This window comes from Ochotona princeps, chromosome 4 (assembly GCF_030435755.1).
Source record: "Ochotona princeps isolate mOchPri1 chromosome 4, mOchPri1.hap1, whole genome shotgun sequence".
In the NCBI taxonomy this organism is placed as follows: domain Eukaryota; kingdom Metazoa; phylum Chordata; class Mammalia; order Lagomorpha; family Ochotonidae; genus Ochotona; species Ochotona princeps.
In genome coordinates this window covers 27817476-27961654 of record NC_080835.1, presented here as the reverse complement: position 1 = coordinate 27961654, position 144179 = coordinate 27817476, and the positions used below count along the sequence as shown (strand labels likewise).

The window sequence follows — 144179 nt, the reverse complement described above, 5'->3', positions numbered from 1 at the left end:
CTTGGAGGGTTCTGTCTTGACATCCAGTAATAGTGATGGTGGACGTGGGGAACCATTGCAGAGAAGCGAGAAACTCAAGAGAGAAGAGATTGAAATACACTAAGTTCAAGGTACCAGTGGGACCCTTCCTTCCTTCTAATTTACATCTTTTTTAAAATCAATGTCTATCAAAGCGGCACTAAACAACAATAAAACTACTATACCAATGCATGAGGGGGGAATCGGGTGCGATCCTGACAACCTCTTAACAGGAGGTCATGTGCGTGGAGCAGGGGGGCACTCCAGAGTGGAGCAGGTGGTAAGGAGGAAGCTTGGATCCTAACCACGAAGACTCCCAGATCTTCAACACAAACTACTAATACGAGCAACAAGGACTATACCCCAACTGCCAAGGAGGCCACAGGGAATTGGATGCCCTCGGAGGCTGAGTACTCTGAGGTCACCCACCCCCAACCGGAGCTTCCGCAGGGGATGGAAGAAGTCCAAACACTACTGCGCAGAAACCAACGTCATCGGAAAGACAACCAGAAGCCCTGAGCGGTCCGCAGACACAGAAGAACAATTAATGTCCTTCGGGACCAGGGAGGAGAGCTTTCTCTGGTCCGAGCCTGGCTCCACCTCTGGACCCCCTCCCTCCCTCGCAGTGACCATCGGGATCGCTTCGAAAACCCCTCACAGCAAACAAACAATCATACAAACTAAAAAACAAAAAACAAAAAACAAAACCCTAAAATAGACAAACAACAGAAAGTAGAGCTTGAAATCTGACAGGAAAGAGCTGGCATGGATTGGCTCATGCCTTGCTGGGTGGGACACAAAGATTAGTCACTCCTCACCATGGTGTTGAGGATTTTCCTGCACACCCCGCCCCCCCCCAAAAAAAATGTTCTGCACATTTAATGTCGACAAATATCTTGTTAGAGTTACAAGCCAGTCTAGATTATCCCAAAATCTGCCAAGATCAACAAAATTATACTTCAACACAACAAATGGCTAAATACTAAAATGAAATAGATATGAGACAGCTGAATGGTACCCTATAGCCTTTTCAAGGTATATAGCAGCCGGTCCGGTCCTGTATATAAACTAAAATTGAGATGTCAATGAGCTAATCATAGGTTGTGGTTAGGACTTGTTTTTTGTTATTTTGTTCTTTTTTTTTTTTTTTTTGTTGTTTTTAACATACTGGTTACTCAAAACCATGTCAATTCCATAATATTGCAAATTGCTGTTGATGTTATATTGGGACTCTTAATTGACTGTGATGATATTATACCAGCTCTGACTTCGGACCAGAAATGGTCTCCCCAAGAAACTGTTCAACCTATCCGGACAATAAGTAGCTGGACTCCATGCTTAATATATGTTTGCAAGGAAAGAATCTTGATTGAATTTGAACTGTAATGCTGCATCAAGGTGGAGGAATCCACCAGGGGGGAGGGGAGGGGGAGGGGGATTCCCAAAGCCTATGAAACTGTCACATAATGCTAAATATTAATTAAAAATAAATAAATAAATTTAAAAAAATCAATGTCTAATTGCACCAACCTATCATCCTTCCTGGTTCATATTTATTGCATTTCCATTCCCTGCCTGGCATGTGTTAAGCACTCATTTTTTCGTCATAGCAGCCCACTGAGTTAGGTAATGCTATGAAGCTATACTCTACAAGAGGGACCTAAAGGACAGCAATGCTGATAAACTGATGGAAATCAACACATTAGCAAGTGGAAAAGCAGGATTTAAAATAGGAATGCTAGCTCATCAGGCTCTTCTGTCTTCAGTGAAGTGACACGGTCTGATTTTATTTTCCTTTTCATCTCGCATACATACAATCAGTAAGTCTCTAGCTTTGTTCAAAACCTGATCACAACCAGGCTAGGAGAACTGTCAATGCTGTAACAGAATTCGTGTAATCGATAGATGGACCATTGTTCAGATCAGTCTGCACTTGGATGAGTTAACCACCTAGACAGAGCTGGTGGACTTCTCTGGTTCCTTAATCTGTAAAATGACATGTTTCTTCAGTCTATAGGAAGAAAGATAATTTGAAAATGATCTTCTAAAAATCCATTCACCCAGGAGCCCACTCTGGCTCATGCGGTATCTCCTCTTTCTTTCACAGCGTGGTACAACTTGACTTTCTCTGGCTGTGAATGTGCTCATTCTGAAAACAAGAGGCCTTAGTGGGAAGGACAGCTGTCTGTTGAAATGCTGAGTTGACTGCCTCACATCCAGTTCATTTCTTGCTGCTGAGGACTTGAACCTAAACCGGGCAACTGAATTAACTGTGTGCCCTCTTAGCCCCTCAGCTGTCTAGGCAAACCCATGAATCAGATGGAATCCCCCTCAGGCCATGGGGCTTGCTCAGCTGTCATTCCATGATGCTTCATTCAGGGTAAGGGGTCTCTGGAGGAAGAGCTGATGAACGGGGCTCCCTGGAGCCAGGGAGCTGAGGGAGCCAGATCACTGAGTGCTCTAAGCAGCACGGCCACCCTGGAAGCAGTGCATGCACTGGCATGTTCCAGGGCAAATAACAAGATTTTCTATTTGCTTGTGTAATGAAGGATATGGCAAAGCACACCAGTGACTAACAGGAGATTGTCAACACCCAGGAGGCCACTTTCCTAAGAAGCTGAGTGAGTCCTTCAGCTGTCCAGGCCCCACAGGGGAGATTCCTAAGTGAAGGCAATGCCTCATTACCACCCTGCCTCAGAAAAATAAGCATGGAGAGAGTTCACAGGCAGATAATGTGGGCCCCCTTTGAACCATGACCTCTCAGGAGGCAAGAAGAGAAGAGAAAAGAAGCTGTCTTCTTACTGACAGAAGGCCTTGGGACACAGGATAAGCCTCTAGGTTACGGTGGGGAGAGCTGGCAGCTTCCTTACCCTCCAGGTGCCTGCCTCTGAGCAGAACGGACTTCTCCAAAGTGGACAAGCTCCATTCTCCCGGATGGAGAAGGGCCTCACTGAGGATCTATCTCCTGGGCTTGCTTGTTCCTCGATTCTTGCCGCTTCCCAGTGGATTTACTTATTCTGCAGATTTTGACTGCATACTCAATGTGTGGCTCTGTCAGGCAGTAAAGAAGAATGGTGAACACAACCATCAGACCAAAGTTTAGAAAACAGCAGAGCTGTGAAGGTCCCAGGAAATCAACCTATCCTTGGAAAGACTCACTTTCCTCATTGGTACAAAGAAAATGACAAGATGTATTAAAATTCACATGGAAGAACTGCTTGCAGCATCATCCCTCATAAGTGTTGCTAGAGATATCCAGCATTAAAAGAACAATTTTAAGACATCAGTGAATTTTCATTAAAAGGGTGGTTCCAGAAATGAGAATGGGAACAGATCTGATTAAAAAGATTTAGGACACAAAGCCGTAAAATTCAATTCTGAAGGTCTCATGCCTAACATCCAAATTTCTATTAGTTTTTCCTGGGGCTGCCAGCATTTATTTTCAAAATGGAATGCTTAGGCATCTAATTATGTGCTATTATTAGGAATTGCAAATATGCAACCCTCTTTAAGTAATTCACACTTAAATAGAATTATACTTGTAGTCGTAGAACCCAAGGGTAGAACCAAGTAGCAGACCAAATAGTATTCATTAAAGCAAGGCCATGTTAAATGGATGGCAAGAGACCCCTCAGAGGAACACCCCATGTTAATGTGGTAATATCAAAGCCAGGGAACCCAGAATTCCCAAGTCTTGTTCTCTCAGTTACCCCTCCTCCTTGTAACAGTGAAGGGACTTCTCTTGAAGAGCAGTGAGGTGGGGGGAGAGAGAGAGAATTTCCCACCCACTAGCTAGCTCTCATCATCCCACAGCAGCCAGGGCTGGCTAGGCCAAAGTCAGGAGCCAGGGACTCCATCCTGATCTTTTACACACACGACAGAACCCCAAGTAATTTGGCCATCATCTGTTGGTTCCCAGGCACCTTAGCAGGAAGCTTGATTGGAAGCAGAGATGGGACTCAATCCCATGCACTTTGACATAGGATGTGGACACCCAAAGTGGTAACTTGCTGTAATACAATACCTGCCCCATGTGAGTATCTCAATCACTCAGCTAATGCAGTAATAGCTACCATTGCTATTTTAACACACAAGTCAACATGTTCGTCTGTACATGAGAGTTTGGTTCAGGGCCTAAGAGATCACATCAAAGTTTTTCTGTCTGTCAAATGCTTGCACACATCAGGAGGCTATCTCTCTGCCCCATGGTTGTTAGTCCTTAAGCTTTTCCCCAAAGAAGTTCTATGTCAATGTGGGCCAAAAGTAGACATAACAGACAGAAAGAACTAAAGGGCCTTCTCGCCTACTCAGCTGCTCTAGAGAATCAGGAACAACCTTTCTTTCTTGGATTTTTTTTAAACATATTTATTTATTTTTATTTGATTGGCAGATGTACAGAGAGGAGGAGATACACAGAGAAAGACTTTCCATCTACTGGTTTACTCCCCAAGCCAAGTAGATGCAATGGCTGGAGCTGAGCCATGCTGAAGCCAGAAGGCAAGAATTTCTTCTGGGTCTCACATAGGTCAGGGTCCCAAGGTTTTTGACTATCCTCTACTGCTTTCCCAGGCCACAGACAGGAAGCTGAATGGGAAGTGAAGCAGCCAGCAAATAAACTGGTGCCCAAATAGGATCCTGGCAATGGCAGGCAAGGACTTAGCCATTAGGCCATTGTACTGGCCCCTTTCTTGGAGTTTGATTATTCAAGTCCTGGGGACTGGTGCACAGGTCCTAAGTTCTCCTAAATGATCTTTTGACAATGACCTATCTGAAAGGAATCTATTTCTGGATTCTACCTCTTCCCAGAATTTCCATAAACATAATTTTCCATCCACGTTAATACTCATCAAAAATGATAATTTTAGGTCAAATCTTAGGAAACTGCCATTTTTGCAGGCCTAATGTAATTGGCTATTGGCAATTTCCTACAGTTTCCTAGGGTTTCAACTAATGATGACGCTTTCAATGTAAGGGATGTAGGGGACGTAGGAGTAGCCCTCAGCAGCTTGTGAAGTGCATCCTCTCATTATTCGTCATAATGAATGTGTGAAATAGGAGTTCCTTGATCTACTTCACAGATGGAAAATGGAGACTCATAAAACTCACCAAGAATTTACATCTGTTTTCTTTTTTTTAATTTATTTATTATTTTTAATTCATTAATTACATTGTATTATGTGACACAGTTTCATAGGTACTTGGATTCTCCCCACCCCTCCCCAAACCCTCCCACCATGGTGGATTCCTCCACCTTGTTGCATAACCACAGTTCAAGTTCAGTTGAGATTCCCCCATTGCAAGCATATACCAAACATAGAGTCCAGCATCTTATTGTCCAGTCAAGTTCAACGGCTTCTTAGGTATACCCTCCCTGGTCTGAAGACAGAGCCAGCAGAGTATCATCCCAGTCAATTAAAAGCTCCAACATACCATCAGCAAAAATTTACATCATTATGAAATTAATTGACATAGTAATGAGTAGCCAATATGGTAAAAGTAAATGCGAGTTCTTAACCACCTTCTGTGACCACCTCATTGACATTTCAATTTTAGTTTATGCACAACATATAACAAACCCATCTGTTTTCTTTTGAAGGAGTCTTGCAAAGACAGCTAGAGACAGAAAGAGCTTCACTGCCATAGGAATCATGGCAACTCTGTAAAACCCAGGCCTTGAAAACTACAGAAAGGGGTCTGACACAGATGCATTGGTGATGTCACATCTTAACAATGAACAATCTGTGGCCACACATCAAAATGTCAGGACCTTCCACCAGTGTTTGTTAATCCAGTCTGTTCTCCACTTTGTGGTGCTTCTGGTCCCTGTTTTCTGGTCTCAGACCCTGGTCAGTCGCTGACTCACCCAGCCCAGTGAAGCACTGGGGCTAAGGTTTCATCACATCCAGAATGGTGCCAGCCACCTTGCTTGTACACAACAGGGTATGCAAAGGAACACAGACATCAGCAACAAGGATAGATCTCTGTTCTTTTCCCATCTATGAAATTATTGGAAATCTACCTTCTCTTTGACTCCTCCAATTCAGTTCCAAGTCCTGAGGCTGTCATATTCACTCTCTTTGGCCAACAGGCATCATCCATAGCTCCAGCTACAAAGCTCCAGCCATTGGCACAGACCTCCCAAACATGCCTGCAAGGCTGACATCAGGGAATTGGCCCTCATTATTTCATTTTGCTGGTGCATCATCCGAGGCCAATGTGTTCACTGGCAGTGTGGCTTTTTTCTCCCGTCCTAAATGCAGGGAAGAAGGTGGAAGTAGATAACAGGTGGAGAGCCAGCTTTGCCCATTTGTCCTCAGCAAAGCTTGCTGTTTCCATTTGCAGCTCAAATATCATCATTTTCCTCCATGTCCTTCAAAAACACAGGCATCGAACCCCACCCATGTCTATGGCCTGGGGGCAATGTGAATTCTCTCTCTCTCTCTTTTTTAAATATTTATTTATTTTTATTGGAAAGTCAAAGGTACAGAGGGAAGGAAAGACAGAGAGGAAAATATTCCGTCTGATGATTCACTCCCCAAGTGACCACAATGGCCAGAGCTGAGCTGATCTGAAGCCAGGAGCCAGGAGCTTCCTCTGGGTCTTCCACATGGGTGCAGGATCCCAAGGCTTTGGGCTGTCCTCGACTGCTTTCCCAAGCCACAAGTAGGAAGCTGGATGGGAAGCTAGGCCTCCAGTACAAGAACTAGAGCCCATATGGGTTGCCAGCATACGCAAGGCAAGGATTTTAGCCACTAGGCTACCGTGCCAGACCCAGCATTAAGTTCTTGACATGATATCTGATTTCAAGGACTTGTGCTCAGTTGTCTAGCTCCTGAGTTGAGGCCTAATTTTCCTCTCTTCCCTATGTCTCCCCATGATTACACAGAATTAAACCTGCATCTGTCCACAGAGTCTTTGAGAAATCATCTGAGTCAAATGTGGTCATGAGAAAAGGGGGCACATGCCCTGGTCTCATCTGCTTTCCTTCCTCCCTTCTCTGTTCTTCATATCTGTCTTTTGGGGTTGGCCCAGGGAGAAGGAGATTCTAAATTGTTCTCCTCTGTCTCCTCTAGAGTTTCTGTTTCCTTGGAAGCCAACACATTCACCCTGGGTCTCACTCCCATCCAAGTGAGCTCCTCAAGGATTCAGTGGCTTTTCTCAGCAGAATTCTGGAGAGCCGATTTGCTCGTGGTAAACTCGTAATGAAGGCTTTTCCATGAAGGGTCTTTCCCCTGGAAACTACCTTCTGGTTGTACTCCTGTCTCAGGTGCTTTAGATCAACTCTGGAACATCACTCTGGAAACAGATTTGCTAGTATAGTTTGGGCAGGTCAGAAGCTTAAAATATGCTTTTAGAAAGGGAGCGGGGATTAAACCTGTCTAAAAACTGTGTAGATGAAAATTCTCTCTGAAAAGAAAAGGTTCTTCTAGCTTCTGCACAGGGTCTCAATGTGCACCCCCACGTTTTTGACCAAAGAGTTGGACATTGTATGTGCTTGAATACTTGACAGAGCATGTGAGAACTGAGTTCTAGTTCTTTCCAGACCACTTGCCAGCTGGTGTGGTTTGTGAAATCTGCATTTCCTCAGCTTCTGAGGTCACTATGAGTCTTACCCCATTGTTTCCACCCAATCTCTGTATGACACCTCCCTGTTCTCTCACTCATAAATTCCCTAAGGGGATGGGCACCATACTAGTTGTCTTTTGGGTATCTAGGGCACTATTTCCACTGCTGATGTCTACTATGGGTGCATAGTTTTCTCCTGAGGGCCACCCCTTCTTCTGCTGCTTTTCCTGGCACAGAAAAGCCGGGGATCAATGCCAGGGATCCAAGGAATCAGTCTTGCAAGGCTTCCTTTCCCAGTGATTCTCTAAATTCTTCCTCTAAACAGCACAGCAGGCACCTTCAGAGTCTTCCAGACTCCCTCACAGCTCTGAGGCTGGAGGCCAACACACAGGTTTCCACACTCTAGTGACCAAGGGGTGGCTCCTGGATGAGTTGGCAATATGTGGCTCCTTTTTTTCCATGGGGTTAACTCTCTCCCTGAGACCTCTCAGCATCTCCTAGACATAGGAGGTCAGCCAGTCCCCTTGCCAAATGTGCCCATGCCAGCCTGTATCCAGTGGTGGGCACCGTGGATGACAGTCCTCCTGTGTTAGCTGCTTTTCTGATGCTCTGACTAAATATCTGAGGCTATCTCATGTATAAAAAGGAGGTCACAATTTTGGAGGCTGAAAATCCACCTAGTAAGAAGCTGGCTCTTGTGAGTGTCCCCTAGTGACAGGTACTATTGCAGGTGTGAGAGGAAGTGATCCCATGACAAGGCAGGAAGCCAAAGGCTTTGAGATGGGGTGGACTAATCTTGCTCTTTTATTATAGCTCTCTTGAGAGAATCAATGAAGATCCTATGAGAACTCTAGTCTCTCCAAAGGGTAATGCCCCAGTGATCTAATTACCCTGTACTTGGCACATTTTCTAGAAGATTCCCTCCCATTATTTAACTGGGACCAAACATCCCATTCATGAACTCCGGAGTGACTCACTTAAACCATAACCAAACCACAGTCCCTGCTATGTCAGAGGCAAAAGCATGACCTGGAAAAGGAGCACATCACTTATCCCTCTGAAACTCAATTTCATGACATATAAAATGACCAGACTAAACCAAAGGCTTTGAAGATTGGAGTTCCATTATTTGAAATCCAGGTTTGGGGATGGCACTGTGATGTAGCAAGGTAAGCCACTGCTTGTAATGCCAGCGTCCCATGTGTACAACGGTCCAAGTCCCGGACACTCCACTTTAGATTCAGCTCCCTGATAATGTACTTGGGAAAGCAGTGGAACATGGGCCAAGTGCTTGGGTCTCTGACCCCTGGGGACCTGGAAGAAGCTCCTGGTCCCTGTCTTCAGCTCATCCCAGTCCTGGCTGCAGCCACTTGCAGGAGTGAATCTGTAAATGGAAGATTCATTCTCTCTCTCTCTCTCTCTCTCGGGTGTGTGTGTGTGTGTGTGTGTGTGTGTGTGTGCGCGCACGTTCACGTGTGTATCTCCTCTTTTCTTCGTAACTCTGTCTTTCCAATAAATAATCTTTTTAAAAAGACCTATAAGGTCTAATTTACACACAATAAAATATATATAAAGCATGATGAGCTTTGACAAACACATCATTTCACCATGACCATGCATGCAATATAGGATGTTTTAGATCCCCCCAAAATTGTGTCTTGCATTGACTTTCCTTTCCTTATTTCAAGCTTCTGCATTCAACAACCAATTTCCTGTCCTTAGAGCTTTATGTTTCTGACTTGTAAGAATTGTTTATATAACCTAGATTCAAGCTATTTATAAGTTACATGTTTTAAGAGGGGTCCTTTTTAGAGAAACGCCAACACATTTCCAAGACTTTCAAACATTTGGAGCATATAGTATTTCTTTTAAAGATTTATTTTGTTTTATTGGAAAGTCAGATATACAGAGAGGAGGAAAGACAGAGAGCAAGATCTTCCATCCAGTGATTCACTCCCCAAGTGGTTGCAATGGCTGGAGCTGAGCAGATCCGAAGCCAGGAGTCAGGAGCTTCCTCTGGGTCTCCCATTTGTGTTCAAGGTCCCCAAGGCTTTGGACCATCCTGGACTGCTTCCCAGGCCACAAGCAGGGAGCTGGATGGAAGTAGAGCCTCCAGGACACAAACCGGCACCCATATGGGATCCTAGTTCATGCAAGGCGAGGACTTAAACCACTAGGCTACTGCACTGGGCCCCACAGCATATAGTATTAAAACATCCTTTGGTCAAGAAAATGTATGTCAACAAAAGCAATTCTTTTGAGAAACCAGTGCTTTAAATAAATTTGCCGCTCTTTGGTTTGGTTTTTACTCATTTTGTTGCTTACTCATCACAATAGAATCTAATAGTCCTTCAGACAAGTCATCCATGTTATTTACTTAAATGGGGAACTTCCTTTGGAACTTTTTTGGGTAGCTAATAAAATGCTCTGATTCTTTTCCTCAGAAAAATTGTGAAATGCAAAGTCTAAAAATATTTACACTCAACTTCAGAGGGTTTGTAGTGAACATCCTCCTAGGGATGCCCTCACTCTGAGGGTAAGCCTTGCTGACCAATCTGCTCCCAAGGCATAAGGTTCATGTGGATCTGAGCATGTCTACGACAGCTGCAAGGTCCCCAGAGGCCCCTAATCCACAAAACAGATCCCCACCCAGCTCTAGTGATCCATGAGGCCCTTCTGGCTCAATAAATTCTAAAATTCTCCATTTACTAGGAAAAAGACATTCACATGCCGCAAATACCATATCTACCTAGTGCTGAGAAAAAAAACAGCACCTTGGATAAACCAGTAAGATGTCTTATGTTTGTGTTAATATTTGTAAGGACAGAAAGGATGATAGCCCTGTCTGAATTGGTGAATCCAAGCCTCTCGTCTCAGACCTGTATGTTCTGGCAATAGAAGCTGAGGTTCCGTCTCCAGGAGAGGAGATGGGATTGTGTTCTGTGTCAGCTGGTCCAGGTCTGCCTTCTTTCTATGGGCTTTTCTACTGCCAATCTCTTCAGTGCTTCCCATGGACATACTTAATTGGCCATGTGTCAGCTCAATTGCTGGCTGATCCCAGTCATGATGAATCTTTCCTGCTCTTTGCCCCTGGCCCCAGCTTGCCAGATGATTCTGTATCATCAGCACTCACCATGAATTCACATTTGTTCTTTTTTTTTCTAGGTCATTTACAGAGCTAGAGGCAGAAAAGGCCCAAAGTAATGATTTGGAGGAGCTGTGTTTTAACCTTCCCATACTGCCATTGGACATAAGAGCAAAATCAGACGTGTATTTGTGAAATTTGGGTCTTTCACATGGGTGGCAGGGATCCAAGTACTTGGGCCATCACCTGCTGTCTCCTAGGTTATGCATTAATAGGAAGCTGTATGCAGGTGCAGGGTCCCAAGATTTTGGGCCATCCTATAATGCTTTCCCAGGTCACAAGCAGGGAGCTGGCTCGGAAGTGGAGCAGCCAGGACATGAACTGGCCTCCATATGAAATCCCAGTGTGCAAGGCAAGGATTTAGCCATTGAGCCATCATGCCTGGCCTTCAGATTTGTTTTAATGATTTTATTCTTAACCAACTTGGAAAAATCTCAGGACGTGTAAATTCATCTCTTGTTTTCAAAAACCCTTTTGAATTTTAATTTAGCTCAATAAACAAAGATAAATGACTTTTTTTTTTCTATAAATAAGTAGCCTTTGATATTTGGCTCCAGGCTGAGACCTTGCTTCTAATCCATCTGAGGGTGAGAACTTTGTGAACTTCAACAAAACAGGGTGAACACCCACCCTCTGTGCATGCTCCCTTTACCTCTCAGACCGGATGTGTCTGTGGTTATACTTCTACTGGACATCTTTGCAGGGATTTTCCCACTAAATTCTTGATCTTTCTTTCCCTTGGCATGCTTCACCTGTTCCTTTGTCCCTGCAGTCTACAATAAGAGATGTCAGTTCTTTCCCCAGCAGGTGCGTAGGAGGGGTTTTACTGGTAATTCATCAGGAATGAATGGCAAACCAGCTGGAATGGTTAGATATTTCTGTGTGTAGAAGTCTCCTGGCAGTAGCCATCCTCAGAACATCTCCTGGCTCGCTCTCCTCCTCAGGTCCCAGCCCCTTGCATCTTGTGGCGCTCTCTCCCTCAGCCTCTTGCTCGCATCTGTTCTGGGCTCCTCACCAGCTTCCTTCAATGCATTTCTTGACTCTGCAGTATGTTTGATTCTGTTTGTTTCACACCTGTGCTGAGGAGAGGAATCTTTAAGAGAAATCTTTTACAAAATGGCACTTCTCAGGAAATTGAGTTTCAAAAGATAGCTATTTTCTTGGAGGATTGCCAAAACAGCCTTGACATTTTCTCTCTTGTATGCTTACATATATCTCCGTATGATGTAAGAAATGCCCAGCTTTGCATCCTACAGAGATTCTCTTATAATACAGATTATTGCCATTTTTTGTAAATCTATTTCTATCTCTTATTTTCTTTTAAAACCAGTTTTACTGAGATTTAGCCACAATTAATATATCCTTTTTGAGAGGATAGTATGATGAGTTCCTAATTCTTTGCATCTTGGCATTTATTTAATTAATTAATTTATTTATTACATTGTATTATGTGACACAGTTTTATACGTACTGGGATTCCCCCCACCCCCTCCCCAAACCCTCCCACTATGGTGGATTCCTCCACCTTGTTGCATTACCACAGTTCAGGTTCAGTTGAGATTCCTTCATTGCAAGCATATACCAAGCATAGAGTCCAGCATCTTATTGTCCAGTTAAGTTCAACGGCTTCTTAGGGAGACCTTCTCTGGTCTGAAGGTAGAGCCAGCAGAGTATCATCCAGATCAATTAAAAGCTCCAACATACCATCAGCAATGATTTATAACATTATGGAAGTAATTGACATAGTATTGAGTAACCAATATGTTAAAAATACATGCGAGTTCTTAACCACATCTTGTGTCTACTTCATCGACATTTCAATTTTAGTTTTTATACAGCAGGTTCTATATATCTCTGAGATCCTTGCTCAAGTGGTTCTGATAGTTCACCAGTCATAAGTCCCTGCCAATCTCGCCATTCCAGGTGCGATGAGGCTGGTGCAGAGTCCACTGATTGACACTGCAACTGCTGGGTTGGTTCTATTCTCAGCCCCGACCTCCACCAGAACCAATGAGTGTTGCAGTCCATCCTGGCTCTGCCCATCACACACTCAGCCCTCACCTAAACCAGAGGGAGGTATGCTGGTTGGATGCTGTGGTCCCATCCAGCACAGGCAGCCTCGCCTTGGCATTTTTGTGTTGTGTACTGCTTTTGATGCAACCGAAACTGGCCAGACCCACACTCAGCTCTGGCATCTTGGCATTTCTTTTCTTTTTTTTCTTTCTTTCTTTATTTATTATTTTAATTCATTAATTACATTGTATTATGTGACACAGTTTCATAGGTACTTGGATTCTCCCCACCCCTCCCCAAATCCTCCCACCATGGTGGATTCCTCCACCTTTGGCATTTATTTTCAATGAAAGTCAGATTTTCTCATGCCAGAAGTAGGACTCAGTCACTCATGATGCAATTTCCAGTTCTCCTACCCATCCCAGTTCCTGGGTGTGACTGATCCAGAGAACTGCCTTGCATAACTTGTATGTGGTGACCACGTTCCCGTGGCATGGCTCTGCTCTGTTTATTAGACTTGGCCGACCCAGTGGTCCTCACACCCTGCGTGGATGGTGCGGACTGACCATCTTGACACCCTCTGTACACATGCAAGCTTCCTGGAATCTGTGTCTGCTTGTTTGAAACCCACCAATCAAAACTCTCCATGGGAAACCTGCTCGGCCTCTTGATCCCTTTCTCTTTTCCTGAGGCCCATGGGTGTATGGCCTTCAGGCATGCCAGAGACCCCCAGCAACTGCAAGACAATCATTGCTTCCATCCACATCTCTCCTTAACATTGAAAGAGCAATTTCCATGCTGAAAATCCTAAATTAAAGCATGCAATCACGAGGATTCTCAGAAAGTATCCTTGCAAATATCACCACAACCAAGATAAAAAAATCTGCATGACCCATCAAAAAAACCCCTTGTTATGTAGCATTTCAACCCCTGACTGCTGGTCTGCTCTCTGTCACTACAAATTAATTTTGCCTCTTCTAGAATTTTGGATAAATTGAATCTTCTAGAATGAATGCTTCTCAGCCCAGCTCTTTCAGTTGTCAGTGAGAGCCATTTACATTCCTGTGCATGTTCTGTTTTATTGTTGATGAATATTTTCCACTGCATGGATATATGAAAATCTATCCATTTACCTGTCAAGGGACATTTTCATTTTTTCTACATGTACATTGTTATTTAATTATTGAGTAAATGTATGTATTTGTCACCTAGAGAATTTGTGAAGAAAAGCATACAGAAATAAGAAAGGTCAGTTGAATCTGAGTCAGTGGCAAGTATTTTAACCTTTTGGCGTACCTCTTCCTAACATTGTTTTCAACTCTGCTCATATTTAAGATAACATTTTCTATGTATTACTTACATGCTGTTTTTGTCACCTGATTTTATATCATAAGCTCTTTCCTGTTAGTATTGCCAATAAAAGCTGTTTAAAAAGAATGGAGTAGATGGTGCTGACATGAAAAGATTTTGAAGATATATTGTTACACAGACTTGCTGAACTGTGTATTTATTGTGATCACTTTTGTAAGGGGACAAATAGTGGATATTTGTGAATGGAAAGTTGTAGCTGAGTCAGAGGGTTAATTGGAAATGGTACTGTGCAAAGCCTCAGAGGTCATAGGAAGGACTTTGGATTTTTTTGGAGTAAAATGGGAATCATTGGAGGATTCTGAGCAAAGAGGTTACATGACATATTATGGGTTTTAAAGGCTCTCTCTGGAGAATGTGGAGAAAAAAATAAAATCATAGGGAGGCCATAATGAAAGTTATGGGAATAATCCAAGTGAAAGTTTTTCGTGGCTTGGACAGAGTTGATGGTGGTGGAGATTATGACAGGATTCTGAGTGTATTTTAAAGGTGCATCTTTCAGATAGAATGTGAAGTGCATGAGAAAAACAAGGAAGTCACAGATGACTTTTCAAGAGTTTTGAAATTTCTGGATGGAGTTGCCATTTGCCAAGTTGCAAAAGATAATAGAAAGTACACATTTGGGAACAAAGAGTAGGGAGCTTGGTTTGGGCAAGTTTGCTTAATAAATCTTTTATACATCAAAGGACTAATGTTGAGTAGTTTAGTATATGAATCTGGAGCTCTGGGGAGTGGTATTGGGTGAAAAATATGAATTTTAAATTGGTCAGCATATAGATAACATTTAAAGATATAAGATTGAATGAAACCTCCAAGGTAAGTTAGTTTAATAAAGAAAAGGAAGAAGCCCTACAACACTCCAATGTCTGAAAGTCAGAGAAATGAGAGTAAAACAGCAAACGAAACTAAGAAGGAGTACCAGTAAGATAGGAAGAGCATTCAGAGAATGTTAGTTCTCAAGCAAGTAAAAGACAGGTTTTGGGGAGAAGAAATAAACCATACCAAGAAGGAGTTTTTACTTGAAATAAGCTGAAGATTGAGATCCGATGATTGGATTAACCAATAGGGCAGTCTCATGCCCTTCATTGCAGCAGTTATGGAAGCACAGTGGGCTGAGTACCCAGCTGGAGTGGAATAAGCAGAAAATAATAGGTGAGCAAAACAATTGCACAAAAGGTTTGTGCAGTGAAGCTCAGGAGGAAAGATGCCTGGAACCAGATTACTCAGTCTTGAAAGGGAAGTTGTCCTGGTCAGTTCAGGTTGCTTTAAAAAGCAATGAGGACTGGATAGCTTACAAACAACAAAATCTCATTTGTCACAGTTCTGGAGGCTAAAGTTTGAGATGGGAGTGCCAGTATGACTGGATTCTGGTCAGGATCTTCAGGGTGGCAGGCAGTCTTACAGTGTCCCTACGTGGAAGAAAGAGAGACAGCTGTCTTGCCTGTTCCGCTAATGGCACCAATCCCCTTCATAAGGGCTGTACCCTCATCACCTAGTTACCTCCTAAAGCATTCATTTCCAAACACCAACACATTGGGGCTGGAGTTTCAACTGATGAATTTGAGGGGAGACAGAACTTCATCCTGCTGCAGAAGTTGATGTGACAATAGGACATACCATTCCTCTGGAGGAAATAACATTCTGGAAGTGAAATGTAACAAATAAGCACCAGAAAGAATGAGGTACATTCCATTTCCAGTGTATCCTAAGACACTGTTTGCTTTAGAGTGGATCTATCTGTATCTAAATTCTCACATCGTTAAAAAAAATACTTGGAAATGTTGAACTGGAAAGCCTTTGGAATTATTCCAGGATCTAATATACTGTTTCATCTTCTTGGTGTTTTAAGATCTTTTATTTACACAAAGCAGAGTCAATTACACATCATAAATGAATGGCCTTTTTCTCCTCCAAATCTTTGTGGATCTTTCCCCAGGAGAGATCATTCTTCACTCTCATAAACCTACAGATGTTTTAGCTGCCTTCCTTCCTGAGAAGGGAAATGATGACAGAGGACTGTTCCTCAAACACCTTTCTTTAAATTCACAGATTTTCTGTGTCTCTTCCTTTCCATCCTGTGCCATTAATTTGATCACTTTTTACACCTGTCTATAAAAGTTAGACTAGAAAACTCTACTGCCACAGAGAAGAGTGATTGAACTTGTTTTCAATTCTCTGGAGGGAGAACTGAATTCATCCAGTCCTCAGATAGCAAAAACGAAGCTTTAAGAGTATAAATTACTTGCTGAAATGTTACACCATGCAGAAGGAGGGTTTAGGGCTGGGACTTATATCTGCCTGACTCCACATCTCTCCCATCCCACCACAGTCTTCATTAAACAAGAGGCATTGGTAAGCATGAGGCTCTTTCTGCATCTGTTCTTATGTTTTGCCCAACAGCAGTAACATCTTTGCTACTACAACTGTTTATGTTGTCCAGGCTGGGAATACATGTTGGCCACATGCCCATTTGAAAGTCTGTTTAATAGCTTCTTGGCCTTTTGGCTAAGATCAAGTGAAAGTCTGTTTACCTGCTTACTATTGTGATTTTAAAATAAAACCTTTGGCTTATGGGCTCTTCTCAATCATTGACTTTCACTTTTGCAAATTTTAGTGCCAGCTATGCAAAAGAATTCACAGGTGTAATATTTTTCACATGAAGCTCAAAAACATGTAAAACAAAACATGAATTTTAAGGTCATACAAAGAAAAGGAAGAATGTGTATAAATTACTAAATGCCATAAGAATGTTGTGCAAGGTTTATATAGACCTCTGTGTCTTAAAGTTGCAGTCGTTAACTCTCATGAAACTGGGACTTGGCTGTGGGCTGGTTGATCTAAGTTGGGCTGGGCTCCACTCCACCTATTTTCACGTTCTTCTTTTACCAGCACACTATTCCAGGCATGTTCTTTCCAGCATGATGGGCAGGGTGAAAAGAACAAGTAGAAACAAGGAAAGATGACTGAAGCTTGGGTTCAGAATTAACATTTTATCTTTGCTTGCTTCTGTCAGCCACGTGAGCCACATGGTCAAATCCAACAATCAGGAAAATGTCCCTTATGCACCATGGGAAAGCTTTGCAAAGTCATATTGAAAAAAATGTGTGTATAGGGAGACGTAGAACATCGGGATTGTTGACATAATCTACTTAAGCAATAGAACACAATTTACAATAGTATTTATCTCTAGAGTGAGGAAGAGAAGATTTGTAATCATGAAGTGATGCACAAGAAATTTCTTTTTTTGAAAACATTTATTTATTTTTTAATAATTATCTCTAATTTTTGATGATTTTTTAATCATCAAAAATTAGGGTGAAAAGGGTCAAGGGCTACAGAAAGGAGGATGAGACCATTATTGCCACATTTGGTTTTTTTCCTTCCTGTGTTTGGGGAAGTGGGGGGATAAGAGGAGAAGCCACACCCAGCCTCCCAAGTACCCTAAAATGGGGCACAGCCACCCAAAGACACTCTAGGGTACCTGATGTGGAGCATGCTCTGAGGGTCCTGCTCAAGAGGTTTTGATAGTTCAATAGTTTTGAATTACTGCCAATCTCGCCACTCCAAGCATGATGAAATCTCTCCAAAATCCATTGGTTGACATAGTCCACCTTAGAGTCTCTGTTTGCCAGGATATTCACTGCCAACACTTGGCTGGGGTAGTTGATCAATTTGTTCTGTCTTCCGTCCTCTGTTGTGGTACCAGGTGTCCTCTGCAGACTCCAATGTACTGCCAGATCCTCCATGTGTACCTGGATATGCTGTCCACTACTCCACCTAAGCCATTGAGGAGGCCCAGCTCTGACTTATGCATCCCACGATCGGATCATGAGACCTGCAATCCTCTCCATGGTTTGGGTTCTGAATCCAGCAATTCAGTGGCACAGTCTGTCACCCTACTAGCTTATGCACATGTTGGTGATTGAATTGCTGGGTCAGTTCTGTCTCCAACCTGGTCTTCTACACTAACCAATGGGTGTTGCAGCTCAGCTTGTTCCTTTCCACTACACACTCGGCCCTTACTCAAACCAGTGGGAACTGCAGCCTAGTCGAAGTGGCCCACAATAACCCCCGCCAGGCCTGCCCCCTGCCCTGGTTCCCATGCTTGCCAGTATGTACAGCAGACTAGACCAGTCTGTCCCACATCCCATTCAGCTCTTGTATATGTCAATGGGCATTTAAACCTAGTTCAACCCAACCAGCCCCACTATCCAGTCAACACATGTGCCAGTGGGTACCACTCTCTATCTAGCCATGCCTGCCCCAGTCCTGGTCATCATGCTCACCAATGGAAATGGCAACCCAAGAGGGGTTTGCCCACTGTTTCCTTAATGAGGCCAATAGGTGCTGTAGCCCTGCCTGGCATGGTCTGCCCCCATCCCAACTCTCATGCTCACCAGTGGGAGTGGTGGTCCAGTAGAGGAGTCCCTCATGGCTTCCCTACCAGATTCTATCCTTCCCTGCCCGGGTCTCACATGTGTTGGTTGGGTGCTGTGGCCCAGTCTGACACAACTTGCCTCACCTTGACATTTGCCAGTGAGTACTGTAGCCTGGCTGGGCCCAGCACACCCCTATGCTAACGAAGGCTACAGCCTATCCCAGCCCAGCTGGCCCGCAGTCCTGGCCCTCATATGAACTGGCTTGTGTTAGAGCCCAACCCAACCTGACCCACACTTCATTCTGGTGCTCGGATTCACTAGCTGGTGATTTGAACTGGCCCAGCCTGATTTTCCCCTACTTGTGTTAAATGTATGCTGGCCTGGTTATCTTTACCTGGCCTGGTCTGGGCTGCTCCCTGTTGTGGTTCTTGTGCTTACCTGCAGAGACTGTGTCCCAGCGGAGGAGTTCCACAACATCCTTCATCAGAATTTCTCCCCGTGCCAGATCTCACACCCAATAGTGGGCCTATGGGCCAACCCCACTTAGTCCACCTCCTGTCCTATCAGGAACAGTGGACCAGCCTTCACCCACTCTAAGTTCTTACTCACTTACTGGTGTTACAGCTCATCCAAGCCTGGTCCACACCCAGACACAGCTCACACATGGCTCAGCAGCGGCAACCCATCCTATACCTACCCTGGTTCTTATGAGCGCCAGTGGGTGCTGGAGTCTAGCCCAGTCTGATGCATTCCAGACCCAGGATACACTTGCGCCAAGGGACACTGCAGGCATGTCCAGACCAGAAAACAGCCCACACTCTGGCCCTTGCAGTCCTCAGTGGGACCCACAACCCAGCCAGGGAGCCCTTGCTCCCCAACCAGGCTTGTGCCTAGCCATAGATCTTGCTTGTGCCAGTGGTTGCTCTGACCCAGCTGTCTTGGCCTTTGCCTTTGGATCCTGTAGCCTAGCCTGACTTGTCCAACCCCTAGTCCCAATGCTCGCTTGTGGGTGCTGGGACCTGGACCTGCTCAGTCTGCTCTCATCCTTTTCTCATCCAAACCAGAAGGTGTGACAGCCTAGCCAGGCATGACCTGTGTTCCAGCCTGGTTTATGCACTTCCAAAACCAACCCACATACTTGCCAATGAATGGAATTACCTTGTCCAGCCTGCCTGATCCTTTGGTCTAGACCACATGCTCACCAGTGGGAGCTACGACACAACATGGCAGTTTGCTAGTTCCTGACTTGGCCCACTGCCAGACCCAGATCTCACGCATGCCAGTGGGTGCTAGCTCTCTGCCTGGCATAGCCTTCCCCTCCAACTTGGCCTAGTATGAGTTGGAGGATATTGCAGCCCAGCCCACTCCACACACCCTGTTTCAGAATGCGCATGCGGGTGCTGGAGCCTGTACCTGCCCAGCCTATTCTTGGTCCCTGTAACCGCTGAGTGTTGACAGCTCCATGTTCACTCCTAGCTCAGCCCTTCACCACCCCAATGCTTGAGCTAACCAGTAGGACTTGTATTTCCACAGGGTTAGGCCCGCATATCTCCCACAGAATCTGTCCCTGGACCTGATTCTTTTGCTTGTTGGTTACTATCATGGACCTACCTAATGTGATCCAACCCCTGTTCTGGCATTCAGTCAGGTACTGGGATCTAGCCCTGCTAGACAGGCCCCCAGGCCTACCTTTCATGTGGGCTGGCATGTGGTGGTCAGCAATGTTCCATGCTAATAAACGCAGCTCAGGACTCCCATGTGGGCTGGTACATTGGTCTGACCTATACAAATCTTCCAGTCTTTTCCCTTCAAATCACCAGGTCTCAGTCTCTTTGCTTACCTGCAAATGCAGTGGTCTTGTTGGGTGTCCCTCAGGATCCATTCTTCACCTACATGTACAGTGACCTTATCCGTGGATGTCTCCAGGCAGTAATTCACACCCCCAAGACCCCAGAGTTTGTCATCATGCCCACAAGCTCAGGATTTGCCTTCCACATGCCAGTGGTGGATGGGGAGCTAGGATCCCCAGCAGGAAGTCTGGATCATAGCTGCTGGGAGATCCAGACACCTGAACCTTTGCCCAGACTCACCTGGACTCCTATGAAATTTTAATGAAGTTGTTAATATGGTTACTAAGACATGTTTTAAGTACTTGACTATTTATTCTCTTGCATTGCATAGTTTATATATTTAAAGATGCACTGTTCAGTAATATTTAAAGTTACAAAAATCAGATAAGTTAATAATAAAAATCGCAGTCTTGAGAGTCTGTTCCTACATTATTTAAGCTTCATTTTTAAAAATTCTCTTTACTAACTTCTGATGTTCTAAGTTTGTTTAGTTTCATCTGCCAATATAAACAATGGTGTGGTTATCCCACATATAGACATTAACATCATTTATATACATATTTATAATCTCAGTATACCACTCACTTAAAAAAACACAGCCTTTGCAGTTTAACAGAGTTCATTTTCCTTAGTTCCCTTCAAAGTGAACTCATCAAAACCCACAAATTGTTATCCTGGCAGTTATTAGTCTGGATTGATTAGGTTTGATCTCTGGGTTAATTTCACATGTAATCATATTATAGTTAGTCACACCTAGTGGCTCTATTAATTCAAATGTATTTGCACTTCCTTACCTATTAATTACAACCACCTCTGAAGTCTGACTGGGTCTCAGCCACTAAAGAAAAGCAATCCCCAAATATCAGAGAATAAATTATTGCTTCTCATGCTAGGAAAACTCGGTTGACTTGGAGCATCTGTAGGAATATTATTGATAACACCTTTTTTTAAAGACTTATTTATTTTTATTGGATGGGCGGATATACAGAGAGGAGGAGAGACAGAGAGGAAAATCTTCCATCTGATGATTCATTCCCCAAGCTCCCGCAACGGCTGGAGCTGAGCCAATCCAAAGCCAGGAGCTCTTCCAGGTCTCCCACGAAGGTGCAGGGTTCCCAAAGCTTTGGGCCATCCTTGACTGCTTTCCCAGGCCACAAGCAGGGAGCTGGATGGGAAGCAGGGCTGCCAGGATTAGAACCGGCACCCATATGGGATCCCGTGGCATGCAAGGCGAGGACTTTAACCACTACACTATCGCTCTGGGCACTTAATAACATCTTTATTCTCTTCCTCACATATGAATGAATGGTGTTCTTGCTAAATGAACCAGCAATATCAAGGCAAAGTCTACAAAGAACGGCAGGATCTATTTGGATCATTCTCTGGGAATGAAATAATGACAGCAAAGGTACATATCATAACATTAAAGAATATTTTATTTGCAAGAATTTTTAAAGTGTGTATTTCAATGGGGTCCACATCACATAACTTACTCACCTGTGCTTGATTTGAGGGACATTTGCTACATAAGAAAGTTCGGGCATAAGTCCCATAGCAAATCTTAAACTGGATCTACTCCAGAAACAGCAACACATAGTTATTATCTTCCAAATCTGCACTATCTGTTCAAGGAGCACTGTTTAAAGGACATATCACTCCATCTATTCCTCTATAAAATTTGTTTTTAATTTTTGCATTCAGAAAGTCTTATTGCAGCATGCTTACATGGCTCTCAAAGCACTGTTTTTGGGAAATCAAGATGGCAGAATAGGGTAAGGACACATTTAAATGGACAGAAAAACATTTAATCAGGATGAAGCAGAGAGGACACATTCCAGGAAATAGGAGAGGACAGAACAACAGCAGAGGGGTACCTGGAGTCTGACAGACACGGGAAAGCAGCGGACACAATGGTGTGGTGTTGCAGTGACTGATACTCCAGCAGCATTCAGCTAACTGCAATCTGAACTCCACCAGCAGCCGGAACTCCACCAGCAACCAGGTGGGAAGGGACTTTCACTGGGAGCTTGGGAGGTGAACCCAGACAAAAAGACTGTCCATCCTGCTGGTCCGTTCGATTTGACCAGGAGCAGAGACAGAGCAGCAGATCCCACATGGGCAGTGCGAGAACAGGGTGGATTTCACAGCCCAGTCAGCCCCCTAGAGCCAATTTGGGCATCATTTTGCATAAGGAGGAAAAGGCAAGAGAAAGGACTGAGCATGCGCTGAGCTCGGAGTGTACTCTTTTCTGACTCAGTAAACTGCAGCAACATGGCATTCTGCAGGATCCACCCAAGACAGGTATGGATAGCCCTCAGACCTGACGGCCAGCAGATCAAGAACTGTAGTAGTGGTACGTCAGGTGCCATTTTGCACACTGTGGCAATAGCTTTAGGACTGCAGGAGACAACAGTGAACTGCACATGTGCTGAGTTTGTGAGAACTCACTGAGTTCAGCGAATTGCACTGGTCCTGCATGAAAATAATACCGACTGTGGCATCGTATGGGTCAAAATAGGTCTGTGTGGCACCCAGAACTAACGTCCAACAGGTTCCAGCAATATCAGCAAAACCAACAACCTAGCTATATGGGATACCTGGTGTCTCCCTAATCCTGGAACCTGCTCCAGCCGGAAGTGGGAGAGAGGTTGCAGAGACAATGGTGCAGCCTCAGCACGGTATCACAGGAGGTGGAGATTGGTGAGGCAGGAGTTGGGGCTACGGAGTTCTAGGTGGAAATCTAACATAAGAACCCAGATCTGGAACTCACTGGAGGGAGTGGCACAAGTGGCTGCAAGCAAAGAGTTGTGTACTAACTGCAATAAGTAAAATTGCATTGTAGACCTGCGGGTGACACAGCTTAGAAACCTGCCCCAAAGGAGAAGACTCTGCTAACCAGAAGTACAATGATCAAGAGCAAAAGAAGAGACAAAGGCACAGTAAATATTACTGAAAACTCCCCTGCAAAGGAGCAAAACCCAATGCCAACCTCAGAGTTAACTGAGGAAGACATCGAGAAAATGGGGATACAGAATCCATAAGACTCATTTTAAAGCTTCTGATCAACAATGAGAAGCACATACAAGAGTTCAAAGAATTTAAGGAATATTTTACATAAGCAATAGCACCAAGAAAGCAAACCAAGGCTGATATATCAGAAATTAAGAACACAGTAGAGCAAATTAAAAGTACAGTGGAGAGACTCCAAAATAGAATGAAGCAAGCAGAAGAAAGAATCTCAGAATTGGAAGTTATTTCCTGTCATTTCATTAAATATATTGTTAAACCACGCCTCTCCTTCTGCACCTTTTGGAACTCCCTTAACTCTTATGTTTGGCCTTCTAATAATATTTCTTAATTTTTGAATACTTTTTCAGCTTGAACCCACTCCACTTCCAGCTTTTAGATTGTTTTCTCATTGTTGTGGGAAGAAATATCTTCCAATTCTGAGATTTCTTCTTCTGCCTCATTCATTTTGTTATTGAGACTGTCCACTCAGTTTTTAATTTGCTCCATTGTGTCCTGCATTTCTAGTAATTAGGCTTGGTTTTGTTTCAGTGTTGCTATTTCTTTGTCACACATTCCTTAAATTCCTTACTCTCCTGTATGTGCTTCTCATTGTTGATAAGAAGCTTTATAATGGGTTTTCTGAATTCTGTTTCCCTCATTTCCTCTATGTATTCCTCAGTCAACTCTGAAGTCGGTTAAGACATTCCCCCTTATGCAGGCAGGGGAGTCTTCAATAATATTTATTGTGCTTGTGTCTCCTCTTTTGTTCTTGGTCATTGCACTTCTGGTTAACGGATTCTTCTCCTCGGGGCAGGTTTCTCAGATGTGTTACCCAAGGGTCTACATTTTGATTGTACTGATTATATTTGATAACCAGTTTTTCAGTTGTAGTAACTGGTGCAACCCCCTTCAGTGAGTTTCAGGCCTGAGCTCTTATATTAGACTTCTTCCAGGGTCTCCTTCTGTAGCTCCAGTTCCTGGCTCACCACTCTCCACCTCCTGTGAGCCCATATTGTGACCAAACCATTGCTTGTGCAGCCTTTTTCACTTCTGGATTGAGCAGTGCCCAGAATTAGGGAGACACCAGGTGTCCTAAATAACTAGGTTTTTGGTGGTGTTGACCTTGCTGGAACCTGCTGGCTGTCAGGTCTGAGGACCACTCAGACCCATTTTGGGTGGAATCTGTAGTATGCCAAAGTCAGTACTATTTCCCGTGTGAGATCGGTGTAATGCACTGAGCTGGAAGTGGTTTCGCTCCCAGCTCAGTGAGTGCACAGTTTACTGCTGTCCCTCTATGCACAGCCTTTGCCTCACTGCAGAAAATGGCATCTGATGTCACACTAGTGGGAGTCTGAACCTGCTGGTTGTTTGGTCTAGGGATACCTGGACCTATTTTGGGTGGAACCTGTAGATTGCTAAGTTAGTATTCTTTTCCTTCTGGGATCTGTACAATTCACTGAACCAGAAATGAGCTTACTCCCAGTTCAGTGCATGCAAAGCTCACCACCATCCCTCCAGTCCCACAACCTTTGTCCCACTATACAAAATGTTGGGGGTCTGGGCTGCGAAATCCACCCTGTTCCTGCACCGCCCACTTGGGGTCTGCTGCTCTGTTTCTGCTCTTGGTGAAATCAAACAAATCAAACAAATCAGACAGTTCTTTGTGTTTACCTTGTGAGCTCCTGATGAACTCCCCTTCTCACCTGATTGTCAGTGGAGCTCTGGTTGCCAGTAGCGCTTGGATCACCACTTGCTGGCCAGTGTGGGGGTATCTGATCACTGCAGTGTTGCTCCATCTTCTCTGCTGCTTCCCAATGTCCATGAGTCTCCATGTACCTCCTCTGCCTTTCTCTCCTATTTCCTGGAGTGTGTGCTCTCTGCTTTGCCCTGGCTAATAATTCTCCATCAGTTTAAACCTGCCCACACCCTATACTGCCATCTTGCCTTTCTTCTTTTCTTTCTTCTTTCTTTCTTTCTTTCTCTTTCTTTCTTTCTTTCTTTCTTTCTTTCTTTCTTTCTTTCTCTTTCTTTTTTCTTTTCTTTCTTTTCTTTTCTTTTCATTTCTTTTTCTTTCTTCTTTCTTTCTTTCTTTCTTTCTTTCTTTCTTTCTTTCTTTCTTTCTTTCTTTCTTTCTTTCTTTCTTCCTAGATTATTGCTTTGGAAATCAGAGATGGGGAGAAAGAGAATAAAGTATCTTCCACCTGCTGGTTGATTCCCAAAACAACTGCAAAAGTCAGGTCTGGGTCAAGCCAAAACCAGGAACTCCAGTATGGTCTCTCACATCTGTGGCAGGAGTGCAAGGACTTGGATGGACAGCTAGCAGGCTGGTTGTATAGATACGAGTAACCCAATCTTCAACATCACCCAAAGATAGTCACTGCCTTTCTAGCAACTGGTGGAGCCTTCTTCTCCTAGCCCCCAAATCCTGAGGCATCTGTTTCCTCTCTGCTGCGATCACTACCCTTCTCACCCCCACCCCTAAGTTCAGGAACCTCCCAGGAACCAACTGAGATCACAGCAGCCAGGTGCAACCTGTGTTGCTCCAGGGCCACTTCCACCAAGTCTCTCCCCTAACCTGTGCTGAGTCCTTTCTTCCCATGACCACCAGTTGGAGGTGGCCCCAGGAGGCCCTTCTTCATATGACCCTGGATGTTCTGGAAGGATCAAAGAAGAAAGTGCAGCAGAATAGTTAACTCCAAATGCTCTGATACACTTCATTCAATGTAGCTTGTGTTTACTAAAGCACAGGGTTGGGAACTGTGAGGTGATGCACAGCAGAAGCGATGCGACTTGGGTTCTAGGAGCTACTGCTTGGCAAGCAGCATGATTATGCAATTATCTGTCAGTCTCTCGGTTTTCTGTTGCTTTGTGTGTGTATGGCAGGGTGAGGGTGGCTCTGTCAAGCGGAACCTTGCAGATTCCTTGTAGGCGTAAGAGCACAGCTTTCCTGGTTGGAGTACAGTAGACTACCAAGCCTGTCCAGCCACCTGTCCCTTGGCATATGTCCTCCAATCAGAAGGGAACCCTTGGGAGAACAGTTTGAAAAGCAGTTGCACATTAATGGCTGGCAATTAACTGGATTTGAATCCTGCCTCTTGATTCTGGAAAAACTACTTCATTTCTAGGACTTTAAGCTTCTTTATCTGCAAAGTGGAGGTATGGAAGTCATGTGGCCTATTTCATTGGAGTTATGAGGTTTAAATGAGTCAATGTAGATAGTGGACTTTGATTGAATAGTGCCATTTGAGCAATGAAGACTGGCGAGCTATAACTATCAAGTGGTATCAAGGATTCAATATAAATCTTTTTGATAAGCTGAAAGTTACTAGAGTCACTAAATAAGGCAGAGCACACTTTGTCAATCATATGCCTCTCAAGAATGAGATGGTCTTCATAGCCTGAGAGGTACAGAAGAGCCTGAAAAATCTTTATTTAAAGACACATTTTATTTATTGAAAGGCAGGGTGACAGAGAAATAGAGACAAGTAGAGAAAGAGGAAAGAGAGAAGAAGAGGAGCAAGGTGAAGAAAAGGGAAGGGAAGGGGAGGGGAGGGGAGGGGAGGGGAGGGGAGGGGAGGAGGGGAGAGACAAGATGAGACGAGACGAGAAGAGAAGAGAAGAGAAGAGACGAGACGAGACGAGACGAGACGAGACGAGACGAGACGAGAAGAGAAGAGAAGAGAAGAGAAGAGAAGAGAAGAGAAGAGAAGAGAAGAGAAGAAGAGAAGAGATCTTTCATCCACTGGGTCAGTACTCAAATTACCGTAATAGCTAGGGTAGGCCAGGCTAAAGCCAGGAGCCCGGAACTCTAATCTACCCTCATGGGTCTCTCTGGGTGGCAGAGAGACCCAAGCACCTGAGTCACTTTCTGCTTCCTTCCCAGTTGCAGTAGCAGGAAGCTGGATTAGAAGCAGAACAGTTGGGGCTTGAACAAGTACTCTAATATGGGATGCCAGAGTTGCAGGTGGCAACTTAACCCATTGTGACACAATGCCAGCTCCAGCCCTAGAATTATTAATCTGTAAGTAAAATGTCATCAAATTTATGTCCTTAGTTTTAAATCATCCTGAAAAAAATCATATTTGCATTGTTTTAAAGCAATGGAAATTTTCTAGACAAAATTCAGGAGTTTGACTTTGGGCAAGCCATAGGGACTCCATGAGCCTCTGCAACCTTTCATGAAGAATAAAGGTGAAGACTTTGATCCCCAGAGTTCTAGGGAGAGCCACACAAAACTCTGAGAACAATGGACAGCCTCCACGCTGCTTATTGTCGTGTCTTAGGAGAGCTTGGCACCTGTTAGGCATCTGTGAAGGAAGAGAAACAACTATAGCACAGGGCTAGCTACCAACGAGCCGTAGGTCATAAGCCCGGGATTTCCAATGAGCCCTTCATTCTTCTGGTATCTGTCCTCCTTCAGCCTCAAGTAGTTGTTGTTGCTTTTCTATAAAGACCATTCATTCATTCATCCATTTATCTACTCGTCCATTCATAACAATTTCTTGAATGTCCATTGTGCGCAGAGGGTAAAATGCTGACTATCCTCTGGGAGCTTAAAATTTGGGGGCAGTGGTGTTAGTCCCATATAATAATCACATGGTCACAACCATACTTAGCACCAAGAGACTGTGATGTGTTCAAGGGATTTCTCCCAGGAGGTGAGGCTGATTGAGGCTTGAATTGAGTCCTTGGAGATAATGGAAGCAGATGGAAGACCTCTCTCTGCCTTTCAAATAAATCAAAATAAGTAAGTAAAAATTTAACAAGCAAAAGCCCTAAGAAGAAAGAACATTTTGGAACATACACAATCAAACTTGAGAAAGTTTGCTAGCTTTTGGAGGGCCCTATTAGGCTACATATTGTAGCTGGTCTCCAGGTACAAAAGAGTGCTTGGGGCTGGTTATGCTTTGTCATTGGTCGGGTCATTCTCCAAGCTCAGTTCTGCAGCTGTAAAACAGAACCAAAACCCTCCTCTTAGGCCTATGACGGTGATTGGAAACACAGAATGTTGTTTTTACTGATGGGGCAAGGAGACGCCGCAGTGTCTTTTCCTTCCTGTCCCAAGCACACAGGTCTGAGTTGGGAGTTTGACTAGGGATGTCCACAGGTCTCATGATGGCAACTGGCCACCACAGCAGGCTCGAGGTTGTCCCAGCCTGCAACAGATGCACAGAAGGAGAAGTGCTATGAATGTCAAACTGCCGCCCCCCACTGTTGCCATCTGCTCAACCGGCCGGAATCCTGTGGCAGCTGCACACTCAACCTCCAGCCTGTGCCCGGATCACAGGCTAGACAGCGCCAGCCCAGAGAGCCTCAGGGCACTGCACGGAGGGAACAACAGTGAGGCTCTGTTCCTTCCAGGTCCAGCTGTTTTGTCTTTGCTGAAATTTTTCAGTTCTTTGCCACCGGGATTGGAATTTTGACACATTGTTTTGCACCCCGTCAGTTGGAATATCAACTCTGGTATTACCTGTGTGTTGTTGGGCAAGACTTAACTTCTCTGGGCCTCTGTTTTGCCTTCTGTAAAATGGGTATAAAGGCCTGCACTCCATCATTGTTAGCAGGATGAAACTAGAAGTTTTGTGTAAAGTTTGAAGCACAGCGCCTGCTACATAACACAGCATTAAAAGCTGGTCATTAATTATTGTCAGAATGGCCCACTTTGGGTTTTTTAATTTCCTGTTTGATTCCATACTCCCTTATTTTCAGCTTGCTGCCCATCTCTCCTCTCTTTCTCCTTTTCAAATATGGATGAAGAAGACCAAAGATGTGGCTGTTTTGCTTTTATTTTTAATTTTTCCCAACACTTCTCTCCCGTGGGTTGCCAGACGTCAGGGGTGATTTCTGGATTTCCTTCCATCTTCCAGCCATGCATGAGACTCAGTCTGCAGATTCCTTCAGATGATTGCAGAGAAACATCCTTCCCAGCAATGCCCTTCTTCCAAAATGGGACAGATTCAGGCAAAGGATGGGAGGTAGGGAAGCAGGGAGATGGCAAACGGTAGATTGAGGCCAGGGAGGCAGAAACACATAGTATAGAGGAATCTGCCTTCATCACATTAAAAGTGCACAACTTCCAGGATTTTATGTGATGCAAAGGCTGTCAGAAGACTTGGGTGTTTATCCACATACCACATCTACTGGCTCTGTTCCTTGAGGCAGATAATAGTAGATCATTGAATAGCAACTTTGTGCCAGGCATTATAGCTGACACAGGGACTCTAACAGTGCACAAACCTAAACTCTGGCCTATGGATTTTAGATCCCAGCCAAGATCAGACAAGTGCGGGTGGTATAGTAGAAGATGCTTCTGGGCTCTTCAGCAGGATTAGGGCAAGTCAATGGGATACACAGAACCTTTTTTCTCCATCAGACTCTGAGCTAACCATATCCACCTGCAAGTGACAATTCACTCTTTCTTCACTCCTGAAAGCTGAACTCTCCCATCCTGGTCCACAAGCCCAGCACTCTATCTTCCTTCACTGTCCAAGCAGTTAACACTCTATTTGAAGACTGAAAGGAGGAAAGCATGAGAAAACACAACATACAGAAAAAAACAATGTACAACTTAGCGTGGCATCTACGTATTACAAACCGTGATGCCAGAGGTTACTTGCTACACTCCACCCTGCTGGCCAAGAGGAACGGAAGATGATGATAGGGGTAGGTGAAGTTGGTAACAGCGGAAGAGGAATATTTGCCTCTTGTGGAAGAACTGGGTCATACTCATTTTTTTGAACAATATGTGGTTCAACAAATACATATTGGGCATAAACTTTGGTGCCAAATAGTGATCAGACCAATGCTCCTACACTCAAGAATTTATGTTCTCAGACAGAGTAAGATTCCTGGTTCTTGAATAGTTCCCTCTCACTCCATCCTCCCATGGCAGAGCAGCTAGGTAGCTCTTGGGGTCTCCTTGATGAAGGTACTAATCCTACTCATGTGGGCCCTACCCCAATTACTTAATTACCTCTCCAAATCCTTATCACCTAATACCAACACCTTAGGGATTAGGCTGTTATCATATGAATTTTGGAGAGACACATAGACCATACCAACTAGGAAAGGTCAACATGTTTTTCAGGTGAATTATTCCACTATTTGTCTTAATTTACTCTATTAAGTTTAAGGGATCCAGAAACTCCTTGCAGGAATTTTGGGTTCACCACTTGCACTTTGTAGAATCTGGAGCACCTGCTGAAGGACTCTGAGCTGCGATGTCCTCATTCATGAACTGAGAATGACAGTCATACCTCCCTACATCCTATTGTAAGGAGGAAATGAGGGTATGCCTACAGAATGTGCCCATGCCAAAGCAAGAGGCTGCTTTGCAGTAGTTGAAATATTCCTGGTTCTTGCAGCTTTCATCCTCAAAACAGCTTAGAAGGATATTATCATTCCTGTTTTATTCATATGGAAACCAACATTAGACAGGCTAAGTAATCTGCCCAAGAAATGAAACAGGTAGTTAGCCTAGTGGGTCAATGTCGCAAAGGTCCTGGTGCTATATGCCTTGCGCACCCCTACCCTTGAGCTGGAGAGTCCGCTCAAGTATCTCACTTGCAAAATGAACAAGATCAACCTTTGCCTGGGTTCAGTTAAGGAAGCTGGAGATATCCCTAAGAGGTAGAACTCCCAAGTGTTGCATAGCTGAGTAACACAGGTCTTCTCTTCCAACTTGAGCTTTGTCTCTTCTGCTGTGTACTTTATGCAGATCTCCTCATGTGTACAGGTCAGACTGGAACCATGCTTCTGCCTGGTAGGTATGTGCATCGCAGTGTAGCTGAAATACCATTTCTGTTTGCCCTGGACAGTGATGATTGTTGGAGGTGGCTAAGTTAGGACAACAGTCCCATAGTAGAGGGGCCCAAACATTTGAGAGTTTAGGGAGACTCTGCACTGTGCTTGTCTTGACTCTTTCTCATGGAACAAACCTGCCGCTATGGAGGCTGAGCTAGGATGAGTTCTGACACCTATGGCTATCCTGGAACTCTATGTCCCTTGAATGTATAAGCTGTTTGCAAACTGCCTCCATCAAGCAAAATGTAACCTGTCAACAACTCCTCATTGCCAGCCTGCTCTGTGTCAACTATTATTTCATTGTTCCAGGAATCAGGGACATAGAGAATGTCTACAGGAGTCTGCAGACAGCAGCTTTCCTTAGGTAGGTTTCTCTCTGAGGGTTCCAGTGTCCTTTTTGGCCATTTAGCTTCCATCAGAACTCTTGAAAATCCATCATATAGATGTATATGCATTGTAATCCCAACTGTGGGCTAAATTCTAGTCCCTTTGCTCAACAGAAGCTTGACTTTCACTGTATTTGTCTTACAGCTATGGACTTTGGTGTCTTGGCTTTGTTTCCCACCAGTTACTGACTTTAGACAAGCTACTTGATCTTTCATGTATTTTTTTTCTCATTTTCAAAGTACAGCAATAATTCTAGTTAACACTATCAAGTGCTTACCACACACCATGCACTGTTCCAAGTGCTTTAGATGTATTAACTCAAGAGCCTCATAGTCATTCTACATGGCACAGAATAATAACACCCCATTCACTTGCAGGAAATTGCAACAAGAGATGTCAAATAATTGCCAATCATGGAGGGAAATCTGTGAGATTATTTAAGCAGTTAAACGAGGGGCATAGAAAGTGGTCCATGAGTTATTATTGTTATCATAATGAATGATGATTTTTAAATGGGAAAAATAAGATACCAATTACTAACAAGAGAAAATATGAAACTGTAAGAGAAAGCACATAGACAAAATTAGAACGGGGTGTATTGAAGTTCCAACAATGTGTGCCCGGGGGTAGTGTAACGATTACAGGTGACAGTTATCCTTTTCAAAATAAAGATTTCTAAATATTTTACTGCAAGTATATATTTCTCCGATATTTTGAAAAAAAATCATACTAAAATTTCTGGGAGAACGTAGACCTGGAAGATCTCTTCCAATACTTCTAGGGGCCAACCTCCTGTTGCCACAAGTGAACTAAGTCTGCATGCTCCCATTTGGAGCTGATAGGCTCTGGGAGGCTCCCAAAGCCATCTGATTTGCTGACAGACTCCCAAGGGTAAGAGGAGGCTCTCAGGCAACCTGTGCTTCCACTGGTGAATCACTTATCCCATTACTCACTTAGCTTCATTATATCTTTAATTATGACCTTCTACTCTGAGTGAAAAAGAAGTATAATTTTGCTCTAAGAGATATGCCAGGCCTACGCTCCCAGCATTTTGTGGCTTCATAGAAATTGCAGGGATCATAGAAATTTAACCTGATAATTACTTCAATATTTCAAGGCACACACTTTTACTCTCTTAGAATAATTATGGGTTTTTTCCCTCCTAAATTCTTTTATTTCTCCCTTACAGGTTATGCTCATCGGTTGCATTTGCTTGGAGTTATAGAAGAAGGCAGGACATGCTTGCATGCTCTGGTCCAGGGCACGCTACTATTAAGAGAGGTTACTCTTTTTTTTTCCACATTGCTACTTCTCTTAGGCTGTAAATTTTATCTGGGTCAGGAAAACACATGCAGTTTAGTATCCCCTATGCAAAGATGCGTGGGACCAAAAGTGTTTCAGCTTTAAAGTTTTCTTAGATTGTAGAATAATTGCATAATATACCGTGAGTTTTCCTAGAAACAGGAAAACAAAGCACAAAAAGCATTTTTTTTTCATATCCACCTTATACACATAACCTAAGGGGTTTTTGATACAATATTTTTAGTGCACTTATGGGGTTTTTTTTTTTTTCATTTTATGACACAGTTTGATAGGCTCTGGGATTCCCCCAAGCCCTCCCCAAGCCCTCCCCCATGTTGGATTCCTCGACATCATTGCAGTGGAACGGTACTCTTGTGTTTTGACTGTATCCTGTCACATGGGTCGAGTGGAAATTTTCACTTTTCATGTTATGTTGGGCACCTAAAAAGTTTCAGACTTTGGATTTTGCTCTTTTGAATTAGGGATGCCCAGTTTGTGTTTCATCCCTTCTACCTGTAGTGCCTAAAATGGAATATAACACATAGTAACCTTGCCAATACGTGTTTGTTGATTGAATATCTGCATGAATGCATTTAGGGACACACTGATTGGTTGCATCTGTGCATTATAAAGCCAATTTAATGTCATCAAACATCTGTCCAGTGCCTATACTAGAAATGCAAGATAAGGCCACCATGCCATGTTGAAACCCTTAGAACCATTAGGTGATGCCAAATTTCAGAATTTCTAAGTTTCATAAAGGACAGCTTATCTAATGTCTCCAGGAGTAGCTGGAGCACCCATGACCAAATGAGCAAATGTTATGTTCTGCAGCGATCATTTATGCACAAAGCCACTAAGTGGGATCAATTAAAGCATAAATAAGCTTAAGTCCATTTAGGTGAATGTTTGCTCCTAAATAATTCTGATCAAACCCAATTCTGCTACATAATGAGTAGAACTTTCAGTTTTCAGAGATTTTTCAAAATTTGCAACTGAAGGTGAGCTGAATACCCCACTTAGCCCAGTACTTAGAACTGGTATTGCTTCATTCAGGCCTACCACTTGCTGATTATAATGTTGGGAAAATAATTTTCACTCCAAGTAAGAATAAGAAAGAGCCTAATCACAAAGTTGGTAAGGGGATTTAAGAGTTGCTGCTTGGAAGGTAACCCACATTAAGTGTTTACTAAATATAAGCTATTAACATAGTACCCCATTACATGATGCATTACATGACAAGTGTTGTTTTTTCTTACCCTTATTCAGATGAGAAAATAAACCTGAATAGGTTAAGAACTGGACCAAAGTTACACAAAAAGGCCACAGAGAAAGGACTCAAAACTTCACCTGGAAACTTCTGTCTCCTGAAGACACCAACTGTGTCAACATTCTTAGTGTCTGTCATTCTCTCTACAACAGAGGATTTTCCAGTAAAGAATTTCAAAGTTTAAGGAAAAACAGGAAGTATTTAGATCTGCAATTTATGAACAGATTCCCCCTCTCTCGTTTCTCTCTCTTTCTCTGTTGAAAAGCAAGAGGCAGAAAAACTTGGCACCATTTCCATCATGTTGATTCTTCTGGGTTTCTTGAATATTGTGATCCCTGGAAAGCCAGCATTCATGCTTACTTCCACTCTTCATTAAGGCAGCGTGGCCAGGAGATGAGGAAGGCAGGCTGCTGGTGCCGTGGGTGGGCGTGCTGAATAACACCCGAACCACAGCTGTGGCTGCCCTTGTCAGAGTGCCAGGCTGCCTTCCCCAGTCTGTTCTTGCCTGCTACCTGGCCCTCGTCCATCTGCTGCAGAATCCATAAAGTGCTGAAGATCACAAACATCTGAACCTATTATGGGTAACATACTTCAATTACACTCTGATTGTGAACTTGGCTTCCCCAAAGCTTGGTTTATAATAGTGCAAAGATCAAATTCTCCCCACAAAAGAGGCATTAATCTCCAGGCACTAATCTAGAGGCATTAATCTCTAAGCACAATCTTCCATCTTCTGGGGTGTGCTTAAGAAGGAACTTATTCTTCTCTATACTGCATTGTGCAATTCAGTTACCCGAGTGGTGCTGGCAAGGATATCCTCACGTATAAAAAAAGGAGAAAGAGCAAGCACAAGCTGACCTTGTGCGTTGACCTAAAATCTTACAGGATCTTATTGATCTATCATTTGCTTTCTCCATTACTGAATAAGTTATTTTTAAATGACCTTTTCTTTCTTGGATGTTTACTTATAGTGGCTAGATTGTCACCATCTTTCCAAGGGTTTTAAGAAATAGGCCACCTATGTGCCTCCACACTGCTCTTTCCACGTGTACCTTGACTTCCCAGCAAGCTCTGGTCAGCATCAATGTGAGAAGTACTGGGCGCTGGGAGACCACAGGTTGGGCTAAATCAGAAGTAGATGAGACAGCATCTCAGGCTCTCTCCAAGGCTACTTTCATGTCTATTTCCTACAAGAGGTTAAACGGTAAACAGCAATGCTGAAACTCCTCTATATTAGAACCTGGAGCAAAAGATTGCCTTTATTTAAAATTTTGAAATTTTGTATACTCTATAATTTTTGCATTAAATTTGATTTTTCAAATATATTGCATTAGGGTGGTACCATCTACAATGGTGGTAAAAACATTGCTCAGAATGCCCACATCCTAAAATGAAATGCCTGGATTGGAGTTCCAGCTCTGCAGATGATTTGGCTCAAGTAGTAGGTGCTCATATGGAGACTTGAATGGAATTCTGGCTCCTGGCTTCATCCTGAAACCCAGGAGCCCTGAACATTCTGAGCATTTGTGAGAAATGAACCAGCAGATGGGAGCACTCTCTCTTTCTGTCTCTCCTTCAAATAAATTAAATACATAAAAAATTATTTCAAATTTTGGTTTGCCTTGATTACTAAGGTTTTGCTTTGTTTTAAGATTTACTAATTTGGGGTCCAGCATAGCTAAAAGTCCTCTCATTGAACATACCAGGATCCCATGTGAACGCCTGTTCTAATCCTGGCATTTCTGCTTCCCACCCACCTCCCTGCCTGTGTTCCAGGGAAGCAGTCAAGCACAGCCCAAAGCATTGGGGGCCCTGCACCCATGAGGGAGACCTGGAGGAGCTCCTGTCTCCTGGCTTTGGATTGGCACAGCACCAGCCATTGCGGTTACTTGGGGAGTGAATCATCGGATGGAAGATCTTCCTCTCTGTCTCTCCTCTCTGTATATCTGACTTTGTAATAACAATAAATAAACCTTTAAAAAGGTTTACTAATTTATTTAATTTGAAAGGCAGAGTTATAGAAAGGGAAGCAAGAGTGGGGAGAGAGAGAATCTTCCATCTGCTGACTCTCTGCTCAGTGATCTCAATGGCCAGAGCTTTTCCAGGCTGAAATCAGAAGCCAGGAATATCATCTGGGTCTCCCACCTGGGTGTGGCGGCACAAGCACTTGGACTGTCTTTCACTGCTTTGCAGTCATTTTGCAGGCATTCCGATCTAGCAGGTAACTAGATTTGAAGTGGGACAGGTGGGATTCAAACCAACGCCCATACGGAATGCTGGAAACCAAAGATGGAGGCCATCACCGGCTCCAATTACTGAGTTATTTTTGACACTCTTTAAATTTATGCCAAGTCCCATCTCCAGTACATATCCCCTGAGAAGTGAGGAAGCTTGGCGCATAGGCACTGATTCCTGTCCTCACTGTTTGGTGTTTTCCCAGGAAAGGTTGATGAACTCCATGGTTCTTTCAGCCTGTCTTGTGTACACAAGAGCCTTCAGCATTGGACCAATCACTGAGGCCAGAGAAGCAGAGTGCTTTGCAGTCCGTTCAAAAAACCATACAAAGAACACACTATATTCTGAGCAGCCATGTGGCTCACAAACACCAAGCACAGTCCTTTCCTCAATGTCACAGCTTGTGTATTCTTATTGTTTTCCTTTAGATCATTTGAGTTACATTGTTATCACAGGAATGACATGGGCGGGACAATGGCCAGGACACTCCTGGGTCTCACAGGGTCCAAATTCTTTAGAGGCAATTTAGAGGCTGTAGATAGGGACTAGTAGAGGGCTCCCACACTGGGAGCATCCTCGGGCCTCCATGTATCTAAACTGTCAAGGGAGGCTGGAGAAGAATTCCGAGGCTCCAAGGTCACACACACTATTGGGACTAACAATAGCAACAAGCTTACATTTGTGTGGTGCTTTATGGTTCCAGACTAGATTCATTCTATTATTTCTGTCCCTTTGAAGACCTAAAGATGCAACCAAGGAAAGCTGTGAAACCTCAATCAGATGAGAAAATTAAGACTTCAGTAAGCCAGTTCACAGCAGAGCGTCTAGCCTTTCACCTTTTCTGGACTCTACAGGGCAGAAAATCAGAACAACTGGGCCCATCTTAAAACAGGCTGTTTTCCTTTTGTTCTTTTGTTCACTTAAAGCTTTAGCTCATTGTTTTCACTCCATGAGGTCTGCAAGAAGTAACAAGTAATTGTTGGTTCTTGTCGTTTCACCTAATTCACAATTCCTGGCCAGTCCCAGGCAGCAACAGGTGCCCTACTGATGCTGTGGAGTCTGGTCAATACCAAGGAAAGGCATCAGGAGCAGGTGGGAAAACTGCAACACTGTGAACCATTCCACCATTCACTTATTTGCCATGGCAAAAGCTAAATGGGTTCCTGACTCAACAACTACATGAAACAAATGTTTCCACAAATAAAGAAAGTGAAATTCAGAACAGTGAAGGAGCTTCTACTTTTTGTTTTTGTTTGCGTAAGATTTGTCTGTTTATTTGATAGGCAGGGTGACACAGAGAGGAGAAACACAGAGAGAAAGCAATCTTCTATCCACTGATTCATTCTTTAAATGGCCAGGGCTGTGTCAAGCTGAAGCTAGGAGCTAGGCATTCCTTTTGGATCTCTCACGTAGGTGACAAGGGCAAAGTACTTGTCATCTTGCACTGCTTTCCCAGGTACATTAGCAGGGAGCGGAGTCAGAAGAGAGCCAGGACTTTCACTGGTACTCTGATATGGATGCTAGTCAGTGATGGCTGACATCCACTACACCACAATATGGGTCCCAAGGGGAAGGATCTTGCCCAGTGGAAACAGTGGGGAAGAAACTCAAGCCTCCCTAAATTCCAAACACATATTCCTTGCTCCCTGTGGACCTGGAAGTGATATTAAGTCTTGTTGTAGTTCTCTGTTCCTAGCTTATAGAATGTCTAATCTTTTTATATATATATATTTTAAGATTTATTTTTGAGGGCCTGGTGCGGTAGCTTAGTGGTTGAAGTCCTTGCCTTGAATGTGTCGGGATCCCATATGAATGCTGGTTTGTGTTCCTATGGCCCCACTTCCCATCCACCTCCCTGCCGGTGGCCTAGGGAAGCAGTCAAGGATGGCCCAAAGCCTTGGGACCCTACACCCACATGGGAGACCCAGAGGAGGCTCCTGGCTTTGGATCGGCTCAGCTTCGGCCGCTGTGGTCACTTGGGGAGTCAATCAACAAATGGATGATCTTCTCTGTCTCTCCTCTCTGTATATCTGACTTTGGAATAAAAATAAACAAATCTTTTAAAAAAGATTTATCTTTGAAAAGCAGAATTACAGAGAAAGAAATAGAGACAAAAAGAGAGATCTTGCATTCAATTGTTCACTCTTCAAATGGCCACAATGGCTGGAGCTGAGCTGGTCTAAAACCAGGAGCTTCTTCTGCATCTCCTATGTGGGTGTAAAAACCAAGTACTTGGGCCATCTCCAGCTGCTTTCCCAGGTACATTGGCAGAGACTTGGGCTCTAAGTGGAGCTGCTGGGACTCAGCTTGGCACCTGCATGAGATGCCCACACTGCAGGTAGATGCTTAAGCTAGTTCATCACAATGCCATCCCTCTAATGTTCTAATTTCACCGAAAGAATTCTTTTGCTTCTCTTGACCTTCATGAGGGCTCTAGATTTCTTCAAATGGGAGAAGGAGAAGCACCAGAAAATTCTGGAGTTAGAGTAGGTTGGAAAGCCATTTGAGTGTCTTTCAAGAAGGATGCCTCAAGAAGTGTGGGATGGGAGCAACCAGGAGATGAAAAAGGAGGTCTATGTTTAGTGTCAAACCACTGGAGATGAAAGATTTGGGGCAATGGATGTCTGAGGAAGGTGAGCCAAGCTGCCCTGTAGAGGTGCCCAGGTGGAGCCCATGCAGCCTCTCGTGGCGAGGTTGGTGAGGAAGAGGGTGGGCCCCCCAAGTCTCAGGGAGTTTGTGTATAGACGAGAAGATGAAGGAAGCTGTGCCTTGCTCATCCCTGCCACATGCTATTCCCCTCCTTCCTTATCAAACAGTAATCAGTCCCCACTGCCCACCCCATCTTAATTATTTGCAATGATCCGTGATAGACACATAAACAGCTCTGTAGCTTGAAATCCCTCCATCAGGCAAAATGAAATTATTCACCTTTTTCTTACAGAATTTTCATGAAGCGAATTGGTGATGAAATGACTCTCGAATGTCTTCCCCATTTGACACTGGGGAATCTGCTCTATCCCTCTAATGTGTGTATCTTCATGCCTCAGCTACATTGAACATTCTCCTTTCCTGTTTATGTTTATTTTGGAAGCAAAATGTGTTTACAAAATCAGTTAAAAAGTGTTAATGATCAGTTTCCAGAATACTAATGTGAATTCAAATTACTTTCACATGAATCAAGACAAATTAAAAAATGCCATTTGATCATAAACTGTTTTAAATGTGTGTTGCAAGTAGTGCAGCAAATCTGAATATGTGCTTTTTTTTTTAAGAGAGCAGTTGAAAATTACCATTCCAATGGCATGATGAAATGCAGCGTATGAAGCATCCTCGCAGAAGGAAAAGAAGTGAACTTGTGGGCGCTGACATGAGGATGTGGGAGAAAGTACTGGGTGATATTTGTCTGCATTTCACAGGGGAAAACCATTTAGAATCATGCTGTGAAATGGGCATAATTTTCCCATGTTTGTCCACTCTGTTTTCTTCAGGATCAAGACCAGGTTTCAGGTCTTTGTAGATACTGCATAATTTTGCAGCATGAACAAATGACTTCAATCAATTATACAAATTCTAATATTTAATTCAAGAATGTATTGCTCTGAGCCAATATGAAAAAATGAGCATCACGGCTAGAGAGACCATTGATTCCTCATCCAGGTATTGTTCTTTCTTCTCCAGGTCTCTTGCTTATGTTGGTGGTCAGGTAAGTTACTGTTGTCATTGGTGTTTCCTGATGGTTCAAGGCAGAAGGACCATAGTGGCTTAGGTATGGTCTTTGCAGAGCCAAAAGCTGTCCGTTGAAGTTTCTATCTCCTAACTCCAGTGGAGATGGAGATATATGAGATGATCCTTTTCCACCTCTGGGTCATCAGAAGACACCTTCTCTGGAAAAAGAGGATGTAGGACAGGGGTTCCCCAGGATCCTCTGGTGCTCTACCAGAGTGGACTGCAGTTGGGGGCATGGTGAGGCACAGGTCTAGTGTGGGCTATTGAACATTCACCTCTTCCTTACACATCTCAGATTTGTTGGGAGTGCATGCTGAGCTGCAAGGTCAGATTCTATTGGATGAAAATCTTCAGACAGAGGAGGTAACAATCCCTTATCTACACAGCTAAAGTAGCTGGCAAAGGGCAAGGCTATGGTTCTGAATCAGGTTCCCCCAGGGATCACCTGCCTATATCTTAAGGCATGCTGGGGAGAAAGCAGTGCTTCTGTTAGACATGGCACAGCTCTGTGCTCTCTGGAGCCCATTTGGGCCAAACTTCCCGTGTCTCAGATTTGGACTATGTCTTTAACATGGGCATGGTGCAGCTCATAGGGACATGTAGAAGGGGGTGGAATTGTCAGCATTTATCCAGTTTTCTGAAACATTCCCTTTTCTAGATTGTAAAGGGTTCTCTGGCTTTTGTCTCCATCCAGAAACTTATAAGCCCACCCATTCTCAAGTAATATTGAGAGATCCAAAATCAGCTTCAAGAGGCAAGACGTTGTTTCAGAAAATAATAATACAAACAAAGCTAAAAGACTGTCATTTGAGAGAAATTGGTGACTGAGGAGCCTGGGTGTGGGATGTGTGATAAAGAATCCTTTCTAGAAGTCCCAGACCTGGCCCCATCCTCCACCTATCACCTAGATACCCAGCAAGAATGATACTCATGCATATCAAAATACCCCAGTGGTTCCTCTCAATCCCCCAGAGGCAGTGAAGTAAAAGGGAAGTCAGTGTTGGCCACCAGCTGACTTGCACTGCGTGCCATCTCTGCTGCCATCTGCACTCTGGCCATCCCGCTGAGCTTTACTTTCCTTCACCCATAAAGGTGCAATACGAATGTTTACCTCTCAGAAGGCTAGCCCAACACTTGGAATTAATGTTCAGTTTTTTACGTGTAGCAGGTACTTGATAAATCATGACCACTGCTACCCTGCCTCGGTTTTCACGTGGCTTTGGATGAACTGCTAATGGAGCTGACTTCATGGGGAGACATTTTGGCCTTCATTTAAAATCTACACTGTGATATAGATAGCATATGTGCTTTAGAGAAAGATTAAAATAGGAAAGGAGATTTACAGTGCTGGGGATGCTGTGCTGTGTGGTGGGCCACATTTGCCATTTGTGGGCCTAACAGTGGGAGTCTCTTTTTCATACTTCTTGTCCATACTTCACCAAAGACATTTTACTTCCAGTTAAATGGAAATAGGAGAGAATAGAACCACAAAATACTGACTCATGGAGGCAGCTGGGGCATGGCCACGGTGTGTGACTTGGCATCCTAGATTGTGATGTGCAAAGCGAGAGCTTAAGCAAGTCACTACAATTCACTTGGGTTCTGTCTCCTTCACTGTAAATTGGAAACAGGAATAGCTGCTGCATGTGCCCACAGCAGAGTGGCCTTCCAGTCCTGAGGAATTCTCAGACTAACAAAGACCAGGGTGAGGCCATTGAAAGCTGCTTCCCAAGGAGGCACAACAGAGAAAACATAAGGAAATCATCCACTCAGCTTCTGTTCCCTTTTTCTCACACACACATATGCACACACAAACACAAGCACACACATCTTAAAGCCATCAAGGGACTAGTGGCTTTGTCCTTGGCAATGGGTGTCATCCCCAAGCAATGGAAATGAATGTGTGCCAAGAGGCAGGGACTTCTCCAATGGAATGGCTGGCTGGCCATGTCCTGCAACAACACTGCTTTGCCTCCTGGCTTTAGGCACTGGCCCGACCACAGGCATCATGAACTGCTTGTAAGTTGCTGACCAGTAAATACTGAGTCCTGGGCTGTGAAAACTGACTGCATCCTACCAATAATAAGCACTGAGTGCTTACTCCATCCTCATGATCTCCCCATCTTTCCTGGCCATTTCTGGAAGGTTCCTCTTATGCTGGATAGTGTTGCTGACTTTTATCGCTCATATGATGAAAGGATGATAAATCACTGTAGTCTCATAAACAGCCAGCATCATTTTTTCTTTTCTCATTTAAACCTTATTCCAACACAACCTAAGCTTCCAACAACCAGGAAGTATTTAATTCATCCTGTATCCATCTGGTGAAGTCACCTAACCATTATGAATGGTGATTTTTAAAAGCTCTTCAACAATACACAAGAGAAGCTCACATGTTGACATTAGGTGAGGAAACCCTGCATGGTATTATGATGCACACTGAAAAAACTGGCAATAAATACTCAGAATGCTATTTCCGAGTGAGATGACTGTGAGTGGTTTTCTATTTTCTGTGTTTTTCAGTTTTCAGTGTTCTTCTAGAATTTGAAAAAATATACTATTTATGTTAAAGTTTATTATTTGATTTAAAAACATGATTTCTTTTCTTAAAACATTTGGAGTTGATTAAGCAGATAAAATGATAAAAACACCAGCACTAGGGTGGGCACCAGGCCCAGGAGCCAACATGCTAGCTGGTACACCTGCATCCCATGTTGGAGGGCCTGGGTTCAAGTCCTACCTCTACTCCTGATTTCAGCTTCCTGCCATTGTGTGTCCTGGAAGACAGCAGATGAGAGCTCAAGTTCTTGGATCCCTGGCAAGCCTGTGGGAGACCCAGGCTGAGTTCAGGGGTCCTGGGTTTGGTCTGGCCTACTCTTGAATGTTGTGGGCATTTAGAAAGTGAACTAGTGGCTGGAAGATTTCTATCTCTCAATCTGTCTTTCTGTCTCTCTCCTTGTCTCTCTCTTTCTGTCTTTCAATGAAATAAAAGCCAAAAATACTTAATAGTTGATACAGTTTAGTTGATACAGGTTTAGTTGGTCCTGGAGTCTCCCTTCGCCCTCCCCAATTTCCCTCCCGTCCCCTGTATTCTCCTCTGCAGACTTACAATGGGTATCTTTCGTGAATTTTCACAAGTCTACCATGCTGCCACTGGGGCGTTTGCCAACAATGTAGGAGATTGCCAGTCATTTCCTTGTGAGTCCATGAAAGCTAAATTTTAAAATAGCAAATTGAAATAAAACGAAAGATTACAAGCACTGGTAAATGCCCTATGATTGTCAAACAGGGTGAGCCCCAAGGGTGCCGCACTCAGCAGCTTCTGTGAAATGAGCACACTGAGGCTGCTTCTGTAGCCTTTTTGTTTTGTTTTGTTTTCTCTCTCAAAGCAAAGCATTCTATCTGCCTATCTCTCCTAGCCCTGCATAGTTAGACACATGAAGTGTGCTTTCTGTTTTCAAATTAAACCTGCCTCCGAGATGACCCAATGAGAGACCATCACTCACAGAAGCAGCACTGGGGAGGGGGGAACCATTTGCTTTAGCAGATTTTTTAACAAATCTCAGATGTTGCCCACATCCCCTGAAGCCCAGCGGGAGGCTAATCAAGTCAAGCTCCATTGACTAGGAGCATAGTGAACTGTGGAAAATGAGTTCTCAGCATACCGGGGCCACAGCCCCATTTAAATAGCATGTTCATTATTCAGGTGCCCGGCTCTTACAGGGCTACCGGCTGCCCCTGGGGGCTGGCCCACTTTCTGTAGGTCTGGCAGCCTCTTGCGCCAGCCTCATACGTTTCTGTGCCTGGTAGCTGGTATCATGCATCTCCAGCCATACCTACACTATGGTTGATTTTTGTTTTCATTTTCCAGATGGGGAAACTGAGGCACTGATGAATGATGTTGCTTGCCAAGGCTATGCCGTCTTTCAGGATAACTGTGCTGTACCCAGATAGTCTCACTCCAAGACTGCTGCAACCTCTTCTTTTTAATTAAAAAAAAAATTATTTGTGAGGCAGACACACACACACACACACACACACACACACACACACACAATGCTCCCATCTGCTAGCACACTCCTCAAATTCCTGCAATAGCCAGTATGGTGCTGAGACTGGGCCCAAAGTTGGGAGCTGGAAACACAATCCAGTTCTTCCATGTGGGGGACAGGATCCCAACTACTTGCACCATTACTGGTGCATCCAAGGATTCACACTGGCAGGAAGCCAGCTTCAGGGGCCGGGGCTCAGAACCAAACTTGGATACCCTGATGTGGGACATAGATGTCAACAAATGGGTGTACTGCTTCTCATCCATGGCCATTTCCAATATCTGAAAACATCTCATGTGTCTGAACTTCTCTTTGTTGGTCCATCCTTAGAATTCTTGATTTCTACCAGCTAACATGTGTTAGCACAGATGTTTAAAGACAGAAGCAAATGATCAAAACAATAACAGAAAAACAAGAAGGCAAACTACCAGAAAATTTTAAAATGAAATATGAAAACTGTCTGTAGACTCTGAATTTCAGCCAACTTGCTAAGGGTGGCATGCAAATTCCTGTGTTGTCAAACTTTGGTAATGTTCAGTGGTAGAATATAAATGAAAATAGTAAGAACAAAATAGTGTGGCTGGTGCTGTGGTATAACAGGTAAAGCTACCATTGGTAATACCAACAACCATAAGGGCATTGGTTTGTGTCCAGGTGCTCTACTTCTGATCCAGCTTCCTGCTAATGCATCTGGGAAAGCAATGGAAGATGGCCCACGTGCTTGGGTCACTGCACTCACTTGGGAGACCCAGAAGAAGGTCCTGCCTCCTCTCTTCTGGCTTCAGTAGGGTTCAGCTTTGGTCATTGTAGAATGAAACAACAGACATGTGATCTCTCCCTGTCTCTTTCTCCCTGTCTGTAAGTCTGACTTCCAAATGAATAAATACTCCTTTTAAAAAAAGAAAGGAAAAAGCTGATTTTATTTCAGCATTTATTGTGTATAATGTAACTCTTCTGAATACTTGTTTTAGCTCATTTATCCTAATGAAAACCCTATAAAGTACATACCATTATTATGTCCATTTTACAGATGAAGAAATTGAATAACAAGGTCACATGGCTAGGTCTGAGAAGATAAAAGGTTTTTCACTGTCACAATGAAAAGTCAGCCCAAAGCCACACCGAATTAACTTAAACTCTAGTTCAGCTATTTCGTGGCCGTGTGACCTTAGGTACCAAAACCTCTCTGAGCATCAAATCCTTCAACTATTATAAGACTGTGTAATGTGTTTACTGCAAAGTTTTAGCAAAGCAATGCAGGTAAAAACACAGCTATTGGGGCCGACACCATGGCATACAGGCTAATTCTGAGCATCCCATTTAGGCTCAGGTTTGTGTCTCTTGGCTTCTCCACTTCCAATCCAGCTCCCAACTTCTGGCCTGGAAAGCAGCAGGGTATGACTCAAGTCCTTGGATCCCTACAACTGCATGGGAGACCTGGAAGAAACTCCTGGCTCCCAGCTTCAGGCAGCCCAGCTCCAGCCACTGAGGGCATGTAGAGAGTGAACCAACAAATGGAAGATCTCTTTATCTTTTTGTGTCTTTTTTCTTTGTAACTCTGATTTTCAAATAAAAATAAATCTTTAAATAAAAAGACAGGGATTATACTAAGTCCTTAATAAACCTCAGTAAGTGATTTTCAAGTCTTCTTCCTCTCCCTCCTCAGTTTTCTTATTTTACTCTTCCAGTGGTTCTGAAAAGACAGATAAGATCAGTCCTGTATTCAACAAGTGCCTACATGCCCGGCCCTCTTCTGATGCTAGAGCCAGGGTAAACACACAGGCCAGAGTGGCCACCACCAGTAGGAATGCCATAAAGCCACCACCACAACCACTTAAATCTTCTGTTTTCCCTTCTGTAGGCATTGAGTTTATAAGCCTGGTATAACATGATATTCATGAGGAATTTCTTTTTATAAAGATTTATTTGTTTTTATTACAAAGTCAGATATACAGAGAGGAGGAGAGACAGAGAGGAAGATCTTCCATCCGATGATTCACTCCCCAAGTGATCACAACGGCCGGTGCTGCGCTGATCTGAAGCCGGGAACCAGGAAACTCTTCCAGGTCTCCCATGAGGGTGTAGGATCCCAAGGCCCAGGGCTGTCTTCGACTGCCCTCCCAGGCCACAAGCAGGGAGCTGGATGGGAGGTGGAGCTGCCGGGATTAGAACCGACACCCATATGGGATTCTGGCGTGTTCAAGGTGAGGACTTTAGCCGCTAGGCCACGCCACCGGGGCCAATGAGGAATTTCTAAGAGTTTGAATGCCCCTTGGTTGCTCCCAGTTGGGCTTGATTTCTGGAGGGGCTCGAGTTGCCATAAGGGTTTGTATACATCCTTTGTTACAGACACCTGGGAAAGGAATCAAGCAACCTAAGGTTGTCTCAAAAGAGCAACAGTGAAACAGCTATTATTCGTCCATGCAGAAGTCATCCATCCTACACCCATCCAGCTGCAGAAAGGCCCCAAGCACATGGAGGCTGATGGGAATATGCATGGATGGGGAAGACCTTGTCCTTGGTCTCAGGAAGTTCATTCATGGTAGAGTAGGAATAGAAGCTAGGAAGGAAATCATTGCAAGTCAAGTGTGAAGCCTATGAGTTTAGATGTAGGGTGCAGACAGGGATGACATGAGATGAGGCTAGGGAGACAAAGTTCAATCACAGAAGGTATGATTGACCCCTCTAAGGAGGACAGAAGCTCCTAGGATACCTTGTAGAAACTTTCATTAGCAACTGACTTAATCCTGCTGCAAATCCACCTTCTTTCCATAGCTGATGGAATTACTTTTTGAAAGTACTTACAAAGGGACTCGTAAATCATCTAGTCCTGGGGCAGCAAGCACTATTTCTTTCATGAGCCATCTCCGATCAGGACCTGATAACTATCTATGCTAAGCAGGATTCTGGGGCCCGGCACGGTGGCCTAATGGTTGAAGTCCTTGCCTAGAATGCACCAGGATCCCATATGGACACTGGTTCTAATCCCGGCAGCTCCACTTCCCATCCAGCTCCCTGCTTGTGGCCTGGGAAAGCAGTCCAGGATGGCCCAAAGCCTTGGGACCCTGTGCCCACAAGGGAGACCCAGAGGAAACTCCTGGCTTCAGATGGGCACAGCTCCAGCCGTTGCGGTCACTTGGGGAGTGAATCATCGGATGGAAGATCTTCCTCTCTGTCTCTCCTCCTCTCTGTATATCTGACTTCGTATAAAACGAAGTAAATAAATCTTTAAAAAAACAAAAGAAGGATTCTGAAGTGTACACAAGGCTCGGTAAAGCCAAGATGGATTCACAGTGACTGTCATACACAAAGAATTGAAAAAGCGGTAGCCTCCCTACACTACCAAATATAGTTATCTTCTTGCAAATGACCAAATTTACTTGCATAGTTAAGCAGCTAGGTGGTACCAGAGCCAGGCCTAGAATCCTGAACTCCTGGGTTACAGGTGAGAGCTCTTTCTCGACCCCGACAAGAACCAGCTCCACTCAAGTCCTCTTCTGTGTCTACAGAGCAGGTAGCCTGGTTCCCGTGACAACCAACCTCCATGCCTCATGAGGTAACAAGTCCATTTACCCAGAAAGTTCTAACACAATGAAGGGACTACTTCTGTTAGTGAGTGGTGTGTAAGAAAGCACTCCAGGGCCCAGCAGCTTGGCCTAGCGGCTAAAGTCCTCGCCTTGAAAGCCCCGGGATCCCATATGGGCACCGGTTCTAATCCCGGCAGCTCCACTTCCCATCCAGCTCCTTGCTTGTGGCCTGGGAAAGCAGTTGAGGACGGCCCAATGCATTGGGACACTGCACCCACGTGGGAGACCTGGAAGAGGTTCCAGGTTCCCGGCTTCGGTTCGGCGCAGCACCGGCCCGTTGCGGCTCACCTGGGGAGTGAATCATCGGACGGAAGATCGTCCTCTCTGTCTCTCCTCTTCTGTGTATATCTGGCTGTAATAAAAATGAATAAGTCTTTAAAAAAAAAGAAAAGAAAGCACTCCAAACTTTGAGAGCTTCAATGTGATTCATCATTGTCTCTCAGGATTCTGCAAGCTGACCAGTCTCCTAGGGAACCTTCTGCCAATCTGACTTGGGGATCTAACATACAGTGGCCATCAATGGAGTGAGCTGGAGGCTTGACTGAGTTGCATGTGAAAGTGGTCTCCTCATTCATTCCTGACAACACAGTGTTGCTCCATGTGGCTTTTCTCTCCACAAGGAATCCCCCTTCCAGGTCCTCTCTATGAAGGAGATGTTCCCACAGAGTAAGGACTTTCAAGAGCACACACACGGAATGTGCCAGGCCTGCTAAAACCTGGCAATAGTACTGTACAATTTCTGCTTCGTCGTACTGGCTGATTTGTGGGAGGAAGTGATAGAGGCTTGCATAAGTTCTGAACACTGAAAGCAGTTCTGGGGAACCAATGTGGAAGACAAATCATCACCAGTGACAGCAATGGAAACCTAATCAGGTCTCAAGTGTTCCATCAGCCAACAGGCTGCCTGGGCTGAGCCCTTCGGGATGCCAGTTTCCATCTCTGGATAGCAACCTGAGGGTGCAGACCCAGGTCAGGACAGTTGGTGACTGCTTCCTCCTCCTTGCCTTCCCCCACCCACTCTACTTTCTTCCCAGTTTTCTGGACAATTCTTCTTCAACTCTAGCTCCCTAATGGCAGAGTTTGAAGGATGGTAATGCTAACTGGCACTCAGACAGTGATTCCCATTGGATCCAACTTTCATTATGTTGGAAAGCATCATGACAATCTAAGGGAGACTGAGATTATTGGTAATGGATGGCAAATATTTTTTGCCCTTTTCATTAGCAAGACAAGGTGCTGTCATTCCCGGTTCCTCCTTCCCAGCCCTGTAGCTCATAAGGACTCAAATCTGTTTTATTCTTCTGTAAGAAACATCCAGACAGGACAGTAGGTGGAAAAAATGGTAATGAAGAGTGTTAGGATAAGGTCAAACTATTTATAACCACAATTTTTCAACTCTCTTGATGTCTCAGGGTAAATAAAACAAAACAAAAATGAATTAATCACAAAGACTTCAAAGCAAAATAAAAGAAAAACGGCACAACCTTAGGATATTTAAGAAACCATTTGCTTATTTGTAGATTTGAGTCTAAGCCATTGAAATCTCTCTAGCATAATGAACACTGGAATCTCTGCTGTCCATCCTTTGGTTGGAATATTCCCTGGTCTATTATTCTTAGAAGTGAGCTGAGGATGATTTTTAAAGAGAAAGATGCTGGCATTTCAACACTGAGAGCTGTTTATGGAATATGTATCGAACTTGAGCAAACCAAAAAGAGAAACGCACTGCCCTCTGTTGGAGAAAGGTAGCAAAATCAACCCAAAGCCAGGGAAAGCTGAGTGGCTTCAGCCTTTCATGGTGACACAGATCTTTCACATCAACATGACACAAGCAAGACATACGTGGAATTGCTAAAGACTCCACATGACTGAGGCCTGCATTTCTACAGTGTATCTGTCTTTGTCTTGCCCATTTAAACAAAAAGCAAGATGTCACAAGCCATAGAACGCAGAGCTTGTGGAGATAGGTGTGTTCACTGATATGTTACGTTGGAGAACTGAGACTTGAGCTTATTTATCCCTAAGCTTACCCAACACAGAAATAACTCATTTGCAACAATAATGTTCCTTTATAAGAGTTTGAGAGAATTAGTCAAGTTGTCACTGTATCCCTTAGGAATACTTGTGACTTACTCCATTTCAGCAATGCTCTCTTCCACAAAATCTCCATGACTCGTGATTGTATTCTGCTGGCCAGATCACTTGTGCAACACGTGGAACAACAGACGTCAAACTTCAGCTTTGGCCATCCAGGAAAAGCAGTGCATCAGTGAGAACTCAGAGACGTTGGCTCCAGCCAAGAGGCTATTTTTGTTCCATCACCAGCAGCCAGAGTGCCTGAGCACAAGAGATCCAGTTACGTACCGCTTTTAGTTCCTTTCAAAACTGGGGCACCATTGTCTTGAACACCTGTTACCATTCAGGCTTGCTTTAAGAATATTTTTTAAAACATTGGAACCAGGAAAGGAAGAATTTTAGAGAGGATTACAGAAAAGTATGGGTGAAGGGTTTTGATACTTCATACAGCAATCAAGAAGTGAACAAAAAAACCCCTACCACGTTGACTTACCAATTCCAACTTCCAGGCATCAATTCACACAACTATTTGTAGAAATGTGAAGCTTAGCTACAAGAAGGTCCACTGAAGCACCACTTGCAGTAATAGAAAATTAGAAATGCCCAAAATATTCTAGATAGAACCATTAGTGACACAGATGGTGTCATACAATAGAGCACGCTGGGAGTAAGGAGACTCTGTTTGGGATAATATGGAAAGTGCACTGAAATAAGTGGGCGTGATAAATGATAGATACAAGCTGCAGGAGAGGGGCACTACTTTCCATTTCTGTAAGTAAAATTCCATTGCTGTTGCAGCTTGTTACTTAAAAGACAAACTTGGAGTAATGCATACCAGTTCACTCGCAGCGGAAGTCTCTGGAAGTTGGGATTCTGAAAGGCTGCTATTTCTTAGACTTAATCAACCCATATTTTCTGGCATTTTACCTGTGAGCATGTATTGCTTTATTTTTCTTACATAAGACAGTAAGTTGACATTGTTTAACTGGATGGTTATGCCTTTTCTCTTAGCAGAAGTACCATCAGAAGCTACCACTTATATATGGGAAACACTTCATATTATCACTGTAATGATGCAATTAAATCACTCAGGCAAATCACAAAAAGAAAAATCAGATGAACTACATGATGTAAATGCTCAGTGTCTGGCATATAACAGGTGTTCAATAATGGTGCTGAGTGATGAAAAACTAAATGAGTGAATGGAAATTGTTCTCCAGCCTGCCCTATTTTACTTACCACTAGCTTTTTTTTAAATAGCTGAAAGCGAATATGTTCCTTCTGAATAATGTCTACAAGCACTCCGTGATGATAAATTTTCCTTTATTTCTTTCATACATCATCAAAAACTCAAATGTTAGGGCAATGGTAGGCAAGGGACATAAAAATCAAGGTTTTAACATGAGGGAAAAGGGAATTTCACAAACCACCAAAGTGCTACCTCTCTTGGAAAAAGTGCACCCTGGATTTTTTCCAGCTGAATTCTGCAACAAAAACCAAGGAAAATGAACATTAATCTTTTATGAACTAAGCCCCCAAACGAACAGGCTTTGAGCTCAACCCTAATTAGGCTGCATCTCAATACAGAGTTTCCTTAACGAATAAGGACACATAACAACACGGGCAAGCTCTCTGCTGGGATTAACTCAGAAATGAAGGGGCTGCCCATGCCACACTCAACTGCTCTTGTGCATTAGGGGCTCCTGACTTACCTGGGAAATGCACGGTCATCTTGGATGGAAAGCAAATGGAGTTTGCTCCAACTGAAATTCTTGGCCACCTTGCTACCTCCATGGCCTTCAGGGGGATCTGTAGATAAATGAGAAGAGAAAGGGCAAGAATCAGGACTCAGAGCAAATTTCAGGAAGGCAAGATTTCTTTTGCTTTGTGTCCAACAGAGCTATGCTCAGAAACAATATAATCCACATACGCATCTTGTACATGGTGTGGGAGGCAGTGTGCATGGTGTACTGGAGTAAAGGATACCTGGGTCCAAATCCCAGAGCAGCCACCTCTTTCTAGATGTGTTAACTGGGACAAGTTACCTACTGTCGGAGCCATTAATGTCTCATCTATAAAATGTATATAAAGGTACGGCCTGGTTGGAAGAATTAAATGAAAGGAATTAAGTAGCTCTCAAATTGTTTGCTGCTGAGGGAAATCTTTCTTCAACCATGGCCTCCCCAAACCCCTTTTCTCATACAACTTCGGAATCTCCCATTCTAACAACTTCAATAAAAGAGTGTGATGATTCTTGTTTTACGAATGAGGTACCTGAAACTTAGAGAGTTAAGATGACAGAATTAGGAACAACAAAGGTAGGGTTTCACCTCAAATGTATCTAATCCAACTCGTGCTAACCACAGGAGTGGATTAATGCAGCTGATATCAAAGACACAGAAAACTGTCTTAGATATCAGAATCCCAGAACCCTGGGTCCTGGAATGCACATATATGTTCTAGGTCACTGGGGAGAGGCTTATCAAGCGAGAATGGAAGATAGGCTCTGACTGAATTCTTGCTGTTTGTAAGGGGGAATCACTTCCAAGGGCTTCCAGCCCCAGGGAAGGTGCCTGTGTTGGCCACTGCTGTACCTGGAGGACTGCCAATGGAGGGCCTGTGGGCAGCTAACTACTGGTACTGATATAAGCACACCTTGCCTCATCTTGTCTGCACTGTTCCTCTTAGGACATCTTCACAATCCACTCAACTTCTTCCCCACATTCACATATTGGGATGGTCCATTATCCCCACAAAACACCTGAGCTCATATCCTCTTCAGCTTTCCTCATGAGCGGCTCCTCACCCTCCTCCCCCGACTCCCACCCCCACACCCCGCCATTAGCTTCACTTCAGGGGACACTGACTTTCTCACTGCTGCTTTGATGGCATTCATTTGCTGAATACTAAATCCCTTCCTCCAAAACCTTCTCCTCCAAAATAGTCCAGCATCTCCCCACAGCCCAAGAATGCCTTATCCTATTACCATAATTAACTGATACCATGTTGAAAAACTGAGCCAGAATCAGAACTCCAGGGTGAAGAAGATTTGCCAAGGGTTACAATGCATGAGAACTGGAGTGGATAGAACTTGGCACTTGAAACCTCTTCCCTCCTCACAGAACTTTACTCTAGAAACTCATTAACTCTGAGAAGTGAAATCACATCTCTAGATGAAGCCGATGTCTGGAAATCTATTTGAATTCGGCAATTCTGTTTTCCTCACCCTTCTTCTTTAAAACATACCTGCTCTTCTCAATCATCAGTACCTCCATGTTTCCCTCTCTTCTTCTTGCCAAAAATGCATCGGTTTACACACTAGAATGACTATTTTGTTATAATGTATTGCAATGGTATTTATATAAACCAACATGTACTGTGTACCTGCCATGTACCTAGCCCTGTGCCAAATACTTTACACTTAACTTTCACAAGCAACTCTGAGAAGGCAATCTGCATATTCCCAGCTTGTGGTTGCAGACGGTAAGCTCAGAGCAGTAAGCATCCTCTGTGCCCCTCTGAGAACCTTTGGCCCAGGCTCTGCAGGAAGCTACAAGGAGAGAAGTGATGCACGCAGGAGAATCAAGCTGAACAGATAAGAATTAACCTGATTTTGGAAGGTGGGTGGCAGGAGAACAAGGGGACATACAGAAGCATGTAGTTAGAGGGACAAGGACAAGAGATGGTCCAGAGTAGGAAGAGGAAACAGAATGGTGAGTACAACAGGACTTGCCATGGAGGAGGTCTTCAAAATGCTGGTTAATTTGAATTCTACTGAACTGTTAGGTTGATTACAGCCAATGGAGCGCTCGAGCTTGTGTGCCATTTAAAAGCAGTTGCTTGAAGGGCAAGCAATGCAGGGGACTGCTAGATATGCCTAATTTTCTGTACAACCTGGTGAAGTAGCTTTCAAGGTTCCCATTTTGCAGACAGAAAAACAGCATTTCAAAGAGTCAACTTGTCTATGAAAGGTGGAAAGGGAGGGAAATATTGAAATCTACATTCGGACTCAGCTCTGTCTGGCTCTGCAGCCCTCTGTCTCCGCTCTACCTACTGAGAAGGGAGGCCTGCCTCCCACTTCTGGCCTCCGAGAGCTCCCTTCTGGGCTGACTCTGCATCTGAAGCAGGTCAGCTTGGATCTAATGGTCTCCTTTAAGAAGCTACTGTTTCCCATTCTCTTGGCATGGTTGGCATGAAATACAGCGATGCCAAGACTCTTGGACCCCTTGAGAGGTTGAGAGTGAGAGGGCTACAAAACACCTCTTGGCAGGACAGAAAGCACATAGGTATGGGATGTAGCTGAAGCCAGCAGGGAAGGCTGAGCTGCTGCAAGCAAAGACCCAGATGGGGCCTCCAGTGAGACCACCCCCACCATCCCTGGCTGCCAAGGCAACAGCTGTGCCTGACATATTGGCCTGCAAATATTTCTGATCCACACCCCCAAGTCCAGATGTGTGTATGTCATGAACTCTATATACTCTGCTAGAAATCACTGAGGTCTGAAAAAGGAAATTAAGCATCCACTCAAGCATACCCAGACCAGTGACCTGAAATTCTCAGTGCACCTCCAAGGTTTGGGGTGCTCACATTCAGGACCCCTAAATATAAACTTTCAACATCTTCTGACCCACCTTACGCTCACTGGTGCCCCCATGTAAAGGGCTTTTTAGCTTAGTGCCCCACATGTAAAGGGTTTTTAGCTTAGTGCCCTAGGGAACGGTGACGAACATGGACGTTGTCCTTTGCAAAGAAGCTCGATGCTGCTTGGTGGAGGGCTTGAAGCATCAGTTGGTTGTCAAGCACTGAATTTCCAATAATAGGAAAACCATCAACTCGTTAAACTAAGGAGCAGTGCAGCTCAACCCTGGCTACACACAAAGGGATCCGGACAGCTGGGAAACACCAGCAATTCAACCTCCAAGGAGACACCTGGACATGAGGCTCAGCAGCAGGTTTTTGTTTGCTTTCTTTGTTTGTTGTTGCTGCTGTTCTCAAGATTCCCAGCTGATTTTTTTTTTTTAAGATTTATTTAAAAGGCATAGGTACAGAGAGAGGGAGGAAAAGACACACACACACACACACACACACACACACAGAGGAAGATAGTAAGATCTGCCGTCATCTCTCTGGTTCAGTCCCCAGATGGCCACACAATGACCAGGGCTCAGCACAGCCAAAGTCAGCAGCCTGGAGCTGCATCTAAGTCTCCCACATGGAAGGCAGAGATCTCTTTGGGCCATTTTCTGCTGCTGTCTCAGGCACATTAGCAGGGAGCTGGATTGGAAGTAGAGTGGCTGAGACTAGAACTGGTGCTCATATGGGATGCTGGTGTTGCATCAGTGGCTCAGCCCTCTGAACCACAAGACCAGCTCACTTCCCAGTTGTTCTAATTGACAACTAGAGTTGAGAAACTCCACTGTGAATTATGCTCTCCAGATCATTATAAAACAATCAGAGAACAAGGTGGGGAGGGAAGGAGGGATGGGGTTAAGAGCATTGGTTAAACTTCAAACTATCCCAAATCAGCTCTCAAATCTTCTAGTGACTAATACATAAATTTAACCATGGCCTTTTACCTGGATGAGTCTGTTTCTGCATCTGTCACTGAGCTAATGGGCCTTGATATGGCTGGAGGAAAACTTCAATAAAAAAAAATGTTGGACAAAGGGCCCGGCACCATGGCCTAGCGGCTAAAGTCCTCGCCTTGAACGCACCAGGACCCCATATGGGCACCGGTTCTAATCCCGGCAGCTCTACTTCCCATCCAGCTCCCTGCTTGTGGCCTGGGAAAGCAGTCGAGGATGGCCCAAAGCCTTGGGACCCTGCACCCGCGTGGGAGACCTGGAGGAGCTACTGGCTCCTGGCTTTGAATCGGCACAGCACCGGCTGTTGCGGTCACTTGGGGAGTGAATCATCAGATGGAAGATTTTCCTCTCTGTCTCTCCTCCTCTCTGTATATCTGACTTTGTAATAAAAATAAATAAATAAATATTTTTTAAAAATGTTGGACAAGTACTTTGCACAGGGCCTGGCACACACAGTAGATATTCAACAAAGTTTAACTGTTATGAGCATGTCTCAACACAGAGAAAGAAACAGAGGATGAGAGGCAGGGAGAAAAAGAAAGAGTGCAGAATTGTCTATATCAAAATACTAACACAAATGAGGGGAAAGCAAATTTTCTCTTTTGGTCTCCTTTTTCATTTGTTACACGCTCTGTAATGACTTTTTCCTTCTAATACAAGTAGTACAGAAGTTGCTCAATGGTGATGACAGTGGCCAAGCACCAAAGACAGAGTGTAAAATAGTTTTTGTAATACAAAAGTCACATTAAAAAGAGGGTGGGGTGGGAGCCTGGAACGAAATGTAAGTCAGGCTAGAGGCCAGGGTCACAAGGAGCCTTTTTGAGCTTTCCTTCCTCCCTTTTATGTTTCTATTTTGCTATGCAACAGTTTGAGTCTCAAAAGGGGTGCTCTGTTTATTTGAGATTCTGCCCTCCTTCACCCTCAGAAGTCTCCAGAGGCAAAGCCTTTCCCAAGCCTTCCTCACTTTGCAGGGCTGGATGGACCAGGGCACCCTACCCAGCCAGGCTATGAGGCCATCACGTGCCTGCCAGCATCTCCAGCAGGGTCCTGGGACAGCACCTCTCCCGTGGTTCCCTCCAAGGCCCAATCAGGAAGGTGGCCAAGGAACCCTTGGCTATAGCTGGGAGGTCATTGTTGTCTGTCCTCAGCTCAGCTGCTCTTCAAGTACACATGGCCTGGCTGGCTGGCAGCAAGGAAATCTTTGGTGATTCTTAAAACAAAGAAGATAATGGAGGGGAGTCAGGAAGGAAATAACATCCTAAATCTTGGCCATTCCTCGGATAGGATTTCTGTGGATTTGCCACATCTATGTCCACCTTACGTTAGTTTAAAAAAGTGTTTTAGGTGACTCTTTTTAAACGCCTCTTGAATGTAGCATCAAGAAAAACTCAACATTTTAACATTTACAGAAAGTAACACTTGCCTGCCATAAGTAGAAGGTGAAGACCAGAAGTGGAAGGTACTGAATTCTACCCAGATTTTTGTGTAGGGCCAGATACCTACATGCTGTTTGTTGGATGGGAAGATCCCCCATGTGTTCAAGGGCATGAAAGCTGGCTAAAGACTCCCTGCTGAACAGTCAAGGTGCTAAAGGAAAATTGGAAAGGGAGTGCATTTTTCACCTTATGATTTAAGGTTCCTAAAGACCTAGATGCTGGGTGCGTCCCTATGATACCCTCTCCTACCCTTAGAAGAGTGTGTCCTACCTTCTGGAAACCAGTGCCAGGCAGGAGCATTCTATTGGAAGATGGGTCACTTTCTAGACATAGAACTGTTAGAAGGAGTAAAGAAAAGCCAAGATCACTTGCTGTAGACTCCCTGGACTTGCCATGAACTTAAGGAATATCTTCAAGAAGTAAATTGTGAAAGGCACTCTCTAAAGAACCTGGAAGCTGTTTCAGCATCCGCCTTGGTGCCTGGGGAGAAGCTGAGATCCCAAGCGCTCTCTGTAAATAGTCAATGCTGGCAACACTCACCACTCCCTAATTGAGTTAAATATTACTCCTGATGCTCCCAAAAGTGAGCTTTTATCTTATCACCACTGGATAAATATTATGATATGTTGTGGTTTTTATTACCACCGAAGTATGAATGTGTGAGAGAGGTGGCCAAAGGATATTCAGTGGTAAGAGCTTTGTAAGCAGCAAAGCATTTGTTATTGGAGCTTTGGCCGGTTGTCAAGGGAGAATATAGCCAAACCACTACTCTGGTAATGCTTTGTCCCCCTAAGTCATCCAAAAGTTAATGTACCAGAAGGAAATAATATGTTTGTATAATGCATTGTGAGCACCGAGGCTTTATTGTAGATGGAACGCTATGGAAATTTCTGTTATCAATAAAAATAAATGGCGCATTAAGGAAAGTTTTTTTTTAAAACCTGGGCTACTGTGTCTTCATTCAATTCATGCTATTTCTGACTTAATAGAAAATTCAGAAAAATTTGAAATGAACTCTGTGCTTGTGTAAGTGGTTGGTAGACAAAATAGATGTGGGAGATAGATGATAGACACAGACAGATGACAACATCAAATGAAATGATTTGCTGGAATCAGCAAGAATAAACTGCCCCAAAACTCATTAGAAAAAAAATTAAATATGAATTTCCCTCTCACTGCTCCAGGTGCCTTCTGCTACATAGTTAAATGAAACTTCTGGGAGTCAGGAAAACATTTTTCACCTATTCAAGTCCACCTTGATGCAGCTGTGGACAAAGTCCTTGGAAGAACTACTTGATCATTTTGAAAATGAGCCAGATGATGGCCATTTCCAGAACTTACTAGAACCTGTGGGAACCTCAGAGAGGATCTCCCTTGCACTCAAATATGGCTTCTTGGAACACAAGACCCAAAGGCTGGAGTGTTTTGAGCTAAACTCAAACTGTTCAGTTTGTTTTTCTCACATAGGACTTAGTAACATGTCTACAACTTGTCCAACATATTTGTAGATTGTAGTTTGATAACCTGCTTAAAAATAAGAATAATGGCAAGGTGCACAAAGTTATTTATTCTTCATAATAAGGTGTTGGACACAACCAAAGTCCAATAAGCTGTTACATATTTGGTTGCTATTAAAGATAAGTTTTCATGCATTGACAGTGAAAGGAATTCGCTGAGGGGTTCCAGCACAAAGTTCATCAGCTTAGTCTCTGGGTTGACGGATTGCACCAAGAACTAACTGATCCAAGCAAGCATGGGTTTACCTACAAGCCTTTTTGGAGAACTAGTAGTTTCTGGAATGCCCTGGTCATTTTAATATCAGCTGCCGTCTATTAAGCACTGAGTATGCCCCAAACACTGTGCTGAACTATCATGTGTCATCCTCTAGTTTCATGAAACCCTTGGAGGAAGAGATTGTGATTCCTATTTCTCAGATGAGAAACTGGGACCCAGAGTACTTAAGTAACTGCCTAAAATTATAGACCCACAAGTGGCTAGGCTGCACTTCAATCTCTGTCTGCCAGCTCCATTTCTTAATTTTTAGGATATTTGATGAAAGATGCAAATCCTCTCAATAAATGATCACGGGAAATTGATATCCATCTCTCTACAGAGGTTTGCTTATTCACCTGCAGTGTCTGGCCAATCAGCAATTTTTCTCCCTTGATTTATACAAATTACCACAGCAATCAAGATGCATGCATCCCATTGTTCTCTGACATTTAGATATTACAAGCCTTGGATAGATTTTAAGCAAAACAGCAAAATGTTTTAACAAATGAGCTCACTTAAGGGGGAAAAAATCTTTTGGCAAGCAATAAACTATAACTTGTCATAGTCATACATATTATGTTTTGCTAAATTCATGTTTTACCCTGTCAACCAATAGATGAGTAGGAGACTTCTGTAATATTCATTCTGGTGATTCACTAGTGATATAATATCTTCTTAGCAATAAGGAGTAGTTTATAGATCCTGAAGATAAGAGTTTTAATGATGGTACTCATAGGATGTTGACTCATGCAAATTTTTTTCTGGATTAAGTTCTTGAATCCTCTCAAATAAAATCAAATGAAAGAACCATACTTGTTTCTGTCTTGAACGTCCATTGCTCTGTCCCAACTGAGTTGTAGCCCAGTGATTAGGGACTGACTCAAGCTCCAAGGGTGGACTATGAAACAACCATTAGGGGAGGCCCTCCCCTTCTGCTTAAAGAATAAGGAACCCAGGTCCAAAACAATCAAGTTATGACATTTCCCTGGCTGTGGGAATTGGTTCTGGAGTAACCATGTGACCTCATTTGAATCAATGTTCAGGAAAAGCTGATAGAGGCTCCTTGGAAAGGTTTCCTTGCTCTTAAGGCTCTCTCTGAGAGAGCCATGCTCTCTGTCTCTAGACATTGTCATGTTGGAACACAGACCTGGAATGTCCACAGCCATCTCAGTGCTGCCCCAAGGATGGTACTGATATGTGGACGAGGAGTAAGCCAAGACAGTCTCAGAAGTGAGGAACTGGGGTGTCTAGTTGGGGGATTGCTAGCTGATGGCTGTTATGCCTGTCAATACTTTTTGTTTTAATTATTGAGGAATGGGTGGACATTTAACACAGTGTTTAAGATACTATTTAAGATGACTGTTTCACAGTGGCTTGTTTCAAGTCCTGGCTCCACTCCAAATTCCAGCTTGCTGCTGTTACACATCTTGAGAGACCCCAGTGACGTCTCAAGTACTTGAATCCCCTTCTCTTCCTGTAGGAGACTTTATTTCTGGGCTCCTGATTTTGGCCTGTTGTAAGTTTTAGGAAGCGAACCTGCAACTGGGAAGACTTTCTCCCTACTCTATTTATTTCTAAAAATAAATTTTACTAATTTTTTTAAGTTAAGAGTCAGGAAAACAGAGGTAGAGAGAGTTTCCATGCTCTAGTTGACTCCTCAAATACCACAAGGACTCTTGGTCAGGACTGAAGGCAAGAACCAGGAGCTAAGAGCCCAATCCTGTGAGGTGGCAGAAACCCAGTCATCTGAGCCATCACCTGTGGCTTCCCAGAATTTGGGTAGCCAAAATAGCTGTCCAATATTTGCCACAAAATTCAAATTTCTTTGTATCAAGACAGTGTCACCAAAGCTTAAACCAGCACCTTCTCTTCGAAGATAAGAGCATCATCAACTACGGATAGGAAACCAGGACTCAAACCAAAGAAGGTGGATGACTTCCTAAGAAATATGACCCTATGTGGGTTTCAAATTTCTTGTTTTCTCTGTGAGAAAGAGTAACTCATTGTCACCAAATATATTCAAACAGAGTTTCTAGAGTGTTGGTAACCCACTCAGCAAAGTCCATTCATTGGTCGCTATTGGTTCAGCTGAGTCTAAACTGAGGCTCCAAATCATGCAACGTCCTGCCCTGAACATATTGGTGCAATTTTGCGAAGTTATTTCAGGTAACAAGCATAGAGTATTTAAGATATTCCCCTTTTTTCTATTAAGAAGTAACTCATGTGTACAAACAACGTGCAGTTTGAGGTAGCTATCGTGATGAAACCTTTACCAATGAAATGTGGAAACAAATGATATGTGCGATTTTCAGTACATGCTTTTGAAAAGAAACTGCCAAAAGTTTAGTAGTTGTCCAATCTTGATGATAAGTATTTGAAAGTTACTATTTTTAAGATTTATTTATTTTTACTTAAAATCAGGGTTACAGAGAGAGAGGAGGAAAGGCAGAGAAAGCACTTCCTCCACTAGTTCACGCTCCCAAATGGCTGCTGCAGTCGGAACTGAGCTGGTCCAAAGCTGGGAGCCAGGACCTTCTTTCAGGGTCTCCCAGGTGGGTGAAGGGACCCAAGGACTAGGCACACGAACAGGGAACGTGATTGAAAGAGAAATTACTGGAATATGAACCGGTATCTATATGAGATGCCAGCACCACAAGATTAGTCTGCTATACCACCGTGTCAGCCAAGAAGATTATTTTTTTACAGTTGGTGTATTTGAAGCTTTTCAGAATTCTTTTTAAATTGCTTATCTCCTATGTTTTTCCTGTCAGGCAAAATGAAGATGTGCTGTTGACTTTGCTTTGGCTACATATGGTAATGCAACCAGAAAGAAGGAACCTGGGGCCCTGGGACACATAGAGGGCAAAGTCACTTCTCTGGGTGGCCAAGTAGCTTGGAATTGTGCAGGCAAGACACAAAATTGTCTACTTTTAAAATACACAATTGTTTCATTCTTACATAAAACAAGATGGATATCCCACTAATCAGAACATTTCTTTAAACTGCATAAGTGCAAGAGTGTAAAAAAAGATGTTGTGGATAATGCCCAGGTAACTCCTGTGCATACTTGCCGCCGAGAGAGAGAGAGAGAGAGAGAGAGCAAGCACTCAACTCTCCTGCCAGTAAGAACATGGTAACATGGTATCCATCTGCTATTCTTTCCTGGGCACCATGCTCTGTTCAGTGAAGGTACAGATCAGAGCTACAGAGTCCTATCACAAGACAGGACAGAAAGCCCGCTTCCTTTTTATGGGTAAACTCTATTGGAGGTGTTCAAAGCAGAGCTGCTTGAACCTATTACAAGCCAGAATCCATGCTTCTGCTACCCTGCTCCTCTTGGTTCCAAAGCACATAGTCCATGGGACACAGAAGAGAAAACCAGTTGAGAGAGTTCCCCCTGTTCTGTTTCTCATTTTCCCTCTGGTGACCGGAGATTTTGCCACGGGGTCAACCCAAACTATCTCCTTCTTCACTAGGGCAGTCATTCTCTCTGTGGAAGCCGCTCATTTCCCCTGCAAAAAAATCTCCAGGCAGTCTAATTCTCTAGTTCATTAGGAAAAATCAAAATCCCTGCAGCAAAAACAAAACACAAAAATCAGGGTGCTATCATGGGAGGTGGAAGAATGAACAAAAATCAAGGAAGTCTGTATGTTCAAAAGGATGTATGCTTGAAGTCCAGCGTCATCAGTGAGTCCAAAAAGAAGTGTTAGTGCAAATGATCTGCAAAGTCAAAGCAGTTCCTCTCCTCCAATGTCTCCTGGCCCTGCACCTTGCATATTGGTATCCTAAAGCCTCCTATAGTCCCTGCAATGAGCCTGTTCATTTTTATTGAATTCATTCTTTTTTATTTCTTTTAGATTAATTTGTTTTTATTGAGAAAGCAGACTTACAGAGAGAAGAAAAGACAGAAGAAAATCTTTCATCCACTGGTTCACTCCCCAGTTGGCTGCAATGGCCAGAGCTGAACTGATCTGAAGCCAGGAGCCAAGGTCTTCTTCCAGGTCACCCATGTGGGTGCAGGGTCCCTAGGCTTTGGGCCATTCTCTACTTCTTTCCCAGGCAGGAAGCTGGATAGAAAGTAGAGCAGCCAGAACATAAACTGGTACCCATATGGGATCCTGGCACTGAGAGGTGGAGGATTAGCTAGTTGAGTTATCATGCCATACCTTGACGCCATTATTTCTTAGATATCTTTGATCAGTGAGGCTCCCTCCCCACCACCATGCAAAACTCATTAACATTCTGGAGAACACTCTTGGGCGATATGGTAAAGGTCAACCAGAATACTCACTTCCTTCCATTTTCAGCGTTGGGATTGGGGAATATTCAAGTGCGTGTGTGTGTGTGTGTGTGTGTGTGTGTGTGTGTGTGTTTGTGTGTGTGTTCAGTTGTCATTAGGCTGTTGATGACTAGTGTCAGTAACAACTCTAAGGGGTATGTTTCTCCAAGCACAGGAGGAAGAACAGGTCCCCAGAGCTGGGAAACAGAACTGAAATATTTCCCCCACAGCATGACTGCATGCCAGGGTTTTGCTACTAAGGAAGTTGCCAGGGTAAGCTTTGGCACATTAGATAGAATTGCTCCTTTTTGGAGCTGAGGAATTCACACCCACTCGAAGGTTGGCTTGGGCACATGCCTCTCCCAGATGGTCCCTTTGGAGGAATCACAGTTTCCAGAATGTTTGAGCTGCTTGAGAGATACAAGAGTGTCAGAGACCCCGAGAAGCTGTTCCTGTAAGAATGCAAATCCATGTTAAGGCAGACTGTGGGAATAGGAAAAAAAAATGAAACTCCTGAACCTCCAAGCTCTCCTGGAAGAGGCTGTTGAAGCCAGAAACTCTGGGAGGATCCAGCCAGAAGAATTCCCCCTTTCACAGCCTGCATTTGGCCACTAAATAGGAACAAGGCTGCTAAACAATAGAGGCAGGAGGTTTTCTGGTCAGAAAGAATGATGCAAAAGCAAGGCAAAGGCTGGCAAAAGCAAACACTTTGTCCCCTGGGCCTCATAGATCTCCCAAGATGTGTGATTCTAAAGAAAGCTTAATTAAATTTAATGGACAAACCTCTTGGTGCTGGGAAGCATTTTAATGTGGTATTTCAATTCTGGGTGGACAAAAATCAGTCTTCCCTGCCTCACTGCTCTCCCCTTTTACTGAAACAAACTTGCTGGTTAGTGCCATAACTCTGTGACTACCCTATGTCTTCTTGCTTGCAGATAATCATGATCGCACTTCTGAGGGGGGTTCTCACCAAATCTGCAGGGCACTGACCAACAGAGTTTGCCACGTGAAGGACAGTGGTGGCTTGATCACCCAGGTACATAGGGTGTCTATCCCAGAGTTTGGCATAAAGCTTGTTTGATGAATACATAAAATGGAAGAGATAAATAAAGGAGAGAAGGAAAGCAGGAATGGAAAGAGGGAAGAAGGGAAGGAAAGTTAGAGGAGAAAGAAGGAAGCAAACAAAGAGGGCCAGGAGGAGAGAACATGCATGGACTAAGAGTACCTGCAGCTGGAAAACCCAGAGCCCAGTGAGGAATAGGAAGTAGAGGTGTACTTAGTTCATATTTTAATTTTTAAATTTGTTTTCATATACTCAAAATGGAGAGAGAGAGAGAAAGAGAGAGAGAGTTCATCTGCTTCTCTCTCCAAATTCCTGTAACAGGATCAGGCCAGACCAAAGCCAGGAGCCCAGAACTCTAACTGGGTCTCCCAAGTGGGGAACAGAGACCAAAACAATTGAACCTTCACTTGCTGTCTCCCAGACTGCATTAGGAGGAAACTGGGTCAAAATGGAACAGCTATAACTCTAACCATTACTCCAACATGGAAAGCCAGCATTGCAAATGGCAGCTCAAGCCACTGTGCTACAACATGCTCTCTATGGTGTGTTTATTTAGAGGAGAGTACTCACAGAATCTTAACACTCCTATTTTGATTAGACATTTTTCTTCATATCCTCTACATTCTCACCTTCCTACCTCCTATGCCACTGTTGTGACTCAGGAGAAATTAACCCCACTCCCAGATGGGCCTACTGGCTTAGATCCACCCTCCTGCCAGTGATTGGTTCAGGAATGGACATGTGATCCAGCTGAGTCAATAAAAGGCAATGATCGCTTCTAAAAGCTTTTTTTTTTTTTTTTTGGAGGAGGAGGGGAGCTCCCAGAAGTGACCTTTCTTTTGATGTTCAGAAAGACGATGATCACTCTACTATAGATCTAAGAATGAGGCCAACATGTGGAGGAGTGTGGGTCACAGAACATCAAGGGGTGAAGATGGCTCTGGAGGACACCCACCTTGAAGCCCATCTGACTCCAAGGCTTCTGTTACAGGAGCCAATCAATAGCCCTGCAACCATGGCCATTTGGAGCTGTTTTCTGTTCCCTGTGACTGAAAGTATCCTACCTGTTCTATCCTGAGAGTGACTGCTCTTTGAACCATGGCCAAGAACTAACCTGCTCTCTAGCACAGGCTGGAGGTTGTGTGGGGAGGAAGTGAGGGTGTCAGGAGTAGCAGCTATGCTAGCAGTGACCAGTCATGTCCCTGACTCCACCATCTGGTCTGCCAACTCCTGTGATGGATTTTCTTTGGCCAGACTTCACCCTTTCTACATTAGTCCTCACACAATAAGATTTGAAAAAATGGTCTTCAAAAAGCCAGGCCTAACTCTGCCACTGACAGTGTAACCTTGAGAATGACACTTAGCTTCTAGGTTAAAAAACATTCCTAGCTTGAGGTTGGTTGCCATGGTGTAGTTGGTAATCTACAGTCTGCAATGCAGGCATCCCAAATGGGTGCCAATTTACATACAGGTTGCCCCACCTCCTATCCAGCTCCCTGTGAATGGCCTGAGAAAAGCAGCAGAAAGTGGCATGTTTGGGACCCTGCCATCCATGTGCGACACCTGTGGGTCCTGGTTTCAGCCTGGTCCACCACTGGGCATTGTGGCCATCTGGTGAGTGCTAGCCAAAACAAAAGAGGAAGTTATTGTTAAAGCGAATATCATGCAAAATGTTTTAATTTTACAAAAATGTGTAAGGCATAGATCCTGTCCTCAAATAGTTTACATTAATAAAGAAACCATACTGAAAATGTGACATAGACATATTAAGTTCAATGCAAGAATGAATACGATTTTTATGTTTTTTTTATTTTTTATTGAAATATGGAGAAACAGAGACAAGGAGACATCTACCACCCAATTGTTCATTTCCTAAATGTCTACAATAACTAGGGCTGAATCCAGGAGCTAGACATTCTATCCAGGTCTCTGATGTACACCTGTTACCTCCCAAAGTGCACAAAAGCAGGCATTAGAACTAAGAGTGTAGCTGGGTCTCAGTCAAGCACTTAGATATGGGATGTGGGTACCCCAAGCAGAATCCTGCACACCACAAACCTATTTCCAAGTATTATTAAAGACCACCTTTAGGAAATCTATAGGAGCAGTAAGAGGAGATCAGTTCTAGCTTTGGAAAAGTTTGATGAAAAAAGTGGTATTTTAACAGGTCTTTAGACGATATTGGAATTTGAATATTGGGATTGTAGGTTGACTTTCTGGCATGAGCAAGAACACTGTGCATTTAAGGAAGAGTGACTGATGCCTTTGGTCTGAAGAATCCTAGACTGTGGTACTTGTATGCTAGCATGTGTGTATATGTCCGTTTGTGTGCGTCGGGTAGCAGATGAGATGAGTTTATTGAGGGGGACTAGAATCTGTTATGGCAGTCTTTTTGCCATGGTCAGGATTTTGAACTTCATTCTTCAGGGAATTGGTAAGTATCACTGAGAACTATTCAGCTGGAAAGTGACATGATCATAGTTGTTCACCAAATAATACATTTTTGGTAATGCTTTTCCCCCAGGGAAAAATTGAAAGTGTGGTTCTGTCACGATCTAATATATTTCCATCAGAAACTTATTCTTCTTTTGTGCCATTCTGTGCTCACTTGACAATTTTTCATTACATTGATTCTAAGTCAGTTATTCCCAGAGAAAAGACAGAAATTCATCATCTTTCCCTTTATGATTTTCTCCTCTGTCATCAAACACATCAGCAGGCATGAGTTTTATCATAATTCAGTTCCCGCCTTCCACTCACCGTAATTACATGCATTTTCACTGGATAATGATTCTCTGAGGTATTCAAGAAGATCAGGAAATTAAACTTCTCTTTGCCTGGGCAACTCTTTCGGAAAGTTCCTACTTTCCCACCTCGTTCCCATCAGCAGGAGCAATAACCTGTTGAAATCAGGAATTCAGCAGCTGAGAAGGCTTTTGGAATCAGTTCTTGGGATACAGTCAAGGGAAGAAACACTGGTAATGCCTTCTTTCCCACAATCAGCTCCAAGAACATGACTTTCCCCTCCTCAATATATTAAGCTTGAAAGCAATAATTACACATAAGGACCAAATGAGTTGAAGTTTTTGATGATTCAGGCACAGAATCCTAGAGTAACATTCAAGCTTGCCTGCTTTCCCCATGGAAACTTTGCCCGTGACACCCTAATCCAATGTAAAACACAGCAGCAACTCCCAAGTTAGGTGAGGATCTCCTGTTATTCTCCAGATCGAGCTGCATGGCCACCCCTCCTCTGTGTTCCCATAGGATGTTCTGTGCATTTCCTTGCTCTCAAATGGCTCACATGATGTTATCTCTAGCAATTTGATACTTAATGTACACTGTGAATCTGTGAAGTTTATATGTATATACACATAAGTATATTTTCTTTCATTCCATCTTCCTAATAACCCTCTGAGATAGCTGCTATGATTATTCTCCTTTTAACAAGAGGAACATGAAGCAAAGCATGGGTAAGTGACTTTCCCAAAGCCATGCAGCCGATAAATAGTGGAAACCGTTTGAACCTATATGGTCTGACATCAAGCTTTGTTCATGTTAAAGAACACCAATAATAAAGGTTAGATGAATTGCTACAGAATCCCCAAAAGTTGTTCCACTCACCTGACAGGGAGCAAGTGAATTACTGACACTAGGGTGGTAGATAAGCATCACAGTTTCTGTGCACTATGCAGAGCAAGATGTCAGGCAACTAATGCTCGATTCCCATACTTTCCATAGAATTAAAAGAAGTGAATCTGAAGAGTTCAAAGTTAAGGATGAGCAGTGCACCAACAGCTCACATGCAGGCTTCTGGTTGGCCCACAGTATGCATGGCCTTCAACTGATTGTTCCGTGAAAGATGCCAGCACATTTCTTTTGGAATGAATTACAGAGCTGGATTCTGGTCTGTATGAATTTACGGTATTATTTTGTTGGTTAGGGCCTGTGAGCTTCTGCAAAGCTCTCAGAATGGAGGTTAATTTTGAGATATTGACCATGTTAGCTATGACTCAAGGCCTGGCTTTTCCTTGTATCATATCCTTAATTAACTCATTAATTCATTAATTAATTACAGAATAACTGCAAGTTAAGGAAGAGATTCTGAAGCCTGATTAAACCCATATGAAAGGCACGAGAGGTGGGTGCTCGATTTCACTTTCACGTTCCTTGCTGCAATGTCAGAATTATGTTTTGTGTCTTCTAGCCTTCTAATTCCTAACTTCATTTTACACTGGGGTGATGCCCTATTGTCAATTGGTTTTATTCATTTTTATAATGTTATTGGCAATACATAGAAAATGACAGGTGCTCAAACCAGCCATAGTTATCACAACAAAAGCATGAGAAAAATCAATTGCAAATTTTTCTTCCCAGGGATCACTGATATTCATGAAAATCTGCATTTTAATTCTGATTCAAGCTGCATCAGCTCTTCAGGGTGGAAGAAGAGGACACTTCAGTGAGGATCTCTCCTAACCTGGAAATTCAATTACAGACAACTTCCCTGTATGTTCGACAACCTAACGGAGAGGGAATTTTCAAAATAATGTCAAAAATGAAACAGCTCCAAAGCATTTCTCTTTAAGATTTCCCCCAAATAAACATTCCCAGCATGCTTTAACAGGTACTTTTTATTTAAGGGGCCTATGTCTGAAGCCATGTGTTCAAGTCTCTGTGCAGCAAGATAATAACTTTCATTCACTCCAATGCCCCTTCATTTCCTATCCCTGAAAGATCTGGTCTATGGCAAAAGCTTCATTCACACACATGAATTCAAGAGGAATTATAGAGACATTATTTCCTCATTGTGTTTCCTGCAGGTTGTTTCCAAAATGTGTCATATTTTGATGCCAGAAGCCAGATACAGTTCTAATGTATGCATCAGACTGAGGCTCAAAGTAGTTATTGGATTACAGAAGATAACTGGCTGCTCGGCTGTGAGGTGCTATAAGCAGAACAACTGAAGAATGACTGTCTTATAAAGAATATGTAGACGAATGTAAAAGTCTGAAATTCAGTCAAAACCAAACAAGCTGGGCTACTAGTATCTCAGCCCACTCTGCCTTTCTTTCTTATATTTTTGCTTTTTTTAAAGTTTATAAAGAACAGATTTGATATATTTCACACAAGCAGTTTTAAGAGCATAATGATATATCCCACCCTACTTGCCCTCACACTCTGAGGTCCTTTCTGTATGGAGGATTCACCTCCTCGGCTGGACCGCTTCAGCAATTCTACATGACCACGAGAGACTTAGCACACGAGTTTCAAAGGTGAGAGCAAAGGCAGGTGTCTGACCTAGTGATAAAGTTGAAACTTGGAACACTGTATTCTGCATCAGAGTGCCTGGTTTCAGTACCAGCTCTTCTGCTTCTGACTCAGTGTCTTGCCAGTATGCACCAGGGGAGGCAGCTTCAGGTGACCTTGGGTAACTGCCTTCCTACCACTCCCATGGAGGAACAGGTTGAGTTTTGGGTCCTAGTTTCAATTAGTACAACCCTGGATGTTGCAAGCATTTAGAATGGAAGATCTCTGTTTCTTTCTTGCTCTTTCTGCCTTTCAAATAACACAGGAAAGAAATAAAGTACACGCTCACTTTTTAAAAATATAAGATCAGGTTGAATATCTCTGGGCATAGTGGGAATGCATTAGGAAGGATGAGACAAGATAACCCAAGGGCATGGTTCTCTAATAACCTGTAAGTCCAGAGTTGAGAGTGAGTGGCCCAAATCAGAGAAGGAAAAGAAGGCTGTGACCAACACACAGCATCACAATTGGGTTCTCCCTCGCAATAACCCCCCAGTAACAAGCATACAAACACTCCATTGAAGAACAAGACACCTGCCTTTGCTCTCACCTTTGAAACTCGTGTGCTAAGTCTTTCGTGATCATGTAGAAATGCTGAAGTGGTCTGTTCTTTAACAGACAATAAACAGATGGGTTTTGTTTTTTAATCCAGTCTACTAATCTGTGACGTTTGATTGAGCTTAAGCCAATTACTGTCAGGTTTAATATGTATGAGTGGTACTTTGGTCCTGTCATTTTAGGAATGGGTTGTTCATTGGTTTAGTCTTCTGTTGTCTTTTTACTGGGATGTTCTTCCTGTTTGCCTTTGGTTTTGTTGGGTGCTATTCCTCTTCTCTGTCAAGAGAACATCTTGAAGTATCATTTGTAGAGCAGGTTTGGAAGAGGCAAATTCTTTTAACTTTTCTTTACTGTGGAAGAATTTTATTTCATTTTCAAAGACAAAAGAAAGCTTTGCTGGGTATGTTATCCTAGCCTGACAATTTTTTTCTTTTAGAATCTGGAATGTGTCACTTCATTCTCTTCTTGCCTGTAGAGTTTCCTGTGAGAGATCTCCTGTGAATTTAATTGGCATTCCTTTATATGTCAATTGATTTTTTTTTCACATGCACATTTAAGGATCTTTTCCTTATGTTTGATTGAAGAGAGCTTGATGATCATATGTGGCTTGGTGAGGATCACTTTTGATCAAGCCTGTTGGGAGTTCTGTGCCCCTCCTGGGTCTTGTTTCCCAATTCTTTCTCTAGATGAGGAAAAGTTTCCCTTATTATTTCATTAAATGCATTTGCAAACTTAGCTTCTCTTTCTGCACCTTCTGGGACTCCCATAACTCTTATATTTGGCCTCTTAATAGTGTCTTTCAATTCTTGAATACTTTTTTGGCCTGATCCAGCTCTGCTTTCAACTTTTTCGTTTGCTTCACCCTGGTGACAGAAAATAACTTCCAATTCTGAGATTCTTTCTTCTGCTTGCTTCATTCTATTTTGGAGACTCAAGACTCTCCACTGTACTTTTCATTTGCTCTACTGTGTTCTTAATTTCTGATATTTCAGTCTTGATTTGTTTTATTGCTTCCTTAAATTCTTTGAACTCTTGCATGAGCTTCTCATTGTTGAACAGAATCTTTAAAATGAGTCTTATGAATTCTGTGTCCCCCATTTTCTCGATATCTTCCTCGTTAACTCTGAACTTGGCATTGGGTCTTGTTCCTTTGCAAAGGAGTTTTCAATAATACTCACTGTGCCTTTGTCTCTTCTTTTGCTCTTGATCATTGTACTTCTGGTTAGAAGAGTCTTCTCCTTGGGGCGTGTTTCTAAGCTGTGTCACCCACAGGTCTACAATGCAATTTTACTTATTGCAGTTGGTACACAACTCTTTGCTTGCAGCCACTTGTGCCACAACCTCCAGCGAGTTCCAGGTCTGGGTTCTTATGTTAGATTTCCACCATGGTCTCCACAGCCCCAGCTCCTGCCTCACCAATCTCCACCTCCTGTGATACCGTGCTGAGGCTGCACCATTGTCTCTGCAACCTCTCTCCCACTTCTGGTTGGAGCAGGTTCCAGGATTAGAGAGACACCAGGTGTCCTATATAATTAGGTTGTTGGTGGTGCTGATCTTGTCAGAACATATTGGACATTAGGTCTGGGTGCCAGACGGACCTATTTTGACCCATACGATGCCACAGTCGGTATTATTTTCCTGCAGGACCAGTGCAATCCACTGAACTCAGCAAGTTCTCGTGAGCTCAGCACATGTGCAATGCACTGTTGTCCCCTGCAGTCCTAAAGCTATTGCCACAGTGTGCAAAACGGCGCCTGATGTACCACTACTACAGTTCTTGATCTGCTGGCCGTCAGATCCAAGGGCTATCCATACCTGTCTTGGGTGGAACCCATACAATGTCACGTCGACGCTATTCACTGAGTCAGAAATGAGCTCGCTCCCAGCTCAGTTTATGCTCAGTCCTTTCCCTTGCCTTTTCCTCCTTATGCAAAATGACGCCCAAATCAGCTCTAGGGGGCTGACTGGGCTGTGAAATCCACCCTGTTCTTGCACTGCCCATCTGGGATCTGCTGCTCTGTCTCTGCGCCTGGTCAAATCAAACAGACCAGCAGGATGGACAGTTTTTTTTTTTTGTCTGGGTTCACCTCCCAAGCTCCCAGTGAAAGTCCCTTCCCACCTGGTTGCTGGTGGAGTTCCGGCTGCTGGTGGAGTTTAGACTGCAGTTAGCTGAATGCTGCTGGAGTATCAGTCAGTGCAACATCACACCACTGTGCCCGCTGCTTTCCCGTGTCTGTCAGTGTTCAGGTATCCCTCTGCTGTTGTTCTGTCCTCTCCTATTTCCTGGAATGTGTCCTCTCTGCTTCATCCTGATTAAATGTTTTTCCGTCTGTTTAAACGTGTCCTTACCCTATTCCACCATCTTGATTGTATATGAGATGTTCAGAAAACTTTTAAAAGTGAAGTGAAGTGAAAAGGAATGGATTTTTTCTTTTTTAATGTTCTGCTTAATTGTCTTGTTTTATTTTTTGAGATTTATTAATATTATTAGTATTATTATATGATACAGTTCCACAAGCTTTGCGATTTCCCCTTGCCTCTCCTCAAATTTCCTCCCCTCACTAAATTCCCCTATATTACAATAGCATAGTGCCTCATAAACAGTCATAAGTCCATCATTCTGCTATTGAAGTATATCCTGAAATGGTAGGCATGGACAATGGCAAAAAGTCCAGCATCCTATTGTCAAGATACATCTAAGTTTCATTGGGATTCCATCTTTGATATGGAAGAAGAAATGCGTACTGCATTGTATCTTCACATCTGGATATAATCTCTAATGCACAGCTACTATATATCCATCTCCTTATATGAAATGCCAGGAAACAAAATCAAGAACAGTAAGAAAAACAGAAAATTTACAACATGAAGTTAAATAACATGCTATTGAATGATCAATGTGCTGCTGAAGATATGAAAAAGGAAATCAGAAACCTTCTTGAGTAAACTGATGCTACTGTATGACCTATACGTCACTGAAGACATTAATGAGAAGAGAAAAACCTTTTTGAAGAAATAAATATAAAAATAAATATATCAGGCCCAGTGCAGTAGCCTAGCAGCTAAAGTTCTCACCTTGCATGCACTAGGATCCCATATGAGCACCAGTTTTAATCCCAGCGGCCTCACTTCCAATCCAGCTCCCTGACTGTGACCTGGGAAAGTAGTTGAGGATGGCCCAAAGCCTTGGGACCTTGCACCCACATGGGAGGCCCGGAAGAGGCTCCTAGCGCCTGGCTTCAGATAGGCTTGGCTCTGGCCATTGCAGCCACTTGGGGAGTAAATCATTGGATAAAAGATCTTCCTCTCTGACTCTCCTCCTCTCTGTATATCTGCCTTTTCTACAAAATACAGAAAAACATAAATCTTAAAAAAAAACAAGTATATGAAAACCCATGAGTTGTAGCAAAAACAGTAGTGGGAGGTGCTTACAATCAAACTATCTCAAATAAATGATCTAATAATGCATATCAAGGACTTATTAAAAAAGAAAAAACATATAGGAAGCAAGAGATGATAAAAAAATCGCAGCAAATATAAATAGAATTGAAACTAAAAAGCTACAAAATGCAAGGTAGAGCCATTTTTTTAAAATAAGATGAAACAAAACAGGCTTTTTAGCCAGACTAGCAAAGAAAAGGGAGAGACAAACTAAGTAAAATTGGAGATTAAAAAAATCCCAAGAAACTAATAAAGATGATCTCTTTTTGCTAAATGGATCCTTGATCATTATGTAATATTATTCTTGTAGAAGTCTATATTACCTGATATAGGAATGGCTACACCAGCCAGTTTTTCCTTTCCATTACCCTGGAATATCTTTTTCCATCCTTTCACTTTCAGTTTCCACTGATCTTTGTTGGTGAGATGTGTCTGTTACAGGTAAGATAGGTTTTCTTTTTGATCCAGTCCACTAATACATGACATGTGATAGAAGAGTTTGTCTTCTGTTGTCATTTTACTAGGATCTTCTCTATGTCTGCCTTTGTTTTTGATAGGTGCTATTCTTTTTCTCCTCCAAAAGGACATCTTTAAGTATCATTTGTGAGGCAGGTCTGGAAGAGGCATGTTCTTTAAGCTTCTCTTTTCTGTAGAAGAATTTTATTTCATCTACAAAGACAAAGGAAAACTTTACTGGTATGTTATTATGGGCTGACTTTTCTTCTTTTTAGAGTCTGGATTATGTTACATTATTCTCTTCCAGCCTGTAGAGTTTCTTCTAGGAGTTCCGCAGTGAATCTGATTGGAGTTCCTCTACATCTTCATTGATTTTTTTTTTTTTTTAATTTACTAAAGGATCTTTTCCTTGGGTTCACCTAAAGGAAGCTTGATTATCATGTGTTGTGGCAAAAAATTGCTTTTGGTCAACCCTGTTGGGAGTTCTGCACTCTTACTGTAAGTTGTTTCCCAAGTCTTTCTCCAGATCAGGAGAAGGTTCTTTTATTTCATTGAATACATTTTTTAAAAAGATTTATTTATTTTTATTACAAAGTCAGATATACAGAGAGGAGGAGAGACAGACAGGAAGATCTTCCATCCAATGATTCACTCCTCAAGTGACTGCAACAGCCGGTGCTGCGCCAATCTGCAGCCAGGAGCCAGGAACTTCCTCCAGGTCTCCCACATGGGTGCAGGGTCCCAAGGCATTGGGCCATCCTCTCAACTACTTTCCTAGACCACAAGCAGGGGCTGGATGGAAAGTGGAGCTGCCAGGATTAGAACCGGCGCCCATATGGGGTCCTGGTGCGTTTAAGGTGGGGACTTTAGCTGCTAGGCCACACCACCGGGCCCATGAAATACATTTTTAAGCCCAGCTTTTTTCCCTGCACCTTCTGGAACTTCCATAACTATTTGGTCTTTTAATAGTGTCTCTTAATTCTTGAATACTTTTCTTATGTTAACTCAGTTCCTCTTTTAGCTTTTTTTGTTTTTTATTTTTTAATTTTAAGATTTATTGGGCCTGGCGGCGTGGCCTAGCTGCTAAAGTCCTCACTTTGAACGCCCCAGGATCCCATATGGGCGTCGGTTCTAATCCCGGCAGCTCCACTTCCCATCCAGCTCTCTGCTTGTGGCCTGGGAAAGCAGTTGAGGACGGCCCAATGCTTTGGGACCCTGCACCCGTGTGGGAGACCTGGAAGAGGTTCCAGGTTCCCGGCTTCGGATCGGCGCGCATCGGCCCGTTGCGGCTCACCTGGGGAGTGAAACATCGGATGGAAGATCTTCCTCTCTGTCTCTCCTCCTCTCTGTATATCCAGCTTTCTAATAATAATAAAATCTTTTTAAAAAAAGATTTATTTATTTTTATTGGAAAGGCAGATCTACAGAGAGAAGGAGATAAAGAAAGAAAGACCTTCCGTCCACAAATTCACTCCCCAAGTGACCGCAATGGCCAGAACTAAACCAATCTGAAATCTGGGACCAGAAGCTCCTTCCAGGTTTTTCATGCAGGTGCAGTGTTCCAAGGCTTTCAACCACTTTCTACTGTTTTTCCAGTCCACAAACAGGAGTTTTGGAAAGTGAAGCAGCCAGGACACAAACAGCACTTATATGGGATCCTAGCTCATGCAAGGCAAGGATTTAGCCACTAGGCTATAACACCAGGTCCCCAGCTTTTTTTATTATTTCCCCATTGCTGATGGAAATGTCTTCCAATTCTGATATTCTTCTGCCTTGCTCATTCTATTATTGAGGGTTTCCACTACATTTTAATTTTCTCCATTGTGTTTTTAATTTCTAATATATCAGCTTTCATTTGATTCACTGCTACTATTTCCTGTATAACATATTCCATAAATTAGTTGGACTCCTGTGTGTGCTCCTTGATGTTAATAAGAAGCTTTATAACAAGTTTTTAAAATTCTCTATCCCTTATTTCCTTAATGTCTTCCTCAGTTAAGTCTGAGGTTGACAAGGGCCTTTTTGCTCCTTTGCGGAAGAGGCATCAGTAATATTCATTATGTATCTATCTCTTCTTTTGCTCTTGGGCGTTGCTATGCTGGTTAACAGATTCCTCTGCTTATGGTAAACTATGTTGCCCATTGGTCTACAGGTCAATTTTATTGATTGCATTCAGTACCCAGTTCTTTATTTGCAATTACTTGTGCCACTCCCTCCAGTGAGCTTCTGTCCCATACTCTTGTGTTGGTCTTCTACCACAGCCTCTGTAGCCCCAGCTCCTGGCTCACCACTTTCTATCCCCTGTGATTCTATGCTGTGACTGCAACATTGCCTGCACAGCCTTTATCCCACTCCCAGTTTGAGCAGTGCCCGGGACTAGGGAGACATGAGCTGTCCTAAATCATTGGTTTATTAGCAGTGCTGGTCTTGCTGGAATCTGCTGGCCATTAGGTCTGGGCACCACCCAGACATATTTTGGATAAAATACATAGAATTCCAGGTTGGTACTGTTTTCTCTTTGGATCCAAACGTGACTTCTCTCCCAGCTTAGTGTATATGAAGCTCATTATTTTTCCTCCAGCCCTTCCTGTCCAACCTCCCCTCCCCCAATACACACACAACCTTTTCCTCAGTGCACAAAATGGCGCCTGACATGGCACTGGTGGGAGTCTGGCCCTGCTTATTCTTAGGTCTGGAGGCCACCCAGACCTATCTCGGGTAGAGCCTGTAGGATGCCAAGTTAGTACTTTTCCCTGTGGGATCAGCATTATGTGTTGAGTTGGAAATGTGTTTACTCCTGGCTTAGTGCATGTGCAGCTTGCTTTTTTTCCTCCAGCCCCCCAGTCTAGCCTGTTCCTCAGTACACAAAATGGCACCTGATGTGGCACTGGTGTGGGTCTAACCCGTTAAATCCACCCTTTTCCTGCACCCGCCTGCTTGGGCTCTGCCACTTTGCTTCTGTTTGTGGTTGAATCAACCAATTCAGCAAGATGAGCAAGTTTAGGCCTGGGTTCACCTCTTGAGCTTCCAGTGAACTCCCCTTCCCACCTGGCCACTGGTGGAGCTCTGATCACTGATTACCAATCACTGCTGGGGTATCTGGTCACTGCAGCATCACTCTGCTGTCTCTGCTGCTTTCCCGTGTCCACAGGTCTCCGTGTGTCCCTCTGTTGTTGGCCTGTCCTCTCCTGTCTCCTGAAATCTCATCCTTTCAGCTTCACCCTAATAATTCTCCATATGTTTAAACATGTCTTCACCTTATTCTGCCATATTGTTTCTCTCCAGGACTGGAGTTCTTTTCTCCTCTCCATGGCCCTTGAGGTAAACACACACACACACACACACACACACACACACACACACACACACACACAAACAGAGTCTCCCACCAACAAATTCCTTCTGGGCTATGTGAAATGATCTGGTGAGGATTAGGATTCTGCCCTAGCTGAGGCTGAGGCAGAGAAGAGACAAGACACAATAAGCATTTCAGAAAACATCTCACACTGTGATCATCAATGTGTAATATGAGCTGGGGGTTAGTTAAATAAAATGTGAAGGCTTTATTAATGACCCTTTGGGCTGCTCTACATAGCACTTCATTTTGTTTTCCAAAGAGGCAGAGAGTAGGGCCAGCAAATAAATTATAGATGAAATCCCAATCATATGTTTATAAATACACTAACATTAGCATTTTACTTCCTCATAAATCTGCAGCAAACACTCAGGCACAAGATAGAAAGCCCTGTAAAACAATGACATATTCTCTGCTTGCCGGCATTGACTAGTGGCCCATTCACGCCAGGGCTGTTCTTCAAATGTGCTCCCTCCGCTCATGCCCCCTCATTTAAAATCCATTTTAATTTAAAGATGTGCAAGGCAGTGCTCGTGGTACATTTACTCATCCTAGTTATACATCATGGAGCAAGGAAAAGAAAATTGTTTCATCCCGAGATACGGTTCAATGTGGTCACCACTGAACAGTGGAGTAATTACCATATCAGGCCCACTCAAAATGCACTCAGGGTGTTCTGTGACCTATCATTTGCTAATCTGCATAGTGAAGTATAGCTTCATAACTATAAATTGCTGACTTAATTAAAACCAGGACCTTTCTGTCATTTAATTACAGGGAGAAAGGTTATTGCTTAAATGCAATTTTCCAAATGTGATTTCTTAACAGTTATTAACTGCTTCACCATCATTTATTGTTTCAGATTTTTCAATTTGAAAATACTCCCCGTGACAGAAGTAATGACTTCATGAAAAACTCAATCTAGAGGGAGGCCAGCCAGCCCATTTGTTTCTCCTAAGTGGAGCCGACAGGAAACTGGAAAATGTCACCCAAGGATCCTGGGATGGCTCTCCCTTTCAGGGAATAATTAAAACCCAGAGGGTTGTGTCAAAGATGAGGACAGGATGCTGACAGATGCTTAGAGGTGGTTCCTTCTTTCCTTGTAGCTGACAGGTGTGATCACCTGATAAAATATGATTGTGGGTGTGGTAGTGGTAGCGAGGGAGCACAGGAGGGTGTGCAGGCCAGCACGCAGCAGCAGGAACTCAGAGGGAACCCAAGATTGCACCTGCACCTAGACAGATGCTAGCACTGATCTGAATGCATTTATGCTCTTAGTAATATTTCTGGATCTGGAATCTTCTCCCACAGCATGCAGAACCACTACAGGTGTGGACATGGTAGATAGCCATGAAGTGAAGAGAACAGGTCTCCATTTCTTTAGCTTAGATCTTTGGATAGTTGTGTCTTCTCTTTTACTTCATGTTCTAACAGGAAGGCTGAAGCTTACATAGGTTAGTTAAAGTAACCAGTGAAATTGATCACTATGAAAACCGGACCACCACAGCATTTCTTTAGTAACAGGTGATCTAGCTATTATTTTGTGCACTTAGAAAGTCGACCTTTCACTATGATGGGAACTTTGGACTTTCTGTAGACTGTGAAAGAGTTGGGGCCCGGCGGCGTGGCCTAGCGGCTAAAGTCCTCGCCTTGAACGCCCCGGGATCCCATGTGGGCGCCGGTTCTAATCCCGGCAGCTCCACTTCCCATCCAGCTCCCTGCTTGTGGCCTGGGAAAGCAGTTGAGGACGGCCCAATGCATTGGGACACTGCACCCACGTGGGAGACCTGGAAGAGGTTCCTGGTTCCCGGCTTCGGATCGGCGCGCACCGGCCCGTTGCGGCTCACTTGGGGAGTGAAACATCGGATGGAAGATCTTCCTCTCTGTCTCTCCTCCTCTCTGTATATCCGGCTTTCCAATAATAATAAAATCTTTAAAAAAAAAAAAAAGACTGTGAAAGAGTTATGCTGGAAAATTTACAAAAGCAGGTAACTGTGCTTTTTGCCCACAGAGACTTGAGCGTCAACTGTGGTTAAGAGTTTCCTTGCATACCAGATGAGCAGAACATCCTTATGTTGTACTTTCATGTTAAAGATAGAGTTAAATTTCAAATTCATCACAGGAAGAAATTAAAAGTCACCCAACTTCTGTGTATTTTAGCTAGTACTTTGGGTCTTATTCATTGTGACAGAGAGACAAAAATGACTAATGGAGATTTCAGCAAATCTTAATCAGGCTGTTAATAATCCTTGAGTTCATCACCATAGGTTTTTGCAGTTTCCAGAGTATCTTCACAGCTTTTACCAATTTCAGTTCGATTAAACAAATATTTTAGTAGCACAAATACTCAAAAGGCAAGAGGTTCTGGCCCAGTCAGAGGAAGTCATCTGTCCCTTTCTCCAATTCTGTAAAGCAGCAAAGAAGATGTTTTAAGTAAGTCCACAAATACCCTCTCTCTGCTGTTTGTTTAAAACAGAAACACATTAGAACTTGACCAAAGCAAATGAAAGTGAAGCTCAACAGAAACATCCACAGACCACAGGAACCCAAACTAAAGCCAAAGTTTAAAGGATCCAGAAAGAGACAACTGTGGTCCAAGGCTGCATAATCACAGATCACATGATCTCCCGCTTTTCGCTTCCCTGTGTTTTCTCTTCCTTCCCTTTGATCACTGCCTCTTCTTCCCCATCTCATTCATGGCCCAGCATGGCAGCCATCACAGCTCTACCTTTCCACCAGACACCAGCAAACACTGACATTTATGTCTAAGTTCAAATTCCCAGAACTCATCCGGCTGTTTGAGTGCTTCCCCATTTAGAAAATGGCAAGTCACGGGTCACTGAATTGCTGGGCCTCTGGACAGACAAGCAATAATAGACACATCTAGGACAGCAGATTGAGAATTAGGATCCTTGAGAGATAAGGAAACTAATCCTTACTACGTTAAGCAACCTGCCAAATGCATTAACGAAGCTGAGTGAAGTCTCCTTTCTCTCTGGGTCCATGCCTCTCCCAGAGGCTACACACATAAAACTCACTGAAGTAAGAGGTTATTATTATATAAATCTACTGGTTACACTTATCTATTTACTTCTATGGCCATTAGCATTCACCCTTCCCCAACAATTGACAGGAGCACAAATGTTATAGTTAAGACAAAAAATTCCAGTGTAATATAATGAACAAGTTATTTCTTTTTGATAACTAAGATAACTGAAGCTTTCATTTGCATCCTATTAGCAAAGCCATTGACTATTAATTTCACTTAATCAGAAAGATGGGGGAGGACCATAACAATGACTAACACACATTCAAGATTTTCATTTGAAAGTAGAATGTTACGTATTTTTAATATACTAAATCTGCAGTGATGGCAAAATTAATTTTACTCTTCTTATGATTGCTTTAGACGACAGCTTCATATTTATTCTAAAAATCTAGTTCTCTCATGGATGTGATCTACAGGATGGGATCATACCATAGATGATTTATTTTGTGTCTGGGCTGCAGGATTGGTTCAAATGATTCAAATCCCCTCTTCACTACCATTGCCACAAATGAGATAAGTTTGGGGAAGCATTACTTTACAGTTAATAAAATGATTAGTTATTATAAAACTTTGTTTCAGAATGGAAATTGTTTATGTAAGAAGATAAAAAGGCAGTTTCTGGCTGTGTGCACTGCTGACATTTTTTTAAGTGGGAATTTCAGTTTGGTCTACCACATTATCATGGTGACCATAACCACAGCATATCAAACTGAGCTGGTGCCTGTGCTACTCTGCAATTTAAAGAGATTGCTCATTCAAACTCACTGCAGCTGGACAACTACACTGATTCTGGACCAATTTCTTTTCCCCCTCCTAATGTCAGTTTGGTTTTGTTTTTTTGCAACAGCTTTATTGAGGTATTATTCACACACCATAAAATTCACCCATTTAAAGTATACAATGCAATAACTTTTAGTACATTCAGAGTTATGCAACCATCACTACTATCAATTTTATAACACTTTCACAAGCCAGAAGGAAATCCTGTACCCTTAGCAGTAACATTCCAGTTCTTTTCATCCAAAGCACTCCCAAATCCACTTTTATCTCTATTTATCTACCTATTTTGTAACTTTCATGTAGCATATTTCATAAAACATGTGTTCTTTTTTTTTGCTTCCTGCGCATTGCATTCTGTTGTCAAGCTTTATCCATATTGTAGCTTGACTAAACTTGTCCATTTCTTTTGATTAGGAATATTAGCCCATTATATAAACAAACAACATTTTATTTATCCATTCGTTAGTTGATAGATATTTGGATCACTTCCAATTTTTGGCTATTGTGCATAAACTTCTATGAAAATACATGTACAGGAGTTGGTCTGGACACATGTTTTTAATTTTTTGGTGGGCCACATGGTTAGCAGCTAAGTTGGCTCAGACTCCTATAACCAAAGACCATGAACTGGACAGTTATTAACGATAAACATTCATTTCTCATGATTTTGGAGGTCACCATGGTCAGGCTATTGTGCGAGCCATCTTTCAAGCTGCATATGGCAGTCTTCCCATTGTGCCCTCACATGGCAGAGAGCAGAGATAGAAAGTGAGCTCTCATATTTTTTATAAAGGCACTAATCCTTATACAGTGTCACCCTCATAAACTAATTACCTCTTCACTTGATCTTAGCCAAAAGACAGAGAAGTGATAATAAACTAATTACCTCTTAAAGGCCCCACCTCCTAAGACCACCAAGTCTTAGAAGTTAGAAGTTTATCATAGGAATCTTCACATTCAGTCCACAGCATGGAGGCAGTGCTAATATTCAATCTTTTAAGGAACTGGCAGACTATTTTTTTTAACAGGTGCACCATTTTACATCCCACCACTAATCTGGTGTCTTTTTTAAAGCGGGCTTTAACAACAGTTGGTTTACACTTTTAACACTTTAGGAAGTAAAGAAAATAAACCATTATAAGGCTAAGGCAGGTATACTGATCCCTCCTATTATTATGAGCTTTCTTTTTTTAAATTAATTTATTTTTTATTGGAAAGGCAGATATATATAGAGGAGGAGAGACAGAGAGGAAGATCTTCCATCCCATGGTTCACCCCCCTAATGGCTGCGGCTGGAGCTGAGCCAATCTGAAGCCAGGAGCCTCTTCCAGGTCTCCCACACGGGTGCAGGGTCCCAAAGCTTTGGGCCGTCAACTGCTTTCCCAGCCCACAAGCAGGGAACTGGATGGGAAGTGGAGCTGCCGGGATTAGAACCAGTGCCCATATGGGATTCTGGCGTGTTCAAGGCGAGGACTTTAGCCATTAGGCCACCGCCATTGTGGCCATCTGGGGAGTGAAATAGATAATGGAAGAACCCTCTCCCTCCCTAACTGTAACTCAACCTTACAAATGAATAAATAAATCTTTTCTAAAAATTTTGACTTCAAAAGTAACACCAACTTTGGCCTCAGCTCAATGGCTAAATCCTTACCTTACAATGCCAGGAACCCATATAGGTGACAGTTGATGTCCCAGCTGCTCCACCTCTGGTCCAGTTCACTGTTTCTGGCCTGAGAAAACAGTTGAGGGTAGCCCAAAGCCTTGGGACCCTGCACCACATGGGAGACTGTAAGATGCTCCTGGCTTTGGATCAGCTCAGCTCCAGCCATTCTGGCCATTTGAAAGTGAACCAGCAGATGGAAAATTTTTCTCTCTGTCTCTCCTTCTCTCCTTCTCGCTGTAACTCTGATCTGCTTTTTCAATAAAAATAAAATAAATCATTTTGCAAAGTGACACTGGGCCCAGCACGATAGCATAGTGGTTAAAGTCCTTGCCTTGCACGTGCCGGGATCCCATATGGTCGCTGGTTCTAATCCTGGCCGCTCCACTTCCCATCCAGCTCCCTGCCTGTGGCCTGGGAAAGCAGTCAAGGATGGCCCAAAGCTTTGGGACCCTGCACCCACGTGGGAGACCTGGAAGAGTTCCTGGTTCCTGGCTTCGGATTGGCTCAGCTCCAGCTGTTGCGGCCGCTTGGAGAGTGAGCCATCAGATGGAAGATCTTCCTCTCTGTATATCCACCTTTCAACAAAAATAAATAAATTTTTTTAAAAAAGAAAAGTAACACCAACTTGAACAGACTTCTCACTACAGAATTTCTCAGCGCTATCAATATTGCTAACGTTCATTATGGATTTCCAAACGGGAAATAGAATCCGCAAAGTTCCAGAGTTGGCTTTGTGGTATAGAGGGTAGAGCTGTCATCTGTGACATTAGCATCCCATATAGACATCAGTTTGGGACCCAACTGTTTCACTCTCAGTCCACCTTCCTGCTAGTGCGCCTAGCCGTGCAAGAGCAACGGAAGATCCCTCAAAGTTCTTGGGATCCTGCTTCAATGCTGGAGACCTGGAAGAGGCTCCCAGCTCCTGGCTTCTGCCTGGCACAGCCCTGACTATTGCAGAAATTTGGGAAGTGAACCAGGAAATGGTTGAGCTGCCTTTCCTTCTCTCTCTGTAACTCTGCCTCTTAAACAAATAAAATAAATTAAATCTTTTTTAAGTGATTAAGAAATATTTGGCTATCAACTGAAATTTCTTCCCCTTGGAGGTGGGGAAATTTCCAGAAATTGCAATCCTCAGAAGAGGAATGAAATGTTGATCTAGTTCAATCTCTGACTTCAGCTTCTGCCCACACTCCTACTTCCTAATAACCATAATCTTTGTTTTGCAATCACTTACCAAGAGCCTTCTATGTGCTAAATCACCCACGAGATATTTCACATCCATGAAGTCAACTAACGCTTTCCAAAATTACTTCCAAAATGGCAAGGAAGGATATTTGGGAAAAAAACTAAGAATAATGCTATTCTCATCTCATATTTGAATAAAAGGGGGCTAGGGAAAGCTAAGCAACTTCTGTTGTGGTAGCGCAGTTCAGTGACAGTGTCTGAATTTGAACCCAGACCCTTCTCTGCAGTCTCCATTTTGACCACGGCACTGTACCCTAAAGAGTGTGCTTTGTGTTTTTTCTCATGGAATTGGTGTTTAAAATAAGAAATAGATGTACAGCAAGGCAAATCCAGAAGTCAGACTAGAAATTCAAAGATGAAATCCAAATACCTGCTAATAATTCATATTAGTAGGTAGGCTAAGTGTTGGCAAGAAGATTACTTCCTCAGACTTACATCCAGCTTCAAACACACACATGCACACACACACACACACACACGTACCACAAACACACATATACTGTAAACACACACTCACTAGCAGTGGAGTAGGATTCCCCCACCCCCCGCAACCTCGCCAGCAGGTGTTGGTCATATTCTGTATGTGGGACATTCTTACTGTAGTTAAGTGGAACCTCGGTGTTATTTTTATTTGAATTTCCCTTATTGCCAGGAGCTGAGCATTTTTTCATATGCCTGTTAGCCATTTGGATTTGTTCCTTTGAAAAGTGCTCATTTCCCTTGCCCATTTCTTGACTGGTTTGTATGTTTTCTTGTTATGGCTGTTCTGGAGTTCTTTGTATATTCTGGAAATCAGCCCCTTGTCTCCTGTGTAGTGTGTAAATTGCTGGTGCAACCATTATGGGAGTCAGTATGGAGAATACTGAGGCAACTGAAAATCCACCTACCGTATAAACCAGCAATATCACTCCTAGGAATCTATCCAAAAGACTTGCTGGATGAGAAAGCAGTGAGCAACCCTTATGTTCATTGCAGCACAATCAATAATCAAAAAAAACATGGAAACAACCAAAATGCCTATCAAAAGAGGACTGGACAAATAAACTGGTTCATGTACTCTATGGAATACTACTCAGCTATTTTAAAAAATGAAATAAAATTGTTTGTGGCCAAATGGGCCAAACTGGAGGCCATCATGCTAAGGGAAATCCCAAAAGGTCAGACAGCATATGTTTGCTCTAATGTGAGATAATATTATATCAAATCTAAAAATTTTACCTGTGAATTTTGCCTTATTACACTTCCTAGTTATTTGTACCCTTCGTAATAAGATGTTGTGATGTAACCTATTAATCAATCATCCTTAAGAGACTGATTGCTTGTAATCACCTGAGATTGTCAATGTGGCTGTTATCACTGTTATTGCTGCTGCCAATAAATAATGATGATCTAGTCGTTATTGTGCTTTCATTAGAGACACACGGGACACATACTGGCATTTATACAGGAAGATGTTGGACACTCTTTTTAAACACCTTAATGTCACATTGATACCTTTGTTACAAGTTCTTCAACTTCATGGGGATGAAGGTTCACTATTTTTTCTCTCTCTGGTGGACTATACATGTGGGGATGCATAAAGGAGGTGTGGTGGAAATAAGTATGCTCATATGTGGAGACACGGAGAAGTATGTCCTCATGCATACAGTACAGGGATGGACTCGCAGTGAAACCGCTGAGAATCTCCTACAGTGTTGGGAGACACCTCGGTGGCAGCATGATGGGCTTGCGAACATTCACCAAAGACACCCATTGTAAGACTGGATGGGAGAAGTGGGGAGAAGGGGGGAGAACTTGGGGAGGAGGAGGAGACCCCAGTGACTATTAAACTGTATCTTGAAATAAATAAAATAAAGAGAAAATATATGTATAAAAAAAAGTAAAACCACACACAGTCAGGCCAGTTACTAGTGTTTTTCAACTGGCTATTTAATCCATAAATGTAATTTTGTTTTGTTTTGTTTTATTTTGTTTTGTTTTGCTTTGCTTTGTTTTTAACCTGGGCAAAAATTAACTACAGAGATATTTGGATGAATTGGAGACATTTGGATAGTAGAAACCAGAACTTGCAAGCTAGATCCACCATAACTGAAAAATTATTTTGCAACAAAGCTAAGTAGCTCCACAGATGTCTGACTCCTCTGGTTTGTTACTGGGTCATGAGAGGGCAGAACAAAAGCAGCCGCCACAGCTGGTTGCTCGGGGGGAAGCATTTTCGTTTGCCCAGATCATAACCAACTTGTAAGTATAACCCTAGCAAATCTCCATGTGGGTCAGAATCTGCAATGAAGTAGAAATTTGATGCTTTTTAAAAATATTTCTTTTATTCTTATTTGAAATGTAGATTTTACAGAAAGAGAAGTAGTGATAGAAAGAGAAGGTCTTCCATCTACTGGTACACACCCCAAATGACCAGCAGAGTTGAGTTCATTCAAAGCCAGGAACCTGGAGCCTCTTCTGGCTCTCCCAGGGTACAGGGGCTCAAGGACTTGGGTCATCTGCTGCTGCTTGCCCAGCTCATCCCAGCCAATGCCAATCCAGCTGAATCGGTGCCCTTAATGGCTGCAGGCACCACAAGGTAAAGTATTAGCCTGCTGTACCACTGTGTTGGTCCCCCAAATCTGATACTGTTTAAATCCCTGAGCCGTTCAATTATTTCCATCCAAATCTTGGAGAGCCCAGTGTATCTGTGATTGTGTTATGGTAACCAACAAAAGAAGATGTGGAGCAAGCTATCTAATGTTATACAGAGAGTTCTTGAAGCTTCCAATATCAGATACCTTGGGTGGGTCACTCCCTCCCCACTTACAACTTTAAATATTAGTAAGATATTCTCTAATTGGCAAATTAAACCATTTCTTACAGAACCCTCAGATAACATTATCTCTTCAAGGTATGAATTGGTAAGGCTAAGCATGATCTGTGTGTCACAGCCCTTCTCCATTGTCTCATCCATTGTTCCCCTAGAAAATAGTGCATGAAGTGTGATGGTAGCTATCTCCCCTTTTTGATAGTCAAGGGCAGTAAGACATGACCAGGGTTCCAGCAACTTCTCTCTTGTTACTTTAATACTGTCAATGAATGTATTCATCTGTGCAGTGCAAGTTTCAACCATCAATACCATCCCAACCAGTAGGAAGACAAAAAAGCAACAGAGACATGCCCCGGGGTCACAAACATCAATTGATTCTCTTGCACTCACGGCTCAGAACACAGTCACATGAACATTGCAAGAGAGCATTCTGGAAACCTGGAACATATCATCTTTTGTCCACATAGGCTAGTTTAAAGTCTGAGGTTCAATTTTTACCATGGAGAAGTAAGAAAGAGAAAGATACTGGATTACTGGAGGGTAAGTAGCACACTCTGGCACAAATAACACCACGTGTGGGCATTATATGAGGCACAAGGAAGAGGAGACAAACCACCACAAGTAACAATTTCAACATTTTTTGTAGCCACTCGACCCCAAACTGTTTTCTAGTGCTCACATTTATTTAAAAATCGTCTCCATGCTCTGAGATAGGGTCTCTTGGGAAGAAACAAAACAGCTGCAGCAAATAAAGCAGATGGGAATTAAAAATGCTGGAGAAGTTCCAAAATATCATCCCATTGTCCATCAAGTGCCTCGCCCACAAAGAATGCATGCTCCAAAATAGAAACTTTATGAAACTTTGAAGCATTTGATTAATGTAAGACTTCATGAATAATGCAAGGCTGTGCACAGGGTTTGATGTAAAGCATACAGAGGAAACACACCAGCACACTTTGAAAAATTAAGAAAAATTCCTAGAAGAAGCAGGCAATCTTGGGCAAAAGGTGTAACTATTAAAATGGCTGCACAAACACACTCTTAAACATGCTCAGAGCAAAGCCAACTGGCTCATGCAAGGATCTTTCTTGCCAGCAGGTAGACAGGTACAGTGTGCCCTCCTAAGAACCCTTCAAATTCACCCTGTGTGCATTGAGTAGGACAGTCTGCACAGCTTCGTGTAGAAGGTTGTAGGCAGGTCCCACGGACTCCTCTTTGTCCTTTATCTATCTTTCCCAAGTACAGCTCAACCAGTGAAGGATGACCTCAGACTTTTTCTTTTTTATGTTGATGAATTGGCTTCTGTTATAATGTAGAAGTCTCTGGGAGGGACTGTGCATGAAAATCTTCCAAAATTTAAATCTTCCTATCCTGCCTCCAAAATGTCTTATAAGTATCTTAAAATATTAAGAAATATTTAGATTTGAAAAAGGTATAAAAAATTTCTACTAGTAAAATAATAAAAATAAGCACTTTAGGGATCACCCATGTATATGTCATTTGGTTTAATTCATAAGTATAAATATTGCCAATGAAATTGAGGCTCCTCCCAAATCACAGCCCCTTTTTTGCCCCGAGAAGAACCTGCCATCCTGAATATAATGTCCTCAGTCCCAAGTGTGAGTTGTATAAACTTAATATTTCTCATCCATATCCATGCATCCTGTTCTTTCATTATTTCAGGAAATTATCATTTTGACCAAATTCATTTATTTAGAAAATATTGAGCATCTACTCAGGGTCAGGCACCAAGAAGAAATCTCTGAATCAATGCCCTTGCCTCCATTGTCTCCCTCCACTCTATTTATCTCCTACATTGCAGTCACAACAATATCCTTGCTCAAGAATGTCAAAATGCCTTTCAATGCCCTGTAAAAACATGGCCAGGACTTCCTCCAGAATCTTGGAAGGGTTGTGGTTAGGGTTACAGTAAAGGTAAGATTTAGCTTAGCATCACAGTAAATGGGCTTTTACATGTGCTTGTCCAGCTGAAACAACAGATTCTAATGCTACCTTTTTGTTTTAGCAAAAAGAATTCAACAAACCTGTTCAAATCCAAGTTCTGCTTCTTGCCATACCTTGGACAAGTTACTCACCTCTTTGAGTTTTCATTTCCTATTAGAAATAAAGCCATTTATGAAAAAGATTGTTAGCTAATCATCAAAATTTCTTTTGCCCTTCTTCTACAGTTCTAAAATTATAGTTAGAACATTGCTTCCCAGGTAGAAATCATATTTCCCAACTTCCTCAAGAGTATGGGATTGGATTTTACCCTGCTAGCAAAACTAAGCCAACTGGCATGAATGTCAATATATTTGCATCCTTTCAATTTGCCCTAGTCTGATGGAATGAGACCGTGATGTGACAGCCCCGGGTCGATGTCATAGGATAGTTAGCTTATGTTACAACTGAAGAACACCAAGGTCAAGGCATCACCACTTTTATAGCCTACTCAGTGCCCCAGATGATGTTTGCGGGTGGACAAAGGGATAGGTGGATGTATCTCATTTTTTAAACAGGAAAAGTAAAAAACCCTAAGAAGTAGCCTGGATAAGAGAGCAACAAGGATCTTAAAGTCTTTTCATATAGAAACAACACCTGCAGCAGGAACATAAGAGGCCCAAGGAGTAGTCTCTCCCAACAATGATTCTAATATTAGATGTAACCACATCACTTAGATCTCTGAAATAGAATATGAGGGAGATGCCTTCTGCAACCATACCTTAACACCCAGCCATGTCTCATCTAACCCATGTTTCTCTTCCCTATTAACTAGATGATTGGAATGGAATTGATATGAGAGACCTTGTAAGCCAAGCACTGAACCAGCTTGAGTTCCTAAAACTGTGTGAAAGAGTGACCCATCAAATAGAGCCACTCACCTCAAATTATCGTGTGTGTGAGAGAGGGAAAATTACTAAATATCTAAGTTACTATTACTAAAATTACTAAAATTTTAATTACTAGAATATCTTACATGTCACAGTGATCCAGTCTCATTCAGTGAGGTAGTTCCTAACTCAGAAACGCTATGAAGATTAAGTGAAATTCAATGACTAACACTGATACAAACATTACTATGAGCAAGATTCTTGTTACACACTTAAACATATTATGTCATTAAATAATCACAGTTATCTCTCGAGATAGGCTTAATCATTTCCATTTTATAAAGGGGTATCAAAAAGATTCAAAAATGTTCTCTTTTTCAAAAAATATTCATTTTTAAATGGTAGAATTATATGGACAGAAGAGGCAAGAGAGAAAGAGAAATCTTCCATCTGATCATTCACTCCCCAATTGGCCACAAGGACTGGAGTTGGGTGGGTCTGAAGCCAAGAACCAGGAGACAGGAGACAGAAGCCAGGAGGCAGGAGCTTCCTCTAGATCTCCCACATAGGTGTAGGGGTCCAAGAACTTGGGTCATCTTCCACTGCTTTTCCAGACCCATTAGCAGGGAGCTGGATAGGAAGTAGAGCAGCCAGATTCCAGGCTAGCACAGCCTGCTATGCCACAATGCTGGCTCCAAGAAATATTCTTAATATTTAATGTGTAGAAACGGACAGAAATGGGATCAAATACATGGGATAACTAATGTTAATCCCATAATGTTTTCTGCCTAAGTTTAGCGTGCCTTTTTTTTCTTTTTCAACTCCCATCTCACCCCACCTGTTTTTGATTTTCCATCTGTTTTCTCCTTCCTTATTCATCCCTTCCTTAATGTTGAATTCTACTTTCAAGGAGGATAGCATTACAGTAACAAAAAAAAAAGTACTGTAGTCAGGAAATCTGAGGTTTGGCTTCAGCTTCTGCAAGACCTAGCTGTGTGAACTTGAGCCTGTTTTCTTGTCAGAAAAATCATGGACGTATCCACCTTACATGATGACCATGAGGTTCAATTATAATAAATTACATCAGAGGTCTTTACAAACTGTAAAATACTTTAGAAGTGGCAGGTGTTATTTTTCACCCTACCCCCATTCCATATGCTAGTAGTTCACAAAGTCTCTGGACAGCAGCATCAGCATTACTGGGAAATTGTTAGAAATGCAAATTCTTAGGCCTTCTTCATACATGCTGATTCAGAAAGTCTAGGGGCGGAGCCCGGCAAACTGCATTTATCAAGTCCTCCAAGTGATTCTGATGCTGGTTGAAGTCTAAAAACCACTGTCACACATGCTGTCACACATATATACAAGTACACAATATACAGAGCGTATTCATATGCAGGTAAAATCAAGTTAAACACAACTATGGTTTGAATGTGTCTTCCAAATGCCATATGTTGGAAACTTGGCCCCCAGTGCAGCTTGCTGAGAAGTGATACCCTCTGGAGGTGACTACATCATGAAGACTTTGCTGTCCTTAATGGACTAATCCATTCATGAATCACTGGATCAATTACTTCATGAGGGAGTGGCTGTGTTCTAAGAAGTCAGTTCTCTGGGTATGCTTGCACTGTCTTGCCATGTGATATCTTCTACCATGTTACAATGCAACAAGGTGGCCTCACCCATTGCTATGCAGATGGCACCACCAGGCACTTGGACTTCTTGGTTTCCAAGAAGAATCACAAGCTATAAGACTCTACTCTTTATAGATCACCTGCTCTCAGGTATGTTGTAATCACAGAAAGTGGAACAAGACACTGCACAAGAGCAGCTTATGGTTGCTGTTTGGGAAGGAGGTGGTAGCAGTGCTAGTTGTACTAGGAGGCATGAGGGAGGTGGTAGCATGCAGAGGAATGCCAGGCTTTTGTCTGCTTAGAGGCATTTATCCTCCCAGAACCAGTGCTGGAGCTCAGAAAAAGGAGGCATCACAAGAGAAGGCAGGCTTGAGTAAATGACTCAATATTGATCAAGACTTTTTTTCACTGACAATGTATACTTTTGATCAGGATTCTTTTCTGTTATAACAGGTAGAAATACCACCGTTTTAAACCATAGTAGTTTGGCTTCAGATGCAAGCTGGATTCTGGGGTTCAGTCTTTGTCATTGGAATCTGATTCTCTTTTTTTCTTGGCTTTAATTTCTCCTGTTACTTTCATCATCCTCAAGATCCTCTCAGAAGGTAGTAAAAAATATCCAGAAGCTTTCAAAGGCTCATATTTTACCAGTTTACCCATCCTAGTACCAGAGAAGTGACTCTTTCCCCAATCTCCACAAAAATCTCATGCTAACTCTTGGTCCTGCATAAGGCAAGTCATCATTCCTGAACCATTTAGCAATGATTGACTGGCCAGACCTGCGGCACACACCCAGCCCTGGAATCCAACAAGATCACATGAACTAAATGAAAGGAAACACAATTTTCCTGTGATTAAAACAGGGCTGCCGTTACTGAAATAAGGATGGATTCATATCGAGCAGGTGAAAACCGGCTGTTTACAAAAGACCCTAATATTCTACCCAGGGATAGATAACACATCACTCATGTACTCTCATAAGGTCATACTTTTTTTCTGTATTTAACAGAATTATTTGTGACAACAGTGACAAAAGCAAAAGGGAGACATCTGGGGTTTAAAAAAAGCTTTAAAAATTAGTCCTGTCCCAATTACATACCTGAAGCTTGATGTAGTGTCTCCCACTCCAGGAATTTTTTTTTTAAGGAGAATATTTGAGTCACACTCCTCAGAGTCTCCTTTTTTACAGTCACACCTGTTAAGTAAGACTCCAGCTGTCTCACAAAGGGAAATGTTAGGTCTTTTTTGTATAGATGTACAATCAGTAGGACCAGCCCTATCCAAAAGAACTTTCAGGAATGATGGAAATGGTTTTTACCTGCTCTTTTTAACACTCTACTCTAACCACTAACTACACATGTATAACAAGTACAGGAAATGCAACTGGCATGACTGAAGGGCTGGAGTTTTCATTTTAGTTCATTTTAATCTTAGAAGTTGCCTGTGGTCTGTGGCGACTTTAGTGGGCAGTACAGCTCTAGACTAGAAGATAAAGAAACTTAGAGCTCTATGGTGTTAACTTCTGCCAAGCTCAACACACAGGCTATAATTTAAGGACCCATCTGACGTACTCAGCTCTTATTCCTAGGATTCATAAGTCCCTCAACCACCTGATGAAGACTTGTCTTTCTGAGGATGGTGTAGTGAGGAATTAAGATGTCTCTTTATTCAAGCCAGGGTGTTCAGGGACGTCTTTGTTATTGAAGCTTAGCCTATCCACTAATGCACTAGGTACCCACCAGGAAAGGCTCGTTACAGACCCTGGTTCCCATTGATTCTACAACTTCCTGTGATATGACCTTTGGTCTCAGCTTTATCCTGCATAAAATAAGCCATTAGAATAGAGTCTGAGGTTCGATTTGAGAAAATTAGAAAATTAATTGTACTCTGGAAATGAAAGAAAATTTCCCCAATGTCCTCTTTGGTTTTGCTGGAAAAACTTCACAAAGTCACATTAAGAAGAAGAAAGGGAATCTATTCAGTTTCTTAATGTGTAAAAGGAGAAAAAGCGCAGGGAGAGAAATTACCCATGAGCCCAATTTGATTCAGAAATGTATACACTCCCTTTTCTATGGGTTGGAAGAGAGTACACGTACAGGCACATTTTAGGGAAGAAAACTTTTTAGTGGAATAAAACGGGTTTGGAGAACATACAAAATCTACAGAACAAATAATGTTTTATAAATGCTTCTTTGAAACACTTAATGAGATGGACATAGAAGAGAGTGGTATGCTGACAGGTGTCTTTCTACCTGTGGTATGAATTTTGTCTTCAATGGTTAATGAGATTTCCTTAGGAAGGCTTAATGCAGTTGTGTTTCTCTTGGTGGTGCAGTCAGCAAGACAGGAAAACTTGGCAAGGCCTGTTCCTCTCTCCTCTTTCCCTCGCTCTCCTCTTACTCCTCTCCTATCCTCTCTCTCCTCTCATCAGATCTCTTCTCACCTCTTCTTTTTTCTCTGTCACTCTACCTTTCAAAGAAATAAATAAGCCTTAAAAGATAGAGAAAATGGAATTTACCCTGCAAACCCCAAATCCACCTGCATCGGACTGTGTTTAAACCACAGAGGATAAATCAACCCCAACACTCTTATTCCTAATGATATTCTTCTTCCTTCATTGATGTTGGCAGACTATAGCCTGCTTTTTTCTTTTAATAAATAATGCTGTTATCTACTTTTTAAAATAAAATTTAATTAGAATACAACAGCATCTACCCAGCTACATACTGTCTATGGTTTCTTTCACATAACCACGGCAGAGTTAACGCTACAGCAAGCATGCTTCAAACTTGTTCTGCCTGCTCTTTTACAGAAAAAATTCACCCATCCTGCTCCTGACTCTCTCACTTCAGTTAATGAAGGCCACCACTGAATCCTGATTCAGTCAACCACACACACTAACACAGCCCTCCTTTGCGCCCTGTATGCACTGACTTCAGCAGCTATCGTAGCAGCACTCACGGCAGCTGTAGCCTTGTCCCTCCTTCCCTGGTTTGGCATCCTTGAACTCCATTCCCGCATCTGTGGATGGGAGAGTGTGAATCTTTTAGAGCAACTGTAGACACACTTGGCTCTCTGACACATCGGCTAGAAGGCCTGCTCCTGTCACTTTCTTTCTGTCAGTTCTTGAGTTCTGTTAGGTGAAACTGGCATGGCCCACCATGTACTAGGAAGACAACAGAAGAAAGGTGAGGATGGTGCAGTCACGAGGCTCATGCTGCCTGATAGGCATCCCTGCTCGGTCCCAGCAGGTGGTTGCTAGGGGGGAAGCCAAACCTACATGACCAGATATTCTGATTTATCAAGAAAGACTGGAAAATATGTTCTTTCATTAGGCAGTTGTTCCACTCTGAGATTTGGGATTCTGCTAACTTGTGATCTCACATATGTTCATTTTGTTTTTTTTTTACATCTGGCATCCCTACCCGTCGAGACAGCGGGAGGAAGAAGTACCGTACCCTGTAAAGAGTTTTGGATGCTTGTGACCCGACATGTAAAGATCCTAAAATGGAGCTAGGTTGATGCAGTGACCAGTAAGTTTTGGTCTGGTTTTCTCCTTTTTACTAGCTAGTAGAGGAGGTGTTAGGGTGGGTTTCTACCTTTATCACCCATCTCTCTTTGGAGCACTGAGTCTCCTGTCTTCCAGCAGAGCATCCTTGGAAGAGACACTCAGGGTTCAGTGGAAAGTCACTGGAAATTCTCCCATGAAAAGGTGTGACACGCAAGAGGCGTGTCAACAATAACCCCACGCGACCTCTGCCACAGACCCATTCCTGTGAAGGAAACTAAGTAATTAAAGAGTAAAAAAGACAGAAATTAGGGAAAAAAATAAGGAAGAAGGAGGAAAGGGGAAGAAAAGGGGGAGGGATATAAGGCTTCATAAAAAATTCAAAGCATGGAAACATGATTAACATAAGGAACGTGATCCTAGAATTACAATATAGTGCTATAAAAATGATCAACAAAAGCCATGTTGTAGATTATAATTAATGGCTCATAAAGGTATTTAGGGCATGTTGCTAAGTTTGAAAGCAAGTTTTGAAATAACATTTTATGATTTTGCATGTATTCTAGAGACTAGCAAAAAAACAAAAGAAAGTCAACAAAATGAAACATGCTTATCTCTAGGTGGACTGTGGGTTTTGTTTTGGCTTTACTCACATGAACGTCTTATACCACGTTAAATAAGTTTACATAAGTAGATGCAGTAAGAATCTAAAAATGATTTTGACTGGAGCAGATATTTTGGCCTAACAGTTAAGATGTTCATTAAGGCACCAGTGTCCTACATTCAAGAACCCGAGTGCAATATAATGCTGCGGCTCCTGACTTCATATTCATGTGTAAGCAGACCCTGGGATCTAACACTAATGACTCAAGTGATTGAGCCCCTACCAACAGTTTGAAAGACCTGGATTGAGTTCTTGGCTTATGCTCTGGCCCAGCCCCAGTCACAGCCATTGCGGTATTTGGAAAGTTAAATATCAGGTGAGAGATCACTCTCTCTATGTATTTCAAATAAATTACATAATGGTGATGACAGTGATGACTATAATAGTACTAGCCATAATTGCGGAGCAACCAAGGGGTAGCTTAGCCTTGATTTTCAGGGTTGTTTTTCGATTTTCCAGCAGGTGGCGCAATGGCAATATCAGCCGCCATGACGTAGTGGAATCCTCCGCAATTAACTAATTCTCAACATGCATTTTGCCTGAAGGTTGGTGCCGGGTCCTGGCCCCAAGTGATCACATAGCACAGAGCACTTTCCCTGTGGGGAGACAGAACTTAAAGAAGCTACTCAGGCTCAGAGACTGCCCACACACAGATTGTTGGTCCATGGTTCTGTTCCTCCCACAGAAGAAAAAGCCGCATTCTCTGAAAAATGCAATGCTACAGGCAGCAGAAATGTCTTTTCCCTCCCAACTCCCACAGCCTGGCTCAAGAAAAGCTCAAATAAGCACTTTTGCTGAACATTTCTGAATTGAATGGAATTTGCTGCTCTCTCAAGCCCTAAATGATAAGTTTGATTGTTTTGAGCTCAAGGGTGAAGTGAAAGCCAATAAATTTATGTTCCATAATGTTCCATAATGTTGGCCAACCATCATTTGTGGTGTGGGCCAGACAGAGAGCCTGCAGGGAAATGCAGGGTCCCTCCAGCCTTGCCTTTCCCAGGGGAATGAACGCAGCTGGGACACAGTGTTAGCCTGAGTCAGAAGAGGAGGAAACTCGTATCAACACTTCTACCTCTGCATCTTAAACTTGTATGTCCCCTATGCCACCCTCAAGGGAATTTGGAGGAGGGGAAGGGGAACCTTCAGAGTCTACCAGAATGATCCCTGTGCCTTGCAAACCCACAGACATGCACATTCGCAGGAGACAGAGAAGGTTCTGGGTCTCCCTAATGCTCATCACTCTTCAGGAAGCTTCTAGACCTTCTCTCTATGTTAACATGGACCAGAGGAGGAAGGGATGAAAAGCAGGAGAAAAGGAAGGGGACAGAAGATGGAGTAGGGGGAGGAAGCAGCCGAGAGGCGGGTTTCCACAAAGTGAGTTTTGTTCCATTTCAAGTGCCTCAGCAGAGTCCCTGTTGATATGTGGCACACGCCTGTGTTCTACTGACGTAAAGCCACTTTCAATCTGAGATGATCCAAGAGACGCGAAGGAGTCACATGAAATGACAGGGAACGGGGCCTGGCAGTAACTATAGGAGCCACTCTTTTCACTCTCTGCTTCTGCTTCTCATTCTCCTCCAACATCTTCCTCTTCCTCCCCCAATCCTCCCTGCTCCCCACCCACTTTCTCCACCTTTCTGTTTTTCCTCCTCCTTCCTCACTCCTTTTTTTTCTCTCTTGCACAGACATTCCCTTGGACACACTAAGAATCACATTAACAGCAACAATTGACAGCGTCTATGGGACTACATACCCAACAGTGCAGCTTAAAAGTTAAGAGCATTGGAATCACTCAGACTGGGTTTGAACCCCCGCCCTGACTATTTCTACCATGATAGATTAAGCAAATCATCACTCCCTGAATCTCAACCTCTCCTAACTGAATCTCAATCTCTACATCCACCTTCAAGTCACAATGCAACATTAGATCACACCCACAGAGCACTTAACACCATGCCTGGCAGCAAGTGGTACTCAGCACAGGTTGGCACTTGTTATGCAAGTACAGGGGTAAGGTGGCAGCTAGGGATCACCAAAATGACTTTTGCTGATGGAAGGGAAATTTCATTGAGGGCAGATATGTCCGTGATTAAAACTCTTTGGCAACTGAAGTAACTGCCAACAGACTTTCAATCTGCTTCAAAGTAGCCCCAGTACCTTTTTGTGGCACATTTGAAGTGGCTGGGGATGGGACATCTGTGTGATTAGTGTGTTCGAAAGCTCAGATGACCTTCAAACCAGTTAACAACTAGAATGGTGTGAACACCAGTAAATCAGGAAGTTGGGCCTAGTGTGCTCGTATCCAAGCAGGCTTCTTATAATCTCTGAAGTGCCTTCTGTTGCATTATGGCAAAGTTCAGGGTACCCAGGGGCTAGATAAAGAAGCATTTGGCAGTAGCTCCTGACCACTGCTATGGGAGTGTCAGCATTTTACTTACTTACTTACTTACTTATTTGTCTATTTATTATTTCATTTTATAACACAGTTTCATAGGCTCTGGGATTCCCCTACTCCTCCCCAAGCCCCGCCTCATATTGAATTCCTCTGTATTGTTACAGCAGTACAGTTCATAACCAGTCATGATTCTTTCATTTCAGGCATGGACCATGCAGAGAATCCAGCATTTTATTGTCCAGATAAATTCAACAATTTCGTTGGAAAGACCATCCTTGGTCTGAAAGCAGAGCTGGCAGAATATCATCCCCTCCAATGAAAAGCCACTACACAACTTCAACAACAGAAAGAAACAGGGAAATTTATATCATTAAGTTAATTAACATGGTATTGAGTGACCAATACGTTAGAAAATTCAAGTTCTTAACCACATCCTATAACTACTTCATTGACATCTCAGTTAATAACTAGTACACACTAGCTGAATATCAACTCCATATCAAGTTATAGGATTCAATTCCACCTCCACCTCAGCATTTCTTTGTCCATTGGCCAGAATGGACAACCCATTTTTAATCATGCCTTATTTGGCAAATGAATAATGAAGAATGTTGGACTTGATTCAGTAGAACTGCCTCACTAATTCTAGGAAGGTATTCAGTGTCAAAATGGCACATAGCTGGTTTTCATTTGTGTCTTGGTAGTAGAGGTGGAAATACTCAGAGGCCCCAAACTGAGTGTCAACAGTCAGAAATCTTAGCCTCAGTGAGAAGGGAAGAGGAGTTCACCCACACACAGGGATCCTCTGAGTAGGTTAAGTGAGCAGAGATGCCATAAGCGAGCACCCCGTAAGTTGTGAACTCTTAAGGCAAGGAAAATGCCAGGTTCTTGGATACACCTCAGAACACATCAGTCCTTGGTATAGTCAAGTGCTGGCTTGGAACTCAGGCTTTGGATGGATCAGAACTGCATGGAAACTGGGGGCAAGTTTCCCACAAATGAGGAATGATAAGGGGAAGGAGTGAGGGTATTGACTTGCATGTGCCTTCTAGGCAGAGAGGGGCTGCCAAGAAAAACTGGAAGAGTTGTGTGTCCACACATTCCTCAGGGGACCCTTGGGTGAGGAAGACAATTGTCCTTTGGAACTGGTAAGCCTGGGAGAGAGTGGTAGAGGAGATCACATCACCACTGCCAAACATCTTGGCTATGGCTGATGCAATGTAACCCCAACACCAACTGCAAGATGGAACTTCAACAGCTGGCAGGAACTGTGAGCTGTAGTACAAATGGCATCAAAAGTACTGAGCGTGGGAGGCCATATTCTGTTTCAGGGTCCATTCTTGACAGCATTTCTGACATGTTCTACAGCATTTCTTCCAAAAGGTTACAAGGGCGTTGAGGAGGGAGCCAGAAGGCTGAGGATATAAGCAGAGGATACCTACGACTCCACTGCCAATGACCCTCCCTGCCAGAGAGCATCCCACTGTTTACAAATCACCATCGTATTCCCCAAAAGATTACTATTCCTGTTTGACTCATAAAGAAACTAAGACCCAGAGAGGTTCCAGAATTGTACAAGATCAGTCATGGTGGTTGCTGAACACACGTGTTCAGAAGTCCTAGTTTTCTGACACTCAGTTCAGTTCTTCTTATCAGAGTGGGATGCAGGAGGTATCAGGGAGGAGGTACCTGGGATGAAAATGAACAGGAAGACACATTTATAGATTTGTGCACTGCCTCACTCACATTAGGGCATTCTTTTGTTTTACTGAATTTATTTGAAAGGCAGAATTAGAGAGAAAGGCGGATAGGGAGATCTTCCATCTACTAATCCATTCTCCCAGAAGGCTGGAACAGCCGTGACTGGATCAGGCCAAAGCCAGGAACCAGGAGTTTTATCCAGGTCTCCCACATGGATTTGGGGGCCTGAAGACTTGGCACTTCTGCTGCTGCTTTTCCAGGTGTATTGACAGGGAGCTGGACTGGAAACAGAGCAGTCAGTACTCAAACCACAGGACACAGTTTAGGCATTGCAGGCAGCAAGTTAATCCATTACACTGCAATAACAGTTCCCAGGCCTTGTTTTTAATCATCAGCCTCCTGCTAGTCCCAAGAGAAGGGTGTACTGGGATTGCATGCTCAGTGTCTCCGGCCTCTGTTTGCTGGTTAGGCAAGCCAAGAGCCTCATCAAGGATACAGACTCCCTGAGGAGCTGGCTGGAATCAGAATCTGCCTTTGTGGTTAGCAGAGGGGGAGTGAGGGAGAGTGTCGCCACAAGATATGCTGGGCACAGCAAACAAAACAACAAAAAATGCATGTGTTCAATGGAGCTGAATTTTAATTGATACTTTCTCAAACAGTGGTTCTGAACCAACATCCCTCAACCCCTAAAGATGATGAAGGGGGTGCGGCTTAACGCCACAATTAGCAGACAACGCCACAACAAATATGGTAAACATTAATCATATTAAATTTTGAACACAGACTTCGGTACACTTGAAAAGCAATGGGTTCTAAAATTTTATTTTACAGAAGACAAAGCAATGATTGTGGAGAAATTATTCTGATGTCAGTGCTGAAGGGAAATAATGTAACATTCTGGAATTTATATAAAAATTACAGCTTTGTTGTGTTTCACACTATATATAGTAATTTAATCATTTGCAGCTGATTAATTTCAGTGAAGGAAAATGTAGCATTATGCATCCCTAATGGAGTTCCAAGGTTTGCATTCTAATTGTGTGTTGGACACAGTTTAGGTCTAAATGAGCAATTAACTTGAGCAAGAGACCTCTGGGCTGAACAGGAGCCATCCCATGGTCTTGGACTGAGTCACCAAGAGGGCAGCAACGGGGGCCAGTAGAAAAACAATGCTTATACACCACTCCTGGCTGCATTTGTACCTACCACCCGTACATTAACAGAGTGCTCGCCTTTGTTGGAAGATGTGTGCATATACATTTATCACATTTATTCTGGTCTTCATCAAAGACTGTGGAGCCAGAAAAGAAAAGCTCAGAGGAGGAACTTCATTGGGGCAGAACTTAAGTCCAAGTGTTTCCATTTCAAAGACAGTACTCTTTCTACATTGAAATAGTGTCTAGGGATGTTGAGATTCTCCAGGTGAAGTTTAATGGCAGAAACCGTATCAATAAGGGCAAACTTTGATGAAATATTCAGAGTGTGTCCTACACTGTATTGGGCACTTTGTAGGTGTTACTTTAGCTCATGCTTATACCAACTATAGGACAATAAACAGACCTTTCCCAGCAAAGGATTGGAAAAGTTTTGTTGCTTATCCAACAGTACAGTTGAGACTGACAACTTCAAGCCTCATTCCTTACCACAATACTACAGCCCCTCAAAGGTGGTCCCTAAGTGCCAGTCAAGGCCTCCCTGTCAGGATTTGTTGTGTTTGGCTTGGGTGGCATGTGTGAAGTGGAGGAACTAAGGAGATGCCATGTGCTGTATATCTTAGACCCAAACCCTCTTCTCTGTGCTGCTCAGTGTGGCAAAGAAGGAACTTGGTCTAGCCAGTAGGAGCTACAGCAGGAGATGGCAGAGGAGACGCCAGTGGGCAAAAGGTTTATTCTTGTTTCCCACATTGTTTCTCTACGTCCAGGGTGAATGCCTGTTCCCTCTCTCCGTCCCCTTGGACACAGGGTCCCCGTGGTTATCAGCCCAGGGGCCTGTCCATTCCTTGCCATTTCCCTGAAGCCTGTCCCTCTCAATTAAAGTAAACTTGAAAACACCATCATTCAGATCAGAATTAGTGATTTAGGGTGAAATTTGGTGAATTGGTGTCCTGTTTGGAAGCAGAATGTTTTGAATGACTTTAAAAAGATAATTTTTTAGAAACAAAATGACTTGTAGTGTGCACACGGTTTGTGACTAAGAAATATTGGGGTACCCAGAGAATGGAAAGGTAGGAAGCTGCTGGGACTGAGGGGCCGAGAGCAGCAGGCCTGGTGCTGGTTTCAGGGGAGAGATGCTTCTTGGAGGAGTCACAGGTGGGCTGGGCACAGCAACTGCCAGGAATGTGGACAAGCAGGACGATGGGCCCCTCACTGTCTGTTTCTATTGTCCTTGGAAGTTCTACCAAGTGGAATGCTCCTGGGCAACACTGTGGAATGAGAGAACAGTTTAAAAAAATAACAAAGAGGAAAATGTTAACCAAATGCAAAACCAGGTTTGGATATAAAGTAATTTTGAATTCAACATGATCTTCCAACACAAGCCAAGTACCTCATCGGGTGCCTAAACACAGAAACAGCAGCTGTCCCAATGTTGAAAGAAAAACTTCTTAGCTGCACATGTTAAGCTATATAGCTTGGGATCCACAAGAGTGTATCTATTTTGTTTGCAAGGAAAGAATCTTGATTGAATTTGAACTGTAATACTGCATCAAGGTGGAGGAATCCACCAGGGGGGAGGGGAGGGGGAGGGATGGGGGGATTCCCAGAGCCTATGAAACTGTCACATAATGCTAAATAATTAATAAAAATATATATATAAAAAATTTTAAAAAGAGTGTATCTATTGGATGTCAAATTCTCTAGGCTCCTTTTAATGTCAGGCAGCCTTATCTATGCCCATCAACTTTAGAATCCCACTCACTTTTGCAGTGACATTCCTAGCAATATTGACCAATATTTACACCTGTTTTTCCTTCAAAAGACATTCATTTGAGGTTAGAAGGAAGCAGAATATTCAGTCTCCTATTCTTCGATGGTTTCCGTCTCAGGCATGGGTTGAAAACTCTACAAGAGGACCAGCAAATGGAAGAAACAGCTCTGATTGTCTTTGCCCACATCTGCTCCAGAAATGGTCCCCTGGTCAGACACAAGCTGTGGAAATCTGGGTGTAGAGAGCAGGTACCTGCAGAGCACTCGTTCTTATTCTCAAAGGCTGAAGCTTCAAAGTACTTGTGCATCCTTCCTCATCCCCATCCCTGTAGCTGTCAAGGTTTCCAGAGTGCATAGCATGCAGCATGTTGGTCCCTGGGTCTAGGAAAGAGGCAGAATCTGCTCCCCTCCATCCCTGCCGCCAACTCTCTAACCTTCCACTGCCAACTGAACAGACCCCTCTGGTTCAGTCCAATGCCAACCTCCCCCCAAAAGTTAAAGCAGAATAAATGCAGCTTAAATATCTATGGGCTGAATGAGTGAGCTACAGAGAGGAAGGATAAGGGAGAGTGCGGTCATCATGGGAGATTTTGTCCAATTAAGAAGCCTTTTTTTCCACTTCTGTTCACAGCTCAGCTCTAGAACCCACACCAGTGCCACTATAGGATTAAGGCACCCTCCCCACAGTGTGAAGTTCACTATCATCATCATAAGCAGATTGGCAGGGAACTGACACTTGCAAGGGACCAGAATAGTAGAAAAACTCAACATCTGTTTGGCACAGTAGAGGACAGACTAGTTTCTAAGTCTCAGAATGATATCCTGTAGGGACTGCTTGACATAACTGACTCAACATGTATAGGGGGCTGAAGCCTTTGACAACATAATAAGGAAAGAGAGATTATTGTTACAATGAACCTAGCATTTTGCCTTAAAATATCTGTATTTAGAATAAATCATGTTAGATGCTGTGCTAAGTACTTTAAATGCTTATTTACATAATACTTTTCTTTAATTTGTACAATAAAATTAGATCTCTTATTTTGAAAATGAGCCAATTGTGGTCAGCACAGCAGTATGGCGCGTTAATCCTTTGACTGTGGAGACACAATAGTTTGTGTCCCAACTATTCCACTTCCAATCTAACTCCATGGTGATACTCTTGGAACATAGCAGAGGATAATTCAAGTCCTTGGATCCCTGCATCCACATGGAAAACCTGGAAGAAACTGCTGGCTTCGGATCAGCCCAGCTCTAACTATTGTGGCCCTGTGGGGAGCAAACCAGTGGATGGAAAATCTGTCTCTCTCTCTCTCTCTCTCTCCTTTTCTCTCTGTAACTCTACCTTTCAAATAAAAATAAATAAATCACTAAAAAATTTAAGAAAATGAGCTAAGTTTGAATAGCTAACTGGGCCAAATGTGATATTTATTTTTGTCAACTAGCCCACTGGATACCTAAATATTTGGTCTAGTATCATTCTGGGCATTTCTGTGAGGCTCTTTGTGGATGAGGTTAATGTGGACCAGTTACTAGTAAAGTAGACTAATTGCCAATGTGAGTGAGCCTCATTCAATCCACTGAAGCCTCCACAGGACAAAAAGGTGAAGAAAGGAAGATTTTAATCTCCCTGCTATTTTTGAACTGCAATATTAGTCTTCTCTAGAATTGTGACTCCAATGAAAACTATACCATTGATTTTTCCTGCATCCCCAACAGTAAATCTTGAGACTCGTTACCCTCTGTAACCTCATGAGCCAAGTTTTTATGAGGCAGACATTTAGAGAGATAGAGAGATAGATAGATGATAGATAGATAGATAGATAGACAGATTCTTTTTCTCTGAAAACCCACATTAAGATCACACAATTATATAATAGACCCTTCTGGTTGTCTGCCTACCAACTGTCCTGAGATAATCCCCCTCGTCACACTGGTGGGACTCAGCTCCCACTGCGCAGACTTAAAATGTCAAATACTTCCCTTCTCTGACTCCACTACATTCAGAGCACAAATTTGTCACTCAAACTGTGTCATGGAAATCCAGAAACCATCCTACCTCCTGCTTCTAAAGTTAAGACCATAGACAACCTAAATGTTTAAGCTTCTTTGGCCAAAACCATCTCAATTTATCAGCAAATTTGATTTTCACTGTATGAACTCATGACAGTGGAGATCTATTTGTCTTACCACAGGTGTAATTTGGGTTCACTGACTTTTGTTCATCATTTATGATAGTCTAGTGTAAAAGTATGTATTTGTGTTCATATCAATCCCTGCCTTTACCTCTCCTCCACTCAGTCTACCCATCTGTCTGTTCATCTCTATGTCAAAAATAGTTCAAAGAGTTGCTACCTACTGCAGCCCTCTCCTGAGGAAGCACAATGAACGTTAACGTGTGAGAACTTCTAGTAAGTTCTACGGAAATATAAGAAACTAATTCACTGTGTCCCCAGCATTATACTATTTAAATCATTTTTTCTGACACATATTTTAACAATAATCCAATTGACAGGTATGCTTGTGACTGGGTAGTCTTGGAATTTCCTTCTGCACACACACTCCCCATCCCACCCCACAAATCCCTGTGTTTTCAGAGTGACTGCTCCTTCTGTAGGCAACACTGCTTGTTCTGAAGCATGAAAGCAACATCTCAAACACACAAAAGCCACTTGAAATCTACACAGCAGATGTTCACAGAGGCTTCACGCTAATCTCAACATAGTAGATATGTATATATATATGTGTGTATATACATACATATATACACATATACACACACATATATATACATATATATACATATATATACACACATATATATGTATATATGTATATATGTATGTATGTATGTATATATATGTGTATATATATGTATATATGTGTGTATATATACATATATATATATATATATCCTTGCATTATTGCTTAGAAGGACTGAATTCTAGGAACTTTGAATTGGCCCATCATCCTTTTTAAGCTAACTCTGTCTGACACAAATGATTCCCATTCACAGCGGCCCCTATGCCCTGTTTATACCATCCACAGCCCAAGAGGTAATCTTGTGCTTGTGTTTTAACATAAACTTCAAATCACATGCATACTAACACTACTTCATGAGCAAGAAATTACCACATCCGGTTCATTGACATTTACTTCTGGAAACCATTTCAATCAGATTAATCCGTTTATCTAAATAATCTTCCAGTCACTTCACCGCATCAGAACTCACCAATACATTTCCTATTGATGCTTCCAAGCTTCCTTTTTTGTACACTGAAATATATGACTAATTATTTCCGGGAGTTCTGCAGACCAGAGGTGTGAGAGTCCAAATATTAACAACCTCTATCCCATCAGAGCTGGAAAAAAGAAAACAAGATGGGAACATAAATGTCAATATTTGACAAGGCTATTGGATTAGTGGCTTGAACATGCAGAAAAAATAAACCTCATACTTGTGTTAGGAGAGGTAGCTTACGCAGTAGAAAGAAACAACCCATTAATTTCGGTGGCTGATAACGACAAAGGTTTATTTCTTCTTCACGTTCTGTGCCCGTTGTGGGTTAGTGGAAGTTCTACTGCATGTCCTTTCAAGAAGCCAGTAATTTGTGGGTTTTTGTTTTTGTTTTTGTTTTTGTTTTAAATATCTTTTTTTTTTTTTTTTTGGAAGTGGTTAATACCATTGTTTGCACATCAACATCATTTTACCCTGTATCTGGGGTCAGGGAAAAAAACAAAGGGAAAAGCCCCACCCAACCTCCCACCCATCCCAGATCCCCAACAAGAGGCGCGCTCTGAGGGTCCTGCTCATACAGTTTTGATAGTTCATCAGTTCTGGATTGCTGCCAATCTCTCAGTTCTAATCGCAATGAATCCTATTCAGAATCCACTGGCTGACAGTCTCTTCATGGTTGGGGTTCTAAGATCAGCAGTTCAGTTGGAGGGATCTCCAAAGAACTTCATCTGAGATGATCCCAGGCCTGATTCTTGCGCGAGTTTGCTATTACAGAGTCCGACACCGTCCGTCACACCAATCAGCTTATGCTCATGCTGGTCGTTGGGATTGCTGGGTTCGTTCTGTTTCCAGCCCTGTCTTCCTCGTGAACCAACGGGTGTTGTAGTCCAGTTCGATCCCGCCCACTTCATACTCGGTCCTCACACAAACCAGTTGGAGCTGCAGCCTAGTTGGGGCGACTCCCCATAACCCCCACCAGTTCTGCCCCCTACCCTGGTTCCCATGCTTGTCAGTACGCACTGCAGAGAAGCCAGTAATTTGAACAGACTATGAAAATTGGCAATCATCCTGGCAGGAAAAGACAAGAGTGGCAAGTCCCACCTTGCCGCTCAGCGCTTCCTTCTTGAGGTGACCATATTCAATTGACCACATGTAATCACTGCTACCCCAGGTCCCCCCTCAATTCTGAACCTAGAGTTAAATAGACTGGTTCTCCTAGAAAAGTCACCACTGGGAAAGGCACAGACTCCATCGCAAGTGCACAGTCTACATTGTCAAGTTTACTCAGTAGCAAAAAGAAAAGTCAAGCACGTGCTCTCTGACAAGCAGACCTTGAGAAGAATGGACAATGATATGAAACTCCAGAAGTCCCTGCTCAGGTAATAAGGGCAAGACAAACAGAAACGGTCAAATCACAAGAATGCTTCACAAAAGAAACTGTCCCTCTTCATCACTGTCTTCTTTTGAAAGTTTTCCGTTTCACCCTTGGAGATAAAGATCTTCAACAAGCTCTCCCGTTTCTTCACCATCTGCTTCCCTCTCATTCTGGCCCTCTTCACACCCTTTTCCCAACAAACCTGAAAGGCATGCTGCTTCTTCATCATATTAGCCAACAACCCAATGACTGAGCACACAGCAGAGTATCATGTTTCCCTCAGTCTAGGAAGTTTTTCTGAGGTTCCTCACCATCATCTTTCTGGAATAAACACCAAGAGTGTGGATGGAAAAAAGGGTAAATGACCAGAGCCCATGAGCATGGAGTACTTGCTAGATGTGAGTCTCATCTTCAGCATCTTCACTTATTCTAGTTCATTCTCACATCAGATCCTCCTTTTCTCTTTTCTTGCCCAAATCTCAACTGCTTCTTCAAAGGAAAGCCCAGACCCCAGTTCCTCTAAGCTCTATAGCCAGTGGTGACCCACAACCATCCTTGTCTACAGCCCTGTGCAAACACTTGGAGCACAACCTCATCATCTGACTTCTCTGTGTGAAAAATCAATGCTACAAATTAACTCCAAGTTCTGAGAAGGACTAGGACAGTGTTCTCTACATGTTCTGTCTTCCAAGTCAGTGCTTAGCATGGAGGAATCCTTTGGCAGTTTATGAAATAGCTGGAAGCACAGGCTGTTCAGTGGGGTTGTTGAATTCTGCTCTTGTCCCAGGAGATGTGGAATGATCTAGACTCAACCTTGGTAACATGGACATCTGACCATGCAAGCAACCTGTGAAACTGGGTTCATCTCACGTGTTGTGGAATGAGCTGATACCCCAAGTTCTAGAAAATACATTACAGACACTTAATGGAGAGTTTTCCTTTGCTTAATTAGAGAGGTGAAAGAAATCAAATGTACATGTTATAAATATTGTATTGTTCAGTTCTTAGATTCTAGTTCTTTTTTTTCAATTTTATTTTTGATGACTTTTACATAGTTGATGAGGGTGCAAAAGGTCAAGGGCTAGAGGAAAGTGGATAAGACCATGGTTTCCACATTCTCTTTTTTCCTTCCTGTAGGAAATAAGGGGAGAACCACACCCAGCATCCAAACCATCCCAGGGTCCCCGATGTGGGGCATGCTCCAAGGGTACTTCTCATGAGGTTTTGATAGTTCAACAGTTCTGAATTACTGCTGATCTCGCCACTCCAAGCACAATGGAATCTCCAGAATCCACTGGCTTACACAGTCCACCTTAGACTCTCCATTTGCCCAGATATTCACTGCCAATGCTTGGCTGGGGTAATTGATCAATTTGTTCTGTCTTCTACACAAACCCATGGATGTTGTAACCCAACCAGATCCTGCTCCCCATACATTCAGCTTTCATGTAAACCAGCAGGAACTGCAGTCTAGTCAGAGTGACCCCCAATAAGCCTGACAAGGCTTGCCTCCTGTCCTGTTTCCCATGCTTGCCATTATGTACAGCAGACTGGTCCAGTCCGTCCCACATCCCATTCAGCTCTCATACTTGTGAATGGGCATTGAAGTCTACTCTAGATAGCCCCACTATCCAGCCCACTGGTGTCAGTGGGTGCCACTCTCTGTCTAGCCATGCCTACCCCTAGTCCTGGTTCTCATCCTCACCAGTGGGAGCTGCAATGCAAGAGGGAGGTGCCCACTGTTTCCCTAATGGGCCCACTCCCACTCCTGGATCTTGTACTCCCCAGGTGGTTCCGCAGTTTACCTTGACAGAATTTGTCCCCTTTGCAAGCATCTGCCAGGTGATGCTGCAGCAAAACTCAACCAACCCACACCCACTCTGGCTTATACATGTAACAGTAAGTACAGTCAGTCTAGCCTGACTTTCCTCCAATCCAGCTCACATGCAACCCAACAGATGTTGTAGCCCTGCCCAGCCTGATCTGCCCCCAATCTCAGCTCTCACACTTGCCACTGCGCCACTGCGAGCAGTGACCCAGCAGGGGAGCCCCACACATACCCCCTACTGGGTTCACCCCCTACCTCCTGGACTCACATGTGCTGGTTGAGTGCTACGGCCCAGTCTGGCATGGTCTGCCTCACCTCAGCATTTTTCAGTGGGTGCTGTAGCCTGGCCCAGCCTGGTCCACCCCCAATTCCAGCTCACACTGGTGTGGGCCACATTCTAACCAGCCCAGCTAGTCCCCAGTCCTGGCCTTCATGTGAACTGGCTGGTATTGTGGTCCAACCCACCATGACCCACAGTACATTCTGGTTCTTGGATTTGCCAGCAGGTTAAATGAACTGGCCCAGCCTGACTAACCCCAGACCTGAGCCAAATGTATGCTGGTGGGTACCGTTACCTGGCCTGGTCTGAGACACTCCCTGTCTTGGTTCTTGTACTCACCTGAAGGGAGTGTGCCCCGACAGAGGAGCTCCACAAGCTACTCCATCTGAACCTCCCCCAATGCCAGATCTCAAGCACACTGGTGGGTCTATGGGCCCGCCCTACTTAGTCCACCTACTATCCTAGCAGAAACAGTGGCCTTTCCTCACTGGTCCTCACCCATTCTGGTTCTTACTGTTGGGTGTTACAGCCCAGCCAAACCTGGACCAAACGCAGACACAGCTTACACTTGGCTCAGCAGGGGCAGAGACCTAGCCCAGCCCATCCTATACCTACCCTGGTTCTCACAAGCACCATTGGGTGCAGAAGTCTAACCCAGTCTGGCACACCCCAGACCCAGTACATACCTGTGTCAAGGGACAATGCAGGCATGTCCAAACCAGATCGCAGCCCCCATTCCGGCCCTCACACTGACCAGTGGGAACCACAACCCAGCCAAGGAGTCCCCTTTGCTCCCTAATCAGGCCTATTCCTAGTCACAGATGTTGCACATGCCAGTGGTTGCTCTGACCCAGTTTTGCATAGCCCCTCACCTGTCTTGGCCTTTCCCTTCAGATGTTGTAGCCTGGCCTGCCCCCAGGCAGCTCCTAGTCCCAACTCTCACTGGCGGATGCTGCAGCCTAGGTCTGCTCAGTTTGTTCCCATATCTGACTCATGCACACCAGTCGGTGTGATAGTCTAGCCCAGCATGACATGCACTCCAGCCTGGTTTCTGCATTTGCCAATGGGCTAAGGTTTGCTTGGCCCTGCCCAGTATACCTCCTTTCAAAATCAATCACACACTTGGCAATGAATGGAGTTACCTTGCCCTGACCAACATCTCACGTATTCCAGCGGGTGCTAGGCCATTACGCGGCACAGCCTGTCCCCTCAGTACTGGCCTTTGTATGAGCTGGTAGATGTTGAGGCCCACACTCTGTTTTAAGGTACACAACCAGGTGCTAGAGCCTGGACCTGCCCAGCCTTTTCCCAGCCCCAATACGAACAAGTGTCAGTGGGTTCCATGGTCATACCTAGTTTAGCCCAACATCACCCCAACTCTTAAGCTAACCAGTGGACTTGTAATTTCACAGAGTTAGGCCCACATATCCCCCACAGAATCTACACCAGGATCTGGGTCTCTTGTGTGCTGGTTAGTATCATGCTCCAGCCTAATGTGACTTGTTCCCTGTTCTGACATTCACTGTGAGGTACTAGGATCTAGCCCTGCCAGATAGGCCCCCAGCCCTAGCTTTTGTGTGGGCTGGCATGTGGTGGTCAGCAATGTTGTGTGCTAACAAGCCCATTTCAGGTCTCCCATGTGGGCTGGAGCATCAGTTTGACCCATAAAGGTCTTCTTGTCTCTCTCTTCCAAACCACCAGGTCTCAGTCCCCTTGCAAGTACAGTGGCCTTGTTGGGAATCCCTCAGGAGTCATTCCTCACCTGCAGACTCTCATGGCAGTCTTCCCTACCTGATATCCCCGCCTTGCTCCGTTCTCTAATCAATCCACAATACTTATGCACAGGACTGCATGGGATCTTCAGCCCAGCTTTCAGAAGCCCAGTGGTTGGTGTGCTGATCCAGAGCTCTGCCCACCCATCAGAGTCTCAAGCTCTTGGAACATTAGCTGGCCTGGTGTCTTACCCATCCACACACCCAAGATCCATGTCCATTGAAGTTCTCCAGACTTGGTCCACCAGCACACCAGGGCAGTGTGCTGACCTGGGGCTCTCCCCTCCCCTCTCCTCACCTCACCTAGAACCAAGCACATGGGGAAATCCCCAGGTTCGCCTCACCTACCTAGAGTTGAGCTCCCAGGTCCCCACATGCCCACTGGTGTTATGTCCCTAACCCTCACCCATCCCAAGCCCACATCCTCAGGCCAACATGGGTCACCAACTGCCCTGGCCAGCAATCTGGCATTGGAGAATGGTGGCAGGTCGACACTCCCACCCCCCAGTCAGTGACGGTGCTAGATTCTAGTTCTTTGTTTTGCTTCTTTGGGTATCTCTTAATAAGTGATGAGATAGATTTTCTCTGGTTTGTTACCTATTACTTGCTACTAGTTGTATTCCATGATGGCTTGATATTGATGACCTTCAGTGACATAACCAATAGTAAAACAACTCTCCCGCCTATGTCATCAAGTGCAGCAGTAATAATAGTAATAATGCTATTATCATAGTAATAGCTATATTTATTATAAGCCAATTACTGGTCTAAACATCTTATTTGTACTGACCTAGTAAGATTTTGTAAGAACTCTATTAAAGTGAGTGTTATGAGACCAGTGCAGTAGCCTAGTGGGTAAAGTCCTTGCCTTGTACACGCTGGATATCATATAGGTGCCGGTTCTAATCCAGGTAGCCCTGCTTCCCATCCAGCTCCCTGCTTGTGGCCTGGGAAAGCAGTAAAGGATGGCCCCAAGCCTTGGGATCCTGCACCCATGTGGGAGTCCCAGAAGAAGCTCTGGGATCCTGGCTTCGGATTGGCACAGCTCTAGCCATTGTGGCCACTAGCCATTGTGGCCAACGGATGAATAATCTTCCTCTCTGTTTGTCCTCCTCTCTGTATATCTGAATTTGCAAAAACAAAAATAAGTCTTTAAAAAAGTGGGATGTCAAGATTGTCAGTGACAGGGCTACGTCAAACCTAAGTTTGATTCTTGGTTCTGGCTCCTGACTCTGGATATCTACCAGTGAATACCCTGGGGGGCAGTGGTGATGACTGAAGAGGTTGGGCTCCTACCACACATGTGGGAAGCCTGGATTGAGTTTCTGGCTTCCAGCTTTGGCTCAGTCCAACGCAGGCCGCCAGGGACATTTGGGTAGGAAACCAGTGGCTAGGAACTCTGTCCATCTCTGTGTCTCTGCCTGCCAAATTAAAAAAATTTAAAACTCAGTTTGCCACCAGGTGATGAATCCCTCAAGTGATTTAACTCATCAAAGGTTCTGTTACTGGGCCCGGCACAGTGGCGGGTTAAAGTCCTCACCTTGAATGCGCCAGGATCCCATATGGGTGCCAGTTCTAATCCCAGCAGCTCCACTTCCCATCCAGCTCCCTGCTTGTGATTCAGGAAAGTAGTTGAGGACATCCCAAAGCCTTGTGACCCTCCCGCATGGGAGATCTGGAAGAGTTCCTGGCTGCTGGCTTTCAGATTGGCACAGCACCGGCCGTTGCAGTCACTTGGGGAGTGAGTCTTCTGACAGAAGATCTTCCTCTCTATCTCTCCTCCTCTCTGTATATCTGACTTTGCAATAAAAATAAATAAATCTTTAAAAAAAGGTTTTGTTACTAAGCTATGCAATGTGTCACATGAGGTAAGAGAGCAATGTACTTAGTGCCCTGCTGGCACATGGCAAATGTTTAATGTGGCTGTTTCCTGAAGTTCCTCTCTAATAACATGGAAGTAGGAGGGGGGTTTCCTCCCTCAATTAGACCTCAATTTTGTGAGCTGTAATTCCATAGCAGTGCTGCCGACTATTCCGGAAGCTCCCTAGTGTCAACCTGCAGACCCGGACTGGCTCTTGGTGGAGCCCTTGTGCCAGCTCTTCACCCTCCATCAAACACACATTTGCTGAGTACCTACTAAGTGCCAGGCATGGGTCAAAGCACAGTTCCAATGACATTTTTTAAAGTAGGACAATGCGGTACAGGGCCACTGCCAGCTCCAGAAGTGTTCTGCACCGATTACAGAAAGTTTGCTTTCTGGGCAGACACAGCCCTGTTGGCACACAGCTTGGCAAGCAGAGGAGGGACTGGATTCAGGCCTGGGTGCATGACGGTCCAGCCAGACCTAATGTTGCTGATCTCAGGCATTTTTCTTAAAGACAAATGTGCTGTGCTTGGGGGCTTCTCTTCATTTTCCACCTGCAGGCATGTCCAAACAACCTTTCTTCCAGCAAATGATGACAGTAGATGCGCTTGTGTGTTTTATCTCTGTGCTAAATGCTTTCATTCAACAAAATACACAGGTAACAAATCAGTGTCTGTTCTCCCTTGTGTTGGTCACTTTACTGGCCCAGAAAGTTTAAAACTTTAGCTGTATCACTAGTTGACACGAAGCATTGTGTTGTAGAAAGCTACCCGCTTGAGCAAAGGAGAAGTCACTACAGAACAACACAGACCTCAGTAGGTGCCATGTGAACATCAGTGTCCCCAAGCAGCAGCAAGCTGCCTTACGCTACATCTCAGAACCTGCCACATTGCTATGGTTATCTCACTATTCCTGTATAATTATCTAGGAAGCTGCTGTCTTAGTGACACATGAGGTCTGTGCCATGCAGACAGGGAGGACAGAAAGGAAAGTCGTTTTATGTTTTGTGTCTGAGAAGTATATATGCCACGCACACCTGAGTGCTTTGACTTCATCAGGGCCCGCCAGCCAACAGGAAAATCAATATGTGAAGAACCAAACCCAAATGCTGGATGAAAACGATGAACATTGCTAGGTTTGGAAAATAAAAATGTTCTAAACAGATAAACAGTAAGCAAAGTGCGCTGATTTGTACTGTTTTCCAGTCCATAAAGCCCTAATACCCACCAGCGTCTCATTAAGGGCTTCCGTGCCACTCGGCATTGCCTGTGGCGAGCGGTCTGAACAGATTGCTACAAAAACGTTATCCACGCAGCAGACCCAGCCTCTTGCAACGTTGCACGTGGGTGCTAAATGGGGGGGAAGCCTGATCAATCATGAACAGAGCACTGATTTAGGGAAAAGTAAATGCTGGAGTTAAATGAACAATATACATCATTCTGAAATGTGGCTCTTCCAGTCCACCAAAAAGAAAAAATGGCAGGCATTCATTGAAGGGAAGGGAAAAACCAGCAGCAAACACACGCAGGCAGATCCTTCTGCTTTCAGCAACAGGGACAGCTTGTGCTTGGAACCATCGCTTCACTGAAATAAGTGTTCAAATTATGTCTGAAAACGGCCCCTTTGAACTCCTACCCATCCTCCATAGCCGAAGAGAATTCTACTTCCACTGTGAAAGCCCTTTCTTAGTTAAATACATACTCATTTATTTGAAATGCAGAGTTAAAGAGAGACAAGGAGAAAGAGAGGAAGAGAGACAAGAAGTTTTCCATCCATTGATTCACTCCCCCGATGGCTGCGACTAGCTAGGCAAAGACTCCATTCACATTTCCCACATTAGGCCCAAACACTTAAGCCATATTCCTCTGCTTTCCAGACCCATTATCAGGGAGTTAGATCGGAAGTGAAACAGCCAGGACTCAAACTGGAGCTCATATAGGATGCTGGCATTTCAGGGCATGGCTCACTCTGCAAGACCACAAAGGCAGCCCTTGAAATCCCTTGAAGGCTTTGAACTATTAGTTCACCCACTGTCACATTCATGCCCTCAATGGCCCTGCCAGAAGCTTACTGAAGCACCTGCCAGAATTAAAACCATCATATAGACTTTTTCCTCAAAGACCGCTATTACATGGCTCTAAGGAACAGAAAAAAGTTGCCAGAAGATTCTGGAAGGAAGCTGGAAGCTGCAGACAACTGATTAAATCATTCTCAGAGCCTCAGTTTTTTAATCTGTAAAATGAGTTTGATATCTCTCCTTCAACACCACTCTGGTGCCTCTAAAATTATCATTTTCATTTGATGACTCTTATCCAAGTCACGTTTATGTGTCGGGAGGGGCTGGGTGAGGAGACACCTCTCCCTTTGATGTATACTGGTATACTCCCATGTCATGGAAGGAATGCAGCCAGTAGCAATGATATGATCAACACTAGGGAGCGACCCCACAGCACTTCAGAAGCACCCGGGGGAGAAGCCTGAGTTGGACCTAGGGGTTAAGCCTGTGGCTTACATTGGAGTTGCTGGACTTAGTTACCGGTGCTGCTCCCGGTTTTGGCTTCCTGTGAATACACACCTTGGGAGGTAGCAGGTGATGGCTCAAGGGCTTGGGTCCCTTTCATCCACGTGGAAAATCCAGATACAGTTCCCAAGTCCAAGCTTCAACCTGGCCCAACCCAGCCCCAGCTATTGCAGGCATTTCAAGCAGGAACCAACAGATGGAAAGTTATTCTTCCCTCCCTTTCACTCCATTCTCCTTTTCTTCCCTTTCCTTCTTGCTTTGTTCAAAACAACTAGAGGAGACCTCGATAGCAGTAAGAGCTTTGGGAATGAAGGGATCTGGAAGCAAAGAATGATTTTAAAGAGGAGGAGCAGACTAGAGGGCATTTTCATCACAGGCAGGAGCAAAAAGAATGTGACCCAGGGGCAGGACTAGAGCATTTATGTGAGGCTTGTAAGATTCCTAATGACAAGACAAGAGCCCTGGGAAGGAAGGCAGAGTCCAGGAGGGTAGAAAACTTGCTAGATGGAGAAGCAAAGGAGGGAAGACGCCAAGAAGGAAAGCAGGGCTCTAGGTCAGAGGGACAGAAAGCCAGAGGCTGACTCCTCATCCTGAAGGAATAGGTTGAAGGTGCTGCAGCAGCAAGGGGCACAGTGGCTGTTTGCTCTGCTGGCTTCATTCTCTTTCCCTCTGTTAACGTCTCCCCTCTCCCCGCCACACTCCCCAACCCCAGCTCCACCTCATCCTGCACCTCCCTGCCTGATAAATCTTAGAATATCAATTTGCCTGTCAGACTTAAGTGGCTTGGGATTTCTCCTGGCACCACTCAAGACCCTTCTGCTTAACGTCCTTAATCGAGCGCCACCTCCCAATCCCCCAACCCCACTGCCAGCCAGCTGGCCTCACTTTGCTCTGTCTGGACAGTGGCCACATGGCCATTGGCTCCAGAGCCTTTCCCAGGGCATGCTCCCCTCCTGGAGCACCCAAGCCGCCTATCTTTCCTGTTTTTCTGCCACTGCAAATTCATATCAGAGAGTCACCGTAGAGACCAGGAAAAAAAAATTTTTTTTTAAAGACAAGCCTCTGTGGACTTCTGTTATTTCTACTAATTCAAGCTAGGCTTAACCTATTACATCCGGGCATCTCACAGGGTCAGTGGTTGTGCAAGTTGCAAGAGAGAAGAGATAAGGAGTGCATTTATCAAATTACAGATAAACCGACAAACATGTTATGTCTTAACAGATCCTTCTAGCACGTCCCAGAAGCTCCGAGTCCTTTTGATTTTGAAACACATTTTTAAAGCATGAGTGGATTATGATTGTCAGGGAAAAAATATGCAGTTTTCTTCCAGGCCTTAAGCTATAAAAACTGCTATTCCTGTTCTCCCTGCAAATGAGCCCACTTTAGTATGTCCCGCTGGGAAATGAAGGCAATTGCTTTATGCCTGGGAATTACCAAAGATTTACTTGAAAGTGCTACCTCACACTCAGTGGGAAATAAGTCTAAATGAAAAGAAAACAATTAGCTCAAATGTGCCAACCGCAACAGTGTTGATTGGGTGGTTGGTTCATTTTGAGAGCTCATTTTTGTTTCCAGAATCCAAAATTGCAAAACAAACAACAAACAACATCTCCCCCCCAACACACACACACATACACACACACTGGTAACAACAGTCCTTGAATGAGAAGTCCTCCTACCTTTGGGGTGGAGCTCCACTTAGAGCCCAGAGGTGGGAGTCCCACAGGACACACAGCATCCTCTGATGGCAATCTCTCAGGCCAGGGAAGTGACAAAGACACCAGAAACAAGAAAAATATTTGTGTTATGTATTGTAATCCCATTCAACCAGACAGGCCTTCAGTCCCCATCCTCCCTCACTCCCTTCCTAAGTACTAGGCTACACCTTTCACAGCATGACAGCAGGTCACCTGCATCTTGCATCCGAATCACCTGAGCTCTTTGTCAGACAGGCGGAATCCTGGTCATCTCACTAACTTCACCCGAATCTCTATAAAGATAGGCCCATTTCTCAATTCACCCCTGGTTTGCAAGGCTTGTTTTTCCTCCCAGCCCATTGGCCTTGTCTTTCTGTGGTTCTTAACTTCTCCAGCTTGAGGTTCCTGTTCCATTGCTTCAACGACACTCTTGCTAATAATCTTGATTTCCACTCACTTCTACCATGTTTCCTCATTAGACTCACTCCCCACACACCCAGTAACTTGGTGAAATCTCTTCAAACTACAATCTCCTGATTACCAGTCCACCAACCTAGCACTGGAACTCATTCATAACCCCTCAATGGGTTAGTGCTGCCAAATGAGATTTTCTCCCCTTTCCCTAAATATCAACTACACTGGCTTGGCTATGGTTGAAGAATATTTCCCAATGTTTTATGTGTGCAGGTGTGGCCTCAGCATGGCAACACCAAGAGGTGGACCCCAAGGGCGGTTCCTGGGTCATTGGAGGCGTGTTCTTTGAAAGGATCAATACAGTTCTTGTGGAAACCTGCTCTGTGTTTTCCAGCTGTCCTCACAAGGAAAGCACTAATGGCACTTCCTTGCTCCCTTGGCTCCAAAGCCGTGGGTTTCATCAACCCCTTTTCACTATAGTTACTAGGTCCAGACATTTCATTATTACAGCAGGAGGCAAATTCATCAGCACAAACACACCTGTCTACATGGGTCCCACCTTGATGCTGGATCTCATAACCTCCTTCTTAGAGCCTTACACTGTCACCAGCCTCCTCTGGCTATGCATTCAGTCACTGCCTCTAAACTGAACACCATCTTTTAACACCCTCTTTTCCCCTTTGCAGGGTATCATTACAGTAGCAAGTAGCTATGAGGATTCTCTTCAATATCGTGGGAGGAAAGTCATCGCATCAGTGAGGATACAATCTGTATTCAGCTACCACATACAATTGGATGTTAAACTGAGTGCTATCTAAAAATCCTTCATAAAACAAAGAATATGTTTTGATACAGTTCTTAAGACTTTTATTATGTAAATTTTCAAATAAATTCAGAAGATAAATAGTCATGGAACAAACTCCCACTTACCTATCACCAGTTTCAACAATCATCAGCATTTTCCCATTACACTTTAAAAAGAATCTCATATATCTCTACATAAGGACATATTTTAAAAATAGAACATCCATGATGCTATGACAACAAAACTCATTAACAGTGATTTCTTAGTGTCATTTAATATGCACTCCATATTTCATTTTCCTGGTTGTCTCAAGGATGTCTTTTTATAGTTGGACTGTTGTTGTCAGAATCCTAAATCTTCACATTGCGTTTCATTACTGTAACTCCCCAGTCATTTTTATCCTACAATAGTTTCCTTGCTTTTTTGGAAATATTTATTTATTTATTTATTTTGAAAATCAGAGTTACAGAGAGGAGAGAAAGAAAGAGAGATCTCACCAGATGACTTCAATAGCCAGTACTTGGCCAGGTGAAAGTCAGGAGCTTGGAAATTTTACTGCGTCTACCAAGTAGGTTGCAGGGGCTCAGATAGCGTGGCCATTTTCCATTAGTTTTCTTGAGCCATTTGCAAGGACCAGAACTGGAAGTGGAGCAGGTACCAAGATGGGGTATCAGCATCGAAGGCTATGGCTTAACCTGATATACCACGGTGCCAGCCCCTGCTCTACTTCTGATCCAGCTCTATGCTAACAGCCTGGGTAACGCAACAGACGATGGCCCAAGTTCTTGATTCTTTAATACCCACGTGGGTAAAGCCAGGTACTTGGCTTCAGGCTGGCTCAGTTCTGGCTATTGTGGCCATCTGAAGTGAAAGTCGGTAAATGAAAGAGCTCTCTCTCTCTGTAACCCTATCGTTCAAATAATAAATAAATAAATAAATATTGAAATGAAGAAAGCGGAAAAGAGAATGAACAGAAGGAAAGTCACAGAGTGCCCCTCCTCTTCAGTCCATTGGTTGACCAGGGCCAGCTCCCACTCAGTGGGTACACAAAGGTGTGGATTTTAGGAGGTACCAGGGAATTCTTGGTGGGGTTGGCAAGTATATTTGGAGACCAGTTATTACACTCCTGGTTTTGGTCAAAGTGTCAGTGTCTTTGTGAATGACCTCCCTTCTGAAGCACTCTGTTGCTTGTGCCCACAGTGTACCACCTTTCTGCTTCCCTTTCCCCGTCTTAGTGATCTCTGCGGACCTTCTCATCCTCTACTCAGACCTCCAGCCCTGCACTGTGGTCTTCTCTCACAAGCCTTGTGATTCAGGCCTACAATTTCAATTAATTCCCCAAATGCATATGATGAAAATGTTGAAAACTGGGCCCGGCACGGTGGCCTAATGGCTAAAGTCCTCGCCTTGAACACGCCAGGATCCCATATGGGCGGCAGTTCTAATCCCAGCAGCTCCACTTCCCATTCAGCTCCCTGCTTGTGGCCTGGGAAAGCAGTCGAGGACGGCCCAAAGCTTTGGGACCCTGCACCCGTGTGGGAGACCTGGAAAGAAGTTCCTGGCTTCTGGCTTTGGATTCCTCTCCGTCTCTCCTCCTCTCTGTATATCTGACTTTGCAATAAAAATAAATAAATCTTAAAAAAACAAAAGTTAAAAACTCTAACCCAAACCTTTGCTCTGCTCTGAACATCCTACTTTACTTTCTCAAAATCTCCCTTTGTATGTACCAAAGGATCATCCAACTAAAATCAGAATCAACACTATCCCCCATTAGGTTCTTTTTCAGCACTCTTAATCACATCTAACGATACCACCATTTCTTCCGCTTGCACAGTAACTTGAAAAATCTATGCTTCATATAGCCCTTACAAGTTGCATCTCTTCATTGCATTACTAAAATATACTACTTTGAGAATATTTCTGCCCACTCTTCCCTCTTTCATCATCAACACCTTCTACCAGGGGTCACCCTCTAGGGCTATTCCTAGAAGAGCTGGGACCAAGGAAAGTCGAAGGCAGTGCAGAATTCATCCACGATACTGATTCTTAAGAGAAGACTGCTCTGTACCAGCATTCCTTGTTGGCCCCGTGGCATACTCTCAAAGATAGCACCAAACAGTGGTGATCTTCACCTAGTAATGGTCCCTCTATAGTCCCTAACCTCAAGTGTGGGATCCAAGGCAGACACTCTATGTTCTCCCCACACCCACCCTTCTACCCTGTGGAATCTACTCTCCACACTGCAGTCAGGCCAATCTTTTGTGAGTGGATAATGTTGACTGCTTAAAACTTTCTGACTTCACTAATTTCACAATAAGTGAAACATCTAGGCTAGTTTAACATAGTGTACAGCATAAGTAGGCGGTATGGTCTATTCACTATTGAGACAGGGTTTTGTCTGCATGTAACAGAAAATCACACTCATCTTCTCTGAATAACAGAAAGCTTTTGTATTGCACATAACAGGAAGTCCTAAAATCCTTGGGACAGGTGGATTCCACAAGAAAAAATTCTCCCTGAATCTGCTGTGTCATTGGTGCTGGCTTCATCTTTACAGAAGATGACAGTGACTGCAGTTCGAGGTCCACATTCAGCTTTGACAACATTCAGAGGACAATTAGAGACCATCTTTTCTCATGACTCATGTTTAGGAGTAGGGAAACTTGCTAGGTAACCCGTTAGGAAACTTTCCCTCATTTTCTATTTGCTAGCACTGGGACACATACTAATAAGGAAACCAGTCACTGGAAGAAAGACTACTGCCTTGAACTGGCAGTGCCCTGAAGCGGAAGGTTATTGTAAGTGGTACATGGATTCATGAACAAATTGAGGATTCTAAACAGAGACAAAGTTGGAAGGGGTTCTGGGAAGGCTTCCCATTGTCTGGTACCTGGTGCCTCTCCATTCCCATCTCACTCCATGTCCCCCTGGCTCTCTCCACTGCAGCTACCAGAGTCTTCCTTCCCATTTCTCTGCACCTGCTTCCACCATCATAGTTTTGCACATGCTTTTCTCTGTTTCAGAAATGACGGGGCCTTGGTAACCCCAGCTCATCCTTCCTCTCTTAACTGAAGCACACGTTCTTAAATTCTTTCTGGGCCTTTGTGAGAAGATCAAAGAGCCACACTATATAAATCCCTTAGCACCAGGGACTTCATAGCATCCCCCACTCCCGAAACTTCACAATGATTTGTGTGTTATTATTTCACTGGCGGCTCTCTCCTACTAGGCGGGAGGCATCATAGGGTAATAACTGTCTGATTTTGCTCCCTGCTGGCTCTTCAGTGTTCTAGCATGCTATCTAAAACCTCATAAATGTGCAAAACTAAATTAGAAGGACCATGAGCTGTATGAGTGAAGGAATTGGTATCAAAATTAGGGTGACAATAATGGGGGAAGCATATAGCCTAGTGCCCCCCCCCAAAAAAAAAACTTTCAGGAGTGAAAGGGGTCATCTTTTTTAAAAAAATTATTTATTTTTTACTGGACAGCCAGATATACAGAGAAAAGGAGAGACAGAGGGAAATCTTATATCCACTGATTCACTCCCCAGGTGGCCACAGCAACCAGAGCTGAGCTGATTCGAAGCCAGGAGCCAGGAGCTTCTTCTGAGACTCCCACACAGGTGCAGGGTCCCAAGGCTTTGGACCGTCCCCAATTTCTTTCCCAGGCCACAAGCAGGGAGCTGGATGGGAAGTGGGACTTCTGGGACATGAACTTATGGAATCCCAGCGCATGCAAGGTGAGCACTTTAGCTACTAGGCTACTGTGTCAGGCCCAGGGGTCACTTTTAACAAGTCAGAACATCAGCATAAAGTGTTTCCATGAAAACCAGAATATACGATCCGCTTCTCTGACCCTTGACACTGCCCCAAAGTCCCGCCCCTCCCATCTTTAAGAGGAGATGGGGCACACATTGCCTAAGAACCACACTAGCTGACTCTCCTGGGACTTCAAGATAACACATCCCTTCCCCCCCTCCCCCGGTTTGTATCTTTGAAGCTTTGGAGAATGTCATACAATGTAAGCTTCAAGTCTTACAGTGTCCATAGGTTGCTATATGTCATGAAGACAGAGAAATCTTGTTCTCATTTTACTGATAATGAGAACATGGCAGCAATTTGAGCAATTTGGTAATTTATCTTCAGAGTCTTCAAAAACATCTTTGACCTACTAGTTCCAGATTTAGGAATGTTTATTTTATTTACTTATCACAGTTGGTGGCTTAAAAAACTACACCAAAATGACAGCCCTGAAATCTTTCATCCTATAGGTCTACTCTGTGCATTCCATATATGGTTTGCATTGGTTGCAAGCAAATGCGACACAAGCAGAGGCTTGTAAAAGTGCCTGTATACTTCTGATTGGTCCTTGCTCCACCTGCCAGCCATGAGAAAAGGCCTGAGCTAGCCTCCTGGAGGATTACTCACCTACTCTGGATCCTGCTCGCCTTAGCTGTCCCAGCTGTGGTTACCTTAGAGAAGAAGCCGTGAGCCAGCCAGTGGTTGGCCTAGGAGTGAACCACAGTCAAAAATGCACTCTTCAAAAATGCTACACTGTATGTTTGGTTGCATGTAATTCAATAGCATCTCAGGTTAGATTATTATTATTATTATTACTGACAAAAAGAGCAGGATCTTTTATGTATGTCATGACATCGCTCAGTTTTTCTCCAGTTGAAGGTTTAACAAGTCCTTTTCACAGTTCCTTCTCAGATGATTTCTGGGTTTAAGGATTTCTTCACCAGTAAACTGGCTCAGGTTTTGTGTGTGTGTGTGTGTGTGTGTGTGTGTGTGTGTGTGTGTGTTTTACCTTCAACAGTCCTGTTCCCGTCTCCTTTTCAGGAGCCACTGCCTTATGTCCAGTAGTTTTGACTTGTGAGGCTCTCTTTTGAGACAAAACAACTTCTTTCACACTGTCCTCCAGTTCTAAATTCACCTTTCTCTGCTTTGGGAATTCGGAATTGACAATGAAACAATTACTGTCCACCAATTTGGTACCACATGCCTCTTGGTCAGGGCATGCTGCTGCATTATCCTCTGATACTGATTCTTCAGTGGGAGAAATAGATCCATCAGCATCCAAATATGACTATCAAGATATTCTTTTTCTAAATCTTCACCAACATCCATTTGTTTCAGAGTTTCTTTAAGGTGGTGTTCATACTTCAATTTTTCAATGTAATTTAAAATCCTTTTGCAACCGCTTGCTCAAAGGGTAAGATTTTCCTCCAGGGTGAGGGTTGACTTCCATTCTCTGATTCTAAAAATGAAAATCTAGGTCCTTTGTCTTTAAATTATTTCTTACCTGCTTGTGTTCTAGTGTTTTTCCATTCTTTTGGTCTGCCTGTTGCCTTGCGTTTCTTTTTTCTCCCTTTACATTTCTTTTTCTAAAATTTTTCAGTAAGTGCTTTTAACATCAATGGTCTCCCTATTGGCTCTGGAGGTGGGTCACTGGATGAATCAGTTGACTCAACAATTGTAGATGAATGTACTTTTCTGTTGGGATTTCTTGGCCTCAATTTAGGTGAAGGAGGGACACACTGAGTTTTAAATACACTGTTGCCAGATGAAGAATCATCACTTTGATTTTCATTTTCCATAGTAGCATCAGATGTCAGCAGTCAAGTGGATCCATTTCTATCTCTCACTCTTTGTTATCAAGTTTTCTCTTGAGGCAGCGCACAGGGCAAAGCTCACGCCAGTTTAAAAGCTCGTTCACGTCTTCCATCATGTTGGAGAACAGCTGGGAGGTTATCACAAATATCTTTGAAGTTTTCACTATTGATTATCTGGAGAACCATCGTTCTATGGTACTGGATCAATAGCAATGCATTCTGCTCGGTCCCCGCTCCACCAAGCTAGCTTGCTGGAACCACAGGAGAGTGCAGGTAATATCTGCACTCTCCAACATGACAACTGAGCCAATTTTCATTGTTCACCAGTGTTTGATAGTTACTCCAAAAGGACAGGTGTGTCACCTGTGTAATTTTTCAAAGGGGAGAAAAAGAACTTCCTGCAGAATGCAGCATTTTGCTGTCGTCCCCGGGCATGTCAGTCACAATCCTGATTGTGTTTCACATGCCTATTGTTGGTAACATGATCATTAGCTTAGCTGGCAGCTTTCTGTGCAGGAGACTCCCCCCCTTCCGTTAGTCACTAAGGTGGGCAAGTTAGAAAATAACAATTGTCTAATCCCAACAGCAAGCTAAGAGCAGCTCCAGGGATGAAGGCAGCTTCATGCCACGAGCCTAGGCTAGAAGAAGCTGTCTTTTCAGTCCACCATTTCAGCCAGGGAAACCTTAGCGAGCCTTGCACAGAAGACAAAGGCTTGGGGAAGCCCTGGACCTCTCTTGCACCCCACCCCCAGCCAAGAGCAGGACCCAGAGCTCCTAGTAACTTCCTGCCTAGCGGCTTAGTTACAATCCTAGGACAAACAAAAGAACACTTTTTCTAATTTCCTACTAAGAGGGTGTTAACTTTCATCCATTCAGATGAAGAAATTCAATGCCCCAGGGCAGTCAAAGGTATCTAACACCTCAAAGGCTAAAATAATTTTTCCCTCCTTCCCTCCTTTCCTCTTTTTCTTCCCTTCTTCCTTCCTTCCTTTCTCTCTGGTCTCCCTTTCCCTTTGTCTCTCCCTCTCTCCTTTCCTTCATTATGCAATATTTGCAGGTAGGCCTCCACTTTAGGTAAACCCAAGCTTAAAGCCAATACATCTACCCTTGAACTTTTCCTAGCTGACTCCAAACTTCCCATGCATGCCCTCCCCCTGACCCCACCACCCACCACAGCTGCTGTTGGGGAAAGCACCTCACTAACAGGAAGAAAATCACCCATCAGGCTGATGGGGTTTCCAGTAGTCAAGTAATCCTACCTTAACTGGCTGTCCTTAAGACACTGGATTCTTTTACTCATTCCTGTTTGCATCCTGACCCTTTTTCTAATTAGAGAAGATCTTAACCTTTTCAACCCTTCCCATTCATGCCCTTACTCCCCTCAACACTCCGCGGAAGCGCTGAGTCAGAACAGTTGGGCCCAACAACTTCCTTCATCTCAATTGTCTCCTTTCTGCCTCGCTTCCTGTTTATCACCCACCCAGCCCCAATTCCTCTCCAAAGCTCCTGGTCTCAACTCAGCTGGTTTTTGCTAGAACGAGCCAGAGTCCAAGGCATCATGGGGAGTTCATGGCTTTCTCCAGAGGATCCACCAATCCTCTAAAGTTTATGCTGACTTTCTTGATGTCAGTTTTTCAATGAGAGCTTCTAGTTTCATCTAATTTCCAATACTCTATTGATTAAGGACTTTGCTTTATCGGTTATCCTGGATTATAGCTTTTACAACTGGTATCTTCAGCGTCATCTGCACATGATGTGAGAGTAGGACCAGAGCCACTGGCAATCATGCAGTGTCAATACCGGGTGTCTTAGTGGCTGGAGCTGATGCAGCAAACAACATCAGAAATGCATTTTCTCACATTTCTGGAGCATGGACATTTGCAACCAGGATGAGGGAGCTCTTCTGACGTACAGATGTCCACCTTTGGGCTAGGTCCTTACACGCTCCCATGACTGTACCTTGAGGGAAGTGTCCCAAGGAATTCTTTCTTCCTCTTAGGAGGACACCAAGTCTATCAAATTAACACCCTGTTCTTTCAGTTAAAAAATTCTCCATCTCCAAAGTTAGTCACATTGGGGATTAGAGATTCAAAATCTGAGTTTGATAGGGGCACAATTTTGCTTATACTAACCGGAATAAAAATATATCAAGATATGGGGGCCAAGGTCAAGGAACAGCAGGTTTCAGTTTCCACCTCCAAGGCCGATATGCCAAATGGGCATCGGTTCATGTCCTGTATTCTCTACTTCCAATCCAGTTCCCTGTTAATGTGCCTGGAAAAGCAGTGAAGGATGGCTTAAGTGATTGGAACTCTGCACTCACAAGGGAGATTTGGAAGAAATTCATGGTTCCTGGCCTCAACTTTGTTCAGTGCCAACATTGTGATTGTGCCCGTTTGCAGAGTGAACCAGCAGCTGAAAGATTCTCTCTCTCTCTCTCTCTCTCTCTCTGATGCTGCCTTTCAGATAAATCATAAAAGCATTTTTAAGATAATAAAGTTGAGGGGCTGAGTCAGTGACTCAACAAACTTTTCCTCCACCTGCAGCACCAGAATTCTGTAGGTACCAGTTCTAGTTCTGACTGCTCCACTTTGGATCCAGATCTCTGTTTATGCCTGGGAAAGCAGCAGAGGGCCTTAGGACCCTGCATCTGTATGGGCGACCTGGAAGAGGCTCCTGACTCCTGGCTTCAGACCAGCTCAGCCCCAGTCATGGCGGCCACTTGGGGAGTGAACCAGCAAATGGATGATCTCTTGTTTTGTCTGTTTCTCTCTGTATTTTGCCTTTCAAATAAAAGTAAATAATTTGTTTTAAAAGACAACACATTTGATGTTACTGTTACATTGACAGTACTCGCCTAACATCATTTTTCTCCCCGTTTTTAAGATCCTTATCACTGCTCCAAGCAATTTGTGACATGCCGCAGTGGAATTTTAGGATTTGTTGTGCTTCTGAATCTGGGTTACAGTATTCATCAAATTTGGAAACTTTGGCCACTATTTCTTCAAATATATTTTCTGTCTCCCATTCACAGACTCAAATTATGTAATTATGCATATTTAATAATGTATATAATTTGAGGCTACTCTAGAAATCACTGATTCCATTTCTTTTTTAGAATTCATCTTTGTTTCAATTGATAGTTTTTATTGCCCCGTCTTCAAGTTCATTAACATTTTCCTCCTGCAACAGTTGTTCCGCTAATCTTCTATAGTATATTTTCTCTTTTTTATTAATTATATTTATTTTTGATGATAGTTGATTAAGGTGGTAATGTCAGGGCTACAGGAAGGTGGGTGAAATCATCATTTCCACATTCTCTTTTTTTTTCCTTCCTGCATCTGGGGTAAGGCGGGGGGTGGGGGACAACCAGAGAAGCCACACCCAGCCTCCCATAGGCTTCTGCGTACTTGGATGGAGTACAGCTACTGGACACCTCCCTAGGGTCCCCAGTGTGGGGCATGCCCTGAGGGTCCTGTTCATAAGGCTTTGATAGTTCAACAGTTCTGAATTACTGCCAATCTCGCCACTCCAAGCACGATGAAATTGCTGTAGAATCCACTGGTTGACATAGTACACCCTAGAGTTTCTATTTGCCCAGATATTCACTGCCAATGCTTGGCTGGGGCAGTTGATCTATTTGTTCTGTCGTCTCACATGGTACCAGGTGTCCTCCACAGGCTCTAATGGACTGCCATCTCCTCCTGGATATGTGCACCTGGATATGCTTTCTACTGCTACATCTGAACCACTGAGGAGGCTCAGCTTTGACACATGCACTCCACGGTCAGACCATGGAACCTGCAATTCTCTTCATGGATGGGATTCTGAGTCCAGCAATTCAGTTGGAGGGATCCCCAAAGGAATTTCATGTGAGCTGGTCACAGACTTGATTCTTGTGCGTGCTTGCCAATACAGGGTCCAGCACAGTCCATCGCCCCAATCAGCTTACGCATATGCTGGTAGTTGCAACTGCTGGGTCAGTTCTGTTTCCAGCCCTATCTTCTACACAAACCAGTGGGTGATGCAGCTCAGCCCGATCCTGCCCACCACACGCTTGGCCCTCACGCAAACCAATGGGAGCAGCAGCTTAGGTGGAGCAACCCGCAATTACCCCCACCAGGCCTGCCCCCTGCCCTCGTTCCCATGCTTGCCAGTATGTACAGCAGACTGGACGAGTCTATCCCACATCCCATTCAGCTCTCATACATGTCAACGGGCATTTAAACCTAGTTCAACCCAGTCAGCCCCACTTTCCAGCCCACACATCTGCCAGCCGGTGCCACTCTGTCTAGCCATGCCTGTCCCAGTCCTGGTATGTTTTCATATCAAATATATCTCTAGACTTTCAATTTGTATTTATTGGTTTTCCATGACTTTGTCTGAATTTTCCAAAAATTGTTGAATGTAATTATCATGATTACTGTAAGAGTTTTCTCTGTTTATTCTCACAGGTATGTCAGTTCTAGGTCAGTTTTTGTTAATTACTTTCATTATGGTTTCCTGACTTGCATCCTTGATTGGATGCTAGAAATGATGACTTTTCTCCTATTAGGTGCTGTATACTTTTTGTATTTCCTATAACTTCTGTTGAGCATTTTTCTGAAATGAGTTAAGCTCTTGAAACAGGTAGAGCTTCTGCACCTTGTTAGACATTTTCCAGAGGCCTGGTTGGCGTGGAGCCAGTGAGTCCCCACCATTCACACAGGATGTTAAATCATAGCATCCTATGAATTAGGACCTCTCCGAGTCTAAGTGGTGGGAGCCTGCTTTGCTCCTGGCACTCACTGATCCTTCGTATCCTTCAGGGAGTTCATTCTTTGGTCCTGCATGCTTCCACTGGCCTATACCATGACAAACACTCAAGGAGACCCTCTGCAAGTCTTTGTGTGCTTTTTCTATGCAGTAGTATCCTCTCTGGTTCTCCTTCCCTAAATCTATGACCAACTTGGCCTCTTGGGACACTCATCTCTGTCTTTTCAGCGTAGATAATCAGCCATGCTCCAGCTCTGTCCTTCCTCGCTGTCCTAGGACCTAGCAACCCTATTAATGCATTAATCTGGGAGATAATTCTAGCTCTCACCTTTACCCATCTCCAGCGTCCTTCCTTGCTTGATTTGCAATGTCTTGAAAACTGTTGGTCCATATATTTCGTCTGTTTGTCTCAAATGGGAGAGTCAATCCAGTTCCTCCCTTACTTCATTATGAACAGAAGTAGATGTTGCTAATATTGCTATTTTATTATTTATTCAAGTTGCTTTGGGGGCATCTACTAGAAATGAGTCACTGTACCAGGTATTGTTAAGTATATGATGGTGAACACAAAGGATATGGTCCACGATCTCCCAGCAAGTCTGTCAACTATTGATCAACTTGTATGAGAAGACCATAAATATATTGATCTCTGGATGTCTGGGCATGGGCGTGAAATCACATGTGATTATTGCCATCATGGAAACCAGAATTAAGACACACTGAAGCAGATTTATTAATCCAAAGCAACGAGACACAAAAGGCACTAGGCATTTTGTGGAAGAAGTAGTTGATTCTGATGTGAAGCATGAAGAGACACATCAGGGAGAAGGTGACATTTGAGTTTAGCCTTGAAACACTCATATAATTTTGGCTGGTGGAGTAGTAGATGGAGGAAAAGATGCTCAAAGTGATTTTAAACATGAAAGTGGCTCATTGGGATTCCGTGTGGCAGACAGAGCCAATCTCAGCTGTTCTTGCCAACAGAGCCCTAGCCACGTGCTTCGAAGACTGATCCAGGGTTCAAATCTTAATTGATCTCACTCACCCGTGGCATTGTCACTCCCCTCTCCTGTCCTGGGGCCGGGCACAAGCTCTTGACACAATTCTGGCCAATGAGATGCAACGGGAAGTTGGCTGGGAAAATTTCCTTCCTGTAAAGGAAGGAAGCACTTTTCTCCTCTCTGGCTCTGAGGGAGACCTTCTGGTTGCTCAGCCATGTCCTCACACTGCTGGTCTGACGCAGAGCTAACTCCAGACTTTGTATTATGGGAGACACTATGCCTTTCTCACTAGTTGGGAGGCTCTTACTGCAGTCAGTGGGAGAGGCAGCCAACCAGCACACGCTAACTCGTCTGCTCACCCGCGGGAAACCTCGGCTTTTCCTTTCCACTGGTTCAACCCTTTGCCAGACGCCACTTCTCTGGTTTCTGGATCCTTTGCCTCAGTCACAGTAGAAGGCTGACAGGGTACTTAGTCAGTCTTTCCATCCAGGCACATGGGGAGAAATGTGAGAAAGCAGTTACACAAGGGCAATCCTGACACTATTTTGTGCCATCTACCTTCCTGATCCTTTGGATGAGGGACTTGTGGAATTCCTGTGGGAGAGTGGAGAGGAAAATAATGTTGGCAAGTCCAAGGGAAGTGATGTCAACTCTTGGGGATTTACAGCAGGGTCGGAACTCTCTGGCAAGTTCCATAGAGTCAAAACTGCCACTGTAACGGTCCAGTTGCTGGAACCCACAACTGGCTGGCAGGCAGGCAGCTGTAACCAGGGCAAAGGGCATGCCATCCTTCACTCCCGAGAGTCTGGATTCATCCCAGGGACCCAGGTCAGTCCATGGCAGAAGTTGTGAATAAGCAAAACAAAACCTCATACTTCCCATTCCCTTCCTAATTCCTTTCTATTTTCAGCCCCGCCCCTGCCAGGCCTCCTTTCCCTTCCTGATTCTAACTGAACAGCTCACATCCTGCCTGTCAGCACACAGAACATAGTAAGTAAGCCTCCGGACCTTGGCGCTGAGCAGCGAGCTCTTTCACGTTCAGAGAAAAGCCTGGAGTTGCAAAACTCTAGACTGGTCCTTGGGACCTTCATCGATCTCGCGCATAAGACCTACCTGTCCCACGTCAAGTCGGCTGAGACACGGGGAGGCACCAATGGCTGGATCCTCTGTCTCACTACTGCCCAGCGGGACTGCACAGGTCATAAGCAAATCACCCCAAACTCCACCGGGCAGCTCACATCGGGCAGTGTCCTTACATTTAACCACATGCCCCCTGCCTACCTCATCTTACAGTCTTAGCCTAGATGTTGCTTCTTCCAGGAAGCCTTCCTTGACTGATTCCCAAGTCAAAGCCTGTCCCTCGATGTCACCCCATAACTCTGAAATGCCTTCCCCTTTGTGCGTGTGTCACACTGATTCACAAGCCATGGACACTCGGCAAAGCAGCATCCAGCAGAGTCCCAACACTTAACAACTGCAGTTTGTTGATTGGCTGAATTAACAGTCGGTCACAGCTCTACAAAGCGTATGATCATCTTGTTCCCCACTGGACACTCAGCACCTCGTCCGGTGCCCAGGGGGTGACAGGCACACGGCAATGACTTGTTGGTTGACTGAAGGGAGACTTGCTAAGAAAGGTAGTTGTACCTGTGCTGCCCTCCACAAAGTCGTGACGCCCCTACAGTAGGGTTAAGAAGTGCAGCAGCCCCTTGTGACCTTAGTAAGGTAGGGAAAACTTCCGGGGCTCTGGGGGGGGGGGAGGGTTCTCTCTTCAACCTCAGGCTAGTTTTCTAGGAATTCTTCAACTGGGTGGGGCTTCAGAAATCCACTGATCTTGAATGTAATCTCCAAGGCGGTAGGGAATGTGCGTTTTGAGCAGGGGTTGGGGTGGAGGCCCTGGGCTTCCCTGAGAGTGAGAAGGTAACACCGTTCTAGAGCTGCGCACCTCCAGATCCCAAGACGCAGCCGTCAGCCACCTGCAGCTCCGTTCCGATTCAGTAAAACCCCTGCTGTACGTGGTTCGAGCGCTGCACGCCACTTCCTGCCTATCAGGCAGCCCAGAGAGCAAACATTTCCGTCACTGCAGAGCTCGGTGGGATCTGACCCTACCGCATCCGTAGCAGGACCCTCGAATCGAATGTACAGCTAAAATGGGATGCGGGTAGCGAGTGCTTGTGTGAAACGAGCTGCCAGCGGAAACATCAGCCTCGGATATGCCGACTGAGGGGGCACAGGGCTGCCCGCCAGCGTGGGCCCGCAGGACCCCTAGCACAGGGACCCCGACTCACTCAGCCCTTCCTCCTCGCCCCAGTTCCAGGGGACGCCATCCAGACAGGTCTCGTTCCAGGCCCTCGGGGTCGTAGCCAGACATCGCAAATTTTGCTCGGGGAGGATTCGTCTTGGGCAGCTCTTGGGGCGGGGGAGTGGTGAAAGGGGTCAGGGACTGAGCTTGGGGTGCGGGGCTGGCTGTTCAAGTGGCGGTGCTGGCTCCTGCCTTCGCGTTCGCCCAAACTCGGTGACTGGGGCGGGGGCGGGGGCGCGTTGAGCTACTGCGCCCAAACCATCTGTTGCTCCACAAAGAACTTCTTCTCGGTCTCCCAGGAGCCCTCCAGTCCCCAGCCCGGTTTGCCTGGGCCCGCCCCTCCGCACGAGATCGCGGGGAGGGGCCGCCGAAGCGAAACCCGAGCCCGGCGCCCACCACCCGAGCCGGCGACGTGGCTCGGGGGACCCGGCCTACTGCTCGCGGGCCGTCCCCCGGCCCGGCCGCGGCCAATGGGCTCGTGAGCGGGGCAGCCCTGCGCGGCTGGGCGCAGGCCGGGGCGCGCCCCCCTCCGCAGGCGCCCGGGGCGGGCACTGCCGCGGCGCTGCGGCCCGCCCCTTCCCCGCCGCCGCTGCTCCGGGAGCCGCCGCTCTCGCCGCTCGCTGCAGCCTGGCTCGCGGCCGCCCTCTCGGCGGGACGATGGTGTGCGGCCGCCGCCTGGGGCTCGCCCTGGGGCTGCTGCTGGCGCTGGCGCTGGCGCCCCGGGCGCTACGGGCCAAGCCCACCGTGCGCAAGGAGCGCGTGGTGCGGCCCGACTCAGAGCTGGGCGAGCGGCCGCCCGAAGACAACCAGAGCTTCCAGTACGACCACGAGGCCTTCCTGGGCAAAGAGGACTCCAAGACCTTCGATCAGCTCACGCCGGAGGAGAGCAAGGAGAGGCTGGGGTGAGGCCACGGGGCCGGGGCCCCCCATGCAGGTGCCGGCCGCACCCCCCGCCCCCCAGAGCTGGAGCCCGGGCTCGCGGGGCGTGGGGGGCTGGCGGGGCAGGGTCCCCGCGAGCCTCTCGTGGATGTCGCCGCCACGCCCCGGCTGGAGGCTTCTCTGGGGGGGGGGGGGAGAGGCGAGAACGTGGCAGCAGGGCTGGAGCCAGGGCGGCGAGGGCCCGCCCCCTCCCCTGGTTGCATCAGAAGGGACTGGAGAGCGAGTACAAAAGGAGAGTTTGTCAGAGAGGTCCTGTGGTGACTTGAGTGCTCCCCCCACCCGTGCACTTCTTCTCTTGCCCCCCATTCCCTGAGAGAGGGCTGCGACCTTCTCTAAGAAGAGGGCGGGGTGGGGGTGGGTAGGAGGCAGGGTGGACATATATGGGGAAAGGATGAAGGCTGCAGGAGATGGAGGTTTGGGCTGTGGAGTTGTCGCCTACTGCCCCCTAAATCTGACGTCAGGACTTAAAAAAAAAGCCAGTTGTGGAGAAGTCACAGGTAGGCACAGGAGATAGGAATGAGCAGCCATGGGAACTGGTTTCCAAGTGTCCATCCGAGCAGTGCTCACAGAGCCAGCCACTCAGTTCTCTGGCCATGTTGGGGGAGGGAGAGAGAGAGCTGAAGGCTGGCAGGGGCAGTGGCAAAGCTTTTGAATCCAGAGCCAGAAAGATCCTGGGACACCCTGGCCCCACCTCAATCCTCAAGAAGACACTTGAGACATTGTACAAAGTTCCCAGGCAATCTTGCCACAGCGGGGATCTGCGGCCAGCCTGGTCCCAGCAGATCCACCTGCCCTGCTGACTGGGCACTCAGTCCCAGGACCTGCTTTAGGTGGAGGCCCTTCATGTCCTCTGTAGAAAACAACACAGCCATCCCTGTGCCTGTGGGGGCTCCCAAATGCCAGTGGGCTTAGTTAGGCTCTGAGGATAAATTACACCTATTGTGTAGGTGTACCATCTGCCTGCTCAGATAAAAAAGATCTTTGAACTTCAAAGTCCCCTTGAAACAATCACCTTTTATTTTCTGGAGAAATACTTTTTCTGCTCCTTAGGGGGCTCTACAATGGGGGCCATTGAGAAGTTCAGTCTGTCCTATTGTTTAGAGGCACTTGGTGACTGATTCACTCAATGGCAGCCATTAGATATTGTCACCGGAAAGGAGGAGGGAGACAAGTTGAAAACCTCCATCACCCTAAGTGAGCCTAGCAGTGATGACAAGTGCCTGTGGAGTTGGTCTGGGTCACACTTATGTGTATATACACATGACTCCAGTCATCCTTTCAGGGAACAAATACTTGCAAGGCCACTGTGTGCCAGGTACCAAGCAATGGTGGCATGGAGAAACCACAGTGCACACCCCTGGAAGGAACCTCAGAAGCAGGTGGGGTCACCTCAGCAGATGGAATGATTCAGAGCTTGTGTGAGGGTCCAGGCAGGAGAGACATCACCCAAGAGAAGAGCTCGTTGAGGGAAGTCTGGAGCCCTGTTCTGGGGCGTGAGGAGTGTTGAGGCTGTAAAAGGACAGGCGAGAGGTGGGAAGTGGGAGTGGAAAGCCAAGGCAGACACAAGGACCTCGGCCTGGTGAAGATGGGATGCCATCCTGTAGGTGGCTGAAGTGTCGTACCCTCACTGAGGGTACATCCACATGGAGGGTGGCACTGAAGCACTTGGGGTGACCACGGGCAGGGGAGATGTGATGAGTGCCCAACCTGTGCTTGGTCCATCCTGATGGCAGGAGAAGGTGAATTCAGGCATGTGAGAGGCAGACGGGCAGCTCCTGCCCTTGCCTGGGTGTGGGGAAGAAGAGGGAGGGAGAATTGAGGGTAATATCCCAGTCTCTGGCCCGAGTCACCAGGGCCTTCCTGGATGTCCCTTCATGTGGAAGACAAACCTAGGCCAGAGGTGGGCTACAAGTGTTGGAAATTGTGAGTCCAGTTTGGAGTGCGGCTGAGTGTGTAAGAAGCCACGCCTCTGTCCACAGCTCTTGTTCCAACAGCCCCATCACAGCCTGGGCTGCTGAAGAGAGGACTCGCTGGATCCGGGCAACTTTGTTACTATCCCCTGATCCTTGGTTGTGAAGGTGTGACAACCCTCAGGCCCTATGGAACAACCAGACCAGAGAGGTGTGAAGTGGGTTGCACTAGGACACAAGTATGCCACAGGCTTTGAACAAATTGTGCCTTATTTGCTCTTCTATGAAGCCGGAGAGAGGCCAGGGCCAACCCCGACTTCCAGCTCCTCGTGCCATGAGCCCCCGCTTTCCAGCCAGGTAGTCAGCATCTGCCGCAGGGCTGCTCAGTGCTGTGTGATGGCTGCCAGGGCATTTTAGGGTTGCCATAGAGACCTTGCTCATTTCTGTTCTCTATTCTGTTCCCTGCCGAGTGTTTACTTAGTTCTCCACCCACAACGATCTAGAACTTTGGCTTTCTTGAGGAAAGGCCCTTTTGCTCCCTGCACCCCACTACCTACACACGATATAGTCCTTGGGAAGTAGGTAATCCAGTTTACAGGTAGGGAAATCGAGACTCATGTCTTTTGCCCATAATCGCATAGGTAATGGATCATCGGAGCCAGGGCCAGCAGCCACGGGTTCTGATGGAAGCATTCTGATCTCTCCCATCATCTCACTCTTGAGATCCTTAAAGAGGCATGCGAAGATCTTAGTTATTCTTCCAACAGATTTATCTGTTGAGCCCCTGCTACATGTCAGATTTTACTACACCCTGAATTTGGGGGAAGGAGACATGTTAGATGTTGTTCCTTCCCTCCAGAAAAGGGATGTGTTGTCTGAAGTTGCTAGCCATGGCCTGTTTCTCATTTGGTCTGGGGTGACCAATGGGCACCTCACTGTGGTGCTGCCAGGACTGCAGCAGTGCCTGGCACACACTAGGTGAGCTCAGCTCTACGCAGGGTGAAGAGATTCTGCTGGGTGTGGCTGGAAGTTCCTGGAAAGAAGCCAGAAGGTGCTTGCAGCTCCATCAGTTGGTCTGGAGATCTGTTACAACTGCAAATGAAGGGCTGTTTTAGGGCTGAGAGGTGCTTGGGCTGGTTAGGAGAGGGAGATGATTATTCAATCTCTGCCTTCACTCTCCCTCTCCCCAGTATGGCTACAGCACGTTCTGTCCATCCCACTAGGAAACTGACTCTTTCCCACTTTTTAATAGAAGACTAACTGCCAATTAGAATTTATGTTGACAAGGCCTAGAACTCCCACTGGAGTTCATAGAATTCCAGCCCCAAGTAGAGAAGTGAATGCACACGAAACTTACTAATTATAAGCAGTAGAGTGTGGGTGCCACTGAGGTTTCCAAGGAGATGGGGACTGTCTGGCCTAGGGATGGACAGTAGTGAGTCCCTGGCCCAAGCCTCTTCTGTGAGCCCAGCAGTTTGGGGGAGCCCATGGGCTGGCCAGCTGTGGAGCTGGAGACGGCAGGAGGCCTGGCTCCCGAGTTGTGTTGGGAGCTGCAAGGGACCGGCAGTGAGGCTGCGCACCTGGTCAGCTTTCTCCATTGGCTTCTGTAGTGCCCGTGCCCTTTCATCCCTGACATTTTGTGCTTTGAACAGTCAAATCTGTTCTCATTTTTGTTTCTTAAGAAAAAACTTACTTTAAGGTTTCCCCAGACTTTCCCATTTTTTTGGATTGGGCCCTGGAGCCAGAAAACCTGGGTGCTTACCCATTTGCACAAAAAGGGTGTGATCGCTCGACTTCTGTGGCCTTCACTTCCCATTGCTCTACAGTAAGGGAGTTTGACTACCTCAGGGGAGCCCCATAGGCTTATCTTGTGGAGCAGATTGGATCAGTTGGAAATGGCCATCCCAAGGGTGCTATCCTGGGAAGAATTCTGAGGTCTTGTATAGGTTTATCAGGACGGAGGGTCGTGACCTGTTAGTAGTGTCTGCCACTGGCAGTGAGGTGGGAGAAGTGTGTCCACTTGAAAAGTTTCACCTCTCCGATCCTTTCGGAACCACTGCATCAATGCTTCTGTTGTAGGCTTTTCTGTAGACTTTGCCAGCTTTCTGGTCCAAGATCACATGAACCTGGATGTATGTAATTTTTTTGCCTTGTGTAATTTTTTTGTCTTCTTACTGCAGGAAGATTGTTGATCGAATCGACAGTGATGGGGATGGCTATGTCACCACAGAGGAGCTGAAAGTTTGGATCAAACGGGTGCAGAAAAGATACATTTATGATAATGTTGCCAAAGTCTGGAAGGATTATGATAGGGACAAGGATGATAAAATTTCCTGGGAAGAATACAAACAAGCCACCTACGGTTACTACTTAGGTAAGAAGCTCTATGAGAGGGATCACACAGCTGGGGCCTGGGCATCAGCTTTTCTGCAGATGAGCTACTTTCTTCTGGCTGTGTTGACACCCTTTGCAGCGATGTCATAACCTCCTAAGGAGAAGCTGCTTGTGTAACATCTTCTGCTTACTAAGAAATGTACTGAGTTGCTTCTCTGAGTTCATACAGTGGGGGAGGGGGCGTGAGGAACTAATAATATTCCGGGGCAGGCATCCAGTCTAGCAGCTAAACTGCCCATTAGAACACCCACAGCTCTAATTGGATAGCTGGGGTTTAGTCCTTCACTCCAGTGCTGACTCCTGCTTCCTGCTGATGTTGACCCTGAAAAGCTGTGGTGATGGCTCGGGTGATTGGGTTCCTGCCATCCACATGGGAGACCTACATTGAGTTCCTGGCTCCTGGCCCTTGTAGGCATTCAGGAATTGAACCAGCAAGTGGGAGTTCTGTCTCTCTGCCTGTCACTTGTTTCCATAAAGCTTTTAGGTTGCTGATACGTTTGAGTTTGCTCTCTGGGGCACACACAAAGAGAACAGAAGGGATGTGTGTAAGCTGTGAAATTCTAGACAGCAAGGATAGAGTGGGCTGAAGCAGTCAGGGAAGGCTTCCTGACAGAGGGTGCTTTGAGACCTGGGCCTTGAAAAATGGGCTTACATTGGGAGAAATAGACTTGTTCATGGAGAATGTGGGCCTATGGAAGGGCGCAGATGTAGCAGGGTGTTCAGTGATGGCCAGGGCTTCAAGATGAAGGAGGCTAGACTAAGGGAATGAGGGAGTGTTTGCAAAAGCCCTGGGATGCAAACCTGTTGGGTGCACGGTAAAGACAGTGAGGAGTGAAGATGCATGCATGGACAAATGCAGGGGATCTTAAAAGCCAGGCAGGAACATTTAGACAAGATGTCATGGGTACCAGGGAGCTTTTGAATGTTATAAATCAAGGAATGACATGATGAAAGCAGAGTTCAGCAAAAAGAAGTAGGGCATTGGGCTGTGCTCTTAACCATTGGTGTTAATGCTCCTGGTAAGTCACCAGGGCCTAGGTCATGGGATGGCTTGGATGGCCAGACAATAGAGACATCCTTAGCTGAAAGGTTTTGGAGAACTTGGCAGGGCAGGAGCTTGCATCCAATGTGGACCACTGGGGCTCAAAGCATGGGTGATCCGGAAGGAAGTGCTTTCCTTAGCAGCACAGTTGTAACCTTTCTGCATTTGTCCTGCAGGGAACCCCACGGAGTTTTCTGACTCTTCAGATCATCACACCTTTAAGAAGATGCTGCCACGGGACGAGAGGAGGTTCAAGGCTGCAGACCTCGATGGGGACCTGACGGCCACTCGGGAGGAGTTCACAGCCTTTCTGCACCCCGAGGAGTTCGAACATATGAAGGAAATTGTGGTGCTGGTAAGATCGGTGACGAGAAGAAAGTTGGAGGCCTCTGAACTGGGGGCCACTGGAGTATCTGTGTACCCAGGATGGTAGCCAGGGCAGACAGGCTGCTGTGATAGGCAGCCTTTCGCAGTGCTCAGGGAATACAATGGAAACTTGCTTCTTGCTTATTCTAAAGTCCAGGATAGATGGTCTTAGCCGCATAGATCGCTTGGGCAGTTCACATCTGAGTACTGTCAGATACCCAAGTCACTTCTGTGTTGTGGCCTCAGGCCCCTCCTTGGAACAGCCACCTGTGAGAGAGGCGAACAGGAGGACTGAGGAGAGGGTACCACACCTCTTGGCTCTCTGGCTACAGACTGGCACGACCCTTCTGCTTAGATTCCAATCTGGTCCTGCCTAGGTATGAGGAGCCTGGGAAAGAGAGTTCAGATATGTTCCTAGAGAGAACATGAGTTTGGTGAGCAGCTAGCTCAACTGCTGTGTTTTTCCACTTTAAGGGAGTTAGAAAAAGGCTCTGAAACAAGGATGCATTGTATTATTAAAACCATGTGGAAACCTAAATAAGTAGTATGGCTGGATAGGATGCTGCCTTTGTGGTGGGTATTTGGAAGGAGGAGGGATCAGACCCCAGGCTTAGGGTGGGACGTAGCTGTGTAGGCTCTGAACATAGCTATTTCCTGTCTTGCCGTGTCCCATATGTCTTTTTTTTCCCCCTATGGCAATCAAATACATTCCATCACTTGTTCCCTGGGCCCATGTCTTGATCCAGTTCCACCTGCCCTGGTGTTAGGAAGTAGGTGGTGAAAGCTTTGGTTTCTAATCAACCATGGGTTGTTTTAGGGACCCAGTTAGTGGTTGGATGGGTCCAGCTTTTGCATCAGGCTTCATCTCCATAAACACCATGACCCTAATGGCTGGGCTGTGGCTCTAATAATCATTTGTTTATCACCCAACATCCATCAGGTCCCTTGCCAGAAGAAGACAAAGATGGGAAATGATCCTCAAGTAGATTGTCTTCAGGTTCACTGAACTGTACACTCACTGAATTACTGACTATGGTTGACAAAAGGAAAAAAAAAAAAAAGCCTACCTAAGGAGTCAGATACACTAAAACCAGAATATATTTAAAAGTCAGTACTACCTACTTTTATTTTTTAATTATCCACTATTTCCTGTTTCTCTGACACCAACCCAGAGTTCATGTTCTAGTTAGCACTAGAATCCTGTCTGTGATCAGCTAACCATGTAGTTCTTACTTTGGGTTCCTGGCAGGTCCCTCAAGGGAAGAACAGGTGGGAGGAGGAGATGGTTGATTTGGCAGACTTACTTGATATAATCAAAGCATCCCAGGAAGAGAGAATGCTCTGTTCCTGAAAGTGTGGGGTGGAGGGTGTAGGCACAGAAACCACTGACAGATAAGCAACTGATGCCCAGGGAGGTAAGGAGGTGAGCCAGAGGTCATCAGACATTCAACCATTGAAGCTGGACAGAGCAGGACAATAGGACTCGCAGTTTGAATTCCAGCCCATGGCTCATCTCACATTCTGTTTTCCCTTTGCTCCTAGGAAACTCTGGAAGACATTGACAAGAATGGGGATGGCTTTGTGGATCAGGATGAGTACATTGGTGAGTGCTGAGCCTGGAGGCCCTCTCAGCTTTGCTGCCTGGGAGACAGTCCTCCACCCCCATGTCTGGCTACTTCCTCCAGATGTTGCTGAACAACAGGTGCAAGTCTGTAGGTAGCACTGCTGTGGTCTCCCAGTGTGGAGGGCATTCCAGCCCAATTTGTCACATCCACTCCAGTACTGTAGTATCAGGAATATGCTCACTGAGGAAGAAACCAACAGGCTCCCTACCCCCCGCCAGACTGACCACCCGCTGGATCCACTGGAGAATGGGATTGGAAAGCCCACAGTTGCTTGAGGCTGGAGCAGATTCCAGAATCAGACCATGATAATGGAGCCCTGAAGCTGTGTCAGCGCAGCTGTGGTCAATGTCACTGCTTGGAGACTCCAAGGCAGCCCTCTTGTCCATCCCTTTACAAAGAGTACAGCTGCCCAACAGCATGGCCCATGGGATTTTCCTTTCTTTGGGGTGGAGTGGGGGCAGGGACCTAGCATGCTGTGGAGGACTCCAAATAGCAATGTCAAGAATAGTGTCTTCAGGTAACTGAGTACTGACCAACTGAGATTCAGGGTTGGGGACTTTGGCTCAAAAGTCATGTTTGCTGGGTCGGGGGCTTCCCAGGAGCCCTGAAGCCCCAAGCCTCAAGAGCCAGAGTGGCAGTAGGGAAATTTCCCCTTGACCCCCACCAGCCACCATGGCATATAACTCGTATCACAGGCTGCCTTCTCCATGCCAGCTCTGCTTTTCCCATCCCAGGGAGGTAGAGAACTTTTGATCAAGGGTTGACCTATGGAAGAGGGATGAGATTTATATCAGTTAATGTACATACTTTACAGAAGCACCTGATTACCTCCAAATGAATATCCAGAGACCGGGCCGCCCTGTCTCCGGTTCCATGGCCATGGCATTTTGCCACTCCATACCTAAGAACAGGTGCTTTCGGTAATGATGGACAGAGTTGCTTCCAAGCATTGGAAGCTTTGCATTTGATTGTGAGAAACTGAACTCTGTTCCCTGTCTGTCATTGGTACCAGACAGGTAGCTCTCACCACAGTAATTAAAGTGATCTTGGTGGCAGCACCTTTGCAGCATAGCAGATGCTGGCGGCCACATCATCGGCTTGAGCAGCAGAGCCGTCCTCTGGCCGGGTGCACATACACTGCCAAGCAGTGATGGAATTAGGCTGACAGAAGAGACTGAAGGATTAAAACAAACAATGTGGAGCTTTTGATTAAAAGTGTGTACTTTTCCCAGCCCTCCTGAACTCTGCATTGAAATGGTGCAAAATCAGGGACAAAAGTCTTTGAATAGCTTTGCCTAAAAGAAATACTCCTAAAGAAATACTCCATTCTGTAACATGGGGCGCTGGAGAGAGAGGGGGCCATGTAGGTTGGAAATCGAATTCTGAGTGACTTGTTATCACGGGTATAAGATGAACTGACTTGTCCAGGAAGTGATTTCATTTCAGAGACATCTCTCTAGACAGAGCTGATGGTGGTGTGGGATAATGGGCAAGGTATTAGAATTAAGAGTCTTGGCTTCTTCACTTAGTAGCTGTGTGGACTCAGTTTTCCTCATCTGAAAACTGGGAGTAGGTAGCACTCATCCTTGGAGGATTGGATGAAGCTCAGGATGTATCTGATTGTTCTTTCTCAAATACAACATGCCCGTGCCAGGCCTGGGTCTGTCTGATAAGTGCCCTTGGAGCAAGCATCTCACATCTGCTTTTCCTTCATTACTACCTGCTGCCTGCACCACCTGATGTTTCTCTTCTATTCCTCTGTATTGAAGCATTAGCACAGAGCATGTTGCATATTGAAGTTTTTTTCTTATTCCTAATTTCTATGTTTGATTTTTTAATAGATGTAATCCCAGCTTTCTACTTCATATATTTAACAATGGTTCAAAGGAGAGATATTTGCATCCAGTCAAGTTACTATTTTTAAACAATGGTTCACAGTGGGATTTTCAGATAGTATATGACAAGCTCATACTGAAACTTTGGTATGAAAAATTTTCTCTATATTGACTCTTCATTATAACATCTTTTCCTATTTAAAACTTTTTCCAAGGAGGGTTTTATTTTTCATTTTTTTTCACCATTTGACATTTCTAAACTGTGCTTCCGTTAAAGAGAAACTGCCCCCAGCATTTTTCTTTTCCAGCAAGACCTAATGCTAAAATAAGCAATGCATAAATGTCTCCTTCCATTTTTTTCCTGCCATTTTGTAAAGTGGGGATAATGATCTGTTTTAGAGAATTGTTCAGTGTGAAATAAAATGACAAGATATATACAACAGCAGCACTAAACAGTGGTTAAGAACACTTGGGTTGGAAGCAGAATGACCATGTTCCCCGCAGCCTTGAGCTCATCCTTCCACGGTTCATTTGATAAAGCCATGCATCAGTGTTTTCACCTGTGAAATGGGAATAACAACGCCACTTCCTTGATCAAATCAATTGGAAAAATGTATCGGGAATGCTTTGTGCCAAATCTGGACTTTTGAGAGTTCACCATGTTGGTGTCTGTGTGGTTTTCACCTAGATAGTGCCAGGCTTTGGCTGGCAACGGCGTTCATGCCAATGACATATTTGCTCTTCATTATGATTTGTAAAAGTTTCTGCTTTGTGTAGTCAAGGAAACGTAAGGTTCAGCCACTTGAATCAGGTAGCTGAATCTCAGGCGCTGAACTAAGAGCTGGAATTCGCCTTCTGGCTCCTGAGATTGTGTCTGTCTTTTCTGTCATGTGGCCTTCTCAGGGGCTCAGTCATTGCATTGTGAGCCCCAAGAAACTGTCCTCTGGCAAGGTGAGTTAGGTCTGTTGATGGCTGTCTTCCTTCAGAAATGCGGCAAGCTGAGATTTCTGTTTTGTAACTTAAAGCAACTTTCCCTTCCAGCGGATATGTTCTCGCACGAGGAGAATGGCCCTGAGCCAGACTGGGTTGTGTCAGAACGGGAGCAGTTTGATGAATTCCGGGACCTGAACAAGGATGGGAAGTTGGACAAAGATGAAATTCGCCACTGGATCCTCCCTCAAGATTATGACCATGCACAGGCCGAGGCCAGGCACCTGGTGTATGAGTCGGATAAGAACAAGGTATTTCCTGCGCTTCTGTCCTCATTGATTGAAGGAACGAAGTTTAGATAAGACTAGATTTGTTTGCTTCTCTGGCAATAGTGTGAGCCTGTGACAGTGTCCTTATTGACTTTTCTTTGTTGCCTTGCAGTGGAGCCCTGGAGATCTGAGCCAAAGCAGTAATAAGCCATGGGGAGTTCTTGCAGCCCAGATGTTCCTAGAGAGCCTGTTAGGGGCCACAGGCTTGTCCTCAGTCATGCCTAGGACTGCAGAACCATTAACTCCTAACTCTTTTGTGGGTGGGACATGGATTGGAGAAGTATATTCTACGTTGCCCTCAGAGGAGCTTGTTCATCTGTTTGCTCAGTCACCAAATATTTGTTCAAGATATTTGTTATTATACACATAAAGGCAGAGAGAGATATGGAGAGACTGATAGTGAGTGAGGTCTTCCAACCTCTGCTTCACCCCTGGCAACAGCCATGGCCAGGCTAGACCTTGTCAGGAACTTCTGAGTCGCCCATGTGGGTGGCAAGGACGCAGGTACTTGAGCCATCACCTGCTGCCTTGCAGGGTGTGCATCAGCAGGAGACTGGTGCGCCAGTGGAGGCAGGACTTGATCCAAGGCACTCCGAGACGGTAAGCAGGTATCTCAAGTGGCAGCTTAACTTGCTGTACCACAGTGCCCACCCTGGTCGCCACATGGTGCTAGGCACAAGGAGTTCTACCCCGCTGAAGTCCAGAAATGCTCAGATAAGCTCACATTTCCAGATCCAGTGCCCAAGATTTCAAAATATTCAAATAAATAAGTTTTATAAAAAAGAGAAAAATACCTCACCTCTTACCAGTTTACTTATTGCTCCAAATTCTCAGGCTACAGAGTTAGGCCTTGAAAGGGAAGCCAAATTCTCGGGCCTATTTTGGGTGGGCCACACTGCCTCTGGACAGACATGGATTCTAGCTGCTCAACTACCCACGAACTCACCTGATGAGCTTCAGTGTAGCTTCCTCACAGGAGGCTGTTCCAGCTGGGAGCTCTGCAGGGCTGAAATGGGAGATGAAGGAGGTGCCAGCAGCTTCTGGAATTCTTAAATGAATTATTTTTTTTTTCATTTCATTTGAGGGAGAGTG

General features: G+C 44.3%; 1 protein-coding gene and 1 pseudogene across 1 annotated transcript in view; one reads left to right on the top strand and one right to left on the bottom strand.

Moving 5' to 3' along the window:
- Positions 1–63182: 63182 nt before the first annotated feature.
- On the bottom strand, positions 63183–123684 carry LOC118757692 (TATA box-binding protein-associated factor RNA polymerase I subunit D-like; annotated as a pseudogene).
- Positions 123685–132283: 8599 nt separating this feature from the next.
- RCN1 (reticulocalbin 1) overlaps positions 132284–144179 on the top strand; it is a 13317-nt gene continuing 1421 nt past the window's right edge. The window contains exons 1-5 of the mRNA XM_004585430.4: positions 132284–132619; positions 136747–136940; positions 138179–138357; positions 139911–139971; positions 142870–143069. Of these exons, the coding sequence (XP_004585487.4) occupies positions 132375–132619; positions 136747–136940; positions 138179–138357; positions 139911–139971; positions 142870–143069 (879 nt within the window). The 5' untranslated portion in view covers positions 132284–132374. The remainder of the gene's footprint in view (positions 132620–136746; positions 136941–138178; positions 138358–139910; positions 139972–142869; positions 143070–144179) is intronic.